The 127,556-nt window shown below is 54.7% G+C and overlaps 5 protein-coding genes, 1 long non-coding RNA gene and 2 other non-coding genes across 24 annotated transcripts; 2 read left to right on the plus strand and 6 right to left on the minus strand.

Annotated features, from left to right (window-relative positions):
* Positions 1-363: 363 nt before the first annotated feature.
* On the minus strand, positions 364-57,404 carry PLXDC1 (plexin domain containing 1). 3 transcript variants are annotated; one of them, XM_045889007.3, is made up of 14 exons: positions 57,252-57,403; positions 49,501-49,679; positions 33,118-33,261; positions 32,760-32,829; positions 32,019-32,141; positions 31,537-31,655; positions 30,452-30,551; positions 18,664-18,759; positions 13,174-13,255; positions 9,793-9,853; positions 8,452-8,587; positions 5,661-5,696; positions 2,988-3,148; positions 364-1,719 (listed from the first exon to the last, which is right to left on the minus strand). In XM_045889007.3, the coding sequence occupies exons 1-14, from the start codon at positions 57,325-57,327 to the stop codon at positions 1,600-1,602; spliced, it is 1,503 nt and encodes a 500-aa protein (XP_045744963.1). In that variant the 5' UTR covers positions 57,328-57,403; the 3' UTR covers positions 364-1,599. The 3 variants fall into 3 exon arrangements, with proteins under 3 accessions (XP_045744963.1, XP_045744964.1, XP_054366805.1); XM_045889008.3 differs by lacking the exon at positions 5,661-5,696; XM_054510830.2 differs by lacking the exons at positions 5,661-5,696; positions 9,793-9,853 and having other exon boundaries at positions 57,252-57,404.
* LOC135363049 (uncharacterized) lies at positions 9,696-15,025 on the plus strand. Its single transcript, XR_010408769.1, has 4 exons — positions 9,696-9,871; positions 10,585-10,723; positions 10,944-11,240; positions 14,678-15,025. It is a non-coding gene; the product is annotated as an uncharacterized LOC135363049 (long non-coding RNA).
* Positions 57,405-59,328: 1,924 nt separating the features above from the next.
* On the minus strand, positions 59,329-59,400 carry TRNAC-GCA (transfer RNA cysteine (anticodon GCA)). The gene has a single exon. It is a non-coding gene; the product is annotated as a tRNA-Cys (tRNA).
* A 746-nt stretch (positions 59,401-60,146) lies between these two features.
* Positions 60,147-60,218, minus strand: TRNAC-GCA (transfer RNA cysteine (anticodon GCA)). The gene has a single exon. It is a non-coding gene; the product is annotated as a tRNA-Cys (tRNA).
* Positions 60,219-60,893: 675 nt separating this feature from the next.
* On the minus strand, positions 60,894-66,586 carry ARL5C (ADP ribosylation factor like GTPase 5C). Of its 4 annotated transcripts, XM_045888083.2 has the most exons (5): positions 66,273-66,586; positions 64,743-64,890; positions 63,941-64,024; positions 63,114-63,265; positions 60,894-61,917 (listed from the first exon to the last, which is right to left on the minus strand). In XM_045888083.2, exons 1-5 carry the CDS (start codon positions 66,341-66,343, stop codon positions 61,869-61,871), a joined length of 504 nt encoding a protein of 167 aa, XP_045744039.2. In that variant the 5' UTR covers positions 66,344-66,586; the 3' UTR covers positions 60,894-61,868. The 4 variants fall into 4 exon arrangements, 1 of the variants encoding a protein (XP_045744039.2); XR_006793157.2 differs by lacking the exons at positions 60,894-61,917; positions 63,114-63,265; positions 63,941-64,024 and adding exons at positions 65,133-65,247; positions 65,396-65,438 and having other exon boundaries at positions 64,768-64,890; XR_010408750.1 differs by lacking the exons at positions 60,894-61,917; positions 63,114-63,265; positions 63,941-64,024 and adding an exon at positions 65,396-65,438 and having other exon boundaries at positions 64,767-64,890.
* A 4,280-nt stretch (positions 66,587-70,866) lies between these two features.
* Positions 70,867-90,731, minus strand: CACNB1 (calcium voltage-gated channel auxiliary subunit beta 1). Of its 5 annotated transcripts, none has more exons than XM_045889006.3 (14): positions 90,461-90,731; positions 87,898-87,984; positions 84,742-84,861; positions 83,539-83,661; positions 82,848-82,984; positions 82,558-82,634; positions 81,164-81,183; positions 80,808-80,888; positions 80,308-80,366; positions 80,010-80,119; positions 79,738-79,889; positions 76,528-76,623; positions 75,913-76,098; positions 70,867-73,818 (listed from the first exon to the last, which is right to left on the minus strand). In XM_045889006.3, the coding sequence occupies exons 1-14, from the start codon at positions 90,542-90,544 to the stop codon at positions 73,354-73,356; spliced, it is 1,797 nt and encodes a 598-aa protein (XP_045744962.1). In that variant the 5' UTR covers positions 90,545-90,731; the 3' UTR covers positions 70,867-73,353. The 5 variants fall into 5 exon arrangements, with proteins under 5 accessions (XP_045744962.1, XP_064439644.1, XP_045744961.2 ...); XM_064583573.1 differs by lacking the exon at positions 81,164-81,183 and adding an exon at positions 81,996-82,150 and having other exon boundaries at positions 70,869-73,818; XM_064583574.1 differs by lacking the exons at positions 80,808-80,888; positions 81,164-81,183 and adding an exon at positions 81,996-82,150 and having other exon boundaries at positions 70,868-73,818.
* A 2,535-nt stretch (positions 90,732-93,266) lies between these two features.
* On the plus strand, positions 93,267-98,043 carry RPL19 (ribosomal protein L19). Its single transcript, XM_045889002.2, has 6 exons — positions 93,267-93,383; positions 94,283-94,389; positions 96,101-96,223; positions 96,855-96,975; positions 97,380-97,490; positions 97,841-98,043. The coding sequence occupies exons 1-6, from the start codon at positions 93,379-93,381 to the stop codon at positions 97,962-97,964; spliced, it is 591 nt and encodes a 196-aa protein (XP_045744958.1). The 5' UTR covers positions 93,267-93,378; the 3' UTR covers positions 97,965-98,043.
* A 5,846-nt stretch (positions 98,044-103,889) lies between these two features.
* STAC2 (SH3 and cysteine rich domain 2) lies at positions 103,890-116,432 on the minus strand. 8 transcript variants are annotated; one of them, XM_045888995.3, is made up of 11 exons: positions 115,892-116,427; positions 109,350-109,656; positions 108,905-109,002; positions 108,632-108,722; positions 107,926-108,038; positions 107,765-107,837; positions 107,611-107,672; positions 107,036-107,133; positions 106,600-106,651; positions 106,110-106,247; positions 103,890-105,761 (listed from the first exon to the last, which is right to left on the minus strand). In XM_045888995.3, the coding sequence occupies exons 1-11, from the start codon at positions 115,979-115,981 to the stop codon at positions 105,618-105,620; spliced, it is 1,266 nt and encodes a 421-aa protein (XP_045744951.1). In that variant the 5' UTR covers positions 115,982-116,427; the 3' UTR covers positions 103,890-105,617. The 8 variants fall into 8 exon arrangements, with proteins under 8 accessions (XP_045744951.1, XP_045744955.1, XP_045744952.1 ...); XM_045888999.3 differs by having other exon boundaries at positions 103,890-105,511; positions 106,187-106,247; positions 115,892-116,425; XM_045888996.3 differs by having other exon boundaries at positions 103,890-105,511; positions 115,892-116,422.
* Positions 116,433-127,556: the final 11,124 nt, after the last annotated feature.

Raw genomic sequence — 127,556 nt, forward strand, 5'->3', positions numbered from 1 at the left:
CGCCTGGCTGCCCTTCTCTCATTAAGACAGCTCAGTTACAGACCTTTCTGTCCTTCAGAAGCTTGGAAAGAACCCTATTCTCTTGGCTGCCCTGTCTTTTTTCTTTCTCACATTCTGACCCTCCCCATAGCTCTTCCTTGTCTGGTTTATGAAACACACACACACACACACACATACACACACATAGCTGAAGTCCAGCATGTTTCCCACTTGGATTGTCAATGATGGCCTCACCGAGGATAAACCACGAAGCATCTGGAAAACCATGGGTCAAGTGTTTGGATGTGTCTGGTTATTTATGGACTCCCTACCTGCCACCTCAGGAGGTCTTGTACTTTTGCAGTGTCCCCAGCGACGTGCATAAAAGGACGTGACTCAGTGGAGACTGATTTAACATTTATTTGCTGCTGATATTCTTTACTTTGAATGAGGTTGAGCTATAGATTTTAGTTTTAAAATTCTCTTCAGAAGCAGCCCCAACTCATCCCTGGGACAGAATTCCCTTAAAACCAGGTGAAGTTTGAGAGCCTAAACACTTTGTTCCAAAAGCTTCCAGCAGAGCTGGGGATGTGGGAGCGACTCTCCAGGTCAAGGTTTTCCACAGAAAGTCCCTCCTTCCCACGCCAGCTTCCTCTGTCCCATCCGTTCCAGCAGCTTTGCTTCACAACAGAATCCAGCAGAAGTTCCCTGCTGAGGACGTCTCCAGAAGCCCTCCTACCACCCTGTGTCTTCTCTTTAATGGCTATAAAAATCCAGCTCAGAGGAGGAAAGGTACTAGTCTGGCAGGCCCTGCCTTTGAACGTACTTCCTGGCGCTGACAGAAGGACAGGCCAGTGAATACTGTGGACACCACACGTGCCATCGGAATCTGGAGCCCACACCGCCCAGCTCGGCTCGCCAGGCCAAGGCTGGGCCGCAGTTGGGGTAAAGTCCATGAGGCGGGCTGCACACACGTTCCATGTAGGACTGGTTCTCAGCAGAAAGGGTAACTCTAGGGAGTAAAGCCTAAAAATGCAACTTTCCCCCCTGCAAGTTCTTTCCTCTCCGCGCGTTTGGCTTTCCTCTGGTGACAACACGCCAGACAGAGTCGTACCTGTGTTTAGCAGATGGTTAGAACGTCTTCAGACTTCCAGAGCCGCCAAGGCTGGGGGGAAATACACTGAATCCATAGCCATGAGGACCAGCTCTGGAGTCTATGGACCCTGGGATGCGGCGGCCCCAATCTTGCGTCTTGTTCTCTGTGTCCCGTGGAGGGGTGTTAGGTGACTCGGGTGGGAGGGGCCTCTGGGGCAGGACCACGGGAGGAGACCACTGAGAGACCCAGAAGGCGAGACCCCTCACATCAAAGCAGGATGAAATTACGTTGTCGTCCCTTAAGAACCTCATGTGGTTGCTTTTCTGCCCCCTTGCTTCAGTGTGTGGTATGCGATGTCCAAACCGTGGCTCTGGTACCATTAGCCATGGTCTCATCTCCATCTTCCCAGCCAGGGCAAGCTCAGAGGAAGCCAAGAAAAGTCACTTCTCCGCTCTGCTCCGACTGGTCTTCTTTGGGGTCCCGGGGTCTTCTTTCCTATCCTACCACGGGGAGACCTGGTGCTCTCAGCACTGCTCAGCCTCCACGAAGCCCTCCTTCTCGTGGCCCGAGGGCTCAACCTCCGTGTAGGTGGAGTGGCTGGGGTGGTTGTGGAATCTCACCGCTGGCCAGTGGTGAGGTCTCCGCTGTGGGTGGGCGGGGAGAGCACAGAGTCAGCGGGTGTGGCCTCACCCACCTGGGACCCCATCCCCACCCCCTCCCTGACCAGGGACAGTGCTCAGCACGAAGACTCTCTTCACTAGGGCGCTGGGGCCCACTCTGAGCCAGGTGGAGTGCAACCCCCCTCCCCGGAAGCTCCCACCATGGTGATCCCTCCACTGCTGGGAGCCTTGCTGGGAGCCCTAGGAGGGCTGGGAGGAGGTCATTTTACCCCTCACGGCATGGACTGCAGGACACAGGTGAGAGCCTTTAGCAACGTACCGAGTGGAGCCCTGAGACGGTGAAAGGTGAGGCAGTGGGTGAGAGAGGGGATGATCTGGGAGGCTCTGGAAATGCCAAGATAACCCTCCAGACAGTACAGACCCTGCGGCAGAGACAGCTGGGGAGCTTATGAACATGCACCTTCCTGGGCCAGTTTCAGACATGCCCCATCAGCGTGTCTATGGCTGGGGATCTGCAGTCCCCCGGGGTGATACCCAGGGAGGCTAAAACTTAAGGCTGACTGGTTAGGGCTTCCAAGAAACAGGGGCTTCTAAGCAAAGAGGAGGAGACCCCCTGCACCTCTGGGTAACCCCTGTGCGGGAGACCGTGGTCAAAGAGGCAGCCCCACTGGACCCCACACAGAGCTGGTGAGGAGCTGAGAGTGGAGGATAGGGCCAGGAGCTGCCGAGCCCTGTGGCCCAGAGAGAAGGGGGCTGGCCTTTACTTCCCAAGCTGCACTTCAAGCTGGTTCTTCCGAATTCTGAGACATTCCAAACCATAGCATTCTCCATGAAAGCTCCCAGAGAGAGCAACTCTTATGATTACTGTGTCTTGTCAATTCTAACCTAAGCACCCACACAACAGGTAAAAAGGCAAAGGTCTCAGTTCCACTATGGCTTTGAATAAGCAGCCAGCCTGGAATTTGGGGGTGAGACCACAAAGCATTAAAGATTGGCTGCACAATCTCCTTCTTTCCTCTGGGGACGCTTCTAATTTCACCAACGGGGGAGCGAAAGGCAGACAGGCTGTTCAACAGGACAGGAGGGGTGCAGCACTCCTGGGGGAGACTAGGGGAGGGGGGTTAGGGACTCAAAGGTGCGCCAGGATGGAGTCAAGGACGGTTCCTCAGGAAGGAACAGGAGCCAGGCATGCGGGCAGGGAGGGATGAGGTGAGGAGAGGCAGGTACTCCGTGGCTGGGGAAATGCTGATGCGGAGGCAGACGGCAGAGCTGGGGCCAAATTCTACACTGACCTCGATGAAGAAGAGCGCAGCATTGGAGGTGGGGTGGCCGTTGATGTAAATCCCAGCCAGGATGATGGCTGCCACCAGGAGGACTGCCAGCACGATGCCCACGATGGTACCCAGGTGCACGGGGGGGCCCTTGGTCTTGGGGGACAGGTTGTTCTGAAGGCCTGTGGAGAGACCGATAGGGTAGGGAGTGGCTATTGGGGAGCAGGGAAGGTGGGGCCATGAAGTCCCAGGTTCTGGCAAAATCTCAGAGATGAAAACTGGCAGAAACTTCGGGCCTGCTTATGGAATAGGTAAAAAGATGGGGCAGGAGTGGGTAGAATCATGAGTATGGCATTCACGTTGCACTGGGCAGGGTTCAGGTGGTTTTCCAAAATCACTTAAAAGTTGCCCAAATGTCTAATAAGGATCATAAGAGAAGTTCTCTCCAACACACGTGCCACTTAAATGGTTTTAGGGAGTTCTCATAGGTTAAGTGATGGTGAGGCATTTGGGATCTGGAATATGGCTCCCTGGTTCAAATCCAGGCTCTGCTGCTTACTAGCTGTGTGACCTTGGGCAAATTACAGAACCTCTCTGTGCCTCACTTATCACTTCTATAGAACAAGGATCATAATGATTACCTAATAGGGTTAGTGTTAAAGCCCTAAGGGTTAAAACCGGATCATTCACGTCAACTGCTGAAGACCAGGGCTGGAATCTCAGATGACCTCAGTAAGTATTAGCTATTTTGATAACAAAATGACCATATTTTCATCTGTCACTGTCTACTACCAGACCGTGGCCTCCTGGAGGGCAAGGACGGTGTTTTATTCATCTCTGTGTCCTTAGCTCTTAGAAAAAATGGCAGGCCCCATGGTAAGAGCTCAATAAAAGAGTGAACCAGGTCCTCTGAGGGCTAATAAACCAGCAGGCAATCTCTGAGAACATCCTGAGCATTTGAAATACATCCCACGGAGGAGGCTGAGTATTGCCATAGACTATCAAGCTGGAAGGTCATCTAGTCCAACCCTTTTCTTGTATGACTGGAAATACAGAGAGGTAAAGTGATTTGCTCAAGGACAGAGTCAGCCGGCCACTAAGAAGCCTATATTCCCATATTTCCTGGGGTGGCTACTTGCTGCTTCTCCCTACCCTACAGGGATCTGGAGATAATGAAGTAGAAAAGACTGATGAGGGGCGCCTGGGTGGCTCCGTCGTTAAGCGTCTGCCTTCGGCTCAGGTCCTGATCCCAGGGTCCTGGGATCGAGCCCCGCATCGGGCTCCCTGCTCGGCGGGAAGCCTGCTTCTCCCTCTCCCACTCCCCCTGCCTGTGTTCCCTCTCTCGCTGTGTCTCTCTCTGTCAAATAAATAAATAAAATCTTTAAAAAAAGAAAAGACTGATGAGCACATAAGCAAAAGAAACATCAAATCTTCTCTTACATGGGTCATGGGTGAAATGGGAATCAACAGGAGGTGGGGACTTTTAATAGGATGTCGCACGCATCCCAGTCATTGTCCTCCCCATCCCCTCTTCTCTGCAAGCAGAAGAAAAACCCAAGAGAGAAACTGTGTCCGGGGCACTCCAGCGCATGGTCAGTGCTGCTATCTGCCAACAGGTGAGGTGACATGCCCCACGCTAGTCTCCCCTGACCTGGCAGTCAGCCCGCAGCCCACTGAGACCCTGGCGATCAGATGGTCAGGGTTTGCATGGTGCAGAGCGAGGGGAACGTGGCCCAGCCCCCATTCCTCACTCCCAGCCTAGGCACACGATGTACACTCACTCATGAGCAGTCATGCCTTCATCTCTGGGGGGAGGCTGGATCACACCCTGCTGCATCAACTGCCTCTCCTCCCCTGCGGGTGGGGATAGCAGTGTCCTGGTCCCTAGAGTCTGGAAGGCATGTCCATCTCCCCCATGCAGTGGTTGCAGTAAGGGCTCCAGCTGGCTCTGGGCCAAGGGCAGGGAGGTGGGCCATGTCATGTCACCAGAGAGCAGATTATCCTCCCAGTTAATCTCGGGAGCAAAAGACCCCAACTTCTGGTGCCCTGTAAAAAGTGGGGTAGGGGTGCCTGGGTGGCTCAGTCGTTAGGCATCTGCCTTCCGCTCAGGTCAGGATCCCAGGGTCCTGGGATCGAGTCCCGCATCTGGCTCCCTGCTTCTCCCTCTCCCACTCCCCCTGCTTGTGTTCCCTCTCTCGCTCTGTCAAATAAATAAATAAAATCTTTAAAAAAAAAAAAAAAAAAGTAGGGTAGACAACTTTTGTGTACTCTCTGCCAACCCGGGCAGGGAATCCAAGGAAACTTGGGAGAAGCAGCTCTGCACCCCTCATTGACGGTGAGGCCCCTGGGGAGAAGAGGTGAGGCCGTTGGTGGCAGGCCACACACTGCCATGTCCGCTCTAGCCCCGCTCTTGCTTCCTCCTCTCACTCCTTTCAGGGCAGTGAGTAATCAAGACAGATCTCCAGGAGGTTCCTGGCTGATGAGAAATGTCTAGATGTAGACATATTCCTTCAATCTAGTGGGCCCGTGCCCAGGAGCCCAGCAGGAGGTCTGGGCCGCTGAGGGCGCTGTCACTCCCCTCCTCCCCACCTCGGAACCAAAGCAGAGAGGCCAGGTGCCTGCTGCACTCTCTTGGGGGGCAGGTTCCAAGAGGCAGTGGGTCTGATGAAGAGTGGCAGGCAGCTCTGGACTCACCGTCTCCTCCTGCATAGGGATTCAACTTGGTGTCATCTTCAAAGAGAAGAAGAGAAGGCATAAAGTTAGTGGAATCATTATGGCCTTGGTCACTTTAGGTCCAGATGGGATTTTAGGGAGGTTTAGTCCAACCCTGCATTTTACATGTTGGTTTTTTTTTTTTTTTTTTTGTAAAGATTTTATTTGAAAGTAATCTCTACACCCAACGTGGGGCTCAAACCCACAACCCTGATATCAAGAGTCTCACGCTCTACCAAGTGAGCCAGCCAGGTGCCCCTAATCCTTCATTTTAGAGGCAAAGAAGCTGAAGCACAGAGAAGGGAGGTGACTTGCTTAAAGTCACACAGCAGTGTAATGGTGGAAGTCCACCAACAAGCCAACTTTTCCTAGTCTCGTGTTCATTCATTCAAGCAATATTTATTGGATGTTTACTACGGAGTTGAGCCCTGGGAGTAGGCACTGGGGTTTGACATGGTCTCTGCCCTCAGGGAGTTAACAAGTAGGGGAGATGGAGTGACAATTAAAACCCAGCATACTGAAGCTCTGATTGGGGGCCTCACCCAGACAAAGGGTGTCGAGACGGAGGGGCGAGACGTGGGGCAGGGGAAAGTGTTCCAGACAGAGGAAGAAGCATGAGCAAAGGCCCAGAGTCAGCAAGGATTTGGCCAGGTGGGGATAAAAAGCAGTGCCGAGTAGCTGGAGGGTGGAGAGGGTGTGAGTGGGGTGTGGTGAGAGATGAGGCTGGGGGTGGGGTGGGGGTCCACGAGACCAAGGTGAGGACCTGGCACGTTCTCCTACGGGGCGCCAGGAGGCTGAGGAAGGCCTGAAGAGGCTCGAAAGCAGCGATCTTGTGTCACAGATGCAGTTCTGCTTGAAGACCTCCCCTGGCACACAACTGGAGGAAAGATTTCCACACCGCAAGGGGTGTGTCCTATGGCTTCCTAAATAAGTTCCAATGGTTGACCCTCCCTATGGCTCTTCCCCACCCGGATAGAGATCAAGACCTGAGCCAAAGGCAGACACTTAACTGACTGAGCCACCCAGGCGCCCCAAATAAAATCTTAAAAAAGGGGGGGGGGGCGCCTGGGTGGCTCCGTCGTTAAGCGTCTGCCTTCAGCTCAGGTCATGATCCTGGGGTCCTGGGATCGAGCCCCGCATCGGACTCCCTGCTCAGCGGGAAGCCTGCTTCTCCCTCTCCCTCTCCCCCTGCTTGTGTTCCCTCTCTCGCTGTGTCTCTCTCTGTCAAATAAATTTTTTAAAAAAGTTTTTTTTTCAGCACCAAGAAAAGCAGTCGAGGGGCAAGATCGCTGCTTTTGAGCCGAATGAGACCTGACTCCTCCTCTTCTGGCTATGTGACCCTGGGCAAGTCACTGACCTCCCTGAGCCTTAGTGTGTCCTCTGTGAAATGGGGATACAAAAGCATCAACATGCAGGATTGTTAGGAGGACCAAGTGAGTGTTGATGCCTGCACAAGGTTAGCATATGGTCAGGACCCTCAGTAGCTCGTGAGGCGCCTGGGTGGCTCGGTTGTTAAGCGACTGCCTTCAGCTCAGGTCATGATTCTGGAGTCCCAGGATCGAGCCCTGCACTGGGCTCCCTGCTCAGTAGGAAGTCTGTTCTCCCTCTGCCCCTCACCCTGCTGGTGTTGTTCTTTCTCTCTCTCAAATAAATAAATAAAATCTTTAAAAAAAAAAAAAAGTTAGCTCGCCTATCATGTGCTCCCTCGTCTAGGACTTCCTTCTGTCCAGACCCATGGGTCCATTCTCCAGTTCTTTAGGCTGCAGTGAGAAAGGCAGGGGGCACCGTGGAAAGAACATTCCACAACTTACTTTTCAGGTAACCCCAAGTAACCAACTTTGCCCCTACGAGCCTGTTTCCATAGCTGCCAAATGGGATGGTGGCTGAATAATGTTTTAAAACATTTGCCTTTTTCTCTTCTCCTTTCCTCTGTTCCATTTGCCCCTTCCAAGCAGGTACGTGGCTCCATGGAGGTGGTACGAGCCCACGTCTCTCAGTCTGAGCCTAAGGGCAAAGGGCTAAAACCTGGCGGTCATGTATTGATAAAGGGTGAGAGAGAAATTTTTCAGAGACGGCCAAAGAATCCCGGAGGGGTCTGCACCAGGCTTCCCCAGATGCCATGTGGTACCTCCGGGTGGACAGACCTCCCCGCAGCTTCAAGACCCCCAGGCCTTGGGATGGCAGAAGCCCCTGGGGTGAGGGGTGGGGCAGCCAGACCCCGGAGAGGTGGGCACGGAGCAGCGGCAACCCTCTTGGATACAGCTGCCCCACTCTGACCCTCTGTCCACACCAGGTCCCAGGAGCAGGAAGCCAAGCGGAGGTGCACCCCTCCAGCTGCGTGAGCATCGAGAGCCAGAAGCACAGTTGTAGAAAAATCAGGCAGTCTTTCGCTCACGTCTGAGTGTGTGGACTGAGTTCATACCTGCCACAGGGCTGCTAAGACCTCCCGGATTCTGTGGGGATGCTACTAAGATGACCTGGGGTGGACCATATCAAATACCGGGCCCTGGGCTGGGACGTTCATGTTCCTCCCCTCGCCACAGTGAATCCGTCCCACCGTCCTGACGTGGGCCAGCACCTGGCTCTGCCTCTCCCCGGCAAGCTGGGGACTCCAGCTCTCTGAGCCTCGGGGCCCTCCTCTGCGAAAGTCGGGGCCACTCGTCTTCCCTGAGATCCCCCCTGTCAGGGATGGTTGTGATGCACCAGGGCCCGAGCCTGTCCCTTCCCCGTGGCTTCTTGCCCCTGCTGCTCCCCGCCTGGGCTCACGACTTACCTTCCGTGGTGAGGCTGTCGATGAAGAGGGAGGAGGAGGTGGTGGTGAGGTCTCCTTCAAGGGGACTGAAGGAGCTGTTGGGGGAGGCCGAGGAGTGGCCTTCGTCCTGGAAGTCCTCACACATCCGGGGCTCTGCCTGCAGGAGAGACCCGGCACCGCTGGGCACAGACACCGCACAGAGAAGAGCCTTCCCCTGGGGGGACGGAGGGGGCCCCTTCATCCCCCAGCGGCCAGAAACCTTCAGATGCCGGCGCATGGTTCAAGTGTGGCGAACTCACCCGAGCTGGGCCCTGAGTGCATTTACGCCTTCCACTTTATCCTGAAAGTGCCTTGTCTACCTTACAAGGCAATTTAGCTGTCCGCTGCTTCGAATCCTTCCTCCAGGAAGGAGCTGAGATGCCAATCTTAAACAAATGGAGCAAATCCGTACATTCACCACAGCCAGCGTCAGAAGTGGGCTGCTAGATAAGATTTTTTTTCAGGACACAGAAGGCTCATCTGGCCTTACTAATAACAGAGGAGGTGGTGAGCGCAGAGAGTGGGGTCTGGGGGGGAGGGTTATGTTTAAATGTGGGGCCTTGGCACTTCCATATCCCACCAGTTGTGAGAGGCAGCTCAAGTCATTAAATCTCTCTGTGCCTCAGTTTCCCCGCTCTGAGCAGGGGGGCGGGGCACCGGCCCCCAGCTCCTGGGGCTGTTCAGATTAAAGCAGAGCAAGTGTGGGGCAGCATGCAGTGGGGTGCTGGGCGCACGCACTGGGCACACACTGCAAGAAGGGCTGGAGAAGACAAGGGAGAGGAAAAGGGCGCACGGATGAATGGATCTGTCTGAGTCGGTATAAGGTGTAACAACAGGACACTCCCCACCCAGAATCAAAGTGTTGAGCATTCTGGAAAACTCCAGCAGTGAGAAGGAACCTATGTGGGATTCTAAATGGGAGGTGCCTGGAACAGTCCTCCTCCGTCCCAGAAAAGCCTGGCCTCCCAGAAGAGCCTGAGGAGCCTGAGGACTGGAGCCAGGGCAAATGCCCCGAGAATGTCACCAGCCTCCGAGAGGATCCAGCTGTGGCCAGCACCATGCCCAACGTACCCTCTGCAAACACCAAAAGAGCTCCTGGAGAGCTGCCCACCCAAGGCCAAGCCACCAGAAGTGTTTTTCTCAGAGACCAGAAAACCCTCTAAAATCTCCCAAGTCTTCTAACTGGCTCAGAGCAGTCTGAGAGTCCCAGATGAAGGGGAGAATTTCGCCAAGAGCCAAAGATGCCCTGCGAAGAGCTACGGCGGGAGGGGCCCGCTGGCAGCCTTATGGTTCCCCACACCCCGGCTCGCTGAAGCTTCTCACCTCCTGGGCACAGCCGTAGGCCAGCCACTCCTGTCGGTAGCGATCAAAACCACTGGAGCATCTGCCAGGGGACCAGAAGGTAAGAGGTGTGATGGGCTGACAGAGAAGCCCTCCCCTTCACTGCCCCCATTCAGTAACAGCTCTCCGATGATGGTGAGGAGGGGGCCGACCTCCCAGGACTGCAGTGATCAAGACCACTGGGCAGGGGCCATCTTCAGCACCAGGCAGCTGTGGGATCAGCAGTCAGACCCTTCTTCCCCAACTACTCCTTCCCCAAAAGGAAGGGAACGTGTCTGTGGCATCCCTACCCTCCTTCGGACCCCGCTCCCCAGGACCAAGGCCACATCTACCCACATGTGTGTGTAGAGGGAGCTAGATGCACTGCATGACCTCAAATGAACTTTGAGATCCTCTTGGCTCTAGGTTGCTATGGAATTGCTGAGAATCCAGGGAATTCACACAAATGTCTTCTTGGGAAAGCCTTGCTTATTCACAGACAATCCGCCTCTTTCTTTGTGGAGGGGCCTAAACTTGACAAGGAGAGGTAGACATCAGCAGAGTTAGCCAATGTCTCCTGTGTGATCACTAAAGGGCAGAAATGAAGCTCTTGCCAGAGGCTAGGAGAAATTAAAAACCTGGCTGGTCAGTGTCCCAGGAAAGGACACTGTGCAGCTCAGCTGGGCTGGAAGATGCCAAGTGCCTCCCGAGGGAAGGGGTGGGGGTATGAGGATGAGTCAGGGAATGTTCTCCATGGCATCATGCTCAAATATCCCTTCTTCACTCTGGTGCCAGAGGAGTCCACCAAGCCCAACTCAAGCTCTGGGACATGTGCATGGGAAGAATAATATCATGAGCCACCACTGCTGAGAAAGGATTCATGGCCAGTTAATTTTCTTCACTAGCAACCGCCCACCCATCTGCCAGAGACCTGGTAAGGCGGAGGATTTCTGAGCACTGTCAGTGTTTCCTTCTGAAGATGCCCCCTCGGGCTCCGAGCTGCTTCTCCTGCAGCAGGGGGAGAACTAAGCCATCCCCACTCCCCCACTCTCAGGTCCTCTGTGCCCACTACTTTGGGGCATGGAGGATTAGGGTTCTCTTGGGGGCTGGGAGCTAAAGTTTCTTTTTAAGCCAAACTAACTGATTCTTTCAAGGACTGAACCTTTGATGTAAGTCTAAGAACATCACATTCTAAGACCTGAGCCAACCAACCCAGATGCAGAGAAGAAAGGCCTGAGATATGGCCACTAATGAGCGCCTCCTGAATGCCAAGTGCCGCCCCAGCCATATGCTGCTCCTGTCCTGTTTCATGGGACCCTCCCAGTGACACTGGAAAGCAAGGATTATGGCCCCTCATTCCCTGGGCCAAATCCTGGAGTCACCCCAAGACTCCAGAGTGGGCCCTTGGCGGGGTGGGGGCAATGTGGGATGAAAGGAAGACAGCGGCCATGGTAAGTGAAATTGTCGAAATCAGATCCAGCCCCAGCGCAAGGAAGGGAAACTCTGGGAGGCTGCGGAAGGCAGAGTGGGTGGAGAGGAAGGGGAAGCTGAGAACCCACAAGGTGATTGCAAGCAGCTGTTGGTGGGAGAGTCCCTGATGGCCGGCCCCTCGGCACCAGCCCTGCCCTCTGGCTCTGTAGGGACCTGGGGTCAGCTCTCAGTGGATGCCAAGGCTCCAGAGGGCTGGCAAGGAGGGGCCCATGCTGGGGTGAGCCCAGGCCCATGGGCATCGGGGGACAAGATCTCGGCCCCACATCAGCCTCACTTGCTCTGTGCTGGAGCTTCTCCATCCCGGAGCGGACATGACCACACAGCAAACGCAGTGTCCACACTCAAGTCCTTGCCCTCCCCCAACCTGACCAACCCTCATTAAACAGTCACGGTCTCTGGGTTTGGGCGTATGTGTTAAATGAGGATGTGTCAGTGTGAGGGTTTTGCTTTCATCTGACCCATTTTGAAGCTCTCATGGCTCAGCTCTGGTTGGATGCTGAGTCATGCGGTGGCAGCCGGCCCCAGGGTTCCAGGGGTCATCTGAGCTCATCTGGACTATCTCTCCACGCTGAGACAGTGGCTCACAACTTGAGCGTGCCCGAGGTGGACCAGGCAGCAAAGCTGCATTCCAGGACGGACCAAGCTGGGGTCTACCCTAGGTATTCTCTCGAGGCTCCATGCCTTTCGTGCACAGGGCCCTGCACACTTTGCAAAAATGCTCTTTGGTAGTTGAGAAATTAAAATGATGACATGTTCTTCACCATTTTTCCCCGGGGCCACATCACCACAGCCCATTTTATGGGGAAAATAAACTGAGGCCCCAAGAGAGTGAATAAGAGCACAGCTGGTGGGAAAAACACACAGGAGCCCCTCTCTTCCCAGCCCGGGCTGTGCCCTGTGCTGGGCAGGCCGCCTGTGAGGGCGGCAGCTTCTATTTCTGCACCGGGATATTTGAAAGGAGCGAAGGAAACGCTGACAGATGCCCCACAGCTGCGTGGAACGCAGACTCTGTAATTTGCAATTTTCAAGATTGCCTCGTAGGCTCTTGGAGTTCATAGGGCTTCCCACTCTCATGAGAGCCCAAGTCCCCAGAGAAATTTTTTTTTTCCCTCCCTGCTATTTATTTATTTTGGACGGAAGAACAGGGCTCGGATTCTGAGTCTAATCTGTGAGGAAATGATTTCAGAACAAGGAATGGAAGATGAGTTGTATTTAAGAACTTTATCCCTGAACCCGAATCTCATCCGGAATTTTTGCCTGTTTCCAAAACCAAGCAAACACAGCTTTGTAGCCCGCCCCAACCTTCCACAGATGCCTGCAATTTCCATAGCCCCGATTTTCAGGAAACCCCATTACAGCCTGACAAAGATCTTAAGGTGGGGTCATGGGGCTCTCATCCAATGGCAATGGGACTTTGGAGATGGCAGGTCTCACGCTTGTTTGCAGATGAGGCACCATGTTGAGATGCAGGCTCCTGGGCTTCCCTCCCAGAGATCCTGATCCAGGGTAGGGCCCAGGAATCTGCATATTTGACACAAGACCTAGCTGATTCTGGGATCCTCACAGCTGTGGGCCATTCTCTGAGAAGCCCTGCCCTAGGATGAACCGACCCTTCTGGGGTGTGAAGAGGAGCTGCCGTAGATGGGATCCCTGGATGGTCTTCCAGAAACCTAGCGTCCGCACAGGGACCCTGCTACACAGTCACCTTGATCGGTCGCAGGCCTCAGGGAAAAACTCACTTCTGCGACATTCTTGTCCTAGGGGGCACAGTAGACTGGCTAGAGAGGCTCTCATGTTGGCAATGAGGCCGAGGCGGGGAGGGGGGCCATGTCACCCTCTGCCCCTCCTCCACAGTCCGCCTGTGGGAACCAGAGGCTCAGCCAGGGCACAAACCTCTGGAGGACGTGGCACCAGCTGCAGTTGAAGGGCAGGTCTGAGGACACGCAGGTGTCACAGCTTCGATGCTGCAGGCAGGCTGCGAGAGAGAAGGTGGCAGTCCCTCAGACCCTCCGTGGACCTCCAGGGACCTCCAAAAGGCACAGCTCTCCCCAGTGCTGGGCCCTTACAGAACTCCGGAGTCTCTGACTAGCAGGGACCCCGGAGGTCATTAATGCCACCCTCACTTGAGTCCAGCCCTAGATTCTTCCATCTCTTCCTCCCCCCACTTTCCTCCTTCCTCCTTCCGTCCCCAGGGGGTCAGGCCCTGAGCTGGTGCTGGGGATTGCGCAGTAAATCCCAGTGCCTGCCTTCTTGGGCCTTACAGTCCTATGGGCAGACAGACACTAAACAGATCATCAAGCAAACATAACCACGTAATTATCGTTGTGATGAGGCTTGTGAAGGAAAATTACAGGGGCCTCGAAGCATGGACAAAGGGATCTCACCTAGCCCGGGAAGTTATACTGCTGGGCTATTGCCCACAATTACAGGCTTGAGAAGGATACTTTGTCTTAATTGAGATATTTCGGACATATAACACTGTATATGTTTAAGGTGTATGACATTGATTTGACACCTTTATATCGCAATAGAATTGCCATTATAGGGGGCGCCTGGGTGGCTCAGTTGGTTAAGCGACTGCCTTCGGCTCAGGTCATGATCCTGGAGTCCCTGGATCGAGTCCCGCATCAGGCTCCCTGCTCTGCGGGAAGTCTGCTTCTCCCTCTGACCCTCCCCCCTCTCATGTGCTCTCTCTCATTCTCTCTCTCTCAAATAAATAAATAAAATCTTTAAAAAAAAAAAAGAATTGCCATTATAGGGTTAGCTACGCTACTATGTCACATGATTACTGTTTCCTCTCCTGACAGGAACAAGAGCTAGTCTTCTAATAAGTTTAATGTTTATAATACACTTGTTGGCTATAATCACAGAAAAGGATGTTTAAGATGTTCTGGCTTGCCCCCCAGCCAGTGCTAGCTGGGAGCACTCATTCGGTCCCTGTGGGGGGATTGGTGCCAGGATCGTCCCCTGGCCTGTCTCTGCCTCCTCATTCACCTCCCAGGGAAGCCTGAGCACTGGTCCGTGGGGGTAAACCAGGCATTCATAATCGCATCCCTTTCTTCTCCCTCTCCACTTGGAAGTGAGCTACCCCAGGGAGTATATGGGTGTCTCTGCTCACTTGGGTTTACATCTCGCTTGGGGAGTTGCTGACCCCTGTTGTGCCTCAGTTCCTCCTTTGCAAAAGAGGGATCCTGATGCTCTCTGCTGGGCAGACGTGCAGTGAGGAGGAGATGAGGTGACACCAAGCGAGGGTCTGTATGAGTGCTGGCCATGCGGCGAGCCCTGCGAATGCTGCTTGTGATTGACTGTGGTCTTACTCATTCCCCTCAATGTACCGACCAGGTATTCGTCTACTTGTTCATTCATGCTTGCATTCATTCCTCTTTGTTTTTTAAAGATTTATTTATTTGAGAGAGAGAGAGAGAGAGAGGGCACGCGTGAGCATGAGGAGGGGCAGAAGGAGAGGGAGAGAGAAAATCCTCAAACAGACTTCAAGCTGAGTGCAGAGCCTGCCACGGGGTTCGACCCCAGGACCCCAAGAGCATGACCTGAGCCGAAACCAAGAGTGGGATGCTTAACCGACTGCACCACCCAGGCGCCCTGAGGCAATCTTTCAACAACTATGTATTGAGCACCTGCCACAGACCCTGTCCCAGCTGCTGGAGATACAGTGGTGAACAGGGAAAGACAGACAGACGCACTGCCTGCCCGGAGCCTGGAGTCTAGAGCAGGAGACGGCCTACAGTACACAGACAGCGAAGTCTGCACTAGGGCTTCTGGCAGTGGGCTGTGAAAAATAGCGGTGCACAACAGGGAGACGGGAAGGTTGGCGAGGGCCTCTGAGGAGAGGTCATTTGGGCAGAGATTGGGAGAAAGGAGGAAGCAAGCCTGGCGGCTCTCCTGGAGGAGGAGAAGTCCAAGCAGAAAAGCCCCTGCGCGCAGAGGCCCAGGAGGAGCCCATTTCAGCCGTGTTCCCAGCAGCAACCAGAACGCTAACGGGCTGGGCAGAGTGGACAAGCTGAGGGTGACAGGAACGAGGAGGAACAACAGCTGGGGTCTGGCCCGGGGCAGGGCAGGGCCCGAGAGCAGGGGAGTTGGTGGGAGCGGGCTGCTGGATGGTGCGCGGACCCCTCTGGCGCCAGCCAAGCCCGGGAGCAGAGAGGCCGGGGCGGGGGCGGGGGCGGGGGGGGGGTGCGGGAGGCAGGAGGTATGGGGGCTGGATTTTAAGCATTGTTCGCTTGCAATTGAGCGCTACTCTGAAGAGAACCAGAATGACCTCTGGGTGGCAAGCAGCTGCCACAAACCTGTGCGTTTTAACCCAAGGAGACGCAGGCCCTCACCCAGAATAAGCATGTGCAGTAGAAGGGTTCCTCTGATGAGCAGCTGAATGGAACAGAAGACACCGCTAGCAGCAGAAGTGACAACTGACTCAGAAAAATAACCACTCGTTCAATAGCCATCACACACATTTCCTCGCTATGTGAGTCTTCCCGGGACTCTACTGCAATCCATTAATGAGGGAGCCAGTTTGCATTCCATGCACCCCCAGCAAGATGGCAGCTGGGAACCAGCCGTGGGGGGGTGGGAGCAAAGCTGTTGTGGGCACAGCGTGTCACCTTCAGTCACTGTGGGAGCGACTGGCTGTAGGTGGCACTGTATCCTTTCAATAGAATGGAGCTCTCCGGCTGTTTTGTCCCCTGCTGTATCCAGACGTTCTAGAACAGCACCCCATCACAAGCCCGTGGTAAGCAGTTGACCAACGTTTATGGAATTGGTCCCTGGGTGGTTTTGTTATCCCCATTTTACAAGGGAGGGAACTGAGGCTTAGAGATAGTCTTGGAGCTAGGAGTGGTGGTCTGGGCTTGCACTGAGGTCTGTGGGAGCCAAAAGCCTGAGCGCTTAGCCTTGAGGTCCCACGGGTGGGCTTCCCTGCTTCAGCTCCCACTCTCAGCCTTTCATGAGTGTCTTCTAGAAGAGGGACCCGGACGAACCTGCCACAGAGTATAATGGCTTGGAGATAGCCCATCCGCACCTCTGGACCAATCTTGGCTAAGTCCTCTCCCACCCAAAGGTAAGAGAGAAATCCTGCACTGGGGGATGCTGAGTTTTCTCAGGACCAAGTTAACCGGCCTTCCAGGGGCTCAAATCCTAGCCCTGGCAGCACTGCCCCCTGCCCCACCAGCCACACCCACAGGGGCCCCCACATGGGATCCCATGGCCTGCTCATTCCCAGTGGCTCCGGAGGCCCCTTAGAAGGCTCCAGGCAAACCGGCCATGAGAAAAAAGCCTGGGAGCCTCCGTGGGGTATGCGTACAACCCACTGACCTTTATTTCTCATCTGCATTTCAGACGTCCTGCGAGCTATTAAACGCTCACCAAATTCACTGGAGGGGTGGGAAGTGGCTGAAATGTACAGACAGTGACCCAGAAATGATTCCCAGGATGCTTCACTTCCGCCCAGGCAGTTACCCTGCCCTTGGATGTCCTTGCTCCCAAGTGCAGTTTATTCAAGTCCTAGGACTTGAGGTTTGCCCTCGGCAGTCCTTGAGGAACCCCTGCTTCTCAGGCCCCAGGTCTCTCCTGCCTAAGAGAGCGGGCAGCTGCGGTGGGGGTGGGGCTGTGATCTGCAAGGGGTCCTAATCCTGCGACCCCATGATGTCTGTGGCCTTCCTCTTTCCCAGGGGAAGACACCTGCTGAGCCCTGCAGAGACAGGCCTAGTGTTCAAGAACTTTCCTCCTCCCCTTCTTCTTTCTCCACCCCCCTGCTCCCAGAACCCCCAGGGAAGAGGAAGCAGGGGAAGGCAAGGCAAGAAAGGCCCCAGAAAGCAGGGAGAAGGCCATTGCTTCAGAGGGAAACTAGCAGGTACTGTGAGACAGGAGAGGAAATTAAAACTCTCTTTCAAAAATGCAAGAACGGGGCGCCTGGGTGGCTCAGTTGGTTAAGCGACTGCCTTCAGCTCGGGTCATGATCCCAGGGTCCTGGGATTGAGCCCCGCATCGGGCTCCCTGCTCAGCGGGAAGCCTGCTTCTCCCTCTCCCACTCCCCCTGCTTGTGTTCCCCCTCATGCTGTCTCTCTCTCTCTCTCTCTGTCAATTAAATAAATAAATAAAATCTTAAAAAAAAAAAAAAAAAAAAACGCAAGAACAGGGGCGCCTGGCTGGCTCAGTCTGGAGAGCATGTGACTCTTGATCTCAGGGTCATGAGTTTGAGTCCCACGATGGGTGTAGAGATTACTTAAATAAATAAATAAACTTTAAAAAATAAAAAGAAAGTAAAAATGCCAGAACAGGAGTCCTGTCCTCTCCCTCGCTCTCCCCAGCTGCCCTGACCATATCCTGAAGAGCATCCAACCCCGGTCCGGTGGGGTCCACGGCAGTAGCTGGAGCCTTGGCCATGGACATATGGCCTCAACTGCAGGTGAGTGGGGCACGGGGGAGGGCCGAGCCATGGGTCTTGGAGGACTGCTGGCTAAATCCCTTTATTGCCTCCTGCCTGTGGACTCCAGCATTACTCCTCCTCTAAGGAAAATGCAACAAGAAATGTAATGACCGAAGGGGCACCTGGGGGCTCAGTCGGTTGAGGGTCTGCCTTCGGCTCAGGTCATGATCCGGGGATTGAGCCCTGGCATCTCAGGCTCTCTGCTCAGTGGGGAGTCTGCGTCTCCCTCTCTCTCTGCCCCTCCCCCAACTTGCACACACTCTCTCTCTCTCTCTCTTGCTCACTCTCTAATAAATAAATAAAATCTTAAAAAAAAAAAAAAAGAAATGTAAGGACCGATTCATTCAGTTCCTGGATTACCTTTCCTGGGGGCTCAGTCTAAAAATTCTCAGGGGTGGGGCGCCTGGGTGGCTCAGTCGTTAAGCGCCTGCCTTCGGCTCAGGTCATGATCCCAGCGTTCTGGGATCGAGCCCCGCATCGGGCTCCCCGCTCGGCGGGAAGCCTGCCTCTCCCCCCTCCACTCCCCCTGCTTGTGTTCCTCTCTCACTGTGTCTCTCTCTGTCAAATAAATAAATAAAATCTTTAAAAAAAAAAAAAAATTCTCAGGGGTACACCTTTCCTGGGTCTTAATTGTGTGTCAATAACCATAGCTGTCATGTATCAAGTACAAACCACGACCCAGGCCCGGGATATGCCAGTTAGTGTCAGAGCTGACATTTGTCCTCAACTCTACCTACCCTGCTTCTGACCCTTACCATAGCTCTGGGACGGAAGTGGGGTTAGGCCCATGTGACAAATGAGAAATGGCAGCCCAGAGAAATTAGGCAGCCATACCCACACAGGGGTCAGTGGTGGGCCTGGGAATGGAACCCAGATTGTTTGACTATGAAGCTCTTTCCAGGACAGTGGAATGCCCTCCCTTGGTGGGGACGACCCCTACTCACTGGGCAGTGGGGTGAACTCCACAGCTGATGTGCTGGTGACCTTGCTGGGATCCAGCTCCACACGATGGTATTCAAAGATGGTCCTTCGCCGAGATTCTGAAACAGAGGCAGAGCATCTCATGGCCAGAGGCCTTCGAGGCTTGTACCTGGAGCCTGATAGGTGACCTTGCTGGGATCCAGCTCCACACGGTGGTTTTCAAAGATGGTCCTTCACCGAGATTCTGAAACAGAGGCAGAGCATCTCATGGCCAGAGGCCTTCGAGACTTGTACCTAGAGCCTGATAGGTGGGCAAGAGATTGCAGCAAGTGGATCGGGGAGTCAGGACGCAGCCACTGGGGGCAGGAAGAAACTCATCAACCTGGGACAATGATCTTGAAGCTACAGAGAGACAGGACAGGAGTTGACCCTGAGAGAAGAGCTTTGTATTGTCAACAGGTCAAACTACTCCACACAGAGGCCTGGCTGCCCCTGAGGTCAAGACATAGGAGCTCCCATGCTTCTGCATGGCTCTGTGTCTTCACAGCTGCTGTTCCCTTGACCCATAATGTTCTTCCATCCCTTCTCTCCTTGTCTAGCTCATCCTTTCAGATCCAGCTCAGAGCTACTTCCTCTGAGCAGCCTTCCTTCGCCAGCTCCCTCCTCTTCTTTACCCAGGCCAGGCACCCTGCTCCCACTGCACTCCCCATATGTGGGGTCATTAGGGTCTATTTAGGGCCATTAGACTGTGAGCATCTGGTCCTGAACCTGACCCACAGTGAGCACTCTGCAAATGTCTGCGGATGCACAGGCTGAACTTGGAGAACCTCTCCTGTCCTGGATGGAAGCCAGAGCGAGCTTCAGGGCCAGGCAGCCAGGGGCTGGGCTTATGTTCTGCCTCAGTCCCTGCAGTAACTCCCTTGCAGTACGTCGGTGTCAAAAGACTTGAGTTCTGATTCGAGTTCTGCTCCCAATCTTAGGGCCTCAGTTTCTTGTCTGTGATGTGGAAAGACAGAAACACCTGCTACAACACACTTGGGAGGAAAAAAGTGGAATTGTAGATGAAAAGACTTCTCCTAAAATGACAATCTGAGATGCTTTGATACATCCCACTGTATACCCACACCCACCCGAGGACCGTGATTTGGGCGGGGCGGGGTGGGGGGGGTTCCTTAGGCTCTGAAAGGCCAGCAGCCAGCCTCCGAGCTTTGTGAATGAATTTCCCTACAAGGGGAAGGAGTCTTGTAGCGTTCAGCCTGCCCAGCACCACTTCTTCCTTTTGGAAACAGCACTCCCTTTGGGGAACTACCCCGAGTCCATTCCTACACGTGAGCTGCACCGGAGCTACCATCTTTCTTCATGAGCCTTCCTCCCTGGCTGCACAGTGATTGGTCCAGGGCTGGGCATGTGATGCAAGCGGACCAATCAGAGACCTTCTCTGGGACTTTTCAACTGTAACCCAAAGGCCCTTTGCTTTCTAGCAATGAAGCAGAGAAAATATAACCTCCAAGTCCATGAATGGCCACAGGTCCAATCTCACGCACAAGCCTCATGAAGCAGAACATAAGAGTGGCTCTCCAGCCTCTGGTGTCCCAGGACCTGCCCTGGTTCCTGTCTCTCTGGCTCTCAGTTCTTCCTTTTTGTTCTTTGGGCTACTTCATATTCCCCCTTCCACTTCAGCTAATTTGAGCTGGGTTTTTGGTACTGGAAGCCGCGAGTAGGCAGGGATGTAAGTTACTCTTTCTGCTGAAGGTGCTTTGGAGGAATCTTCCCCAGGGTGGCAGCACAGCTCATCAGGCCCGGCTGTGAAAGGAAGGATGTCCTGTGCTGGGTGCCCCCCCACCCCGGGTGCCCCACCCCCCCCACCCTCCTCCTGAATCTGCTTAAAAGAACATCTCATCTTCGTTTCTATCATTGGTTTATCCCTGATCTCGGAATCGATGCCTCCTACTTAACCCAGGACTGAACCGCAGTTGGTCTGGTGCTCTCTTCCTACCAGACCACACTGCTGTGCTAGAGAGCGGTGATGCGCGCGTCAGCCCCTGAAACATGCCCAAGGGCAGAATGTCCGGGAAAGGTCGTCCTATGCGGTGAATGAGCCCTGACTGGTGGCATTTGCTGACTTCTGTGGTCTAAATACTCCCCATGCTGATTTCAAGCTACCAATTTGGAGTCACTGGACACACCATCTGGAAGAGACGTGGTCACTCTGCTCTCCTGACTCTACACAAGGGTCCCCGCCCCCGTAGCTCCTGGTTTCTTTACAGTCATCCTCCGCATCCGCGGCTTTGCTTTCACGGTCTGTGACCACCCCTCCCCACCCCTCCCCTCCTCCACCCCCCCCCACACCCCCCCTCCCCCGCCGTCAGCCACGCCACTCAACTCCCTCCATCTCCTCACAAAAGGAGGGTGAGTACAGTACAGTAAGAGAGACAGACCACATTCACTTAACGTTTATAACCTGACATTACTATCATTGCTCTGTTTTATTACTAGTTACTGGTGTTAATCTCTTACTGTGCCTAGTTTATAAATTAAACTTTATCATAGGTATGTGTTTATAGGAAGAAACATAGTATCTATAAGCTTCAGTGCTACCCCTGGTTTCAGGTATCCGCTGGGGATCATGGAACGTGTGCCCGCAGATAAGGGGGGGGAAACCACTGTATTTGTGTTTCTGAAAGGGTAGAAAGGAAACATTTACAATGTTTCAGTAAAAATAAATAATTAAGCCAACATCCCAAAGATGGAGTAATTGTGTGCTTATTGTTTTCCTAAGCAAGCCTAAGTCTGAAAGGGAAGGGGCTGAGAAGAAAGCTTCATATATCTTAGGCAGTCACTGCCCGATGTCTACAGGCTTACCAAGGTCCTAGGGAGGAGAGACTCCTCCGTCAAAAGCTGAGGGAGTGAGGCTCACAGAGCCCTGTACACACACAATTTTTTTGGTACAAGAAAGGCCCGTTGCCAAGCAGGAGCGGGGTCTGGAAAAGATTGGGGTGAGGAAGGTCAGCTTTCTGTAATTTTTCTGCTCAGTTTTTAATCTTTAATCTTTAATAAAGGTCCATATGCGCTGCAGGGCCCTCCCCGTGTGGCACCAATTGCTATGGGAAGCTGGCCTGGGATTTGAGTGAGCCTAGGGGATGTGGGACATCTAGATAGAGGACACCCAGGCAGCCTGCCACAGCTCTGTCCCACACACCACCCCCAAGGGCCATCTCTCCTTCTGAAAAATCACCCCTTTTAGCACTAAAATGTAAAGGGAAGAAAACAAAGTGAAATTCCAGGTCTTCCAAGGGGCCTGAGACCATCGGGTCTAGAGTCTATGTAAACTCTTCTTCCTTATCTGCTTCCTCCCTCAAGACTCAACTCAAAGGCCAAGCCCTCCCTGAAGGCTTCTCCACTCTCCCTGGGCACAGTTAGTGGCCCCTCCTCTGAGCTTCACAGCTCCCTGCACGATGTCCAGTGTCACCTGTTACACCACTCCATCAATATTGACTTTGCTGGCCACCTGTTCCACCAGGCTGTGAGCTCCCTCCATCCCCCAGTCCCTAGCACCAGGCCCCGCACATAACAGGGCCTCAAAAAATGGCTGTGAGTGAATGAGTGGATTGTAGATAGTCACAAAACCCTCAGCAACTTATTATAACTTCAGTCCACAGCCTTAAGGAAGAACGCCCTTCCTCCCCAGCCCACCAGACTATGGCCTTTCTCGAAAGGGCAGCCCCCAATGGGCTCTGCAGCCAGACATGCCCCTTCCCACCTTAGAGCTCAAAGGAGAGGAGACCTGGCTTTCTAGATCTCTCCACCTGCAAGGATGTAGAGGAGAGCTGGTCCCCAGGGTGGGAAGGAAGGTGAAATGGAGTCAGGGTTGGGCATGAATGGAGACATGAACTTGTCAAGGAGGCCGATTTCAGGGATAGAGACCCACAAGCAGCAACCTGAGAAGGCAAGGCTCCCAGCCAACCTCACACCAGAATCTAGGGATGGGTCTCCCCACCACCTGGGCCGAGGAACCAAAGCTGGGGGTGTACTTCAAGGAAGGACGCAGCCAGACAGGGTCACATGTGCTCCGAAGACTGTCACTGATGGCCCTACCGCAGGGCAGGGGAGATGAGTACGGTAGGAAGGGAGATGAGGGTGGGTGTGCGGAAATAGACCTCTGATTAAAAATATTTGCTCACTTCAACGGCCAACTTGCACTTGTTTGAGTGTATGGCTTTGGTAGTATTTTTATTTCTCTATAAACAGAACTCTTAATATCCCTGCCTGAGTTATTTGCTTTTGGATTATCTCGCCAACATCTGGGGCTCGCCCAAGGATGATGACATCCATCTGCATGACCAACAGATCCCTCCGGAACCAAGACAGAGAGGCCACGCCAAAGCCACATTTCTGGCAGTTTGAGACGTTCTGTTTTTATCTCTGCCTCCACTCATCAAAGATTCAAAAATACTAAGATCCAGAAGCGGGAAGCGCTTCTGCCTAAACAAGAGACGTTCGCGGCTCAAAAGAGAGGTTTACGTGTCCCATTTTGTTTCAAAACCAGACACTGGTGGGGAAGAGTTGGATGGATCAGAAGAAATCAGACTGACTAGTCCTGCCACAAATTGCCCTCCAAAATAGGTGGTTTCACTACAAAAAATATAAGATGGTAGTTTTGGGAAAAGTTTGTGTTTTTTCCATGTATTTCCTTTTTTTTTTTAATATATATTTTATTTATTTGACAGAGAGAGACACAACGAGAGAGGGAACACAAGCAGGGGGAGTGGGAGAGGGAGAAGCAGGCTTCCCGCCGAGCAGGGAGCCCGATGTGGGGCTCGATCCCAGGACCCTGGGACCATGACCTGAGCCGAAGGCAGATGCTTAACCGACCGAGCCACCCAGGCGCCCCTGTATTTCCTTTTTTAAAAAAGATTTTATTTATTTATTTTGACAGAGAGAGAGAGAGCACAAGCAGGGGGAGGGGCAGAGGGAGGAGCAGACTCCCCGCTGATCAGGGAGCCTGATGCGGGGCTCGATCCCAGGACCCTGGGATCATGACCTGAGCTGAAGGCAGACGCTTAACGACTGAGCCACCCAGGCGCTCCCTAGATTTTATTTATTTGACAGAGAGACACAGCGAGAAAGGGAACACAAGCAGGGGGAGTGGGAGAGGGAGAAGCAGGCTTCCCGCTGAGCAGGGAGCCCAATGCGGGGCTCGATCCCAAGACCCCAGGATCACGACCTGAGCCAAAGGCAGACGCTACACCGACTGAGACACCCAGGCGTCCCTCGTTCATGTATTTCTTTGCTCATTTGACTATTCATTCAATGATCATAAATGGAGTCCCAGCAGGGGATCCCAGAGGTGAGAACAATGGGGGTCCCATATCCCAAGGGGTGGGCTACAATTTGGAGTCCTGAATAATGAAATCCTCATTAACTGATTCCACTAATTCAGAACCTCTGTCAGTTTTGACATTGGCTACACCAAAGTTGCTTTTATCCTGTCCATGAAAGAAAGAGGGGTTTTTTTTAAGATTTTATTTATTTATTTGAGAAAGAGCGAGCGATAGCAAGAGAGAGCACAAGCAGGGGAGAGGGAGAAGCAGACTCCCCACTGAGCAGAGAGTGACGCGGGGCTCAGTCCCAGGACCCTGGGATCATGACCTGAGCCAAAGGCAGATGCTTAACCAACTGAGCCACCAGGTGCCCCAAGAAAGAGTTTCTTTAAAAAAAAAAAAAAAAGATTTCATTTATCTACCTGACAGAGAGAGACACAGCGAGAGAGGGAACACAAGCAGGGGGAGTGGGAGAGGGAGAAGCAGGCTCCTGGCCGAGCAGAGAGCCGATGCGGGGCTCGATCCCAGGACCCTGGGGTCATGACCTGAGCCGAAGGCAGACGCTTAACGACTGGGCCACCCAGGCACCCCCCCAAGAAAGAGTTTCTTAAACAAATGAATAGAGGAAATTTTATTGACTTCTGGGGGCCCCAGAGGCCAAATAAAGAGCCTATAAGCTACCTTGTATGTTTTGCGAGCCTCTGCAAAAAGCTGCTGCTAATTGCCCATCGATCTTTTCTCTGCATCAGGCATGCCCTGCAGGCTCTCTGCTGCAAAGCCGGTGTAGCAGTTTATGTAAGGAAATAATGGTAAGATAAACTCTGGCTGTTTGCAGCATCTCCTTCTCTCAACCCCAAGAGTGAGCCTGTGCTGAATTCCCCGCCCCCCCCCCCCCCCTCAGGCAGGGGTGGGAGGAAAGTGGAGCCTGGGGAGAGAGTCAGTTCTGCAGACCAGACACCAGACTGGGTTCAGTGGCTGGGGGATTCTGGAACAGTGGGGAAACCAGCCTCCACTTCTCATTGCACTCCAGGCAGGGAGGGGCTTGGGTACAAAGACAGTGATACCATCCATTCTGGTGGCGGTGTCCCAGGGAGGCTTGGACAATGGGAATATCTGTGGTAATAATAGGAGCTGCAGACCAGAAAGCTGTCCCTGAATTTGTATCTCATTGAAGCCATGGTTATTTGGGATTTACTGTTATCTGCAGCTCAGCCTAATCCAAACTAATTCCCTACTTGTGGGTTGAATAGCAGACCCAGAGGAATCTGACTTCTCAGCCACATAAAATCCATCACTGCCCAAAGCAGAGGTGGTGGCCCATTTAAAAACCCAATGAAGGCCACGGATGCTGTCCCAGAAAAATGCTTGCATATGAATATGCTCCATCCACACCTCAATATTCCTCCTAAAGTCTATGCTCGGAGCCAGGCTAAATGCTGGACAGAGAGAGATGCAATTAATTACTAAAGTACTTCCTCCACCTCAAGTGGCATCAGGCCTCTGTTCTCATTTGGGGTCACCAGAGGGCAGAGGAGAAGGTCTCTGCTGCTCCCATTCCCTTCAGGGGCACCCACTCTTGCCCTAGTCCTCATTTTTTGAGCGCCTGCCCTGCCGCGGGCACTGAGCTAAGCCCTGGGGCCACGGTGAGCCCCCAAGGAGCCCATGGCCAGTTGGGGAGAAGGGGCCTGAGGAAACCATGAGTTCTGCCTCAGGGAGCAGACAACATCTGAGCTGGACCAACGGATGACGAGAATTTTGCCAAGTGACAAAAGGGTTGAAATGGGTGCCATTTTACACAAGGTGCCCTTTCATAGAGGGGCACCTGGGTGGCTCAGGTGGTTGGGCATCTGCTTTCTGCTCAGGTCATGATCTCCAGGTCCTGGGATTGGGTCCCATGGCCCCATGGCCCCATGTCGGGCTCCCAGCTCAGCAGGGAGTCTGCTTCTCGCCCTGCTTGTCCTCTCTCTCTCTCTCTCTCTCTCTGTCAAATGAATAAATAAGATCTTAAAAAAAAAACAAAAAACTGTGTCCTGGAGATGTGGACTTCTAGATGTTGCTTCTAACCCATAGAATACGGCGAAAGTGACGGGATGGCACTTCTGAGATCAGGTTACAAAAAGGCTGGCCTCTGTCTTGCCCACCCTCTATGTCTGTCTTGCTTGCCTTGCTCTGGTGGAAGCCAGCCAGCTCTCCTATGGGGAGGTCCACATGGCGGGAACCGAGGGGGGCCTCCTCAAGGAAGTCAATCCTGCCCACACCCATGTGAGAGCTCTTGGAAGCAGACCCCCACCCCAATCAGTGGTTGAGATGACTGTAACCTGGCAAAGCACCTTGAGAGCCGCCTGGGCAAGAGCCTGAACCGGAGGACCCAGCAAAGCCATGCCGGTCCACGGAAACTCTGGGCTGATAATATGTTTGCTGTTTTAAGCTGCTACGTTTCAGGATAATTTGTTATGCAGCAAGAGCTAACTAATACAATCGGAGAGATACTGAACTAGGTAGCAGCCAGCTCAGTGCAGGCATTCACCGGCCAGCCCTTGGCACGTTTGGGGAACAGGGCATGCAGACCAGTGATGCCCGACAGAGAGTGGTGGGTGATGAAGGCTGTGTCAGCTGTGCAGGACCTTGAACACCACGTTAAGGATTTTGACTTCATGCTGCAGCAATGAGGGGCCAGAGAATGACATAATCAGAGCAGGCGCAACTAGCCTGCTATTTTTGCAGGTGGGCTGTGCTTCCTCCCCTGCCCCTCTTTCCGCCTCCCCACATCTCCCTGGCTTGCTCTAAAACAGCCTTTCATTCCAGAATCACTGACAAAGCTCAGATGCAGACACTCCCTGGAGGGATCTGACTTCCTCTAATTCAGCCTCATACAACAGCTGGATCCAACACACATTTCCTGAGACCCCGCCAGCCCACAAAGCCCTGTGAGAGAGGCACCAATGAGACGGACGGGGTTCCGTAAGGCACACGGGTGGTGGGTACCTGGGCATTAAGAACTGCCCATCCCGTAAAACAGCCTGGGATGTGCGCATATAGGGCTGTGGGTGTTTGGGGAGCTGAGGAGGAAAGGATTCACCCTCCAGCTGGAATGAGGCTGGGTTAGATTTAGAAAGTCTCAAAGGTCGACCCCAGGGTTTAAAAAAAAAAAAAAAAGGAAGATCTGGGTTTCAGTTCTCTCTCAGAGCTGTGTGATTACAAGAAAGTTACTTCACAAGTCTCTGAGCCTCTGTGTCCTCATTTAGAAAGTAGAGACTTCACTTGCAGTGTTGGGAGGATGACCAAATAAGATAAAGCTCAGAGCCTGGGGATGGGATGATAATCCGCGTGGTAATCAGACAGCCTCCAATGTAGCCCCCAGTGGCCCCAGCTCCTGGTATTGACACCCAGTGGAATCCTGTCCTGAGTGTGGGCTGGACCTAGTGACTTGCTTCTAACCCATAGAATATGGCGAAAGTGACGGGATGGCACTTCTGAGATCAGGTTACAAAAAGGCTGGCCTCTGTCTTGCCCACCCTCTATGGCTGTCTTGCTTGCCTTGCTCTGGTGGAAGCCAGCCAGCTCTCCTATGGGGAGGTCCACATGGCGGGAACTGAGGGGGGCCTCCTCAAGGAAGTCAATCCTGCCCACACCCATGTGAGAGCTCTTGGAAGCAGACCCCCACCCCAATCGGTGGTTGAGATGACTGTAACCTGGCAAAGCACCTTGAGAGCCGCCTGGGCAAGAGCCTGAACCAGAGGACCCAGCAAAGCCATGCTGATCCACGGAAACTCTGGGCTGATAATATGTTTGCTGTTTTAAGCTGCTACATTTCAGGATAATTTGTTATGCAGCAAGAGCTAACTAATACAATTGGAGAGATACTGAACTAGGTAGCAGCCAGCTCGGTGCAGGCGTTCACCAGCCAGTGAGAACTGGGCTATGGAGCAGGGTCTCGGTGAGCCGCTTGCTAGAGCACTGAGTGTTCAGGGAAGGTCAGGGAGGGGCAGGAGGAGTAGTGGGGATTTATCTTGAGGGAATACAACGGGGCATAAAAATAGCTACTTGCAAGAATGTTCACTGCAGCATTATTTGTTGTAGCAAAAATGGGAAACAGCTGTAAAGCCTATGTCCAGGGAGTTGGCTAAATTAAGGTACATCTGTGCGACAGGCTATCAAGTAGCTATTAAAAAGAATGAGGTGTGAGCTGATATGGAATGATGGGCAGGATAGACTTCGTTCAAGGGCAGAACAGTGGCACCGTATACCATCGTTTGTGTTAAATATCCAAACGTATGCTTACCTGTAGGCTTACAGCTCTAGAAATAAGCCAGTAGTGGGGTTGCCTCCAGAAAGGAAAACTAGGGACAGGGGTCAGGTATGGGAGAGAAACCTAATTTTTTCTTTTTTTTCCCCCATTGCCCCCCAAAACCTGTTTCTATACAAACTTTTGTATCTTTTGAGTTTTAGACCAGGTACACTTATTTGTGCAAAAATATCATTTTATAGATTAGGATAAAGAAGAGCATTCATAGGGACGCCTGGGTGGCTCAGTCGGTTTGGTTTAAGCATTTGCCTTCGGCTCAGGTCATGATCCCAGAGTCCTGGGATCAAGTCCCGCATCAGGCTCCCTGCTCAGCAGGGAGCCTGCTTCTCCCTCAGCCTGCCGCTCCCCCTGCTGGTGCTCTCTCTCTCTCTCTGACAAATAAAAATCTTAAAAAAAAGAAAGAAAGAAAAGCATTCATAATAACAGAACAGTAATTCATGTTAATGGCAAAAAACTCAAAGGTGATGTGTACATGATTGTTTTCCCACTAGCTACAAAAGTCATGTGAAAGTCCTGTGGGCGTGGCATCTGACCCGCGACACACCAGCATGGGGACATCACATGCTCTTATTCTGCACTGTTTGCTACCGTACCAGATGTCTTGCTAGACTATCAAACACTGTGTCGTGTGCTAAAGGCTAGCTTAGGAAGATATCCTAAAGCAGGACTCACAGACTCTATGAGCCAGAGTCGGACTGAACGCTTCACGTGCATCATTGCATTCATTTTCACAATACCTTAGCAGGTACGAACCACTTACATCCCCAACTACAGATAAAGAAATAAACTTTAAGAGGATAAGTGGTTTGCCAGAGGTCAGATGCTTGCAGAGAGTTTGGACTCACTCCATGCTTCCAACTCCAGAGCCAAGCCCCTCACACTGGACTGAACCTTGCACATGGAAGGTGCTGGATAAAGGCTTGTAACATGAGCCCTGGTCCCTTCCCTCAGATTTCTGTTAGGGACAGAGGCTCTGCTCAGAGGATGAATCCCTCCATGACTTCCTCTTCATTGTATCTCAAGAGCACCCAGAACATAGTGTAGAGTAGAAACTCAGAACATGTGTATTGATTGAACTCAACCAACAGATGCAGGGAAGATACTTCCCCTGGAATCCCTGGAGTTCCCAGAATGGTGGTGCCTTGCCTCTCTTTGGTGCCTTCCACCCACGTCCTTTCATCTGGCCTGGCGTGGCTAGGGTGGAGTTCAGAATATCCCCTAGCCCCATCAAGTACAGAGAGGGATAGAGGAGAACAGACAAGGGTCTGCTCCTCTTTGGGGTCCTGCAGGTTAGACAGAAGGACTTTTTTTTAAAAAAGATTTCATTTAGTTATTTGAGGGAGAGAGAGAGAAACACGGGGAGGGGCAGAGGGATAGGGAGAAGCAGATGCCCTGCTGAGCTGGGAGCCCAATGCAGGGCTCGATCCCAGGACCCCGGGATCATGACCTGAGCCGAAGGCAGATGCTTAACTGCCTGAGCCACCCAGGCGCCCCTAGACAGAAGGACTTTGGCATACACTGCACAGCAGAAGAGTTCAGGTTCAAAAGTGTCAGAGCCAGGAGGTGGCATGCCTGCAGTGCCTCCCCCAGAAATGTGAATTCAAGACCCTCTTGGGAGTCAGCAGGGGGGTTAGAAGCGGGAGAGAAAGAGCTGTGATGCCCCCAAAATATCAGAACTGGAGGAGGACCAGGAAGGAAAAAGCGCCGTTCCAGCTACACCTCCCCCCATTTTACAGAAGAAGCAACTGAGGCTAGCGAGATCTGATTTGCTGAAGGACAGGGAGATAACAATGTGGCTGAGACTGTCTTCCTTCTGTGAGGCTCCTATCACCTGGGATGGGTTTGCGATTTTAGTTGTGTCCTGGGAGGACCCAAAACCCTAATTTGGTGTTTTTGGAGATTTTCTAAATGGACGGGGTGCTGAGTAGCTCCTCTCCCCTCCAAAACCAGAGCAGCACCTCCCACTGGAGATTTCACCGGGGGAGGCGGCGGCGGGGGCGGGGCGTGTAAAGGGTTCCTCTGCTTTAATGAAGAAAAGTTGGAACTCATTATGCTCCATCTTCCCTCAGTTCCTGCTCAGCTCTCTGTCCTCCATCCACTCCCTCCACTGCCAATCCCCACCTGCCCTCAGTTGGAGCTCAGTCCAAGCCCATCGAGAACTCCGCTGGATCCCTAGGGACTCACCTGGTACATCCGGGGAAGGGTTGAGAATCATGAAGGCGTCTGACAGGCCTGCTTTGACGGGGTGCTGGGAGGAGCTGATTTCCAGGACGGACATAGGGATCTGCAGCAGGGGAGAAGAGGCTCCATCTACCTCCCTAAACACCCTTGGGCCAGCCTAGACCTCCCCTCTGAGCTCCAGATGCATCCACCTGCTGTGCGGCACCTCTCGGAGGACTCAAAGATATCCCAAATCCAATGGGCCCCCCCAAATTGCAAGTCTCCCCCACACCATCTCCAGCACATTTCCTTTTTTTCTTTACTCTTAGTGGATGGCACCTCCGTGCAGGCCAGAAACCTGGGAGTCACCCCCTTTCTTCCATCTCCGCCTTCCTCCACCTAACACATCTCCAAATCCTATTAATTCACTTGCTCACTGGCTCTTAAATCTGTCCAGTTCTCTCCATCTCACCCCACCCTACTCCAAGCTGGCAACATCTCTCTCCGAAACCATCCCGCAGCCTTCCCTCTGAGCCACCAACACTCTGTTCTGCACTCTGAAACCAGAGTGACCTTTCTCAAGGGCAAAGCTGGGTGTTCCTCTGCCCTATCTTGCCCCCCATTCTCTCCCCTCCAGCCTTGCTGTCTTCTTTCAATGCTTTGAACCAGCCCTGCTCTGTCCTGCCACAGGACCTTTGAATGTGCTTCTCCCTCTCCTCTTTGCTTCCTTAAGTCCTATGCATCCTGCAGATTTTAACTCTTTTCCTCGGGGAAGGCTCCCCTGACCTCTGCTGAGGTCAAAAGCCTCATGAAGAAAAAAAAAAAGAAAAAGGAGGGGAAAAAAAAGCCTCGTGAAAGGCTCTCCTGGCACCAGGCACCTCTGCTTAGGAACACTTGTCATAGTGGCGATTCTACATTTGTCCCTGCAATTACCATCTATCTCCCCAACCAGACCTACAGCCCTACAAGGGCAGGGCCTCCGGCCATCTCATTAACTGCTGTATTCCCAGCACCGAGGCCTACGCCTGGCACATTTTCAGGCTCTCTACAGATATTTGCTGAATGGAAGACTCCAAGACCCAGCCATCTCCTCAGCTAAGCTCACTCACCTCTTTGTAGCCAAATACAATGCGGCCATCGTGGTACAGAGCTGCCTGGAAAGTGAAGCTGCCCCTGTCCTCCCGGCCTTGGAGGTAGACGTGGTCCCACTGAACAATAAAGACTGTCCCTGGGGAGGAGAGCAGAGACCTAGCTGGCCAGGGAGGCAGGGCAGGGAGGAGGGCCCCAAGGCAGGCGTGGCTGGGGACTGGGTGCTCAAGGGACAATCCGGTGAGAGTAAGAGAGAATCGAGGTCTGTAATGTTGGTCACCTCTGCTAAGAGCCAAGCGCTTTTCTGTTGTTATCTCATCAGATCCTGCTCGGTCACAGGCAGCCTGTCCCCATCTTAGAGAGGAGGACACTGAACTCAGTCTGCCTTGCTGTGTGACCATGGGCAAGTCCCTTGTCCTCTCTAGACTTGGGGCTCCTCTAAAGGGGCTGGACCAAGTGAGCCCTGGAGCCAGTTGATGTAAACTCTGAGATCTGGTCTCACCATTGTCAAAGTAAGCGACTGTCGAATTCTCGGAGTAGCCAGGGTTGAAGTTGGCCATCAGAGGCGCCACATACTGAGTAGCTGTGAGCATCCGATGGATCGTGTCCCCCATGAAGATGAAGCCTGGGGGGGGGGGGGCGGATAAAGGCAGAGGAATCACCAGAGAAGGCCTAGAGGGGTTGCTTCCCTGTGCAGGAAGGGACGGTGCAGATGGAGCTGGAAGCAAATCTTGGACCTCTGTTCCCCATCCCCACCTGCTGGGCTCCGGGTCTGTGGTGTATGGAGCAAAAGGGCTCCAGAGCAGAGAAGGCTCTCCCCACCCCTCCAGGGGGGCATAGACTTCCACCTCTCCCTGTCCCTGGGAAAGGGACACAGGAATCTAAGATTGGCTCCTCATATCAACAAGGAGCCTGATCCCAGGAGCCAGACTCGCAGTGAAGTCTCCTCCTCCCTCATTCACAGACTGAAGCACAGGGACTCCAGGGATTGCCCACGCTGGCCTGAGCTGGCCCAGAAGGACACACACACACACACACACACACGTAAGTCAGCCAATGTCCCAGAGGTGGTCCAACACACACACTCATCTCCCTCCTGAGACTGGGGTCCCAAGAGAGCCCAATGTGGGACCCTCCACTGTCTATCTGTACACCCCTGTCTCCAATGAACCTTCCCAGGTAGGTCCCTTGGGTTCTGGCTGAGATCTCCAAACCTCCCCCAGGCCCACGAACACAGCCTTACCTCCAGTTGCTATGGTGATCTGCCGCAGAGGATGCCCGTAGAAAGGAAAATCAAAGGACAAGACCACTCTCTGCAGGGCACGGGAGAGAATCAGCATGGGCCAAGCTGTAGGCCAGGAAGCTGGGCACCCACACTGCCCCATGCTTGTCTGGACAGGGCAGGGGGCAGGCATGTCCAGGATAGGCCCCAGGACCAGGGGTGGGCACCTTAACTCTGGCCAGTACTCCCCCAGGGTTCCCTGGAAGGCACCTCCCGGATTACGGACCTCCGGCCACAACCACGCCCACTGACCAGGCAGAATGCCCTGGTCCCCAGCCTCCCCGCCCAAGGCAGCGCTGCCAGGGACTGGCATACTCACCGAAGCCTGCCGGTGGGTGTTGGAGAGGATCCTGTGGACCTTCACTTGGCTCTGGTTGGCCTTGGCCACATCCACCCACAGCTCCCGGCTTCGGGGCTCGCTGGGGCCATACAGACGGGACACATAGTAGTTGTGGTTGTCCTCCTGCTCCCACCCGAGACAGAAACCACAGGAGGTATGAGGAGTCAGGCTGGCCAGGAGCCATCCTCTGCCCCTTCCCTGCACAGACTTCTGATGCAAAGTCACCGCCCTCCCTGGAGCGGGACCTGTGGCCTTGAGGGCTCGTTTCAGCCTGGATGTCCTGGGTTCCCCTTGGCCCCAGATAGTACCTCAGTACCAGGCCCATAGCCATGCCCCAACAGCTCTGGCCCCAGCCAAATCCACACCTGCTGTACCCATGCTCAGCCCTGCCATTTCCAGATAGGCCAGGAGGCTTTCCCTGCAGCCCCTGAGTATCTACAGAACGCGCCCAAGGCAGAGTTCAGCTTGGGGCATCAGCGAGAAACAGACAGGGTATCCCCAAACAGCGCTCCTGTCTTCAAGGAGCTCTCAGACCGAAGGGGAGACAGTCATTGCCCAGGGTTACCCTGCTTCAGGGAAAAGAAAAAACTGGATCTTAGAAGCCACCAGTCTAAAGATGGAGGCAGAGGGGCGCCTGGGTGACTCAGCCGGTTAAGAGTCCAACTGTTGGTTTCGGCTCAGGTCATGATTCAGGGTTGCAAGACCAAGCCCCGCGTCGGGCTCTGCTGGGCATGGAACCTGCTTAAGATTCTCTCTCTCGGGCGCCTGGGTGGCTCAGTTGGTTAACGGACTGCCTTCGGCTCAGGTCATGATCCTCGAGTCCCGGGATCGAGTCCCGCATCGGGCTCCCTGCTCGGCGGGAAGCCTGCTTCTCCCTCTCCCACTCCCCCTGCTTGTGTTCCCTCTCTCGCTGTGTCTTTCTCTGTCAAATAAATAAATAAAATATTGAAAAAAAAAATAAAGTAAAGCTAAAGATTCTCTCTCTCCTTCTCCCTCTGCCCCTCCCCACCCCTCAAAAAAATAATGAAGAGATAAATAAAAAATAAAGATGGAGGCAGACCCTTGATCTTGGGAAGCTGCTAGTCTGACGGAGGTGGACTTATGCAAGTAGGACACACAGACACAAACCCTTAAGCAGAGGGAGAATTCAGGGCCCACACGACAGTCACCAGAGGGCTGAGAAAGAGGAGAGAAGCAGCAGTGGTTCCTTCGAGACATTTCTAACCTCTACCATGAGCTCAATGCAGATAAAGAACAAGCCAGAACACAGCAGGCTGGGAGATAATTCTGTAAAGCCTCTCCCGCACAGAAGCATGTAGGGCCAGGATGTAAAAGAGGACAGGAAATAGCAGAAAGGATGGCAGAGCCCGAGCAAGGGGACCATGTAGCATTTCAGCCCATGTGGGAGCGCCAGCCATGGGGGAGAAGGAGGCAGAGCCGCGGCTGCAGAGATGGGGCTGGTGGCCCATGAGGAGCCCTGGACGCGGCGGGTCATTAATCAGGCTGTCCAGTGGCAGGGGCTGTGGACACAGCAGAGCAGACCATGCTCTCCCTGCCAACCCGTCAGCTGCCCAGCCGGCCCAATCTTAGATTCCTGTGCACTTTCCCAGGGACAGGGAGAGGTGGAAGTCTATGCCCCCCTGGAGGGGTGGGGAGAGCCTTCTCTGCTCTGGAGCCCTTTTGCTCCATACACAACAGACCCGGAGCCCAGCAGGTGGGGATGGGGAACAGAGGTCCAAGATTTGCTTCCAGCTCCATCTGCACGAGCAGGGACGGAGGATGCCTGTTCTCTCCCCCCGCCAAGAGGCAGACTCTGCTCTTCTGACAAGTGACACGCCCTGGGGACCTGGGGTCAGGGCCAGGTTGGGGGGGAAGATGAGCAGAAGAAGGATGGTGTGGAAGGGGAGGGGGCCTCCCCACAGCCACCGCCTGGTTCCTCCCCTCCAGTCTCCAGACCGCCCACCCCTCCACCCGCCCTCCGTGCGGCTGTCAGACGAATCTAAAGCACGTGCAAGGCCACACCACTCTGCTCACAAGCCATCTGGGGCTCCCACGGTCCTCTCCTATAGGACCAGACATCCCCCCCGGGTGAGGTCTGCCTTTATCTATGGTTATCTATGGGGGGTTAAGCACAGAGGATATGCCCAACTGGAGGATTTGCCGACGAGTGAACAGTCACAAAGCATAGTCATCGAAGGCCTGTTTCCCTGCTACCACCACACATTCTGGTGACCGGAATGGGATCGTGTTACCAAGCAAAGCAGGACAACAGCAGAGAATAGACACGGGCAGCTATGGTGGGAGTCAACCAAATGCAGCTCCCACGTGGGAACCGGAGCAGACCTGTGTTTAAAAACAGCTGCTTGGAGGCTTGGAGAAGGGTCTGGTTTCTATCACCTGCTTCCGGGGACTCACCCGGTGAGAGCTTTCGCCAAACCTCCAAGCGTCAGAAATGAGGGCCCCCTGGCAGAAGCCACGCTCTGGTCGTTCGAGAAGCCCAAACAGATGCTAACGTGTTTCTGCTGCCTCAGCTAAGACAGCAAAGGGTGGAGTGACTGGGGCGGTGTCTCATAGGCCCCCTCTGAAACCAGGTCAGTCTCGCTCAAAGGCAAAAGCTTTTCCTCTGTCCGTTGTTTCTCGGGTGTTTAAGTAACTGCTCCCACTGGAAGGGGACGTGGGCCACTTTTCAGTCATTGGTTAAACTCTCTTGTATCAGAAGGGGGCACAGAGCTGAGGGGACTGTGTCGTGTTCATCTTCTCGCCCCTACCACCTCCCTAGCCCAGGGCTTGGCACCTGGCATATGGTAGGTGGTAGGATCTGCCTGCTGAATTAGTTCAGTCACAAGGATCCCGCAGCTGATGGGGCCCGAGGTTGTGCTGAGAACGTGTGGGGTGGTGACAAGGACAGCATCTTCCCTCAGCACTGACAAGCCACTTATGAAGGAACCAGCTGCCTCCTCTGGGAATCCAAGTCTGTGGAAAGCCTTCCAAAGCTGGCACGTCCTGCACACAGGAGGAAGTCCCCTGACTCCTCAAGCTCTTCTCTGAGGAACTGAAGCTGGTGAGGGAGACGCTTTCCAAGCAAGGAAGAGAAACCCTGGCTCCACCTGACAGCAAATGTAGGACACGGGTGTCTCTGTGTTATCAGGGCATTGTCCTAAGCGTGACTGCTTGTTCATAGAGAGGAGAAGGAAGACCTTACATGCATTTGGCTTCAATAAATATACGCTGGGTGAGTGAAAAAGAGAGGTGGGCCTGGAGAGAAAGAAAGCAGCCCTGGTTTCTGGCTGAGATCAGTCTGTCCGTCATCTCTAGCCCTTAGATCCCACAGTAGGTCTCTACCTCCTCCCTATAGACCTTTCTCCTGACACAGCTCAAATAGCTCCTCGGAACCAAAAGGGCACTAACCAGAAGAGACTTGCTCGTGGGGTGATCAGAGGGTCTTCCAGGGAGACCCCAGACAGTCCTTCCCCAGCACAGACAGTGAGAATCTGAATGGGAAGAGAGAAGTGAGAAACCCAATCTCTGGGAGAATTTTCCCTGACAACACCCAGGCTGCCATGTTTTTCTTCTAGAAAGTCCATCACTGCTGGCTTCTTCTTTTTTTTTTTTTAAGATTTTATTTATTGGGCGCCTGGGTGGCTCAGTTAGTTAAGCGACTGCCTTCGGCTCGGGTCATGATCCTGGAGTCGCGGGATCGAGTCCCGCATTGGGCTCCCTGCTCTGCGGGGAGCCTGCTTCTCCCTCTCCCACTCCCACTGCTTGTGTTCCCTCTCTCGCTGTGTCTCTCTCTGTCAAATAAATAAATGAAATCTTTAAAAAAAAAAAAGATTTTATTTATTTAGTGGAGAGAGAGCACACAAGTAGGGGAAGGGGGAGAGGGAGAAGCAGACTCTCGGCTGAGCAAGGAGCCCAACGCGGGACTTGATCCCAGGACCCCGGGATCATGACCTGAGCTGAAGGCGGAGGCTTAACTGACTGAGCCACCCAAGCGTCCCACTGCCGGCTTCTCGACTGACTATGGAGGGGACGAGGGCACGAGTCATGTGGAAATCCCCCAACCTTGGGGGCACTTCCTGTTTGTTACTGCAGGCCCCTGCTCGTGCTGCTGCCAACACCCCCAGTTTTGACAGAGGAAGTCCGCCCATGACGGAGATGGATAAATGCTTCCCCATAACCATTCTCTCCTTCTTCCTTTAGTTTCCATTAGGCACATGGCCACCCAGCTGACTACATGTCCGAGCCCTCCTTACAGCTGAGCGGGGCTACGTGACTACGTCCGGACAATGTTAGACCAGCCGAACAGCTGCCCTCAGTAGGAATGGGCAAGCATCTTGGACCACAGCATAGAAGGCACGTGTTGCAGAGGGGAGAGCAGCAAAACAGAGGGAAGCTGCGTCCCCAACACCATGGAGACCACATCAACCCCCGCTTACTTACACTCACACTATTACATGTGGGAGAAGAATAAACTCGTGCCTAAGTCCCTCATCAGTTGAGCATTTGTTACAATAGTTGAATCTATGTCCTAATTAATACAAGCAAGGTCCCGAGAGGCCTCCTTAGGCCGGTCAACGTGAGGGCTTCTTCGCTGTAATCCATATACACGCGACTCCTAAAAGGGTTTAGAGGCCATGCCTGACGGTGAACTTGTCCCAGGAATTCACCCAGTTCAGGCCGGTCAGCGTGTTGGGCCTGCTGTCTATGGGGCAGTCCCGTTCCCCCTGAGAGCAGCCCTCCAGACGCTGTGGCCTGGAGGCTCGAAGCTAGGACAGGGGTGGCCTGACAGGGGGCATAGCCTGAGCCAGACTACTTAGCAAGTCCACCAAAGGGAACTATGTTTCCTTGAAATGCGTGTAAGAAGCCCTGGTCAATAATCCACATTCGTTCTGGGAGGCAGCATGATGCGGATTTCAAACATTTTTGGTCATGAAATCCTTTCTTCCAAATTAATCTTCCATGGAAGCTCAATCCATAAATCACATCAAAGTATGGCCATTCTGGGGGAAGGAAAGAAGGGCCTGGAGCCCAGCCTGCCGGGCCACTTCCTTCTCCACCACCCTCCATCCCACGGCAGCCCCTGCGGGAAGTGCCTCTGTGAACCCTTAGGGTTCCATGGAGTGCACTTTGAAAACCACTGCTCTAGGGTCAGTGCAGGGGCTGTGGAGTCAGACAGACCAAGTTCAAAAACTGGCTCCACTATATAGTAGTTAGTGCCAAACATTACTTTCCTCTCAGCTTCAGTCCCTCGTCAGTAACCTCCCGCACCGAGTTCTTGAAAGGATTAGACAAAACATACCCGTGTAAGCTCTTAGCCCAGTGCCTGGTCCACAGTAGGTGTTCGCTAAGTAGGAGCTATTACGGTGATTTTATTGGGCCTTTCCAAGAAAGGTTTTGATTGTGGAGGCTGCCTCCTCCAAACCAACCCCAGCTCCATCCTAAACATCTGCTGTTACAGTGTTTCTTCTGCCTCAATTATTCATGCCCGGAGCCTGCCAGGCGCTTCATTTCTGACAGCGGGGCAGCATTTACCTTGGCTGAGCTCAAGACGTTTCTGGACAGGAACTCCAGCTAAGCTGTCACCGTCAGCCTGTCAACTGCCAGCCAACTGGCAGGTGAAAAATGCTGGGGCAGGCCACCAAGGGCACCCTGCAGGGCCTGCTGGAGAGATCTGGCCAGCCAGGCTTGTCAGGACGGTGCTCCAGGCAGCTGGGTCCAACCCAGGAGGTGCTGATGGGATTGCTGGGGGAGGGGGCATCCATTCTCTGACTCCACCATCCCACGAAGCCTTACAAGACCCATAGGAATGTTCTCCAGATCCTGCTCCTCCAAATGTGCCCCAGGGACCAGCAGCATCTGCATTACCTGGGAGCTCATTGGAAATGCAGAATCCTGGGCCCAACCCCAAACTTTGCTGGATCAAAATCCAAATTTGAACAAGCTTCCCAGGGGATTCTTTTGCACAATAAAGTTTGAAAAGCACTGGTCTAGAAGCAGCCCCTGTCTGGACCAAAATGCGAGGCATTTTCATCCACGAGGAAATGGTATGTTAAACCCTTTGACTTCTAAGGCAGAAAGACCTGGGCTCTTGTCCTGGCTCTGTCACTCACTAGCTGTGCAACCTGAGGCAAGCACTTCACCTCTCTGTTCCAAGACAGTATTAGACATACCTCCTGGGGTAGGTGGGTGAATTTCATGTCAGGCCATAGAATGAGGTCTGCACTCAGGAAGGGCTCCCATAACATCGCCTGTTATTATTATTTTCCCTTACCTCGTGTATCCACATAATAATCTCCATCTGCCCTCTGGAAGTATTCAAGCCTCAGGTTAAAATAAACACACACAGAACACTCGTCATCACAGAGTGCAGAAAGCAGGTCTATCCTGGAAAGGGAGGGGACCCAGGCCAGACAAAGGGGCACTGGCATCAGCACTGAGGGCCCAGGGTAAAGAGGTGTCAGGATGGATGAGGCTGACCTAGGAAGGCCCTGGAATTGGGGGGTTGGACCAGGCTCAGAAAGAGGGTGGGGACCAGCTTTCTAGACAAAGCATTTCTCAATGCTCCACACTTCATGGAAATGGAAGAACCATCCACTCTTGGCTCTGATTCACCATGAGGAGGGAATATCAGCCAACCAGGGATTTTGACAGCATAAATATATATCATATCACCACACAGAAACAGGACAAGGCAACACAAAAACAAAAATAGACCTCCCCCGTCCCTCATCTGGCCGCATGCTGGCATATTTCCTTCTAGCCTTTTCCATATGAATATAACTTCACATGGTTATAATCCTGCTGATCAGCCAGTTGTGTGGACTGCTTCTGTCAGGTTTCATGATATCTAAAGTGGTTTTTGATATTAAACATAGTCTTTTAACCATCGCTTGTAATGGCTTCCCGGTCATCTACTCAGAAGAAAACCCACAATTTTCTTAATTATTTCCCTATTGTTGGAGCATTCAGGTAGCTTCTAATTTTTATGCTCTCATAAATACTGCTGTGATGAATTTATTGATGTACTTTCTACCTCTAGGATTGCTTCCCCTGCTTTAAAGCTTTTGATACAAAGCAGTGCTTCTCAAACCTTAATGTGCATCCAAATCACCCAAGAATCAGATTCTGATTCTGCAGGGCCTGAGTTTCTGCATTTATTTTATTTTATTTTATTTCTTAATTTTTTAAAAGTAATCTCTACATCCAGCATGGGGCTGGAACTCACAACCCTAAGATCAAGAGTCGCACACTCTACCGACTGAGCCAGCCAGGCGCCCCTGAGCTTCTGCATTTCTAATAGGCTCCCAGGTGCTGCCAATCCTGCTAACTTTGAGTATTGAGGATATGAAGCATAGCACCTGAAGTTTCAAGGCCAGGAAATCCTCTTTTGTTGCTAGCGTACTATTTTTGTACTTCTAGGTAAGATCTGGGGGAAAATCACTACCTTCCCCCACCTACCTTTCTGGTTAGTTTTCTCAACCAATTAACTCACCTGATTTTTAGAACACCTCTACGAACCATTCTCAGTCCCACCTTATAGATGAGGAATCTGAGGTTTAGAGCAAAGATGTGGCAAGGATACCTAGTATCTACCATACCTGGGACCACAGTAGGGTGACCATCTGTCCTAGTTTGCCTGCTTCTGGAATTTCCCAAGATGCTGGATGTTCACTGCGGAAACCCAGGGACAGGCCTGGGAAAACCAAGATGATTGGTCACCTCGACCACAGTGTAATTCAGAGTCAGCTATTTATCATTCCTCATCCTGTGCCAGGCCCTTAACATAGATTCGTATAGAACATCTTTGCAATTACATTTAGACAATAGCATCCCCATTTGACAATGAAGAAAGGTTAAGAAATCTGCCCAAGACAAAAAGATAAACAACTCAATTTAAAAATGGGTAAAGAGGCAAAGGACTTTAGACATTTCTCTGAAGAAGATATACAAATGGCCAACAAGACATGAAGAGATGCTCAACGTCATTAGTCATTCAGGAAACACAAAGCAAAACCACAATGAATATCATCTTACACCCATTAGGATGTTACGATTTAAAAAAAGAAAGACAATAACAAGTGTTGGCAAGGATGTGGAGAATTTGAAACCTTCATACATTGCTGGCGGGCGCGTAAAATGGTTTGACTACTAGGGAAAACTGTTTGGAGGTTCCTCAGAAAGTTAAACGTAGAGTTGCCATATGACCCAGCAATTCCGCTCCTAAGTATATGGTCCAAATAGTTGAAAACAGGTCCTCAAACAAATACATGTACACATGTTCACAGCATCAGTATTCACAATAGCCAAAAGGCAGAAACAGCCCACATGTCTATCAACAAATGAATGAATAAGCAAATTATGATATATTTGTACAATGGAATAGTATTCAGCCATAAAATAGATAAGACTTGAAAACATTATGCTAGGTGAAAGAAACCAGACACAAAAAGTCATATATTGTATGATTTCATTTATATGTGAGACATCCAGAATAGGTAAATCTATAGAAATAGAACAGAGATTGGTGGTTGCTCTGGATGAAGGGGGGGGGGATGGGGAGCAACTGTTTAAATGGCACAGCATTTCCTTCTGGTGTGGTGAAAATGTTCTGGAACTAGATAGAGGTGATGGTTGCACAACATTAGGAATATATTGAATGCAGTTCATTTTAAAATGGTTAATGTTACATGGGCGCCTGGGTGGCTCAGTCAGTTAAACGACTTGTGATTTTGGCTCAGGTCATGATTTCATGGGTCATGGGATTAAGCTCCATGTCGGGCTCCACACTCAGCAGGAAATCTGTTTGGGATTCTCTCTCTCCCTCTCCCTCTGCCCCTCTCCTCACGTGTGTACTCTCTCTCTAAAATAAATAAATCTTAAAAAAAAATAAAATGGTTAATTTTATGTTATGTAAATCTCACCTCAACATGAAAAACAGAAAGAAAGAAACCAACCAACCAACCTGCCCAAAGGACAGGAAAAGGATCAATAAGAGTAACCTTTGTGGGAGATGGACGTCCTGGGGCTGAGCAGCCAGGAGGGGTCCTTGGCACCTGTACTGAGCCCGGAAGGGGTGGGTGAGGAGATGATAGGATCAGAAAACTTGCATTTTGCTCTTGAATGTCAATCCTGTGAGATCAGTATTTACCACCCCATTTGGGAAATTTGAAGCTAGTGGATGCTTGCAGGGATTCATTAATTGAGGGGTTAAGCATCCAGCCCAGGGTCAGGCAGCTGGTACATGCCAGGGTCAAGATTGGGAGCCAGCACTGCTAGATTGTTTCCACACCGCTGGAGACTAGACACCTGGGCTCCATGTCCCACCTTCCCAAACACCCCTTCTTCTTACAAAACCCCTTATCTTCTCTCTTCGTGAGCTTCCCCTCCCTCCACCCACCTCACACACTACTCCCAGAATTCTCCCAGGTTCAGCCTCCTCACCTCATCCCTTCCCCTGAGCCCACTGGCACGGTGCGGTCCCTCCATGAGCACCACTTGCTCGCCAGGTGTCTGGGTTAAGAGTCTGTCTGTCCATGCCATCTCCCCCAGACCCTCCCATCTGGGGAGGAGGCCTTCTAGAGGTCTCCTTTTGGGAACTGCGTCCTTTGGGAGGTTGTGGAAACCAGGCAAGTATTTGCACTCATTCATCCCTCTTGCTGTCCACCATCTTGGACCACATGGTGCCTGCCTGGATGTGGGGTCCCTCAGCATTCCTAGGCCCCCCATGGTGGGGAAAGAGCGGGGAAGTTTTGCTTGGCCAGAGAGGAGAGGAACTTAGGGAAGTGGGGCTCTAGGGAAGACTGGAGTGGGGGGAGGGAATCTTTCCTACCATGGAGAGAACTATTCTATTACAGGGGAACCTCCAAATCTGAACATTCTCAAGCTTGGTTCCTCCCAAACTCTGGGCTAGATCTGAAACACAGAACAAGAAAACCTTGGGCTAGGATTGGAAGTCCCCAGGATGGAAGAAGAAATTTGTCCAAGGCTTCCTTCCCCTTTTCAGCCTCTCAGAATAAACTGAGCCACAACCCAGGGTCTCTGACTTCTCACTATAGCTCCCTCCAACCCCCAATCCACCCCCTCCAAAAAAGTTGTCAGTGTTCCAGGGCCTCAGAATTGGTCTTGGTGGGGGGGCGCTTGGGTGGCTCATTCATTAAGTGGCTGCCCTCAGCTCAGGTCATGATCCCAGGGTCCTGGGATCGAGCCCCACATCGGGTTCCCTGCTCGGCAGGAAGCCTGCTTCTCCCTCTCCCACTCCCCCTGCTTGTGTTCCCTCTCTCGCTGTGTCTCTCTCTGTCAAAGAAATAAATAAAATCTTTAAAAAAAAAAAAAAGATTTTATTTATTTATCCCAAGACCCTGGGATCACAACCTGAACCGAAGGCAGACACTTAACAAATGAGCCACCCAGGCTCCCCTAGAGTCCTATTTCCACTGGGGCATGGTGGTAGAGTGGGTGTGAGAATAAAATCTAAGGAGAGGGAGAGGGCTCTGGCCTGGGGCCTCAGAGCTGCCTCTGAGCAAGAACATCTGAGTTGGACAGAGCATTGTGGCGAGGTAGCCAGCCCAGGGTGCTGGGCAGAAGGAGCTGAGCAGAGGACTCTGGTTAGGGAGGCTGGGCAGAGAGGCCAGGCAGAAGGGCTGGGTAGGGAGTCTGGGCAGGGATCTGGGGAGAAGGGACTGGGAAGAAAGTGTTGGGCCAGAGGGGGCAAGACAGGAAGAGGGTCAGAGAGACTGGGCAGGGAAAGTCTGGGATGGGGGCTGGGCAGAGGGCCTGAGCCAGAAGGGAATTCCATGGCCCAGAGGGTGTCCCGGGGACCCATAAAAGAAGATGAGAGGCCTCCGCGGTGGGTATGTGGGGCAGCAAAGGAAATGGAAGCCCACCTGCCAGGCCCTCAGCCCCTTGAAATGGCCCCAGAGCAGAGGCATGAAGCAGGCTGTGATAGATAAGTAGCAGAAACATTTTCCTGGTGAGACTCAAGAAAACCTTCTGAAACCAACCAAACCAAATCCACTGAAATATCCTCTTCCGGCCACTCCCCTCTTGCCTAGCCCTTTGCCACCAAGTGTTGGTCTAGATCGGGTTTCGTCCAGTGAAATAGAGCCCAGCTCTCAGAGAAGCTGAGCAGAGACTCAGGAGAAGCAGGTGTCTCCAGGGCCCTTTTCTGGGCTCCCGAGTGGCCAAGGCTGCCCACTGTCCAGGGCAGAGTGGGCACACAGCCTGGGGGTGGGGGTGGGGCTTGAGGCCCCGCTGTGCTGAAGGGGTGATCATCAGTGTCCCCCATCAAACAGTGATCAGTGTAAGGCCTAGTGGGTTCCAGGTGGGAATGGAGCGGGGGGGCCCCCCTGAGGCCCCGGGCATGAGGCACTTGGGTCGCAGGCGTGCGCCCACGTGTTCTGGCGTGTGTAAGCTCCGATATTCTCATATGTGTGCGGGAACCCAAGAGTAGAGTAGAGTTGGGGTCCTTGCAGGCACTGAGTCCAAGGACGGAGCCCAGCCAACCTCTTCTCCTCTACAACCCCATCTTCCGAGGTTTCTGAGGAGGGAGACATCCCTGCTTCCTCTGTTCTTTCAAAGGAGGAGCTCCTCCCGTGTGCCAGGCACCGGCGGCAGAGTCCGAAAAGTCTCGGCCTCATGGGGCTTGCATTCCGTGGGGAGGACAGGCAATATAAACAAATACATAGATAATTCGGTGCAGGAAGTGATAAGTTCTGTGGAGCAAAACAGTCTATTCCCTCTGTAGCAGTCACAGCCTCCTGAGAAAACAGCCATCTCTCTAGAGCCTTCTCTATACCAAGCTAAATACCCGCAAGCTCCATCAGCCATTCTGGACTCCTCTGGTTTCTAGATAACCACCTAAAAGGGGGCACAGGCCCCTCAGCGTATGGTCAGGCCAAGAAATGCCCCGCACGATCTCTAGAGCCCTAGCCCTTGTTCCTGGGTTTCTGTGGGTTTCCATTGGTTTCCAGTCTGCTTTCCCACCTCCGTCCTCGGCAGCCACTTCACACTCCTGACTCATCTCCAGCCTACAAGCCGTGAGGAGCCCCACATCTTTTCCTCATGGACTACCACTAAGCCCCATCTCTCCCACCTTATTTTAAACTCAAGGGCCAGGATTTATATTTATCCTGGTAGTTTCATCTGGCGTGAGGCCAACTATCACTCAGCCTGCCAAGGCCGTCTTCTGGATCCCAATCTGACATCTGAACTCTTTTCCAGCTGAGGTAGAAGTCTGATCCTCCTGTCGCTCAGGCAGAGCTGGGCGCAGCCTCTGGGGCAGTCAGAGGGGTCTCCTGCCAGGGGGGACCTTGCTCCTTCACGTGGACTCGCCATGTGTGGCTGCCCAGGGGGCCACGACGCTCCTGGGATGGTGGAAGTCGTGTTGTCAAGTATAGCCACGTGGTACCTGAGAAAGCTTCATGTTCTGCTAGTCATTCTAGTAACTGATTTTAAAATTGGTTTGACATATTACAGATCAGAAGTTCCCACACCTAGATGACCATCAGAATCACATGGGAACTTTTATTTTTTTAAAAAAGATTTTATTTATTTGAGAGAGAGCGAAAGCGAGACAGATCACAGAGGGAAGGGAGAAGCAGACTCGCCGATAAGTGGAGAGCCCGACGTGGGGCTCGATCCCAGGACCCTGAGATCATGACCTGAGCCGAAGGCAGACACTTAACCAACTGACCCACCTAGGTGCCCCAAGTACCAGTTCTTTAACTGATGGCCCAACAAAGCTGGGGGGTAGGGAAGGGTGTCCAGGGGCCCCCTTACTCAGGGTACCTCTCCCCCCTCCCTGGTCTTCCACTCCATCATCCCACCATGGCTCCTTGGTTCTCCAGGATGGAGAAGACAGGGCAGAATGGGAAGTGACTTGGGGCTTTGTTCTCTGAGATTCTACCAGGTTCCATCTCAAAGAGGGATTAGGTAAGACAGTGGGGCCCTGACCTCTGGTACAACTTTTAAGATGGCACCAACAAACCCAGCCATCAAGATAGAGAATATCCTCATGCAATATTTTAAAATAGAAATGAGCGCAAAAAAATCCACGATGAACAAAATATCAAATTGTAAATAAACAGGATTGGTGCGAGTGCCAAGCCATGTCAGAGCCCGAGGTAAAAGGAAAAATAAGTCATGGAAACGATGCAGAAGGAGAGAGAGTTCAGAGCATTTATGAGTCTCCCAGCTCCCTCCCTACCAGGCTGCTGGTTGGCTCTGGTTCCTCTTCAGTCCCCACTGCAACGGTTCTTAGATGTAGTCCCTCTTGCTGGTTTGGGTCACCACCCTCCCTGCCGGCTCCAGTGTAGAGAGGTCTTAGCTGCTCCTACTCTTGCTGTTCCCAAAGCACTTTACCATCCTCTGCTGCTTTCCTTCACCCTGCCCACTCCTGGGTAAGCTGTCCCTGCATTAAACTCCCCCACTGGACAGAAAGACAGAAAGACAGGAAGGAAGAAGAGAAGGGAGGAAGGAAGGAAGGGAGGAAGGGAGGGAGGGCAGAGCAGGAAAAAAAAATTTTTAATTTTTAAAATATCCTAAGACAGAAAAGATATTACATCCATGACACAAGAACAGAATGCTTTTTTTTCCTAAGAAAAGAAAAAATCAGGAAACAATACAGAGTTCTTGGAAATTAAAAATATGATAGTAGGAAAAAGATCAGTAACATTAAGAAAATAAGGTTGAGGGTGCCTGGGTGGCTCAATTGGTTGCGTAACTGCCTTAGGCTCAGGTCATGATCCTGGAGTCCCGGAATCGAGTCCCGCATCGGGCTCCCTGCTCGGCAGGGAGCCTGCTTCTGCCTCTGACCTTCCCCCCTCTCATGTGCTCTCTCTCTCTCGTTCTCTCTGTCTCAAATAAATAAATAAATAAATAAAAAATAAGGTTGAGAAAATCTTCCAGAAAATGGACCACCACCACCACCACCAAGCAAACTATGCAAACAAACAAAGGCGAAAGGCATGGACAACAGAAGAGAGAAGGAAATTCAAGGATCAATCCCTAAGATGGACATCTAATCAAGGGGAGTTGTAGGGAAAAAAAAGAATAGGCAGAGAGAAGATTGTCAAAGAAATAAAACAAGAGGACTTTCCAAACTGGTGAATGTAAGTCCTAGGTTGCAATAGTGAATCACATATCCAGCGCGGTGGGAGAGAAAAAAAAGCCAGAGGCAGGGCACATGACTGCGCTTCCAGAATACTGGCGTTACACCCCAAATGCTTCCAGAGGTGGGGGAAAAGCCGTAATAAACAAAGAACAAGAGTAAGAAGGACATCAAACCTCTCAACAGTGACTTTGGAAGCCAGAAGATAATGCCTGCAAACTGCTAAAGGAAATTTATTTTTAATCTAGAATTCTATATTCAGCCAGACCATCAATCAAGTGTGAGGATAGAATAAAGGCATTTTCAGGCATGCGAGCTCTCTAAAGAACTTTCCCTCCTGTGTAACCTTTTTCAGGAAGCTAAACAAACAAGGGAGAGAAGCAGAAAAGAGAAGACACAGGGTCCACAGAATAGGGTGCCCAACACAGGAGACAGACAAGGGGGGGTTCCAACGCCAGGAGAGGGAGGTCGCACGATGAAGGTGGCGCAGGCGGTTGGGGCAGCAGTCAGCCCAGGTTGGAGCAGGACAACAGGAGAGAGAGGAGAGAGGTTTGGGGGGGGGGCGGGATAAAATCAGACAGGTTGGACGACACCAAAAATTCTGTTTGAGGCCAGTGGACATATAAGAATACATAACCATGGTAAGTACAGAAAGCTAAGCAAACGGGGGTTAGGGAAAGGATCCAGGAAAACCAAAAATTACACAAGAAAGTAAACAATTATATTACCCTGCTTGGGTTAGTGGCAAGCAATATTTACAAGATTCTCATGTTATAAAGCAGAGCATATGGATTTAACAAAAATATTGAGAGTAGGATGACACTCGAGGGAGTCTATAAAAGACAGATCTTCATCTACACAACAGGTAGTCAACAGATAATGTCTGAATGAATTAATCAAGAGTCAGCAGCATAAGCAAATTACTTAGAAATATGGTGGTAACCGCCAGGAGAATCGGCCCCCAGGGGTACCTCGGGAGCAAGGGGCGGGCAGGTGCGGAGGGGCGGGGCGGGCAGGTGCGGAGGGGCGGGGCGGGGAGGTGCAGAGGGGCGGGCAGGTGCGGAGGGGCGGGGCGGGGAGGTGCAGAGGGGCAGGCAGGTGCGGAGGGGCGGGGCGGGGAGGTGCAGAGGGGCGGGCAGGTGCGGAGGGGCGGGGCGGGGAGGTGCAGAGGGGCGGGCAGGTGCGGAGGGGCGGGGCGGGGAGGTGCAGAGGGGCGGGCAGGCGCGGAGGGGCGGGGCGGTCTGCTATGCTTTGTTCTCCGATCTTAGAACCGTTTGACCTTTTTGACTACCTGCATGCACTTCTTTGTTGTAAAAAGATCGTTCTTGAACATAAAATAAAGAAATGTACGCCAAGAAGCACATCCTGTTGTTGCTTCCTCTTGTTTCATAGTTTTTCTGCGTCCTCGGAATTCAATCTCAGCTATAGGCACCTATACACACGGCCAGGGGCGCGCTCACACTCGTACGGTCACACACATTCATCACACACACGCACAGACAGCCCACGGTGGCAGACACACGGGCAAGCGTACGTAATACACAAAACCCCTCAGGCACCCGTGCAAACAGACGCACACATGGTGATGGATTCACCCACAGACACGCAGTCCCTGCCAGCCTCCTGGAAAGAAAGCCGGCTGGGGGGCAGGGCCAGACATTGCAAGGACAGCGCGTCCTCTGGGCCTCGACCCTCCAGGCCTCCCTTCACCACCACCACCAACCCCCCCCCCCGCAACTGCCCCCAGGCAGAGGAGGTCTCACCCCTGAGCTTCACCCTAATTGCCTTCTCTGTGCCCTGCCCCCAGGCTAAGCAGCCTGAGCCTCTGCAGCCTTTAACCCTTTGGGGCTACGCCGTCTGTAAATGGTGCAGAAATGGGAAGAGAGAGGGGCCTCGGCTGGCAGCTGGATGTGACTAATAATGCCACCTTCATTCAGCTTTTAGGGGAGGCCTCAGGCAGTGGAAGAGTCCAGTGTCAAGAACCCTGTGCACATGCTGTGCATCCTTGGGCGAGTCACTTCACCTCTCTGGGTGCACAAGGAGGGGGGCAATCTATGAAGCTCTGAGATGTGAAGATTTCATGTCCCGGTCTGGGCCCTGCTTTCATCCCCTCCCCTGGGATCCCTCTCACCATGCTGACATCCAAGGCCAATCCCAAAGGATATGTGATTTGTGCATCTGACAAGTACACATAGGGCACCTGGGGAGCCTCCCAGCACCACTTCCTTCCCCTTCGCCGTTCCTCCAGCACTCACCACCACCATGGTCCTGTTATCCGGCAGTCTGTCAATGGCCAGCATGCCCCCGCCTGGGTCTTGGCTCAGCTGGGTCTTGTCCGACTCCGACACCTGCCCAGGGCTCTCTCGGGCTCTCCGACTCCAGCCCTGTGAGGTCCCCTTGGCAGCCCATGCAGAGCCTGGGCCTGCATCCTGACCTGGGAGAAGGAGACAGAAAGCTGAGTCCCAGCAGTCAGAGTGAAGGTCCAAGGAGGGGACCAGCCCACGTACTGTGCAAAAGCCCCAACCCCACGCCATCCCTGACTGTGGGGACACCCCACGTGCATGAGAGCCCCGTGCCAGCCCCACGCCACACACTCCGCACACAGAACACCTTTAGTCCCTCACCCCGGCCCTCCGCAGTAGATACAATGCTCTCCCTTTTGCAGACAGGAATCAGGGGCTCACAGTGGTTAAAGAATGTCACACCTTGGGTTAGGGATGGAGACAAGTTCCAAATCTCCAAAGGGGTAATTATTCTCAACCTCTGCTGCACGCTGGAATCATTGGCGGAGCTTTAAAAATTCTTCATGTCTGGGTCCCACCCCCGAGATTCTGATATAATTGTTCTGTGGTGTGGCTTGGACAATAGGAGTCTTAAATGATCCCCAGGGGAGCTTTTGAGAAGCCCTGAAGGGAACTCTATAGACAAGAGTGAGAACCATTGCTCTGGAACACTCCAAACCCGTTCCTTATTTCTCCGTCAGAAATGGCACAAAATCTCACCTTCCAGGTGACTCTGGGGACTAGAAGCTAGAGTAGAGTTCTTTTAGTTCAGGGCTTCTCAACATTAGCACTATCAACACTCTGGACTGGAGAATTCTTTGCTATGGGGGCTGTCCTGAGCGTTGTAGCAAGTCCAGCAGCATCCCGGCCTCTGCCCACTAGATGCCAGTGGCATCTCCTCCCAGATGGTGACGATCGAAGATGTCTCCGTGATGGGGACCACTGTTTAGTCCTATGACTACTTGCAAACCCCTTGGGCAAGTCCCTTTCCCCCTAAAACATGGAGCTTCGCCACCATCAAGGATGGCAAATAGGTTTCATTTCAAAAGTCATCTCCAATCGATTAGTGACAGCCAGGAGCACTCTAATTGAGACAAACTCGGAAGCTCCATCTGTGTGCAGCAGGAAAGATTGTCATGATCAATTAACAATGTCTGCCGGGGACACAGGATTGGAAAGACACCGCACACCGGCCATTTAGCAGCCATTCCTAGATTCTGTGTTCTCTTCTGTCTCCTCTAGGTCATTAAATGTATTCTAAATGTCACAGAAACCATGCTTTTCCTTTTTGGAAAGATTTGTGCCCCCAAAGATGTGTCTTATATTGTTACTGCAATTATCACCCCTACTATGAATGTGTGTATGGCGCACAGATCACCGGAGAGGTGGATCTGGTATTTCCTGTGATATTCATCAATTCCAGGCCCACCCAGCATCGGGTGCCCTTCTCCACCTCTGCCTGCCCCACCCCTCCCCAGAGCTCCTGGATATAACCCTCTTTCCTAGAGCACCCGATGGTGTAACTACGTGCCTGTCTCCCTGGTAGACAAGTTCCCCCAGGACAATCCCCATCTTCTGCAAATGTGTATCCTCAGTGTCTAGCAAACAGTAGGTGCTCAATCACTGTTCAGTTGAGGACACGATACTGGAGGTAACTCTTGGGAGCCAGCAAGGACAGAGGTTGAGACAAGGCTTGGCCAGCACCAGGCCTGAGGCTGGGGCCAGGACTGGGCTGTGGGGCCCTGGTTTGTCATTAGACATTTTATCCAATTAAGTCATTCTTGGCTGTTGGTGCTTGCTGGACCCTTGCCGGCCCCCGTCTCACTTCTCTGCCCCTAATCGCAACCAGATGCTCGGGAGAAGGTGGGGAGAGGGGCGGTCCCCAGACCCCTTCCCCAAGTTGCCCAGTGGCTGAGATGGGCCTGCACCCAGAACTGGGAAGGGGACCCCAAGCCAGGGCTGTCTTGCCCCTCTCGGGTGGGGCCCACAGCTGCCTCTGGAGATAGAACTGTTTGTGCTGGGCTGCTTTGCCCAGCTCCCCAGGTCATCCTGCAAGCAGCCCTCGGGCCTGGGCTAGAGCCAGAACAGGAAAGGAACGTGTGCGAAGCTAATGGAGGAGCTGAACCGGTCTGGAAGGGGACGCTGGAGATCTGCAGACATCACAATCCTGCAACTGAGACAGGAGGGTACTTGCAAAGTGGGGGTCCAAGGCCTGAGAAGAGGGCTGGAAAGGGGGGCCCAACCAGCTGTGAGGTCAGGGAAGGGACACCTGTATCCACAGGCTGTGTGACCTTGGACCCATCTGTTGACCTCTCTGAGCCTCCATTTCCTCATCACTAACGCGGGGATGACAGTCATACCTACAGCACAGGCTGCCATGAGCATCAAGTGCAAAATTCAAATGAGAAGTCTTTATAATCACAGAGCTCGGGGACCAGGTCAGAGGCAAAGAATCCATGGAGGCAGGCAGTGAAGGGGATGGAGAAGGAAGCGGCCCAGAAATCTGCCCTACCCTGACTTAGCCCCAGTCTGACCCTCTCAACCCCACCCCCACATCTGTCTCCCTGCCACCCCGCCCCCTCCCAGTGGGCTAGGACAGGACATCACCCCCGCAGCCTGCGGAAGGAGCCAACACAGCTGGTGACTCGCATGTGTTGACTCAAGGTCCCGCCCTCCTCCCTGCATGCTCACACATTGCCGCCAGCCGGTCCAACCCTCGGCCACACTCGGCTCTACCTTCTGTCCTGCACCGGAGAGCTTCACCGGCTCAGCCCCCATCTCACGCCTCCGTATGTGAGTGTAGCTGCCTGTGGGCACCGGCCAGAAGTGCCCAGAGCACACCCCGGGCATGTATCCACCCATTCACTCACCCACGGCCCCAAGTCGCCCACCGTCTAGTGGGCCGTCACAGCAGTAATAGGGGGAACAAGAAATGATGGCTAACTTTTCGAGAATGCTTAGGGCTAGCCCTCTTCCAAATGCTTGAAATCCATTAACTCATTTACTCCCCACAGTAACCCCATGGGATGGGTGCTAGGTTTGATCTGTTGTACAAATTGGGAAACTGAGGCGTGAAGGTGTCAAGGAATCTCCCAAGGTCACGCAACTAGTCCGTGGCAGGATATGTGCACACGGGTGGGCTGACTTCCAGGCTCCCCAGACTTCAGGGTGTGCTCAGACCACCACAAGGGCAACAAGAGGGGATTTCCTAAGGTGCAGGGACAGCCCAGGGAAGGACCGGCATATGGGCTGGGCTCACTGGGGGCCACCTGGGAGTCCTGTCCTGGGAGCCCGTGTCCCCTGGCACGCAGGGGGACAGCCCAGCAGTACTGCCCCAGATGCCCTCCATGGGCCACTGCCCTGCTCTGGCGCAAGAAGCCCCGGGCTGACCGCAGGAGGCCGCGTCATGCCCAGCCCCAGGGCCTGGTCGAGCCGCCCTCATCCCACCCGCCACCCAGACTTGCCCTTCAGGCCCCACAGCCAGTCCAGGAGCTCCTGTAGCCTCCACCCTTAATGCCCTCGAGCTGGTCTCCCGCACACCCAGGAAAACTTGATTCCGTCCTTCCCAGGCTTCAAGCTCGCCACAGCCCTCCAGCCGAAGGCCCTTCATGACCAGTGACCGGATCCCTGCTCTCTCCTCCAGCTTCCTGTCTCCCTAAAGCCCTCTCCAGGACCCAGCCCGGCTCTCTCTGGCCACAGGGCCTCACACAAATGGCTTTCCCAGCCAGGACCACTCTGCTCCATAAATGAACCCCTCTGATGAGTTTTTGCTCATCCTTCAAGTCCCATGAGATGGCACCTCTTCCCAAAACATCCCCCGACATCTGTCCCCCGTCATCCCAAATGCTACCTGCACCGTCCCAGCCCTGATCCCCACATGTAGTTGCTGCCTGTGCATCTGTAGGCTCCAGGCACCTGACTCCGAGCAAATGCTCAGGAAGCACAGATGGAGGAAGGAAGGAAGGAAGGAAGGAAGGAAGGAAGGAAGGAAGGAAGGAAGGAAAGAAGGAAGGAAGGAAGGAAGGAAGGAAGGAAGGGGGGAGGGAGGGAGGGAGGGGAAGGGAAGGGAGGAGGGAAGGGAAGGAGGAAAGGAAGGGGGAGTCTTCAGAAGCTCTGAGTACTTGAGATCCACAGGCAGAGAACACCCTTCCCCCAGGGCACAGCCTAGAAAGTTCACGGCCGAGCCACAGCAATAAAAGAGCGCAGGTTTGGAATCATACAGGCTCTCAAGGATGAACCCTGAATCTACTACTTACTGACTGTGACACTGGACAAATTACATAATCTCTCTAAGCCTCAGTTTCCTTATCTGTAAAATGGGGATAACACTTGGTAGGTTGTTTTGAGTCTTTAACAAAATAATATACGCAAAGCACCCAGCAAAGTCCCCCTGCCTTCCCCAGGTTTAACGGGAGGACCAACTTTCCTAGGGGCTTGAGAGAGTCTCCAGACCCTGAGCTGAAATCTTGCATCCTCGTTACAAAGCCCCCAGTTGCATCCTCTTGCTGGGAAACCCACTGAGGTTCCCACTGAGGACCCTCCCCTGGGGAGAGGGAGGGAGGCACAGGGAATTGGCAAGAAGGGACCACCAAGTAGTTAGAGGAGAAGAGGAGAGGAGAGAAGAGCTTGGCTCTCTGTGAGTTTCTCTCGAAGGGAGGGTCTGGGGTCCGTGACCACCTCCTGATCCACTCACTCATTCAATATACATTCATTGAGGCCCTACTGTGTGCCAGGCACTGCGCTGGGTGCTGGGGCGACAGTGAACAGGCGGATACAACCCCTGTGCCCAAGAAGATTCTAGTTGGAAAAGACACATGAATGAATGAATGAATGAAGAATGTGGCAAATAAGAATGTGACATGGTGATGAGTGCTATCAGGCAGACGAAAGGGTTGGGTTTTATTGTTCACCTGGGCAGAGCCATCAGGGTGGGCCTCTCTGAGGAGGTGGCCCTTGAGCTGACTGAGACCTGGATGAAGAGATGCCAGGACTTGAAGACCAGCATCCCACAGCCTGGATGTGTTGAGGGATGGGGCTGCGGAGAGTGAGAGCAGGTGCGGGGATGGCTGGAGGCTGTCTGACAGCCCCTGGAAGAAGTTCGGATTTTACTTGGTTTGTCTGGAAGTGTCTGGTGGGCAGAATCATGGCTATAGGAGCCCTAGATGCAATCTGGTCCAAACCCCATTTTATAGAAGAGGAAACCCAGGTGCAGAGAAAGGAGGAAGGTGCCAGGGTCGCCAGGGATAGGTGTTGGGCCTGATCTCCTGACTCCCAGACCAAAGACACGCCCTCCAGCTGCCTCTTCTTTCTCTGTTTTAGGCAGCTCCCATTCCCCTTGGGCCAGACCCTGCTGGCCCTGCCGCACCCCGTGCATCCTAAGGCCATCTTCCTGTCTGTCCATCCGTCTGTCTATCAGCCTCTCGTGGTCTTTCCTCACCTCCCAACTATATCTTTGGGCCATTCATCTTTGTCCTGCTCCCGTTCTCATGACGGATGAAGTTGCAAGGCTCCACCAAACAAAACAACCCATCTAGAGGGAGGGGAGATCTCAGCTCCCTCCTGAGGGGCCCCCAGCCCAGAGAGCTTGGAGTCTTGGGGCTAGATGGCCCCCCTTCAAGTCCAGCTCCCCACTGCCCTTTCATCAGATCTGAGGGCTCCACCACTGATCCCAGCCAGGCTTAGCAGCACCCCCCAGAATGCCCTACCCCCCCACATCTCTTCTTCCCAAAAGACACCCCGGCCCCCACCTCCACACAGGCCCTTCCTCCAATCCAGCCGGGCCTGGTGAAAAGAACCGCTGGACTGGGAGTCAGCAGCTGTCCACTCTGGCTTCCTAGCGCTTCCTGAAGTCCGACCCATCTCTCCTGCCGCAGATAAAGTCCATTTTTCCAGGCTGAGTCTCTGGCAAAGCCGAGAAGACAAGGTGTCCTCTACTTAGAAATTTGATTCAAGTCTCTGCCTGCCCCTCTCTTTCAGGCCTCCCCACGTGTCTACTACCCCAACTGGACTCTGAGGAGGCAGTCCTCAGCCAGGCCCCAGGCTGGCCACCATCCCCCAGCACAGGCTCGTTATCTCCCAATTCCCCTTCCCCAACCCTTTCCATGGTTCTCCCAACTCAGTCAGGGGTCCAGAGCCCTTCCTCATCGCCCAATCGCATTCTGAATTCAGAAGATCTCACCAAGTTTGGGACTGCAGAGGACCTCAAAATCTGACCTGCCCAACCTCTTCCTTTATATATATATATTTTTTCAATTACCAGTTACCCACATATATCATAACAGATCTGAAAAGGAAAGACAATCCTAAAAAAGAAGAAAAAAATCTCTCATAATCCCACCACCAAGAGTCAAAGATTTTGCTCACAGCCTCACTTTAGAAGTGGAGAAATAGGCCCAGAGAAGGAAAGTAACTTGCTCAAGGTCACACAGCAAGTGAGATGCTGGGACAAGAAGCCAAGTCTCCGGCCCTTCTCTGTGTGATCTCCCTGAAAACTGGCGCTTCTGTACCACCAGGCTCTTGCCACACCAACTTCCACTGCTCTCTGCCCGCATTTCCACCATCAGCACCCTTCCCCACCCTCCTTCTCCACAGGGATCCAGGCCCGTCTCATCTACACAGGAGGACTGAGGACCATTAGAGTCAAGAACTCTGTCGCAGATGCTGTGCCTAATGCTAGCACACTCCAGAGACATAGCAGCCTAACTACAGCATCTCCCTGGACAAGCCCGTGCCCCCGCTCCATCCCATTTAAGGGACACCTATGTCGCGGAGGCATAAAGTTCTATCTTCCCAATTCTCTCTGTCAAGAGGCTAGACTGAAAATTACCCACCTCCCCAACCCCAGAGAAGTTCTGGGTGCCTGAGGAGAAAGGAAGGGAATGTGAAATTGCATGCTGAACAATGGTTCCTTTATAATACAAGAGACTCAAGGAAGACCTCAGAAAGGACTTCCAGGGGGAACAGATGATTGTGGAGAACTGGTGTAGGGGAGAGGAGTGTGCAAATAGGAGCCCCCCACCATCCAGAGCCAGAGCAGCTGATGGCCAAAGGCCACCAGGACAGCAAGGCGGGAGACCAGGAGCATCCTGGAGGCTGGGGAATGGGGGGGCAGGGGGTGGCTTCTTCCTGAGCCCAGGACTGTTCTCCAGGCTCCAAAGAGGGAGAGGAAGACAGTAGGACAGGCTGCTACAGAGCTTCCTCTGGGAGAGATGCTGGGTCTCCACCATCCCCCTGGCTGCTCCCACCCAGCCCCCAAATCTGAAATCCGACTCAGACCCAACCTGGGTCAGCTTGGGGCTGGGGTGGGGCGTGGGGGGCAGGAACAGAAGGAGGTGGCAAAGCTGGGGCAGGAGGCACCCCAGACTCCCCATCTCATCAGAATTCAGCCTCCCTCGGTGTGACCAGGGGTCCCTATGACTCCCCCACTCTCCTCTTTGGGGCCTTATGTAGCCCCCTCTACTGGGTTCCCTCCAGTGTCCTTCCAGGAGGGAAGGAGAGGTGGGGGGCATCAGGGTCTGATGCCTGCACCCTCACTCACACACCCTACGTGTTTAAGAAAGTGGGTCCCTGTCCACCTGCCACAGCCCGCAGAGCTCCTGGCCCTCCGCGGACAGTCCCCGCACCAGCCCGACATCACCTGCGGTGGGTACTTACCCGCGCCCACGCCCGCCGGCCAGCCCCCTCCCGCCCCCCGACCCACCCCGACCAACTCCGGCCGGTCCTACCTGCTCCGGGCGGGGGGCTCAGCGCCCGGGCAGCCTCCCTGAGCACCAGCACCAGGAGCCAGAGCTCTGCCCGCATGGTGGGTGCCAGGACCCGCCCCCGGCCCGCTGCGGGCCCCGGCGCGGGGGGGGGGGGGGGCCGGGCCCGGGCGGCGCGGTGCCCGGGGCAGGCGCGCCGAGGGGAGGGCGGCGAGGAGGCGGCGGAGCGCGGGGCCCGGCGGGGCGGCGGGAGAGGCGCGGGCGCCGGCGCGGGCGGGCGGCGAGCGAGCCGAGCGGCGGCCTCCCGGAGCGCGGACGGGGAGGGGGCGGGGCGGGGGGGGCGCGGCGCCTCCCGAGCGCTCCCCGAATCTTGCCGGGTCCTCCCAGCCCTCCCCGAGCGCTCCCACGGCGGGGTGGGGGGGGCGGGGGAGGGCGGGGGGCGGAGTAGGGGACAGGGCGGGGGACCCTGGGCTGGGAGAAGCGGCCCCCCAGCCCGCACCTTAGCTCCTGCCTCCCTTCCCCTCCTCCACCCCCCTGGGAAAGCCGCGGAGACAAGACCGGGGTGTGTGTGGGGGGGGTGCACACCCCAGGAAGGGACAGGCGTCCCGTCCCTCGGGCGGTGGACTCCTGCAATACGCACCCCTTCCCCAGCTCTACCAGGCTTCCCGACTTTCTGGGCTGTTCCTCAGAGTTCTGTGGGTTTCTGATGCCCATCCCCACCCCAGGAATCTCCCCTTGCAGCACAGACCCCCCAGCTTCTCTCGCCAACAGAGGCCCGAATTCCACTCCCCTCCCCAAGGCTCCTCTCCCTTTTTCCCGTCACCCCCAGTTCCCAGCACCGTCTTGCCCACCAGCCAGGCGGACACGGGGGTGGAGGGGCCCGGCTTACCCATACTTTAACCCGGACTTCCCCTCACCCCCAGAAGGTAACTGAGGCCACCCTTCTCTCTGGGGACCCCGGGCCTGTTCAGGGTCCCAATCAATCCTCAAAGCCAGCCCCCAGAGCAAGAAGAGGTCTCACCCCACCTGTCACCACCTTATGACAGACTCTGGGGATAGATCACCTTTTTTTTTCCTTTTCTTTTCTTTCAGGACAGAACAAAAATACCCGCAATTTAGGAGATTTAATAGACGGCGGGGAATCAGGTCAGGACACGAAGGTGCCTGTTCCCTCCCCTGACCTACTTCGTGCGTTGGCAAGGAGCTGGAGCATTGGAGGGTGGGAGAATGAGGGGTGAGGGGCACCTGGTTTCTCACGGGGCTGGGGCCTAGGGACTGGACAGTCGCGGACAGGTAGGGGATGGTCGCGGAGAGCCCTTCAGGGCATTCCGCAGGAAGAGGGATACGCGTGGGGACAGGAGTGTGGGCTGGAAGAGGGGGGTTCCCTGACACTGAGGCCAAAGACAGGAACTGAGAAGGGAAACAAAAACTAAAGACTCCCTAATCTCTCAGAATCCCAGTTCCTCCTTCCTCTGGATCCAGGGTCCCAGAAACGACCTCCTCCAGCCCTAAACCCTAAGCCTTTACAATGGGACAAGGCAAGGCCTGTCTGTAAGTTCTTCTTGTTGTCTAATTCAAATCCCGAGTTTGCCGACTCTCAAATAGGAAGAGGCCGCCGCCTCCAGCTGCGGCTTCTTGCTGCCCTCTAGCGGCCAAGTGGCGAGCCGCGGTCTGTCTTACAAGGTCTCTTTAAGGGCTCGGACTGAAAACAGAAGCTTGGAAATAATTCGAAGCAAGTGACGTGTAAATTTTTTTAAATGTAAGCCTCTAGAACTTGCGCGTACATCAGAATCACCTGGAGGGCTTATTAAAAATACAAATTTCTGGGCGCCACCCTCAGGTTCCTAACAATAGTTCTGGGAAGAAGCCGAGAATCTGCATTTCTAACACGTTCCCAGGTGGTGGTGCTAGTCCGGGGACCACATTTTAAGAGCCATTGCTTGAGATTTCCCGCTTCTTGCACTCTCTCGCGTCTTTCTTGCACCAATTGTCGTCTGCCCAGAAGGGAGCTGGCGAAGGCAATGTCAACGTAAAATGGGGAAGGGGGAAAAAATGACATAGGGAGACCAGGACCTTTGTGGCCAAGTGAAAACGACTAGCAAGGGGGCACCCGGATTTGAACCGAGGACCTCTTGATCTGCAGTCAAATGCTCTACCACTGAGCTATACCCCCTCTGCTGACGTTTGGGCGCAGTAACCTCTTAGTGCTATGAGTGCGCAGGCGCTGTGACGAGGTTGTGAAAAGAAGCGGGGTCCAATGTTCACAAAAGTTGAAAATAATATAATCTCAAAAGATTACTCGCCTGGACGCGGAACTTGTTTCCCGAAGCTCTGAGCTAAAGATTTCTACTGAATGGTGTAAGCAAAATGGAGTTTGGAAAAATCCCTCGAGATCCTTCGAGATCCCTGGTTTCGGGGACGTTCCCTGCGCCGAGGTCCCCCTCTCCTGCCCTGTCGGAGCCCCTTTATTGCCTCTTGGCGCCCCTCTCTCCGTCCTGCACGCCCAGGCAGGCATCTCTGGGCCTTCCTTCCCCAGCCCAAGCCCGGCCCTTAGATAGTCGGCCTCCCTCCGCGGAAAGAGCGGTCGGGTCGCTGGCCAGGCCCACCTGGGGGTGCGCCCGCCTCCGCCCTCGCGCTTCGGGAGTGCGCAGTCTGCGCTGTCCCCCCAGGGTTAACCAGCAATTTCTCGCCCTCGCACTGCATCCCACCCGTAAACGTCCGCGCGGGCTGAGCGCGTGGATCTGCGGGGTCAAGACTCCAAAGTCGCCTGCCTGCAAAAGGGGGTGGTAGCCCCCGAGACTGCAACCCCTCTTCCCTGCCAGGGCACTCTGAGAGGTGGACCGCAACCCCTCTCCACTGCTAGGGCACTCTGAGAGGTGGACCGCAGGACAAAGAAAACACGAAAAGTCTTGTCTGGAGAGGGGGCACCCGGATTTGAACCGGGGACCTCTTGATCTGCAGTCAAATGCTCTACCACTGAGCTATACCCCCGTCACGTCGCTTATTCCTTTATTAGAATGAATTTCTGTAGTGTAAGGGGAATATTAAATTATGTTTTTATCCGGGGGCTGTGTCGAAATGACCTCATGAAAAGAACAGGTTGTGGGCTGGGTGGGGATAGCTAGAATCCTGAGCTCTTTTTCCATCATCACACCTCAGGAAAACCACAGGATTAAGGAATCCTAGGCCTTCTATAACTGTGTCCAGGCGTCCCCAAGATGTCCACGGCCTGACTTGGGAAGGAGAGAAACCCATGGACTCCAGGACCATCTCAGGTCTTATGGGGTAACAGCAGGTCTCCGCATACAGGTGGACAGCCTGGGTTTCCATCCTTGTCTTCCGCTCTGCGTCCATAGAAATCCCCAAAGGCCCCTCCCGGCTCTTCCATGAGTCAGCATCAAACCACTCCCACCCCTAGACCCAGGTAGAGCCAAAAGCTCCCAGTCCTGGCAAGTCAGGAGTCAGTTATCTGGCAGAGGATGGTAGAGCCCAGGACCAAAGAACCAGCCAGTCCCCTAGCCAGATGGACTCTTGAGGCAGTACCCCCTTCATTTCCAAGGAGCATTTCCCCGGACCTGATAACCCTGTACAAAAACCAAAAGCCAGTTGGAAACACAGGTAGCAGGAGCAGGCAGAAATAAGAGGTGAGCAGTTTTCAATGGCATTTATTATACTTTTATAAAAATTCTAAAACAATGACAAAATCATGACAAAAGACAGTTGAGATAGGCACGCTGTAGGAACTGGAGACATGTGGGAGGAGTGGGATTCACACTGGAAGGACTGGAGGGCATAGGATGGGATGGCTTAACGCTCAGCTGTGGTCAGAGCCAGCATCCCAGAGGGAAATGAGAGGCATGGGAGGAGTGGAACTCCCCAAAGTGCAAGGCATGTCCCCCTCCGGGATGTCCCGTCCTTCTTCCTCTCCCTTCCCACCAGTTTTTTGTTTGTTTGTTTGTTTTAAGATTTTATTTATTTATTTATTTATTTGAGAGAGAGAGAGAGCACATGAGAGGGGGGAGGGTCAGAGGGAGAAGCAGACTCCCCCCGATGCGGGACTCGATCCTGGGACTCCAGGATCATGACCTGAGCCTAAGGCAGTCGCCCAACCAACTGAGCCACCCAGGCGCCCTTCCCACCAGTTTTTGGCTCTGTCCTCCTTCCCCTGAGCCTGCCCCTTCACCCTTCTGGAATCTCCTTTGCTCAAAGATGGCTAAGGGGCCAGAAAGCTGGGGCGGGAATCGATGGATAGGGGGTGGGGTTCTAGGAAATAAAGAGCAATTCCAGGGGGTCTCTTACTCCATCCCCCATTTTTTTTCCTCAAAGAGGTTGTGGGCTAAGGGGACGGAGCTCCACTTCCCAATCCCTCGACGTGTCCAACAGCTCGCCTGTGCCTCCAAAGACACCTGCTTCCCTGGAGTGAAGGGCAGCTCTTCTGCTGTCCTGTCTGCAGGAGGTCAGGGTGGGCAGTCTAGCCCCTTGGTGGCGGGGTTGGGTTGGGTGGACTGTGGCGATCTCACTGTCCAGAGCTGACCCAGCTCCCATCAGAGAATCGTAGAAAAGTAATCGTCACTTGGACTTTCCACCCATGTAGTCCAAGCAAAACCCCCCAGAGTCCTTGGTTGGCCTCAGGTCGGGGCATCAGTTGGCAGTGGCCTGAGATTGCATCCACTGGAGCCCTGTGGGCAGCCTGCAGGGAGGATGGAAGAGGGCAAAGATCATTATATCCCATGAGGATGATGGCCTCCAAGCCCCCGGCCCCTACCCAGAGCTGATGGACTGGATGTAACAACCAAAGTTACATCCCATCTCTCAGTCGACAAATATAAACGTACTGGGCTAGGGGCTGGGGTGACTGGTGAAAACACAGACATGCCCTCTGGGGCTTACAGTCTAGCAGAGGAGATGGATGTGGGTTGGGGGAGGGAATGGCAGGAACACTACCAGAACTGTGTGGTTCCTTGGGCTGACCTGCCTGCAGTCTCCAGGCACCCGGGTCCCCAGCCTGCTGCGATCCCACTCGAGAGAGAGAAGAGGAAAGAGAATTTTCCAAGCCTGATGCATGCAAGGCCCTTTCTATGTGACCATGACTTAGCTACTTTCTCAGCGGTACCTCAGCAAAAATTGCAACATTTGCCCACATCCTTTCAATCTCCCTTTCCTACTTGATCTTTTTCGAGTGCTTGCCACTTTTTAACTTACTATAGATTTTTCTTAATTTTATTATTTATTGTCGGCTCCCTCCCACCGGAAAGTAAGCCCCATGAGGGCAGGGGTTTTTGTGTTTTGTTCACTGCTGTTTCTCTGGCACCTGGAAAAATGCCTGGCACAGAGTTGGTGCTCAATAAATGTTGAATGAATGATACCGTTTACTCTCTACAGAAACTCTGAGAGTCAGTATAATCGCCCTCCTCTTTACAGATGAGAAAACTCGAGGTCAGAAAGCCTCAGTGACTTCTGCCTGGAAGGCTTGGCCCCCATGTCTTCCCATGGCTGTTTCCTCCCCCTTCAGGTCTCAGCCCAAAGGTCACCTCCTAGTAGAGGTTGTCCCTGACCACCAGAGCTGAATCAGACCCAACCCTGCCCCATCTATCACTGTTAATTCAATTTCACTCTCTTCATGGCACTTCTCCAGTACCTGAAAGATTTGTGCTTAGATGGAGGGTCACCTCTCTCCCCACTAGAATACACCTCCTGAGAGCAGGCACTCTATCTCGCTCACCGCTTACCCACAACATCTCAGCTGTGGGTGGGTGCTTGACTGACTGAGCCCAGGAGCTAAGTGTGAGCCAGATTCTGACAGCAGAGAAACAGGAGAAGGTTCTGATGGTCAGCTGTTCGTTGGTTGGGCCAGACCGTGGAGGTCCAGGTGGGGCAGCCACTAACCCTTCCCCGGTGAGGGCACAGCAGCCATGGATGTGCCACGGGTGGTCTTTGATGGCGCTCAGAGTGAGGAACTGAGAGATCTCCACAGTGGTCATGGAGTTGTTCATAACCTGCTTGTTGGCAAAGATCAGGACATAAGCATCTCGAAGAGCCTGTGCACAGAGGAGCCTAGCCCCATTCAGCCAGCCAGGGCCTAGCCTCCCTTCCCCCTTCCCCCACCCCCGAGTCCTCCCTAGCTCCCCTGCTGTCCCAGGTGGGACCGGCGTGGGGCCACCACATCCGCGGACACCCACAGCTCGGGGAATGCCTGCCCACCAGCTCATATGCTCCTTATGACAGTGCTATGAGGCAGGAATTTGGTGATCCTCCCCCATTTTGTACTTGGGGAAACTGAGAGAAGTGAAGTGACTTGTCTGGAGGTCCCATGGTGAGTGAGAAGTGGGGTCACGACCTGGACCAGCAGCTCTGTCTTCTGAGATCAGTTGTGCGGAGGGCATTCTGGCCCTTCATCTGGGATAAACTAGCCCCGTCCAAACTGCTAGGGTAGCGGCTCTTAGACACCGGGGACTCAGAAACGAAGCTCAGAGAGGCTAAGTGAGTAGGCTGAGGTCCCACAGCTAGTACACCGGGCCCTCTCCCAACCTCAGGGGCCTTACCTCATGGGCCAGCATCTTTTTTTTTTAAACAGAGAGCATGAGAGGGAGGAGGGTCAGAGGGAGAAACAGACTCCCCGCTGAGCAGGGAGCCCGACGCGGGACTCGATTCCGGGACTCCAGGATCATGACCTGAGCCGAAGGCAGTCGCTCAACCAACTGAGCCACCCAGGCGCCCTGGGCCAGCATCTTATACAGCTCCTCCCGAGTGGTCGGCAGCCGGTCCCGGTCGGTGCTGTCAATCACAAGGATGATGAGCTGGCCAGCAGAGAGCAGCTGTGAGTGGTGGGCTTTCTCCTGCCCACTGTGCCCCCTCACCCGGCCTCGGCACCGCCCCGTGTAAGCCCCACAGAGCACGGGTCTGGTCTCAAGCTCTCACCGTCCTAGTCCCATTTTCATTCCCTTTTCCATCCAGACGGTGGGGGAACACAGCACGATTGTGTTCTGATTGTGTGCCAGAGGCGACGCCCCGGTCGTTCGTGACGGTGTTCAGGTCCCACCACAGCCCTGGGCGACTGGACTAGGCTTAGCGCCATTTACAAGCGAGATGGGTTCAGGTGAGATGGGTTCAGCGAGGCGACAGAACTTGCCCCAGGACACACGGCTGGTGAGTAGCAGTGCTGGAATTCGCCTTCGGTCTCACTCTGGGAAGCAAACCACCAAATCTTGCAAGAGTGAGAAAGGCCCCCAGAGACCGAGGGCCTACCCCATGCAGTGCATCACACAGAAAGCTGCCAGCCAACAGACAAAGCTGCCAAGAGGTATTCAAACATTTTTTAAAAACACTGTGCTGCATTAAGGATTTGAAATGTATGCGTTAACTGTTGTTTATTATGGGATTTTCACAACAATTCAGGGCAGTCGTTATTACAGTCTCCACCTCACAGAGTCAGGGAACCAAGGCTCAGAGAGGTTAAGTGACTGGCTCATGTCACACAGCAGCCTTCAGGGCCCCTCCAGCCCCAACACTGCTCACCTCGGGGTTGGAGCAATATGCATTCCAGGTAGAGCGCAGAGCCTCCAGTCCCCCTATGTCCCACACGAGGAAGTGTGTCTTTCGCAGAACGAGCTCCTCCACGTTGCTACCGATGGTGGGAGATGTGTGGACCACCTCATTCATCAGGCTGGGGAGGGAGCAGAGGGCACCAAGAGCTCAGCCCATTCTGCTCCCAGCTCTGGGCCCCTCACCCCTCGGCTCCCGAGTCAGGCTGAATCTAACTCAGAAAAACTCGGCCCAGGTTGGCCAAGCCTCTGGGCACAGGGGAATGCAGGCAGGAGTGGGACCAAGTCCTGCCCTGGCGGGGACCACAGAGACAGGAGTCATATTAGAGTCGTGTCCCCAGACTTTAATATGCAATTGAATCACCTGGGAGTCTTGTTAAAATGCAGATTCTAGTCCAGTGAGTCTAGGCTAGGGCCCAGTGTTCTGCATTTCCAAAAAGCTTCCAGATGATGGCAATGCTGCTGATGTGTAGACCACACTTTAAGCAGCAAGGGATTGGGAAAACGAGACAGATACAAGTGAAGACCATCAGAGAGGTGCTTTGTTTAACAGAGAGAACACACATTTTTTATATGTAGGGGGTGCCTCTGGAAGATCTGGGCAACAGGGGTGATTGAGAAACTTACTTTTCACTGTATGTGCTTGTAATGTTCGATGTACTCTTTTCTTCTGGTTTAAAATAAACATTTAGGGGTTGGCCGGTTAGCTCAGTTGGTTAGAGCGTGGTGCTAATAAAATAAACATTTAGGGCGCCTGGGTGGCTCCATCGTTAAGCGTCTGCCTTCGGCTCAGGTCATGATCCCAGCGTCCTGGGATCGAGTCCCACATCGGGCTCCCTGCTCTGCCGGAAGCCTGATTCTTCCTCTCCCACTCCCCCTGCTTATGTTCCTGCTCTCGCTATGTCTCTCTCTGTCAAATAAATAAATAAAATCTGTTTATAAATAAATAAATAAATAAATAAATAAACATTTACATATATTTCTTTTTCAGGGGAAAATTTTCCTACGTAAATACTCTGCAGGTTCCAAAGGGGGAGAGATGCCATCCAGAGAGTGGACATCGGGAGCTACAGAGCTCAGCCAGACTCAAAACTAGCCCTCCCCTTTGGGTGTGAAGAGGGAGGGAAAGTTAAGAGGCAAAGTTCGGGCGCAGGAGTTAGAAATGTGGAACCCGCCACTAGGGGGAGCGAAGAGCAGGGAGGCAGGAAGTCCGTTTCTGCCAGCCTCAGGCCTCCAACAGGGTCTGGTAGGGGCGGGGGTGGGAGGGGATGGCGGGGACCGTTGGGGTCGCCCATATCGGGCAGGATTCGAGTGCCAGGCGAGGGGGCCACAGAACTGAAGGGTCACTATGCCAGGAAGATCACAGAGCTTCCCCCCACCATCATTCCTCCTGGCTACTGGAAAACCCGGGAACCCAGGGAAGGGCTCCGGCGATTGGTCCAAAGGTCAGTCAGTCTGATGGGAAGACCCAACCCCCACCTCTTTCCATCAGAGAGTCACTTACAACTGGTAGAGAATGGTGGTCTTTCCGGCATTGTCCAGTCCCACGATGATAACCTTGTGCTCTGGAGGCATCCAGGGGAGAAGACAGGGTCAGGGCCAATCTCAATAACCAAGGGACTGAATGCTGCATCGGGCTTCCCAGGAAGGAGACGAGTGTTTCCAGCGAGCTGGGAGACCTCTGCCCACTGCACCACTTCTGCTCCCCTGCACCCCTCCCCGACAAAAACCCAACAGGGCAGGGCGCCTGGGTGGCTCAGTTGGTTAAGCGACTGCCTTCGGCTCAGGTCATGATCCTGGAGTCCCGGGATCGAGTCCCACATCGGGCTCCCTGCTCGGCGGGGAGCCTGCTTCTCCCTCTGGCCCTCCCCCCTCTCATGTGCTCTCTGTCTCTCTCATTCTCTCTGTCTCAAATAAATAAATAAAATCTTTAAAAAAAAAAAAAAAAACCAACAGGGCAGGGTTCCTCCCCCCACCCCAGACCCCGGACAGCCGCACCACTCCCGGACAGTGGAAATGATTGCTGAGCCCCGCCTCCCTCGCTCCACATTTCCAGAAAAGCGGTTGCCGGAAAGGTCCCGGTCGCCCTGGGCTTGCCAAGAGAAGGGGTCTGGAGAAGGGGCCACGATAGCAGGAAACCCGCGGCCGCTTTTAGCCAGGAGGACGGAGGCTCGCCGGGCCCTGCGCCCCGGGGTGCGCCGAAAGCGCGCCACCCGCGAGGAGCGGGTGGGGAGGGGCGGGGAGGGGCTGTGGGAGGGGGCAGGGGAGGCCGCGGAGCCTGCAAGGAGTGCCCACGCAGGACCTTCGGAGCCCGAGGTCCCCCAGCGCATCCGCCCGACCCCAGATCCGGGAGCCCCAGGTGGGACCGGATCAAAGCTGTCACTTGAATGCGCTATGCGCTCTTTACCCTGGTTCCCGAAGATGCCCATCAACTTGGCGATCAGTTGTCCCATGGCGCGTCCCAGGCCGGAGAGCGGCAAGACTCAGCGACCTTCGGGGGCCCGGGTCGAGCCAGGGTGCTTAGAACCCCGCCCCCCGGGGAGGGCCGAGCGAGTTTTGCCTATGAGGTCGCGGAAGCCCGAGGAGTCACCTGCGGGACCTGGGAATCCCCTGGGATGGGGGGCCCCTCGCAGGTGCTATGAATGTCACGACGACAGCGAACAGGCTACTTGTCTAGAGCCCTGGAGGTGCAAGGAAAGTGGGGTCCAGACTCCACATCCTCCCCTTTGCCTTTGCCCTGAGAAAACTCCAGAGGTTCTCTGGGTGAACTGCTCCCCCACTGCATCAAGGAGGCCCGGCACAGTGACCCACTACCAGGTCCCCGCTCTCCCTTCTCCAAGTGGCATGCCTGGGACGCTAGACTGAAGCAAAACCCTACCTTCTGCACCAGCCAGCTGTGTGGAGCAGGCGGCTCACTGATCCTCTCTGAGCTGGGAGAATATTCCAACCCTCAGCAGATCCCTACTGTTCTCACTAGTGTGGCTCTTGCAGGCCCACTCAAAGTGAGTTCCCTTAGGGAAGGGCAGGGTCTCCCTTCCTTTTGGAGGTCCCTTGGTGATAGGTAACTTCTAGGAATAAATCCGCACTGCTTCTATGATTCATTGGCAAACTGACTGCTCAGGCACAGCTCCCAGATCTGGGGGGATGGGCATCTGAAGATAAGGACGGAGCAAAAAGAGAGATCTCGCAGCCAGAGACCCTACAGAGGGGTACCAGATGCCAAGAGCCAGCAGAAGAGAACCTGGGCCAAGAGAGAGCCAGGCTGGAGGAGGGAGAGGGAGGAGGGGACTCTTTGTTGTGAATTTCCTTCTTTGCTTAAACTGGGAAAAAACAGAAAACAAAAAGAGAAGTGGGAAGGCAAACCAACCTCAGGCTGAGGGGGCGGTTAGGAGAAGCCAGTTATCACACAGGAGAATCAACTCCTTCTGCCCCCGACTGCCAAGGCCCTCCTATAGCCCATTAGTGCTCCCCTCCACCAAGGGAACAAATTTTACTCGTCTCCCTGCCTCTGCCTCCCCCCGATTCAGCACAGCCCTATTGACCTTCGTAAAGCACAGCTCAGAGTCCGTCACTCCACAGCTCATAAACCTTCAATGATTCCCTATTGCCCACTGGTTCAAATCAGCCACCTCACCTGACATTCAAGAGCCTCCGTGAACAGCCCCCACCTGCCTTTGCAGGTGATCTCCCACCTTCTGCATCCACTGGTCCTTGCCCACACATGCCCAGCTCCTTCCAACCATGCTTTTGCTTCTGTGTTTCCTCCACCTGAATGTCTTTCACCTTCTCAGAAAGGTGGATTCCTGAAAGCCTTTAGCTGCCTGCCATAAAAGCCACCTACTTCTCAAGCCCTGGCCTGGTTCTCCAGACAAATGGGGCTTCTCTCTACTCTGAGATTGGACACTGGCCTGTTTCCACCAATCAGCTGTGAGGCCTGAAGTGTGGGGTTCGGGTCTTGTTCACTTGTGTTCTCCCCGCACTCCCAGCCTGGTCCAGTGCCTGGCACACAGTAGGACCGTGTTGCTATTGGAGTGAAGTACAATGAGTTATGCTAGAGCCTGGTGTTTCGAGCATTAAAGAAGTGTGAGCACAAGTTGAAGAGGAATGAAGAAGGCTCGGAAGTGTATGGAGAGCAGAGGGAAAACAGTTGGCTAAATAAGGAATTATCCCACCCGCCTTGGTGCCTGGAGTTAGAGCGAAGGAGAATTGACTACCAGAGCCCATTTCAGCCCCAGGAAAGAAGGAGAGCTGGGTGCGATAGGGTGGGGGTGCAGAGGGGGCTGGGGGAAGCAGTAATATTTTAAGCACCTTTACCATCTCTTTCAGGGGGGAGGGAACCCCTTAGTGCATCCTGCCCCCTCCCCCAACTACCACCACCAGTTGCAGACTTGAAAGTGATACTCTGCTGGCTGGAGCACAGTCAGTAAACAGACAAGAGCTGCCTTGGCTGCCAGGCCTAGAGCCTGGGTCTTGGGGGGCATTCATTCCTTTATTTGACAAATATGAGTCAGGAGTTAGGAAACAGGCCAAGTAGACAAAACAGACCCGGTCTGGGTCTTTTGGAGCCTTTACCGTCTAGTGGGAGAGAGAAATATACACATCAAAAAATAAAACCAAAACAAAGCCCTGAGAGACAGTAGGTAAGAAGGCACACTTTTCTGAGGATGTGATTATTGGCGCTCAGACAAGATTTTTCTTTAGGGTACCAGCTGGAACACCCATTGCTCCCGGGCCGTGGAGGGAGCTCAGCTTCCTTGATTTTTTGGAAGGTGGAAACCTTCAGCCACACCCAGGACTGAGGCCTCTCTGACCTCAGCTCAGAAGCTGGACAGAAGCTACTGGTCAGGGAAGGAGACGAGGGGTTCCCGATAGGAGGGGTCCCCAGCGCCTCAGTTCTCAACTCCCTGAGGTGGTGGTAGCACCAGCCTCTGGAGACCTAATCCCAGCTGACTTGACAGTTGTTGAAATCCTCACATGCTGACAACCACCAACGTGCTGAATGTACATCAGTTGAGGGCTGTGGTTACCAAAAGATAAGAATCTTTCTTCATCTCTCAACACCTCTAAACCACCTAGAAATGCCCCCACCTGCAAGTTCCGGGCAAATGCAATTTCAGGCAGAAGGCACATGAAGAGGAGACAAATGTATTCAGACACCTGCTTCTTCCTCCCCAGCCCTCCTCCCCTTGCAGAAGCCGGAGCAGGGGGATGGGCATGAGACTTGGAGTTCACAGGCACCACACAGAACTTGAACTCCAAAGATCTGAGTTCAAGTCCTTGCTCCGTAGCTGTGTAACTATGGACGTTGCTTAGCCTCACGGAGCTTTATCTGTAAACTGAAGTTAGTAATCCCTGCCCTTGATTCAAAAGATGGGGCTCCACCCCCCAGATGGAGCTCTCTGCAGTTCCCCGATTCTCCAGACTAAGCACCCAGCTGTCTTCTGTTCTTCTCTTGGGTGTCCTTCCACAGGCACCATAAACCCACGTTGTCCAAAGCTAGACATTGTTTCTGATCCTGACCTGGTTTTTCCACCTGCTTCCTCTATGTCTGGGAAGACCATCACCCATAGTCGCCCCCAGACGCCTCCCTGTCTCTCACTGGCCACCTCCAATTGCTCTCCACGAGCTCTGGATTCTAACTGCTAGATGTTTCTGGCAGCCATTGCCTCCTTTCCCATCCCCCTGCTATGGCCCAGTGCAGCCCACCCTTGTTTCTTCTTTTTTTTTTAATTATGTTATGTTAATCACCATACATTACATCATTAGTTTTTGATAGTGTTCCATTCACCCTTGTTTCTTACCCAGAGTACTGCAGCTGTGTCCAAGCTAGGCACCAATCTATGCTCCAAACCGCAACCAAGGCAACTTTGTCATTGCTGCTCACAATCCTTCAATTTCTGCACAGCAGCTTCAGGACAAAGCCCAGACTCCTTCACATGACTCAAGGTCCACCGTGATCTGCTCCTGCCGGCCCTTCTCTGACCACCCCCTTGAGCACACTTTGCTGGTGAAGTACCAGGAACATGCCATGCATGTTACCTGCTTCCCCTGTCTTGAACACTTCCCCCCCTGCCCACCCAGGTTAACTCCTAACCAGCCTTCTAGACTTCACTCAAGCCTCACCTCCTCTGAGAAGCCTCTCCTGACCTCCCCAGGCTAAGGGAATCACCCTTCTACCAGGTTCCTGGAGAACCCAGTGCTTCTCCCAGCAGAGAGCTCACCGTGCTGTCCTGAATTGTCTGTGGCTCCCTTTTAGACTTGTGCCTGGTACATGGTAGGTGCTCAGTAAATGTCCAATGAGTAAACACAGGAATAAAGGATTGATTCCATTGAAAGGCAGTGGGGTCAGAGCGCTAGGCTGGGAGGCAGAGACTGGACTCCAACCCCAGCAGTCTTTGCCGTCAACTCCCTGGGACCTTGGGCCAGCTACCTGACCTGCGGACCTGCCCAGTTCCTTTCCTGGGGTCTGCTAACCCCTCACCTGGAAGGTCTAGATGTCTGCTGCCCTACACACACCCCCCCCCACACACACTTTGGGCAGAAACATTCAGGTAAGGGACCCAGGAGCTCTAGTCCTCCAGGTCCACCACCCCAGAAACAAGAACCAGGAGAGTGGCGACATGGTTTGTGAGTGCCACGTGAGGCAGGATACGGGTGCCAGGCACGACAAGTCTGGGGTCCACATCCTGCCAGCTGGGGATGACGGAACTGACATAATCCCCTGCCAACTCTCTCTCGATGTTCTCGGCTGGGGCTGGTGGAGCCCCCATTCTCTGCCCCCGCCCAGTAGACCTCTTCCATCTCCCAAAGATGGTTAGCAGGGCCATCAGTGGAGGAGGGAGCCAGAGGGAACTCGGTCACCCTCAGGAGGTGCTGGGCAGCAGCCAAGGCCCCCGGACCAGAAAAGCTGGATCTCACCCACGGAATCATGCCTGCGACACCCCACTTCTCCACCTCAGCTTCCCATTCTTTTCTGGCTCTGCTTGTGGGGAAACGGGTAAGGCTTGGGACTGAATGGGAAGCAGCAGCTGAAACTGGCCACACAGGACCGTGAGGCCTCAGAGAGCCGCCAAACAAAGCCCCGTCTGTCCTGGTCAATCCAGGGCTCGGGGCACGGCTTGTCCCCGTGCCCGCCCCTTCACACTCCCCTGCGTGGCGGCAGCTCCCATCTGCCCAGGCTGACCGCGTGGCAGGAACGAAGAAGCAGGCTCGGGAGGCAGCTGCAAAGGACAGGACGGCGGTTTTATATGTGACCAAATACTTCTAGGGGAGTACAGACGGACAGACAGACAGATGGGGGCACAGGACACCAGACAGGGAGGGAGGGGAGGGACACTGGGCAGTGGTGTCTTCTAACCAGTGAGTGGAAGCTACACCCCACCCCACGTTGGGGGGGGGGGACCACACCGGCACAGGTGGCGAGACAGGGATGAGGCGCCCATCCCCGAGGAGGGCAGCCGGGCAGGGCCCAGTCCTCGTTGGCACAGTCGGCTCTCTCTGGCCCCACTGCGTGCTGGGGAGGGGCAGGGCTGCGGGGCTGTAGGGATGCTAGGCCGAGGACCACTGGAGGGGCCAGAGGGGGTACCAAGGCATCTCCTGGGGGGAAGTGGACGTGGGGTAAGGACAGGATCACAAGAGGCAAATGCAGAGCAAGACCAGCAGCAGCCAAGCCCCCCAGGGGAGATCCGAGGCCCCGAGGTGACCCCTGGGGCAGCGATTACCTCTTGGGCACCAACCCACAGGGCCTCTCCCCTGGGGCCTCCGGGCGAAAGTGAAGGAGCAGTTTTTTTGGTTTCAAAATGAGGCGGACTAGAATGTTCCATGGGTGCCACACCCAGGTGAAACGGGGTGGGGGGCTCAGACGCAGAGGGGCCCCCTTTTCTGATGGCAGTAGGCAAGGGAGGTTGTAGGCAAAGCTCATTCCTGGCGCAGGTAGAGGCTGAGGCATGGAAGTGGTGGGGTGGGTAGCAGGGTCTCCGGCTGCCCGCTCCTCAGGGGTCCGGGTCCGGCAGAGGGCACTACATTTGATGCCTGCCGCTCTCTACCCAGACCCCTCCCAAGACAAGTTCCCCATGGGGCTTCCATTCTATACCTTTCACCCACCAGACAATGCTGCCAGGAAGCTGGGAGAGGGGTGGGCATGGTGAAAGAACCTGGGTCTGGGGTTCAGGGAAGAGAGCCCTCACGGGAAGGAGTCTATAGAAGCCCCCTTACCCTTCCCAAATACTCCAGGTTGGGGAAAAAAGGGGCTACCCCATTTAGGACCCTTATTTAGAGCCCCAAGTAGAAAGAGTTAAGGAAGTGCACCTTTTCTCTGGGAGTGAGCAGAGGGAGCCCCCTGAGGTGGGGGAAAAGGGACACTGCAGGAAGATGGGCATCCCCCCATCCATCCACAGCAGTAAGTGAAAACCTACAGCTGGGCTTTAAGGGAATCCCAGGCGCTGGGATGCTACCACCAAAGAAACCCCAAACATCCAGCGAAGGCATCTGAGAGGGAGACAGCGCCCCCCTGGAGGAAAGATACACCCCTGTGGTGAGCCCCTCGGTCCCTCCCCTCCCCTGGGCCACTGTGTGGCCCCTGCTTCTCAGCGGATGTAGACACCTCGCCCCCAGCCTTCCAGCTCATTCTTGTTGCGCCCCAAAACTGGACCCCCACCCTCTGCGCAGTAGCGGGCCTTATTCCGGCCACGGTTCCGGTTGTCGGTCAGCTCCTCTTCATAGTCTTCTTCCTCATCCTCCCAGGATCCCTGCCGGGCCGATGGGGTGCTGCCCCCTGCAGGGTCTCCGAACCCTGGCCCCTCTGAAGGGTCAGTTTCCATGTCCACACATGAGTCTCCCAGCTCCGTGTAGGCAGAGTTTCGGTTGCCAGGGGTGTCGGCATCAAACGTGTCTTGGCGAGACAGTGCCCGCAGGGTGCCCACCCGGCCTGGTGGGTGGCTGCTGGGGTAAAGGCCCGGGGGCTGGCCCAGCTCCCCGGGGTACTCGTGCACGCTGGCGTGCTCCCCGGTGGCCCGTTCCAACGACTGGTCCCCGGAAGCAAGGTAGGGTCCCTGGTTAGCAGACGTACAGCACACACCATGCAGATCAGGCAGGGGTGAGAGAGACACAACAAAGCAAGGCAGGTTAGTGATGGCACCAAGACACCCAGCCTGGCTAAAGGAGGTGGGTGCTGGCTCTAGGGGATGGGCAGCCCAGCCAGAGGACAGACCTCAGGGCATTTGCTCCTCTATTGGGACAGGAGGCACCCAACCTTCGTAAGACAGGAGGAGGCATGAACTCTTCCGGTAACCATGGTAGAGAGCCCACGAATAATTAGTCATTGCTTCCTCAATGCACGTCATTAATCTGTCTTGGGCTAAATCATCATTAACAGCTCATTAGCATCGCCACTCATTAGTGGTTGATTGGGTTAGTCACTGCCCCAGTTTTCCAAATATACTAAGGGGATTTCAGCTTGAGCTCACTAACCCCAGTTCCTTCAGCCCAAACCAGACCCTAATCACAGGCTTCCAGAGCCCCACACCTCCCCCATCCGTTCCCTGGTCAGATGACAAAGTCTCCAGGGATGAAAGGATTCCTCCCCGGGCCCCAGCAAAAAACGAAAGCAGCAGCCTGGGGAAAGCTGATGGGTCTCCACCCCACTCCATACACACTCCCCACCCCTCCCCCAGAGACAATGAGGTGGCCCAACATCCTCAGCACCAAATGCCACAGAAAGGTGATCTGATGCTCATGCCACCATGGAGGCGGCTGGGTGGGGTGCAAGAAGGCCTGGGTTCTAGTCCCATCCCTTGCCACTTCAAGCTGTGTGACCCTGAGCAAATGACTCTCCTCTCTATGTCCCAGTTTCTCTGCGGTGGTATGATGGGGATTAGACCAGCAATTTCCAAGCTGTTCCCTGGAGACCCAAGGTGGCGGGAAGGGCACAAAGTGCTTCAGGGGTCCCTGTAGAGGTGAAACGGAAGCCAAGCCCCCGGCTCCCTCTGAGCAGAGCAGGGCCACTTTATATACTGAGCTTCCTTAGAAGTTTCAATGAACAAATGAGCTCTGTTACTGAAAACAAATTTGAAAAGCAATGTTCTTAGAATGATTTCATGGCTCTCTTCTGGCTCTAATCTAGAACCAAATACTTAATGGTGTGAGCCTAGAGATGGGAAGCAGCATCCAGGGGAGGAGGTCCAGCCAGGGCAGGGCACCCACAGGAGGACCTTTCCTGGAAGCTGTTTCACTGGGAGAAGGATGGAAGGTAGGGCATCAACTCAGAGAAGATGCTTCATTCTGGGTCCCCTCTGAGGAAACTCCTGGGATTAGGGCTCTGAGAGAAGGGACAGTCTCTCTGGGCTTAATGGCCCTGCTCTGTGGGAACTGCCTGGGGTTGATGGCCCTTGCTCTGCTGGGTCTAAAATGGGTGTGGGGGCTCCTGGCTGGCTCAGTCGGCAGAGCATGCAACTCTTGATCTCTCGGCCATGAGATCCAACTCCACACTGGGTGTAGAGATTACTTTAAAAAAATAAATTTAGGGGCGCCTGGGTGGCTCAGTTGGTTGGGCGACTGCCTTCGGCTCGGGTCATGATCCTGGAGTCCCTGGATCGAGTCCCGCAACGGGCTCCCTGCTGGGCAGGGAATCTGCTTCTCCCTCTGACCCTCCCCCCTCGCATGTGCTCTCTCTCATTCTCTCTCTCTCAAATAAATAATTAAAATCTAAAATAAATAAATAAATTTAAAAAATAAAACCTAAGTGGGTGTGAAGTCCAGTGAATGAAAATATCAGTCTTCCTTATGTTTTCCTCCTCATCTCCTATCTATTTAATAAGGCCCCAATCAGGCCTCATATCCAAAAGCCCCTAGGGCGGCAGCTGTAGTCCTATGGGACCAGGCCCAGGGAGGCACCACCAGCCAGCCCCCATCCCATCAAAAACCACAGACACCAGAAGCTGCCACTCACCACATATTTTACAAAATAAGGCTCTTCCCTTCCTTCCCCATGTTCCCTGCGCTCCAGGTCGAGCCTTGGGCAGGAGGGGTGATGGGTGGGACACCTACATGGCGTGCTCCTGCTGCTGGGGCACCGACCTGGCCCGCTGAGAGGCCTCCAGCCCGCCCCAGAAGCTGAGATTTCTCCTGAGTGAGGTGAGCACCTGTACCTGGAGGTTGGAGACAGGGGCAGGGCTGGCGGCCAGAGCGGCAGTAGCCATGGTACGGTTCAGCAGCGGATTGGGCGGAGTGCTGCTGGGCGGGTGTGTGGCCTTCCAATAGGCTTCCAAGTATTCGGCCAAGTGCTCGCAGGCGTCCTCCAATTGGTTCTCGTCCAGGATGATGTCAAACATTTCCTGCGGAGGCGGGTTTAGGGGCGGGGCTGGGATGAGCCGGGCGTGACCGAGGGGGTGAGGGTGTGGCCTGGGTGCAGTGGGTGGAGTCAAAGGGTTGAAGGACAAAGTTAAAAAGAAACCTCTGGGTGTCCAGGAAGAGGAGGACTCTCAGAAACATACACTGGCAGAACTACAAGAGGTCTTGGCACCCAGACAGTCCAACTCTCTCATCCTGGATATAAGGCAACCCCGGCTTGACCCCACAGAGAAGTGGGGGGCTTCCGGGGCTCGAACGCGGTCTCTGACTGCCTGTCCGGCGCTCTTTTCCAGGGAGACCAGTTCGTACCTATAGACCCCACCCTGGTGCTCCTGGTCGCTCTGTCTCTCATGCAGGCCAGAGGAAACAGGAGAACCCAAATATCTCCCCTTTCCCAGGGTCTGAGCACTCACGGGGGGACACTGCGCCAGCTTCTCGGAGGCCGCTATTTGGACATTGAGGTGTTTGGACTGAGACTTCCCTCGGGACTTGATGAGCCTCTGAAGTACCTAGTTTGGGGCGAGAGAAGCAGAGCTAGAGGGATCTCGCAATGCACCAAATCAGAGAAGCAGGTCCTGGGTGGAGCTAGCGTGTCAGGACGGGGGCAGGGGGACCTGGGGGGGGGGGGGCGGGGGGTGGATGTTGGATGATTCTCAGCCCTGGCCACCTCATCAGAAATGACCTCGCCAGCCCTGTGTCCCTCCTTACACAGTGCTCAGGCTCTCTCCCGGGTCTCATGCCAGGCTCTCCTGGGAAGGGGCTATCTGAAAGGCAGTGATTCGCCTTCCTGATCCCTGTCACTTTACAGGCTTCATTCTCCAGGTGGCATCCCCATGGGAACGGCAGCAGCCATCTTTGACGGGACACTTGCTGCGAACAGGCACTGGTCTGTGCTTTCCATATGATCAGTCCATTTAGTCCTGACAATAATCTCATGAGGTAGCCACTATTATTATTCTCATCTCCACAGCAATCATGATAACAGTAGTAACAGCTAACCAGAAAGCCATGACCTTAACGAAATGATCAAAGTTAATGTCACCAATGACACAGCAGACACCTCGTGCCTCTTGATGCAACACGCTCGGAGAGACACATTGCACCAAAATGCAAAACCTAAGCCTCATCACAAGGAAACATCAAGCAAACCCACACTGAGGAACAGTCTACAAAGTCGGTGGTCTGTACTCTTCAAAAACGTCAGTGTCGTAAAAATCCAAGAAAGGCTGGGGAACTGTTCCAGTTTAAGAATGTGAAAGAGAGGGGCGCCTGGGGGGCTCAGTCGTTAAGTGTCTGCCTTCGGCTCAGGTCATGATCCCAGAGTGCTGGGATCGAGCCCCGCATCGGGCTCCCTGCTTGGCGGGAAGCCTGCTTCTCCCTCTCCCACTCCCCCTGCTTGTGTTCCCTCTCTTGCTGTGTCTCTGTCAAATAAATAAATAAAAATCTTTAAAAAAAAAAAAAAAAGAATGTGAAAGGGAGAGGTGCCTGGGGGGGCTCAGAAGGTTAAGCAGCTGCCTTCAGCCCAGGTCATGATCCCAGGGTCCTGGGATCGAGTCCCACATTGGAGTCCCTGCTCAGCAGGGAGCCTGCTTCTCCCTCTCTCTCCCTCAGCTTGTGCTCTGTCAAATAAATAAACTCTTAAAAAAAAAAGAGAGAGAGATAAAGCAACTAAATGTAACACGTGATCCTGGGTTGAGGGAGAAATTGCCATAAAGGGCATTATTGGGACAATTGAAAAATGAAGGACGGGGCGCCTGGGTGGCTCAGTCGTTAAGCGTCTGCCTTCGGCTCAGGTCATGATCCCAGGGTCCTGGGATCGAGCCCCACATCGGGCTCCCTGCTCAGCGGGAAGCCTGCTTCTCTTTCTCCCTCTCCCACTCCCCCTGCTTGTGCTCCCTCTCTCGCTGTGTCTCTCTCTGTCAGAAAAATAAATAAAATCTTTATAAAAAAATAAGTAAATAAAAATAAAAAATAAATTAAAAAAGAAAAATGAAGGACTAAAATATTTCTTGAATTTGGCAACTGTACTGTGGTTATGTAGATTAATGTCCTCGGTTCTTAAGAAATACACATTGAAATATTTAGGAATAAAGACATGGTATCTACAACCTACTCTCAAGTAATTCAGAAAAAAAATATATTCACATATACATAACACATACCTAAAGATAAAATGTGGCAAAACGTTCAAAATTAGTGAATCTGGAGAAAACGAAATAATATACTTTAAATGGCTGAATTGAATGGTGTGTGAATTATCTCAATAAAGCTGTTAAAAAATTACTGAATCTTAGTGAAGGGCATTCAAAGAATGGCAGTTCTTGGTACTCTTCCGGCAACTCTTGTCTAGATTTGGAATTGTTTCAAAACAAAAATCTAAAAAAAAAAAAAAGAATAGATATAGTGCTTAGTAGGTCCTGGGCACCTTGCATGGTTAATCCACCTATGTCATCCTCACAACCACCATGTGAGGATCTCTGTTTTGCAGGTGAGGACACGGGCACAGAGACATTAGGGGACTTTGCCAAAGGAGCACAGAGCTGGGAGTACAGTGTTGGTTCATTAACTCTGGGCGCCCTGGCTCCAGAGTCCCCACCCTTCACCTTGGTCAGTGCTCCTGGGAGAAATGGAAGGATTGGTTACTTGCCAGCTCACGGAGTGTTTTTGTATCCATTATCTCATTAGATCCTTTCAACCACCCCAGGAAGGACTTCAATCCTATCCTCCCCTTTCCGCTCATTAGAAACTTAGGGCTCAGAAAGGTTGGGGTGCCTGGGTGCTCCGCTCATAGGGTGTCTTCATAAAATGGGAACAATTACCACCCTTGGTTGTCAGTCATGAATCAGACAGAACTCAGGGCTCTTTCCATCATCACCTCAAATCCCCTCAACAATAACAAGGGAGAGATTTCAATTCCCATTTCATAGGTGAAGAAATTGAGGCACGGAGGCTAAATAAATCCTCCAGAGATCCCAAGCTCAATAACAGAACAACAACCAAACAACAAAAGTGAGTGTATGAATGAATGAATAAGTCAACCAGAGCAAAGGGTTGAACCCAATGCTGTTTTCTTACTTCAAATCCTTCACCTAAACTCTCCTTCCATGTTTCTCAAACCCCCGCTAACGTCTAGGAGGGGAATCTCACAGAGCCGCAATACGAACAAGAAGTAAATCAGCCTTCCTACCAATTCATTTCTATCAAGGTCCAAGCGAGGACAGTGCAGCAAAAAGTGACAAAATCAAATGACAGAAAAGACCTCCCAACTGCCAAGTAGTTGGGTGACACTGCGGAGAAAAAGCACAGAATTCTTTCAGTTTTCTGGATCAAGGATGGGAGGTCAACCAGAGCGGAGACAGGGGGCTGGCCTGCATGACACTATAATGATACTTATACTAGCTAATACATGATGAGGCACATTATACCAGACCCTTTGCTAAGTGCTAAGCATTCACATTAGGTTCGATTTTCACAATGTCCATTTGATGGAGTTTTACAAAGGAGGAAAATAAGGCTCGGGGAGATTCGGTCACACAGTTAATAAGCAGTTGCTGGGATTGAAATACAGGCCACCCAACCCCAGAGCACTCCTGTCCCCACGAGGGTCAGGCTCTTTCACCTACCTTTGGAGAGGTGATCTTGATGTAAACAATGATGGGGGCCAGTGAGGTCTTAGAGAGCTGGGCTGGGTGGTTGATGGTGTCAGCATCCAGAGCAACCAACTGAAGGGTCCGGGCCAGCTCAAAGATTCGCTCGATCTCGCTCTGAACCTCAGCTGGGGGACACGGAGTTATGGGGAAGGGGGAATGTAGGGGGGCCTCCCCAAGAGGCAATGGACAATCCAACCCTCTGGAGATGCACCCCCCCACCGCCCCACGTCGCAGGGTGGGCTTACCCAAGCTGGAGCGTGTGTTGGAGCGCTCAATGATGATGTGTTTGCTGGGGTTGTTGAGGACTGAGCGCTTAGCCAGGGAAATGTCTGCCGTCACACGAGTGATGGAGATCCTGAGGGATGGGGCAAGGGGAGTGAGGGATCAGGGTGGGCTTGAATGCCCTGCTCACTCCCCAGGCTCCAGGCCTGCCTCCTAGCCCTCAGTACAAGGAGGCCCAGGATCAGCATTCAAGCCCACCCTGCCCATTCCCAGCAGCCCAGGACCACAATGGGGTTGGGAAGCCAGCTCCCAGGGTCTTACCTGCCATCAAATCGATGCTTCAGGAAGTCAAATAAAGCTTTCTGCATCATGTCTGTAACCTGAGATTAGGGGGTGTGTTGGGGGGGGAGTGAGGTGTTTAAAGCCACTCAGGAAGGGTGGGCTGCCGAGTATTTACACCCTCACATTCCATTTTCTTCTTTAATTCCTGAGGTAAATGGCCCCCTGGGGGAGGTGGGGGGGTTCCTTCTAGGTCTGAGGAGCCTCTGATGGGGTCTCTGATTCCAAAGGTTCTTCTAGGTGGATTCTCTGGGAGGAACCTTCTTGGGGGTGTCTTGGGGGAAGGGGACTGCACCCTTCTGAGTGAGTCTCCCTGTGGGTCAGGCCCCTCTGGGGGCTTCTCCGAAGGTCTGTAGCCCTCTGGGGAGATACCCTGGGAATCTGGGCCCTTCCAGGGGATCTCCCTGGGGTCTGAAACTTTCTGTAGCATCTCTCTAGAGATCTGGGCCCCTCTGGGTCCATACCCCTCTAGGGGCTCCTACCTCATAGCCCTTGAGCGATGGTCCCACCAGGATGATGGGCCTCATGGAAGGTACCACGTCATAGGGGGGCACATGCTCTGTCTGAGGGGGAAGCAGGGAGGGGAAACCCCAGAGTGGAGATGGCATTAGCCCCTCTTCCCCAGCCTCCAGGCTCCCCCATGCATTCTTTCCTCCCCCTGCTCCCAGAACCCAGATGTGGGGGATGGGGGTGGGGATGGGGAGGGATGGCCAAGGAGAACCAGGAAGGGTGAGGGAAATGGGGGGTGGGTAGAGAGGGCACGAGAATGGGTGTTAGAAGGTCCCACCAGCTCATCCCAGGGGGTGGGGAGGGGGACACAGAAAGCTGTGATACTCACCGACTTCTGCTTCTGTTTGGCTGGGTCCAGAGATTGCCAAGAGTAGGGAGGCGGGGGAGAGAGGGGAGGGCACCCAGGCAGGGGCAGAAGGCAAGGAAGGAGCCAGGACAAGAGAGGGAGGGAGAGTGGGCAGACGAGGAGAGATAACAGGGCATGCGTGTTAGTGACAGACAGAGCCAGAGAGAGGGGACGGGACCCCATGCCAAGAGGGAGCCAGAGATGGCCCTAGATCAGGGCTGGGAGAAGGACTGACAGTCCAGTGGACTTGTGAATATTCCCACCTACCCTTCCCCTTTCTGGGTCTTGGGAAAGTTCTGGAAAGGGTGACAGCCCCTAATTTGGTGCCCATCTCCTGCCTCTAGTGCAGTCCAACCTGCCCATTTGAAGGGTTCCTTAAACTGTCCTGCTGTGCAGCCAGTAGACCCCCACATGCCCACCCTAGCCCCACGGAGTCCAAAAAAGACCAAGAAGGGTTCACCATTCCGCTCTCCCCATCCCATGCTGGGGTGCAGGGCAAACATGGAATATCCCAGTTTCGTTACCACCAGCTCCTGCTTCCGGGGGTGGTGGGGCAAGGGGCACAGCCTTCCAAGGGAAGGGGTGCTTTGACTGCAAGAAACATCCCTTCCTGGGGGTGGGCCGGAGCGGGGTGGTGCGTGGAGCTGGACGCGCCCGCTCCTGGTGCCATGCCGCCCTCCCTGCTCCTTGGCAGGAGGCCCTGCTCCCCACAGAATTGGGCTGGCACTGCGTCTGAATCCGATTCGGCCCCTCCCCCTGCCCAAGAGCCGGGCCCTGACCCCCTGCCCTCTGGCCAGAACCCAGCAAGAATTACCTTCTTGAAGAAGGGGATGCGTTTGCCATGGGGTGGCGGGGTGGTAACACTGCTAAAGCTAGTCTTGGCAGAGCCGCTCTGCTCCCCGAGCTCTGCCTCCTCATCCTCTAGCTCTAGGGGGTCTAGTTCAAAGGCTAAGTTAGTCATCTCATTACCTGGACCGCAGTCAGGAGACAGGAGGGAGGCGAGGTGGGGAGGGGTGGGATGGACATGGAGACACAAGTACAGAAGGCAGGGATGGGGTGGGGAGAAAAGAAAGAAGAAGAGGTGAATGGAACAGAGCTAGGAGAAATGAATGGGGTCGGGGCAGGGGAGTCAGGCAGAGAGATGGAGCTACCAAAGAAACAGGAAGGAGAGACACAGGAGAACGGGCGCTGACGGGCCCAGCTTGGGGGGCATCCTACTCTTCACGGAGGGGGTACCGCTGGGTGTGTTTGGAGGACTCAGGGCTGGGGCGCCCCCTACTGCAGGGAAAGGAGGGGACAGGCAGTGCAGAGACCACCCCCCCCAGGAGCTCCCCCACCCCACCCCCGCCATTCTCTAAGGTGGTAGCAGCTCTTACCACTGGCAGGGGGCGTGGGGCGGCGGGTGCCAGTCACCACGTCTCCTAGGCTGGAGCTGGAGTTGTCACCTGATTTGCTGTGTGGGCAGAGAGACAAACGGAGCTGTGAGCAGAGGGGTGGGCGTGAGGGTGGGGGAAGCTTGTTCTCTCCTATGCTGCCTGCCCCCCCACCCCGGAGATTCTCCAGCCCCACGGGTGACGCTGTACGCGGCTATGCCCTCGGGGCAATGGGTCAACCCTTGCGGCCTAGTCCCAGCTGGACGGCCCCCTCCCGGTCCCCAGCTAGACACCTGGAGCTGAGGCGGTTCTGGCGCAGCTTCTGTTCCTGCAGGAGGCGCAGGCTGTCCAGTTTGACAGGGCTGGGGATAAAGCCAACCTCACAGCCCTCCTTCACCAGTCGCCCGATCCACCAGTCGTTATTATATTTCTGCAAACAGCAACATCAGGTGGGGTGGGAGAGACCAAGAGCGAGATTGGAGGGGCAAGCCAGCAGCCACCCTATGAAGAAACCCCCCTGGGACCTGCGACGCCTCCCCAGGGGGTGGCACCTCTGAAGAGCTGGTCCCTGGCTCTAGCCTCTGAGCACAGCACCCAATCCTTAGAACAACTCCGTGACCTGTAGCCCCTTGGGCCATGGACCACCGCACCCCCCACACATCCCTGTCCCACCATGTGCCCACCCCACCCTGGAAAGGCAGGGAGAGGGGCGAATGCTGACACCCACATGTGCCTGCACACTCCCACCCTACTTAACAAATCTCATCACAACCCTCTCGACATCCGTGGGACCTTGGCATCACCACCCCATTTTACCAATGAAAATTAGAGGCTCAGAGAGGGGAAGAGCTTTGTCTAAGATCACACAGCAGATTCAGCCGAGCTCTGCTTGGCTCAGAAGTCTTTTTCCGCTAGAACTCCAGCTGCCCTTCTCCTGGCACCCACTACCCTGCCCTCCTTCCAGACACCAGATGCTCTCTCCACCTCTTTGATGTGCAGGAAGTCCTTGGGCTCGAAGGTGATGGCCAGTCCCTGCACTGGCACCTCATCCCCAGGAGATGGGTTGTAGCCGACATTTGTTCGCACAGCAAATGCCACGGGCTTGGTCTAGAGGTGCACAGGGAGAATGACAACCAGAGGGTTAAGCCACGACGTACCGCAGTGGGATGGGGATGATGTGGAGGTTTGTTGTGTTGATCATTGAAAAGTATACTGAATTGTGTAAGTGGTTTTCCTGTATGTACATTAAATTTCACAATTGAAAAAAAAATAGAATTCAGCCTTCTCAGGATGAAGGGGGCCACTGGGGATGGTAAGTATTAGCCTGGAATGACATCCAGAAAGAGTATTACTAATGATAACAGCAACAACAATAATAATAATAACAACCAAAGCTATGGTTTACTGTGCCAGGCCGTGTTAACATGTTTTACAAGCATTACCTCATTTATTCACCACAAAAACCTTAAAAAGTCAACTACTAGGGGCGCCTGGCTGGCTCAGTCAGTGGAGGACTCTTGATCTCGGGGTTGGAAGTTCGGGCCCCACACTGGGTGTAAAGATTACTTAAAACAAAATAAAATAAAATCTTAAAAAATAAAAAAGTTAACTACTATTATTATCTTCATCTTTTTTTTTTTTTTTAAGATTTTATTTATTTATTTGACAGAGAGAGACACAGCGAGAGAGGGAACACAAGCAGGGGGAGTGGGAGAGGGAGAAGCAGGCTTCCCGCGGAGCAGGGAGCCCGATGCGGGGCTCGATCCCAGGACCCTGGGATCATGACCTGAGCCGAAGGCAGACGCTTAATGACTGAGCCACCCAGGCGCCCCTATTACCTTCATCTTAATGAATGAGGAGACTAAAGTTCAGAAAGGTTAAGCGGCTCACCTGAGATCACACAGCTAATCGGGGTCAGCCCGGGATGTTTGAGTCCAGAAAAAAGGGGGGAGTCTCAAGTTCCTACTATGTGCGGCAACACTACTTAGCACTTATTATCCTGTATGAGAAGGCAAGTAGTATGGCCCACATTTTACAGCTTTAAGGCAGAGGCACATCGAGGCCCTGGGGTACACCAGCTGAAAAGTGGCTGGGCCAAGACTTGGCCCTTGGTCTGTTCAGGCCATCCCTAAGGCCTGGGGGTGGGAAAACAGAGCCAGCACAGCCCCCTGACTCCATATTTCTCACCTTGGCTTTCTCGAGCTGGGCCAATGCCTGGCGCTCTGCCTCCTTCCTTAGGGCTTCCCGGTCCTCCTCCAGAGACACGTCAGAGTCAGATGGCCGGCTGGTGTAGGACTCCGCCGAGCCCTGAAAACGGACCGGGCCGGCTCAGGGCCCGCACTGCCTCCTGGTTCCTGGGCCTCGGGAGGCACAGAGGGGCCACCCGTCATGAATGCCTCAAGCCCCAGCCAGCCCAACGTGATGCCACAAGGGCTAGGAAAAGGTGGTATGAGATGAGAGAAGCCAGGGACTGAGATTGGCAGGCCCCTGGGAAAAGTGTGGCCCTAGGAAGGGCGACAGCAGCGAGCAGGGGGTTAAAGCAAGTCCCACGACAACAGCTGCTTGGGGCCCAGGGAGGGGTGGGAACCTGATAGGGGCACAGCGCAGGGGAGGAGTGCCAGGGAACGGTCTCCACTCCCTGTTCCTCCTTCCCTCCCCTGCCCCCAGCACCGTACCAGCTGAGATAGACTCGGGAGAAGCCCAGAGTCCTTCCAGGGCCAGTAGCCACCAACATAGGCCTGAGCTCTCTGCAAAATTGGCAGTGGGCAGCCCGCTCTGCAGGATGGGGCCACCAAAAATTTTGCTATCTTCTGCTCAAAGGTGAGGGGAGATAGAATCCTATTTCCCTGGCCAGAATCAGAGGAAACCCAACCCTCAGCCTCTCATAAGATCCAAAACGAGACCCTAAGATTTCTAGGGTAGTGTAGGCAAAAGAGGCAAGTGAAGAGCAGAACATGGGGCAGGCCTCTCTCTTTATTTCTATGGCTGCTGGCTGCTAGGGTCTAGGCAGGCCCAGAAGTCTGGCTATGCCAGGAAGCTGGCCTTGACCACACGGACCATCCCAGAGCACAAGGAACTCCCTCAGGGATGCAGGCGCATGAGTGAGGCCCAAAGTGTCAATGAACATGCTTATTCACAGGCGTGCTTGGATGTGCAACTTCAAGTGCATTTAGGAGGCTGTGTTCTACGGTATGTGCTGGATATGCACGACTGAATGCATATAGATGCACCTGAGCACAGGCAGGGGGGCACCCTAGGTGTGAGTGTCCCTGACCATGTGCGGCACATGAGGGCAGGAGCCAGGAGGTGTGCATTTGTGTGACTACACAAATGTGGTGATGCTGGGACAGGGGCAGGTGGTACTGGAGGAAGAGCAGGACGACACACGTGTCGGGGTTCTTTCCTGAGGCCATGAAAGGGTCACTTGGCCAGGAATGCCCAGGGGACCTAGGAAAGAGAGAAAACACAGTCCCACCTCCCCCAGAGGGTCCAGTCATTAGCTAGTGAGGTTGCCCACTCCTTTCCCAGCCAAATCACAAAAGTAGGAGACTCATGAAGGGGCAAGATTGGGGTGGGAGTGGGGTCACTAATGGAGGCTGGAAAAGAAACAAAAGGGAAGGAGAGTGAAAAAAACCAGCTGATCTACCACTCTCCACCCCTCCTGATGAGAGCACTAAGGATCAAGGAGACAGATGCCCCAGAGAGCCCGAGAAACAGACCCAGAGACAGAGTGGCAGAGAGGCATTTACTGATCCTTACAGACGTGTGTACGCACACACGCGCGCACACACAGACATGCACGCACATAGACATATCAGAAATGGCAAGAGCGGGGAAACAGCGAGGAGGCAAGGAGACAGGCTAGAGTGAGGCCCCCCCATCAGCTTTCCCACTGGGGCTGCTCCCACCCACCCCGACTCCCACCCCATCCCTGGCTCACCACTACGAGGGTCCGGCTGGGCGCCTCCATCCCGGCGCCCTCAGTGCCTGGCCCTGCAGGCCTAGGGGGTGGCCCAAACTGCCCGTTCCCCCAGGGCGCTCAGGTTACAAGCAGAGTTGCTACATGTGCAAACTGCTAGGGTATATTTAGCTCAGAGATGTGGCAAGGCCTGCTCCCCTACTCCCTGCCACCTACTGGGGGTCAGAGCTAGGGAGCTGAGAGGAGGATGGACTGGAGGCTGGGGTCTGATCCTCTGGAGTGGCAAACACTGAAGGAACCAAGACTCTTCTGTCAAGAGGAGTTACCCCCGAGCACAGCGTCATTCCTCCTATCCCTGGCCCTGGCCCTGGCTGAGTCCTGCAACAGGAGGGATGAGGAAAAGACTGAAGAAAGGACTTCCCGTCTGTCTGTGTGCTTAGAAGATGCTGGGATGAAGGGCTGCTTGTCTGACCCTCTCAAGTCAGGCCTGGGCTCACATGTGCCAAGTGTTGTGGAGACAGAAGAGGCAGAAAGGGCCTGACTCCACAATCTGCGGTGGGTCTGCCTGGCACCACCCTCTCTCTCCAGCCCAAGGGGGTGCAGGGGCTGACCTCCCTACTGTCCTCTGCTCTCTTATGCCCTGCCCATTTCCTCTTTCAACATACTCCCTTTCCTTGTCTGATCCCAAGCCTCTCTCGCCTTTTTTGGGTACCAGGTTTTGTTGAGATGCTCTGTAGCCATAGCAACCACATGCCTCTCTGGCTGCCCCTCCCTGAGCCCGAGATGGCCAGGGGTTGGGAGTGAGAACAGAGATGAGAATGGCATCTTCCTGACTGAGAAAAGAAGACCCCAGAAAGCTATCCAGCCTCCTTCAGCCAGGGGTGCTGGGCTACCCTCCTCTCTAAAACCAATGCCCTCCCGCCCTAGGCCCCTCCAACACACTTTCTCTCTGCGTATTCAAGAGCAGTCAGCTAGATGGGAGGAGGCGTTTCCTCACCATACCTCACCAGGGCTCCAGGGACCCAAAGGACCTGGCTCCTCATCTCTTAGGCTCTGCGTCTACCCCACGCTGTCACAGGTTCTGGGGGAGGACGTGGAAGCAGACAGCCGGCAGGGGGAGTGGGTGACAGCCCGAAGCAAGCTAGGAGGAGGCAGGCCAGGCTGTCCCTGAATGAGATGACGCAGGCAGGCAGCAGGGGCTGGTGCCTGGGGCTGGGGGAGGGGCAGGGCGGGGGCTGAGGCAGTGGGTGCAGGCTGACAGTGTGTGCAGGAGAGGTCATGGGGGTGAGGGTGATGGGGTGGTTCCAGGCAGGTGACAAATGACATGGAGGAGGGTGCCTGGAGAAAAGCCTCAGACCCAGGTAACCAATGCTGGTCTCCACCAACCAGCCACCTCCTTTCTCTCAGCCCAGCCTCCCCATTACCTGGCGGACAAAACTGTTGGATGTCGTATCTGAGGACGTGCTCCCATCCGACCTTTTGAACCGCCCTTTCCTCTTGCTGTATTTGCCCTGGGGAAGCCAGGAAGGGACAAGAGTGGAATCAGAAAGGACCGTTCCCAACCCTCATCCCATCAGGCCCAGAGCTAACAGCCAAGCTTTGGGAGTATCATTCCCTGCTCTGAACAGCCCCACCCCCCATCTTCTTCCAGAGATGGTACAGCCCGAGGGGGAGGGGGGGCCCAGACCACAGCCTTGGGGTGGGGGACAGTGGGAGAGAACCTTAGAAAGCTCGTACAGAAACCCCCAAACCAAGCCAGAGAGGCTGGGAACAGGGAGGCGCTGAGAAGCTGGAGGCTCATTAGGCAGCAAAGCTAATTAAGATGCTGGGCAGGCTGCAGAGGCCTCCGGGGAAGGGAGAGGCTGCCTGCAGTGTGAGGGGGGCAGAGAGAGCTGGGGAAAGTCCCCCTCCCTTTCCCCCTCAGCTGGAGCAGAGGGGGGCCAAGTGTGCCTGTGGCCCCCAGGGTGAAGAGGAATCGCCAACCTGGGCCCAGCTTGGCTTTTCCCGTGCCCGAATCTTGCCTTCATTTTTCCGCAGAGTGGGGAGGGGAGTGGCAGCTCTCAGTTCTTGGAGACCCAAAACCAGATTTCTGGGCAGGGGGCTAAGGGGGACGGATGCAACTGTATTTGGAAAGAAAACATCTAACCCCAACCCAGCCCAGTGTCATGGGGGCAGATTTAGCAACACCGCCCCCACCCACCAACCCTGTCACGACTGTTTCTCAGCCCCTTCTTGATCATCGCAGTGGTCACGCCTCTCCCCAAGGGGGAGAGAGCTCAAGCTTCCACTCTCTAACCCCTGGCTGCCACTGTCCATGCCCGGTCCCCATGGTAACCACCAGGCTGCATCAATCTAAATGCCCCTTGGCCCTGCCCCAAGACAAGCCTAGGACACAGCCCCCACAAGTCCCTGGGGTAGGCCGGCTCAGCCTCACTGCCTGGGTTCCTGGCTTGGGTGGAGTGGACACTGCTTGACCTCTCGAGCAGCCACACATTCAGGTATTTCCAGGCCTCCTGTCAAAGGGGCTCATCCTTGCCCTCCCTAACTCACATACACACTTGGCCCCAGGCCAGTCCAGAGTCATGGGAAGGGAATGATGGAGGGTTCAGGCCCTCCAAGCCCTTGCCCCCAGCTACCATCCTAGAGTTTCTATGCCCAAGAAACTAGATAAGACATGATCAGACTAGGGGCTCTGGTTCCTTGGGCCTGAGTACAAGAAGGAGCATGGATAGATAGGAGAGAAAGGTACCTGGGAACCCTTCAAAAATCCTCCCTCCCAACCTCTTCTCTCAAACCAAACACATACCCAACCTCTAGGATTGAGGATCCCTACAAACTTAAGAGGATCCTCCAGTGAGCCCCAGACTCTCTTTCACACCACCACCACCACCCCAGGATGGGAAAAGGGAGTGGCACCCAGAGAGACAAGGGACAGCTGAAAGGAAGGCCCCAGTCAGCTGCCTCCCAGGCTCCAAGGGGCCTGGGATGGAGAAGGGAGGTATTTTTAGGTCTAACCTGACCCCCCCCCCCCACATGCCCATCAACCACATTTTCATGGTGGTTACAGTTGCTCCAGGCTGGTCACAGCAAGAAAAGAGTTAATGGTATCCTAGCCTTGGGGTATTGCCAGACTGGAGAATGGCCTTGTCCCAGAAAAATCCCTTGGCACGACCACCCTAGACCCTGACCAGTCACCCCAGACCCTGCTGGTCACTCCATGGGCACGCACCACACCCAAGAACGCCCCTTCCTGGGGATAACCCGGCACCGGAAAAGTGTGACTGGGGGTGGGGCGGCAGACACCCCCCAACCCCCAGGTAACACAGCTTCCTCCCCTCCAGGACAGTGAGTTGGCATCCATCCAACTTTCCAAACTTTGGAGGCGTTTTCTAAGGCTGGGGAGGGGAGGGGGGTGGAGAAGGAACGATAACGTGGGTGTTGGGGGAGGGAAGGTGGTCCAATATGAGGATGTAGCTGAGGTGCCAGGATGGGGGCCTAGCCCGGGGCCGGCCCCTTCCCCACCCTCGAAAGGCCAGTGTCTGCGGCTCCGAAGGCCTGATGGCACCGCCCTGACCACCGCCTCGGCCATCTCCCAGGGCCACCCCCGCCCCACCCACCCCCGGCCTGGCGCCCCCGAGCGCGCTCTGCGTCGCCCCCTTTGCCTGAGCTCGCTCTCGAGCCTCCCTCAACCCCCGGATGCCCCGCCAGCTCCCCCACTCTCCAGCCCCGGAGCAGGGACCCTGACGCGGGGGAGGCGAGGCGAGGGTGACAGGCGGCCCGACCGCCCCCTCCCAGCTCCGCCAAACCGCAGCCCAACTCCGGGCCAAGCGCCCATCAATCATTAACCGGCAGGGACTGGGGGCGCGCAGGCGCCCCTCGCTCCTCCGCGCCGGGCACCTAACTCCTTCTTCCCCGCGTCCCTCGAGCCGACCCCACAAGGTCCGCGGCAGCGGCCCCCTGCCCTCGGGCCCGACCACCACACCTCACCTGCGGGCTGGGGTCGAAGACCTCCATGGGGATCTCCTGGGAGGGTGGGTAAGGGCTCCGGGACATGCTGGTCTTCTGGACCATGGAGAGGAGCCTTCCCTCCGGCTGCCGGCCCGGCCCAGCCGGGCGCCCTCAGCGCATGAGAGAGGCCGTCGGAACCGAGAGCCGCGCGGCGCAGCCGGCACCCGCTCCAGCCACCTGGCCCGGCCTTCGGTGCCCTCTTCCTGCCTCCCGTCCCTCCTCCCGCTCTCTCTGCCGCCGCCGCCGCCTCCTCCTCCGCCCCTGAAGGCTCAGCATCTCCCCCCGCCCCCTCCGCTCCCACCTGCCCCTCCCTCCGCCCTCCCTCCCTCCCTCCGCCCGCCCCGGCCCCGCCCCTCGCAGCCCCTCCGCGGGCTCCGCACAGACAATGGGAGGGCGGCCGGAGGGAGGCACGCCCCTCCTGGCTCGGGAGGAGGCTGAGCGCCGGCCTGGGACTGGCCTGGGGTGAGGGCGGCCCAGTCTGAGTCGGGAGGGGGGGCGGGGAGGGGGGGGAGTGAAGCCCGGCCTTGGGGCAGGGGGCGGGGGCCGCGGCTTACCAGTGGAGGCAGAGCGCTGATGGAGGTGAAGCGCTGTTTGGCACGCCCCCCTCTTCCGTCCCAAACCGCTCTCCCTTCGCGCGTCGGCTCGTTCCACTCCAGTTTGGGCCGCCGGAACTTCCCAATCCCGTTGATCCTGGGACCCGGCTTTAACTCCTTTCTCCCCGGTGTGGGCTCAGGCTGCCTTGAACCAAACAGAAAGGCCCCTCTCCCTGCAACAGGACGATGCTCTCCGGAGGTGGAGGCTGTCTGAGACTGAGGCTGGGGTGATGAGAATGTCCAAAGGGAGCCCCAACACAGACAGCAATAAGAAATCCCGGGGACCAGGAGTCCTTCTGCCTTTGTCCCTCGTATCCCCCCAGGCCCTTCCAGAAGGCAAGGTCCCCGTTTCTTGGAAGAGAGAGGAAAGAGGAGGAAGAAATGTGGAGCTGAGAGAGTGGCTAAAATCAGACCTAGTGCCTTTTGACCTAGAATTGCTCCCCCTTCATCCTTGATTTGGGGACAAATACCCAAGGCCTGGATCCCACCAACCACAACCTATGGAGAGAAAAGGAATTAGGGAGTCTGGCAAAAAGTCTGGTATTGGGGAACCTGCCTGGCTCAGTCCTTAGAGCATGTGACTCTTGATCTCAGGGTGGTGAGTTTGAGCCCCACCTTGGATATAGAGATAAGTTAAAAACAACAACAACAATTCTGGTGTCAGTTTGGCTCAGGCTCTTTCAGCCCTGGACAAGTCACTACACTTCTGTAAAATGGGGTTGCCGGTACTGTAGTGTCTTTGTCACCTGGGATTATTAGGAGGATGAGGGAGAATGAAATCAAATGATGGACTGCTCAGGTGTTTGGAGATGCTATAAGGCGCTGAACAAAGGTCTCTCATGGCAGGAGGAATTGTTACTTCTCCACCGTTTCCCCTGCTCCTCAAAGAGGGGAGATGAGAAGTAGAATGGACAAGATTTGCCCAGGTTCAGTTACCCTAATATAAAGCCCAGCCTGCTGTCTCCTGCTAGAGGAGAGACTGTGGAATACACTGACCCCTTCTCCTCACCCTGGGTTCTACAAGTGGATGGCCAGCTTATGTTGTTTCTCTGCTCACATTACTTTGAGGGAGAGTAAGAATGAAGCACATCAGCACTGTGCTATGAACAGATCCAACCCTGAACAGGGTTTCGATCTGTCCCTTGGGCACAAGGAGCCTGGTATGACAGAAAAGGCATGGATATTGAAGTCAGAAAGACCTGGATTTTCAATTTCTGCTACCTCACTCAGCTGTAAAATGAAGATGACACTATCCCTGTTGTCTTGAAAAAGTGGCATGAATTTTGCTTTGCTTCCCCTCCTCTCTTTCCTCAGCTCCATTTAGCAACCAGGAAAGTTCAGATGATAGAGATGGGTGCTCAGCCAGAGCCAAGCAAGGAGATAGAGCCAGGACTCAGATCTAGATTTCTTGAACCCCAGAATATTCTCTTTGGGTTTTTGCATTGGGTGTTTCAGAGCAGGAGAAAAGAACTATGGATGACCCTGTCATTCCATTTTTTTTCTAACTTTCACAACTATGCCTTCAGTCAGCCAATGCACTATTTCTCAAATGCTTACTACACGCAAAGCTCCATGCCTCCTGTGGTGCCCACAGCGAGAACCAAACAAGCCTGGTTCCTGTCACCAAGGAGCTTGTCTTAATATCCTCTTTTGCAAGTTAATTCATGTGGTTTTCACAACGGATGACAGGAGTATTAGGATTAGGTACACTTTACAAAGGAGCAAACTGAAGCGCTACGAGATTAAAGACCACAGGGGCACAAAAACATAAACTGCTATGTTTGGTGATCTCTCCTGTGCTGCAGGGGTTCCCAACGTACGGGGACAGTGAATAAAAGGTTGCTCCTGACTGACATCTCCCCACGTTGTCTTCTCTCACTCCATTCACTAATATTTTTTCGCTAAGAAAACATCATCCAGAGAACCCAGAACGCCTGCAAAGAGTAGGCCACTCCAGCAACGCTACGCGCCGCCTGCGCCGTCCAGCCGCGGCTTCCGGCTTCCACTGCCCACGTGATCAGGTACCCTTGCTGCGCATGCCTAGTAGGAAGTCGGACTATACCACTGTGCCTCACCGAAAGGATCTATTTTTTACATTTTTAAGTTTAAAACCGATTCCCGGGATTAGGCTTCTATTCTCTAGGTCTTCACAGAGGGTAAGAGTAAGCTCAGTGTGGTAGAGGATGCAAGGACGGGCGGGGAATACGGGCGAAAGCGGAGCAGGGGGTGGGCTCTCCCCTTCGCAGATAATGGGAGGAGCCCGGCCGGGGGCAGTTCTTTCCTTTCGGCGCTGCGGCCGCAGCCATGAGGTGAGGGCGTGCGGGCCTCTGATTTTGCTTGATTCGACGTGCCGGCGGGCGGCAGGGCTTGCTTCCGTGGCCCCGGGTGGGAGAGATGAGGTGGAGGCAGCCCTAAAGCAGCCGGTACCGGAGCTTGGGAAGGGCCGGAGCGCACCAGGCCCCGGCCTCGCGGGGATGGGGGGGTGGCGTCCCGAGAACGCGAGGCCGCGGGAAGGGTGGGCCCCGCGCCCCATATGGGTCGCGAGCGACCTTTGCGCGGACAGTGGAAGGGCCGCGGCGGGGTCTAGGCTCTGGCCCCCCTTACTCGCTGGGCGCCCCGGATCGGAGCCGAGCTGTGCTTCCATGTGACGTAGGACAGGTCTCGCGTAGGCCTCGGGCCTCAGACTGCTGAGAGTGGGGCGATCCCTAGCACTTTAACGCCTTCCGCCCCGTGGACGGTTCCTAAGAAAACTCTGAGGCTAGCGGAACGTAAGTGTATTACTGTGATAAGACGAGGGAGACGGGCCCAAGAAGCAAAGGACTAGACGAGCGAATCAGACCCTCTGGCCTCGGATTCTTAGACGCCTGTTTTTAGAGCTCGGTACCAGAAAGGGCAGAAGCCCCTTCTTCATCCCAGTTTTATCCTTTAACCTCATTTTCCGGAGGAGAAAACTGAGGCAGAGAAGTTAAGGCATAGCTTGGACTTTGTTCTCATTCCAAGGTGGCCAGTTGCTCTTGCAGGAATGCACAGCAAAAGTCTTGCTAGAGAAATGATTCTTAATATGGGGGCGGGATGTTGCCCCCCAAATCCTGAGTGCTTACACACATCCAGTTCCCGTGCTTTAGGTTTCACAACATTAAAAGATTGCAAGGCAAGTCTTGTCGGGGAATGGCTTCCAGGGCTTGATAATGTTTTCTGTTTGTCACAGTATGCTCAGGCTTCAGAAGAGGCTTGCCTCCAGTGTCCTCCGCTGTGGCAAAAAGAAGGTCTGGTTGGACCCCAACGAGACCAATGAAATCGCCAATGCCAACTCCCGTGAGTTCTTGGGATCTTTTTCACCCTACTCCTTTCTCATCCTTCATGAGATGAAAGATGTCACGATTTTGAGTCTCAGCAAACCTAGGAAAGCTCATAGTCTGGGGTCTTCTAAAATGGAGGGTCCCAGAAATAAGGAGATACCAGAGGTTCTCTGTCATTTACCAAAATGACAGGATGGGAGTTAATGGAACAACCCAGTGTTGTATTAATGATTATTGCTAACATGGGTATTACTTTATAACTATGTGAAGGATTTATGAGGAGACAGTACAGGGACTGAGAGGAGAGATGGCCAAGGAAATGATGAAGGATGGATTGGGAAGACCTGGGACCTCGGGCTTTAGGAAAGGCCTCTTGGCATATAATTCAGGGCAGTTAAACAGTTGTCAGTCGTGCAGACAGCAACATATCCACATTACTTCCATGTGATATTGTTACAGAAAAAGGTGTTCAGTCATCCTCGTTAAAGATAGTAAGGCGGGCTTTATTCAGGACCATTGCTGCAAGTGTAGGGACAACTGTGGGATTTTACAGTGGGGGGGTGGAGATGGCACTCAAGTCTGAACGTAGCATGGGCAAGTAGGAATTTATGGCCAAGGTGGGTGGTGTGAGGGTCAGTGGATGGAAGATGACTAAGAGGAAACCCTAATGGTAAGGGGCTGTGGGGGGGGTGGATTCTGGGTAGATTGACCAAACAGGATTGTTGCTAAAGACAGGCCGGGATGATCAGACATCACCTGGGGAATGTTGGGGGTTGGGGAACCTGATCTTATATCAAGGGTGGGGGCTTGTGCTTAAACTGACTTAAGCAGGGTTCTTAGAAAGACTAGAATTGGGCGCCTGGGTGGCTCAGTTGGTTAAGCGACTGCCTTCGGCTCAGGTCATGATCCTGGAGTCCCGGGATCAAGTCCCGCATCGGGCTCCCTGCTCGGCAGGGAGTCTGCTTCTCCCTCTGACCCTCCTCCCTCTCATGCTCTCCGTCTCTCATTCTCTCTCTCTCAAATAAATAAAAATAAAATCTTAAAAAAAAAAAGACTAGAATTTACAAGGATGTGCACAAGTGGGCCTAGGCGGTGGTTCAGGAGGCTGATGAAAGTTTGGTCAAGCAAAGAATGTTGGTCAATATCAGGGAATTTCTTTTTTTTTTTTTTAAGATTTTATTTATTCATTTGACAGAGCACAAGTAGGCAGAGCAACAGGCAGAGGGAGAAGGGGAAGCAGGCACCTCGCTGAGCAGAGAGCCCGATGTGGGACTCAATCCCAGGACCCTGGGATCGTGATCTGAACTGAAGGCAGACACTTAACTGAGCCACCTAGGCGCCCTACTGTCAGGGAATTTCTTAACCAGTTTGAATTTGTGGCATTGTGATGTGTGCTCAGAATATCATAATCTTGTTTTAGACCAGTAGCTAATAGGTGAGACAGGATCTGAAGGACCAGGCCATATCTGTACACTCTTGATCTCACATCCTCAAATACATATAATTTGAGTGTGCTATAAAACATCTAGAAAAATAGAACAAAAGGTTTTTTTTGTTTTTTAACAAAAGAGAAATAAGCAGAAGTTCCAATATTTGTACCATTGTGAGACCACTGGGCCAGGGATGTGAGCGATGTCTCTGGCCTGGCCTTTTTGGACTCTGGGTTATGCCTGGTATTTTGGGGGCTAGGCCCCACCTCACTGACTAGATACATCATGTTTTCCCAGGTCAGCAGATCCGAAAACTGATCAAAGATGGGCTGATCATCCGGAAGCCTGTGACTGTCCATTCCCGGGCTCGGTGCCGTAAAAACACTTTGGCCCGCCGGAAGGGCAGACATATGGGCATTGGTAAGTGTGTTCTTCCCTTTTCTCTGAGACTTAAAATTAGAGTTGCCTAAGTCTAGACTGGGATATATCCAGGATCTTTTTCTTTCCATTTTGTCTCCTCGTAAGCCCTTTTCTTACTCCATGATGTTAGATGTGTTTTCTCCATGTGCAGCTCAAAGGTGACGCTAGTGTTGGAGTTGAAGGTATTGGTAGAAAGAGGTCACATTCATTGAGCACCTGCACTGTGCCAACGATTCTACTGGGTACTTGAAAATGTGGTCCAGTAAATCCTAAAACCACTTTCTAGGGTTAGGCTGATTTAGGGAGATGAAGGTCATAGCTCCTTTAAAGCCCCTTCCAGCTTCCCATACTGCTTGGTGCATACCCTGTCCTCTACACATTCTGCAGAAAGTGGGGAATAATTGGCTTGTTGGTGCTTCCTTAAAATGAATAAATGAAAGAAATGCTTAGGGTCATCATCGTAAAATGAAAACAATGCTATGAAAATGAGGTCAAGCCTTTGGCCCATGACTGAGTGAATTGTCAAGTGTTGAAGAAACTGGCAGCTGTCGTTGTGACCAAGTAGCTGGCTCTAGTGACTGACTTGAGACCCAGAGGCACAATAGCGGGGCTTGACTCCCCTTCCCTGCAGGTAAGAGAAAAGGTACTGCCAATGCTCGAATGCCTGAGAAGGTAACCTGGATGAGGAGGATGAGAATTCTGCGCCGGCTGCTCAGAAGATACCGAGAGTCTAAGAAGATCGACCGCCACATGTAAGCACACCCTCTTCTTGTGGCCACTAAGACCCGTTTGGTGCTTTGACAGCTTGTTCTCTGCACAGACCCACAGTCTGTCTCATTGGCCTTGGGGGAGGGAGCCATGTGTCTTAGGCCTTTCAAAGAAAGTTCTTCCATTGTCATCTGTATGTCCCGTCTCATTCCTCCCCCACCCCCCGGCCATGTGCAACATTAGGATAGCCCAAGAATTGAACTTAACCTGCCAGGCAAGCTGTTCTGTCTGGAAATTGCACAAAAAGTCTTGGTTTGGGGGAAACCGTCCCTGCAGAATAGAGAGGAGAGGAACCCTGCGTACTTAGGGACCTTACATAGAGGGGCAGATGCCGGGCCAGCCTCTGCCCCCATTACCGACCGAAGCCCCTGCGCCTTCTACACTGCAGGTATCATAGCCTGTACCTGAAAGTGAAGGGGAACGTGTTCAAGAACAAGCGGATTCTCATGGAACACATCCACAAGCTGAAGGCCGACAAGGCTCGCAAGAAGCTTCTGGCGTAAGTTTTTTGAGGAATTGGCTTCTGTCACAGGGGACAGGTTCTTTGATCTTTATTATGAGGGTTCTTCTAAGACCTTTAAAATACGCTAATGCCTAATTGTGACTTGCCCACAGTCTGTCCAGAAAACAGCTGTTGCATTAGAAATACATGCTCCTCTGTTGTGCGCACCACCTACCGTCATTGCAGGGCGGGAACTGGGGCTTAGTTGAAGCCGAGCTCGTGGTGGCCCTGGTGACTCCTTTCCTACGCTGACTAGGCTCAAAGGGAGAGGTCTGGGTGCTTTCTTCTGTCTCCCCAGCAGCTCATTTGTTCTCAAACTGACCCATCTTTCCTTTTCTATCATCCAGTGACCAGGCTGAGGCCCGCAGATCTAAGACCAAGGAGGCTCGCAAGCGCCGTGAAGAGCGGCTCCAGGCGAAGAAGGAGGAAATCATCAAGACTCTGTCCAAGGAGGAAGAGACGAAGAAATAAAACTCCCTCTCTTTTGTCTGTACATAGTGGCCTCGGCAGTAACACAGATCAGTTAATAAAACCAACCTTTATCTGCTTCTCTCTGCTTCCAAAGTTTCTGGCTGCTTGGTGGGTCTTCACTAGTGAGAGGATCAGAACTGAGTGCACACTGAGCATTGGGGTACAGGCCCTTTGCAGGGTGCCTGTTCATTTCTTCCTTGGCTCCTGGCCTCTGGTTGTGCTGTGTCCATCCATGGGAGAGATGGCGTTTCTTACCTGGTTTTAGGTGGGTGTAGGGCCTGATAAGAAGGGAGGGCAAGAGTGGCTTCTACTACTCGAGTCTGCAAGATCCTGTGCTTCAGAACTGCCCTTCAGGGGCACCTGGATGGCTCATTCGGTTAAGGCAGATGCCTTTGGCCTAGCTCATGATCCCAGGGCTCCCTGCTCAGTGGGGAGTCTGCTTCTCCCTCTGCCCCTTGCCGCTCTCATGCACTCACGCGTGCTCTCTCCTCTCTCAAAATCTGGTTGTTGTTGTTTTTTTTTTTTAAGATTTTTATTTATTTATTTGACAGGGAGAGACACTGCGAGAGCAGGAACACAAGCAGGGGGAGTGGGAGAGGGAGAAGCAGGCTTCCCGCCGAGCAGGGAGCCGGATGCGGGGCTCAATCCCAGGACCCTGGGATCATGACCTGAGCTGAAGGCAGACGCTTAACGACTGAGCCACCCAGGCGCCCATAATCTGTTTTTTTTTTTTTTTAAGATTTTATGTATTTGATATAGAGAGACACAGTGAGAGAGGGAGAAGCAGGCTTCCCGCGGAGCAGGGAGCCCGATGCAGGGCTCGATCCCAGGAGGCTGGGATCGACCTGAGCCGAAGGCAGACGCCCAACGACTGAGCCACCCAGGTGCCCCTCTCAAAATCTTTAAAAAAAAAACTGCCCTTCACAGCAGAAAGTGGGTAACAGGTCAAAAGTGGTCCCAAATGTTGGCTGAGAACCAACAGAAGTTGTGACATCAGTTGTCACATTGTTTAAAAACCATCAAGATACTATGCATGTATTTCTCAGCTGTCCACTGGGATCCGGGGTTGAAGTCTACTAGAACTCAGGACTGGGGATTTCAACTACCACCAGCCCAGAAGCTATGCCACCTGCACTTAACTGCCGACCCTTCCTTAAGCTGCCCAAATGGCCTTGAGGTCTTTTGAGCATCCCAATTTCTAGACCTCTTTTCTTTCCTACCAAGAGAGATTTTTAGGAGTTCCTCATTGCCTTAGAAGAACATGCACTCAGGGTGCCTGGGTGGCTCAGTTGGTTAAGCATCTGCCGTTGGCTCAGGTCATGACCCCAAGGTCCTGGGATCAGGCCACCTCAGGCTCCCTGCTCAGTAGGGAACCTGCTTCTCTGCTCCTCTCCCTGGCTTGTGTTCTCTCTCTTGCTTTGCAGTCTCCCAAATAAAATCTTTAAAAAAGGGGCGCCTGGGTGGCTCAGTTGGTTAAGCGACTGCCTTCGGCTCAGGTCATGATCCTGGAGTCCCGGGATCGAGTCCCGCATCGGGCTCCCTGCTCGGCAGGGAGTCTGCTTCTCCCTCTGACCCTCCTCCCTCTCATGCTCTCTGTATCTCATTCTCTCTCTCTCAAATAAATAAATAAAATCTTTAAAAAAAAAATAAATAAATAAATAAAAATAAAATAAAATCTTTAAAAAAAAAACAAGCACCCAATCTTGGGGTTCTGAGTTTCAGCCCCAGGGTGGGTGTAGAGATTACTAAAAACTTTTTTTTTTTTTTTAAGATTTTATTTATTTATTTGACACAGAGAGACACAGCGAGAGAGGGAACACAAGCAGGGGGAGTGGGAGAGAGAGAGAAGCAGGCTTCCTGCGGAGCAGGGAGCCCAATGCGGGGCTCGATCCCAGGACCTGGGATCATGACCTGAGCCGAAGGCAGACGCTTAACGACTGAGCCACCCAGGTGCCCCTACTAAAAACTTTTTAATGTTTCTTTGGTTTATATCCATCACATAGGGCACAAAGGAAAAGGCTTTTCTCAGCAGAAATTGGAATAAACACTTGTCAAAGCCATTGTGAGTTGTTTACAAACAGGAGTAAGTTTTATTTTGCCACTTGGCCGGTAGAAATGACCCAATACAGGCCTCAGTGAAGGATCTGCTCTTCGAGCCACGTACTGTGAGGCACTTTACACGGACATCAGTTCTCTAATCCTCATAACATCGTAAGGTAGGGTTATTCTCCATTTGGCAGATGCGGAAAGCGGTGAAATGACGAGCTGGGTTTGCATAGCCCGCATGCTGGGGACAGGAAAATGGATTCAAGATGTTTAGGAAGTAAAATAGGACTTGGTAGACATTGTGGGGGCTGAGGAAAAAGTGGCTTGTCCCCAGGCCCCAAGCTTTAGGGGGGACTGGGCAGGTGACGCCTTTGGTGATGAGGAACCAACTGGGTTAGGGAGAGTGGCTGGAAGAGCTTTGGCTCTAGTGAGTGGGTGGCAGTTAGAAGGACAGATGTCCAGGTGGGAGGTGTCAGTGAGCCAGTTAAATACAGCAGTGTCAGAGGTCTGGGTTGGGGAGAAAAGTGGCAGAGAAGGGGCCCCCTCCTTTAATCCTCGGCATAGCTTGGACGCATGCCCTGTCCTGGTTTCCTCCCTGCCCTCCACCCCTCACCTGAGGAGCAATGTGAAGGCCAGCTGGGGCCTTCAGGGGATGTGCTGGGCGGATGTTCCCATGTGCACTTGCCTGGGAAAGACAGGACTGATATGTTCTTGGGGACACCAGGCCCTACTCCTACTCTGCCTTTAGTGTCCTCGTCCAGTCCAGACAGGGTGGGGCAGGTGGGTACCCCAAGGAAGGGCAGCCCAGACTCAGAAATACCCAGAGGATCTTCACCACCGTCCATGTGCACCAGAACCTGATTTTTGGGTTCCCTGTCGCCACTGTAGCAGCCAGTGTGAACTTGATCCTTGAGCTCCTGCCGTAATCCTTCGCGAGTCCACATGGCGGGAGACTGTGGCCTAGGAGAGGAAGGACCTTGGCCAAGCTTCCAGCTTGGATCATGGACACCTCCTTCCCAAGCGTGGCTGGACCACAAGAGGAAGAGCATTGAAGGCCACCCCCCTTCCACTCCCCTCATCCCCGCCACCCTCCGGCCCGGGGCAGTGGAGGGATGACGGGAAGGAGAAAAAGGTTAGCGCGGGAAGCTCCACCAGGCTTCCTGAGCTTGCAACTCGAAGCCGGTTGCCCCCTGGACCAGGAGATGGCGCTGTTCTCTTGCAGGTTGCTGCAGGGGTAGGACACAGCCTCACTTTTAGGGTTGTTCTGGAAGGAGTTGGGGTGGGAGAGAAGGGTTCTGGGTTGTGGGAGCCTATCTCTTGGGTTTAGTCACTTCTTTCTGGAGCTCACCCCAGGCCTGGAGGTTACTTCTTTTTGCCATGGGCTTCCAACGCCTTCCCAGGGCAGGGCAGGGAGCGCCCCCTTAGCAGGCAGATCCCCTAAAGTAACCGCTGGATCTCTTCTAGGTCCAGGAGCCTAGGGAAATTCCGACAGGAAGATAGATCCATCCTCTCAAGATCATACAACTGATCCCACCACATAGTTCTGCATATCATTTAAAGGGGCTTCTTAGCCCTCAGGTAAAGCCTCCCTGAGCAAGTCCAATTCCATTTCTGGGAGAGGAAACTGAGGCCTGGAGAAGCCAACGACTCCCCAGAATCTCAGCATGGCGTGAACACTGGCACCTACCTTTGATCCTCCCGACGGGGGAGGGTGTTCAGAGTAGACAGCCGCGGAGGTCCTGCACACAGCCGCTGTAGGGGAGACCTACAGGAGCGGGAGAAGGGGGCCAGGGTCCTTGGGCCCCTTCCCGGGGCTCTCTCCGAGGCTCAGAGCGAGAAACCCCCCAGGCTAGCTCCCTGCCAGCACAGGGAGGGCAGAAGTTGCCCATCTTGCACTCCTCAGCAGAGGTCCCCACCCTGTCCCAAGTGTCAGGGTGGAGGGTGACAAGGATGGGGGGTGAAGAGGGCTGACAAGGCCAAATGGAGTGGGACTAGCGAGATGGGTGAGGTTGCACAGAGGGGCTCACTCTATCTGTCTCCCCCCCCACCTCTGGTATCCGTCTCTCTACTCTTTTAGGCCTCTTGTCTCTGGCTTCCAGCCTCCCCCTCTTTTCACATCTCCCCGAAGTCTACCCACAGACAGACCATCTAGGCCAGGTTAAGCTCAGGCTGAGGTGGGGGGAGGGAGGGCACGCGTGGGTCAGACAATAGAGCCAAATGGGGAGCTGGCACTGGCAGGTGCCTGGGCATGCTCTGCCCGAGGCCAGTGGCCCAGCCACCCCCCAGAACGGGCCCAGAGGAGGGCAGAGGCTCTGGCGGGGGCACCAGCTGTTCTCAGCCCCAGGCTGTGGGCGTGCTGTTAGCGCTTCTGCAACGCTCAGCAGGGCGGCAAATGGGCCCGAGAGGAGGCGGGGGTCCAGGCCAGCTGCCGGCTGGTGGCAGGCACGAGTGGAGTGTGCAGAAAGCCTGGCTGAAAGGCTCTCACTCTCTCCAGTGGGGTGGGCTTGCGATTCCTGGCCCAGCGTCTTGGGGTGTCTCTGTTTCCATCTTGTTGGTTTGAGGCACTGAGGGACCCAGGTCGGCAAAGAGCCGAACTGGGAGGCAAGAGAATGATTTCTGAAATTGGCTTGGTCACCAATTTGCTGGGTGACCTTGGGCTAGTTACTGGTCCGCTCTGGGCCTCAGTGTCCCTATGTATAAAAGAGGCAAGGTGGGGCTGGATAAGCTGTAATAACCTTGAGTATGCCACCTAATATCTCTGTGCCTCAGTTTCTTCATCTGTGAAAAGGGAGAGCCCCACTTTCCTCAGTGGGTCATCGAGGGGGTTACATAAAGTTCCTGGCGTGGCTCTCCAGGCACAGCGGGTGCCTACTTAGGTGAGTTCCCCTCTCTTGAAGCTACTGGACTGGGTTTGTGACCCCTTTTTTCATTCCCACCATCAGGGGTCCTAGAAAGGGGAGGTCATCTTCCTCCTCCCGCTCACCCACCGAGCTCCAGGGCCTTCCCTGGGTGAAGGGACGCAACGAAAGCTCAGCGTCTGGCCCTACCTGGCCGACCTTGCTTTGGGGGGGGGGGGGGGCTGCAAGGCAGGAGCGCTGGGCGCCGATCAGGAGGGGCAGCGCCCCCCCCGCGCGCATTCTGGCAGCACCGGCGTGGCCCTGGCACCCCCCGCAGCCCGCCTCGCTCTCCCTCTGCGTTCCCCTCTGCCTATAAATAGCCCAGGACGTGCCTGCCTCGGCGATGACGCGGCCAGGCGGGCGGAGGGGGAACGAGGCGGCTCTGCGGCGGAGCAGGTGGGCGGCGGGCACTGGTGCGGGAGGGGCGCCGCCGCCGGCCCACTGCGTGCCAGGCTCTCCATGACAGGCGGCACTGAGTCATCGCCCCCAGTCATCTCGGGGGGCCCCCTGTCGGCGATTGTCCGCGCCGCCTGCCTTCCTGCCTCGGCTTTGGGGGGCTGCGGGGGCGAGGCTGATCTCGGGTGGTGTCGGAGGCCACCGCCAGGTGCGCAGAAACGGTGCCGAGGCGCATAGCTGGGTGGCCGTCCCCGCGGACGCACGTGTGCATCTAGCCAGACCGCAGCCGCGCCGCACCCTCTCCCCTTCCAGCGTCCCGCAACATCCCACCGCACCCCACCCCTGCCCTGCTTTTCTCTCGAACTCCTCCCCAGATCCCCCATCTCAGGCTGCTGTGGGGAAAGGGAGCGGGGAGGCAGGGGGACCCCTGCAACGTCTGGGCCAAGCCCGGCGCCCCTCCTCTCAGAGATCTGCAAATTCTCCCACCTCCAGGCTTGTCTCCTTTCGGCACCTCCAGCCCCCACCCCACTCCTTGCACCTTTCCTTCCTCTCTCCCAAGCAGACACACAGAGCAGACAGATTGGGACCAGAAACATTTATTTAAGGGTCTAGGGGCTCAGCAATGCCCCAGCAGACCCCTCATGCAGCCTCATGTACAGTGGGCATTGGGACCCCCCTGGGATATTGCTGGGGGGGGGCCCGTGGCAGCAAACAGGGCAGTGTGGCTTGAGCCCCCCTCCGAGGGGGAGAAGTGGAGCCGGGGCCAGTGGGTAGGAGGATGTGTCCCTCCCCCTGTATGGGAGGGTGTGACTGTGCCCGGGATGGGGGCTGGCATTGGCTGGCACAATCAAGGGCACGAGATGAGGCTCTGAGCTTGGGGGGAGAGGGAGGTTGGCACCAGAGAAAAGCAACCTGCGACGGAGGGGTCCTCCTCCTATGTGCCCACCCCACCCCCAGGGTGCCTACCCCATTCCTTTCCTCGTGGCCAAACAGAATGATGGGCCTGCCTTGACCATCTCCCACTCCCTCTTCCTCCCAGGACTCCGTGTCCAGGATAAGGGCGCAGATACAGCCAGAAGAGGGATCCCTGCACTGAAGAAGGGGTCCCAGTGTTTCCTGCAAGGCTCAGAGGAAGGGGGTGAGGAAGGGCCATATGGAGGGGGGCCCTGAGGGTGGGGCTCCCAGGGTGGGCCTCGTGAGACCTGGGACAGGAAGTAAGCACAGCTCCCCGGGCTGGCTGGCCCTGCCACCGGGGACTTCGAGAGAGTCCTGACAGTGAAATGGGGGTTCTGACCAAGTACGGGCTCAGTCGGGTTTCTGTGTGCAGGCTGCTCTGGAGGGTCCTTCTCCAGGGGACAAGGACACGATGAGGCTGCTCTGTGGTGACTGTTCTTGAGGAGACAGTCTCTGATTTACCCACGCTTTCCCCAGAACATGGCCCTCCCCCCCCTCCTCTGTCTGCCTGGGTTTCAAGTAAGGGGAGAGATTCCCACAGAACTTTCCTGAGAATTGATGGAGTGACAGAGGTGGTGAAACCAGGAGGTGGACTCAGGATCCTCCTGCAGCCCTGAATCGCCTCCCAACCCCGGGCGCTGGGGGGCTGCGGGGACTCGGGAAGGCACCTTCCCAAGGCCCCGCTTCCTTCCAAAGGGGCAGCCGCAGGGTCACACGCATAGACCCAAGCAGGGGCTCTGTGGGGAGAGGGGGATGGCATCGGGCATGCAAAGGCGGTGTGGACGTGGGAAGGCTCTCTGGACAAAGCAGCAGGAAAGTTCCCCAGGAACGCCCCCCTCCCCGGGGCTGCAGTCAGCGCGGCAACTGGGGGTATCCGGGCATTGGCTGGACCTACCTGGAGCTTCCCCATTCCCTCCCACTTTCTCCTCCTTCCTCATGCCCAAGTCCCAGAGGAGCAACTCCCTCAGGGCACCTTGGGACCCAAGAAATAAAACCTTCCTCAGTGCAGAAGGCTCCCAAGTGCCGGGGAGTGGCCCCTAGGAGAGAGGCAGGGGGCAGAAGAGTGTGGGCAGATGCCTGTTCCCCTCCGGGGCCAGAAGCAAGCGCCAGGCATGGGCAGGGGTGGCATCTGGCTTCTCTTGGCTCCTCTCAGATCTCGGTCAGGGCGTCGGCTGGCACCAAGCCCCGCTTCTTGCCGCTGCTGACGCGGATGAAGCCGTCAGCATCCTTGCTCCTGCCCGCGCCCACACAGATCTGAGTGGGAGAGACACGGAGCTGAGTCCTGGCTCTGCCTACAGCCCTGGCCCCGAGTCCTGCTGATGGCTCCCAGGGGCCACCCCAGGGGATGATGGGACCAGGATCAGATGTGGTTGGAGACATCAGCTGAGGCGATGGGAGCAGATCCCCTGAGGGTAACTGGGCTCGGCAGCGAGATCAGGACATCAGCAGACGCTGAGCGGCTCTTCGGGGCTGACCTGTGAGATGAGCTGGCCGGACGCCCCGGCTGAACTCCCATTTCACAGAGGAAGTAAGGGGAGGAAAGGGGCTTGCGGGAGCTTACACAACAAGCCAGAGGCATAGCCAACATTCAAACCCAAGCCTCCAGACTCCTCCTCCAGTGCTCGTCCCCTCCCCCAAGCTGTCTCTAACCAAATTCAGCCCCCTGCCTGTGTTGGCCACCAGCCCCAGTTCCCAGCAGGAGATGACAGGAGGGCCCTGCAGCCCCACCTTTCGAACCCGCCTTCCCTCCCGCTGCCAGGCTGCAGGTATCCTCCTCCGGGGCATTCGCCACTGCCCCTGCCGCCTCTCCCCATGCCCACCTCTCCGGCTGCTGCAGGGCCCGGGCACTCACCTGGTTCTCCTTGAGGCTCATGTACCCCTGTTCCTTGTTCCCAGAGAAGGGTTGGCAGCCACGCCAAACGTTCTCACCTGGCCTGACTCGCTGCACAAAATTGGCTGGGAAGAAGCCAACCCGGTCGCCAATCTTGCCCTGGGGATGAGGCTGGCAATGAGCCCCGGTGCCACCCCCTCCCACATTGCTCCCTCTAGACTTGATGCCCGTTCAGAGCCAATGCCATCAAACTCCAGATCCTGGGCTTCCTGTATCCGAACCCCCAGTAGGGTGGCTTCTGCACTGGGAAGGGCATGAGGTGAGCAGAGGGACAAGGCTGAGGCAGGGAGGGTCAAAGTGAGAGCAAGTCCCACGTGTTGGTCCTAGGCCAGTGGCTGGAGGACTAGGGGAGGTCTTTGGGTCTGGAGAGAAGGTGGGGCAACACCCATTGAAGGTGGGGAATGGTGGGGTGCCTACCAGGGTCCCTCTGCTCCCCACCCTGCCAAATCACCTTCCACCAGTCCTCGTTAGAGTCATCCACCAGCATGATCCGGTCCCCAGGCCTGGGAGGACAGAGCTGGGGTCGCAAATGGGCAGGAGGGACCTGCCCTTTCCACATCTTAACCACCTGGGGCCCCCAGATCCCCAGCACGCCCCTCCCCCTGCAGCTGGGGGAGGATTCTTGATGCCCTCAGAAGACGCTATGACCACAGGTCCAGTGGACACTTTAGGGCAGAGCCTGGGCCGGGGGCAGGAGACAGGACGTCAGCACCAATCCCTTTTGGACTCTGGGCAGTCCAGCTCCTCTCTGGGCTCAGCTGTCTCATGCATGCAGGAGAAGGTTCCTGAAGGTCCCCCTCACACTCATGTCCCAAGGTCTGGGAGCAGGGCCCTGAGCGTGGAGCCCGGTGGCTGCCCAGTGGGGCTGGACCACAAAGAGGACTTACTGCAGAGCCAGGTCATTATTCTCTTGGGGCAGAAACTTGTAGAGCGCGACGTAGGAGTACATGGGCCCCACGTCCTTTCGCAGAGGGGGCTTGGGGGGCTGTGGAAGAGCTCTGGGTCAGTGATGGGAGGGGGACACTCTCCTCACTCCACCCACTGTTCACTGGCCCTGACCTGGCCTACCCTGGGGGGGCTAGGAGTTGGGACACAGTGCACCTGGGTCCGTGACAGGGAGAGGTCAGGTTCCCCTATCTTCCGTGTTCATCCTTGGGGGTCTGGGCCAAGGATGGAGAAAGAGAACTCTCCTCTGGTGGCTGCACCCCGGAACTGCCCGCTCTTGGGGAGTTGGCACGGGAGTGGGCACTGCAGGCATTGGCTCAGTGGTGGGAGGGGTGGCACCCCCTGCCTTCCTTGCATACTCACCCTGGCATTGCCCATCCCCGTAGACTGAGGATAAATGATGGAGCAGTGATACTCCCACTCACCATGCTCTCACCCACCTATTGATCAATGACAGGAAGAAGTGACATCCCCTTCCCATCTGGCCTCCCAGGGCTCAGTGCCAGCATAACCTCACCTGCTGTCTGGGGCTCTTCTCCTCCGGTCCTGACCCTTCACTCTCGGCCGGGGCTGTGAATACTAGAGATGCCAGGGCAGGGCCGGGCCGTGAGGCAGCAGGGAGTGGCCTGCCCTGTGCTCTGTTCCTGCCCCTGGTCCCCACCGCCACTCACCACTGTCTCCAGGGCCCTCCTCTGAGCTGCGGATGCTGCCTTCCCCATCCTCAGTCAGCTCGTCCCGCTCACTCTGGGGACAAACGGGGGAGGGCTCAGCCCCTAGACCCTCATCCTCGGAGACCTCTGCCCCCCAGGCTCCCCTTTGGTGCCTGACATACCAGGCTTCGCGTGGGGGACTCAGAGGTACTGCTGAAGCTGGAGCGGTTCATCAGAGCCAAGGAGGTGCCATAGCGCAGGGTCTCGTAGACGGGGTCTACCTTCCCGCTGGCCCCTGCCAAGGAGCCACCCTCAAGGTCGGGCACCCAGCTGCCAACCTTGCTCTGCCCCGAAGCCCTGTATCACTTTCACTCCCTCGGCCCCAGCCAAGACGTCCTTTCTTTAACTCCCTGCCCCACCCCACCCCAGGCCCCTCTCTGCCCACCAGTCTTCACCAGATCCTCTTGGAATTACTCCTCATCCTTTGTATCTCTGGACGCCTTCCCTCTCCCTGCAGATGAGGACCATGCCTACTTGACTCTCTAGTCCCTGTCCTTCTCCGTTCAGGCATTCATGAGAATGGTGATTAACCGCCGAGTTGTGTGATTAGTTCTTTCATGTCTAGCTCCCTTACTAGACCACGAACTCCACCTTCTTCCGTGCTGTGTCCCCATGTCTAGCACAATGCCTGGTGCTTGTAAGTGTTCCATAGGATGTCTGTTCCATAAGATATGAATGAATGAATGCCCCCTCCATTCAGGACAAGGGCATTCAGAGCAGGGAAGTGCCAAGGACTGGTGGTGCCACGTGACTCGGGTGCCTATCTGACGAATGCGTGGGTTTCTCATCACACCCCAGCGGGATCAGAGGCCATGGGGGGACACTCACCAGTGGGTGGGGACTCTCTGCTTGTGACACAGGCTGGGGGTGGCTCATGCACCAGGAGCGGGGAGCTGAAATTGCGACGGAAGGAGGAGGACTATGGCAAGAGGGAGCAGAGAGAGGGCATGAGGGTGTCACAGCCCGCCAAGAGCTTGTCCTTCCCCGAGCCCCAGGACCACCCCACAGGAGGAACCAGCCTGGAGGGGGGCACCCATCCCCCCACAGGCCAGTCCTGGGGGGGCACCCACAGCCAGCCAGCCCCGCATGGTCCCCACTCACCGCCTTGCCGGGGCACGGCTGCTGGGAGACCTCCTCCGAGCACCAGAGGTGGACACTCACTTTGCACGCCTTACACCGCAAACCCTGCTTGGAGTTTCCTGGGAAGAATTTGGGTGCAACAAGAAGGATTAGGCCAAAGAGGATACATCCAGGGGCAAGGAGCAAAGGGGGCAGGTTAGGGCATCGGTGGAAGAAAGGGGTCGGGCATCCTCACTTTGGCCTGGGGGCCTAGTGCCTCCCCCTCATACGCTTGCCCTGTCAACCGAAGCCTGAGCTGTTAGTAAATGCAGCGACACTGGGCACCTGCCCACCCCAAGGCCGCTCATTTGTCCACCCAGGGTGAGGGGCACAGTTAGGATGGAGGGCCCTGAATAGCAATAGCCCAACATCGGGCATACTCCCCACCCCCATCCTGACCCCTCTCCTTGACCGCCCAGGCACCTACCCACGATGAGCTGGTGGCAGAGCTCACAGGGGCTGGCTCTCTTGAAGACGTGTTCCTGGAAGCTGTGTAGTCTTACTGGTTTGAGTGGTGCCAGGGGCCGTGGGATGGGGCAGGGGGAGGGGGCCGGAGTCGGCAGGCCCCCGTCTGTAGATGCCGGTGGTGGGGAGGGAGGGGGCAGCGGGGTTGGGGGGGTCAGCAGCACCTCAGTGGGGCACTTGAGCTCAGAGCCTGAGCGAAGGAAGAAGTTCTCCACACTCTTACTTCGGAGGATGGTCTTGAGGGAAAGCGAGCGCTTGAACCGCTGCAGCTGAGAGAGGAAGTGGGGCTGTAAGTGAAAGCCAGAGGGGACCGGCTCCGAGCCAGGATATCTCCTTGGTCAGCCACAGCCTCGAAGTACTAAGACAGAAGCTGCCTTGTTCCAGAAGGTGGTCCCAATCCTGGATGCCGACAGGTGGGTAACGTCCATGAGCAGAGGAGTTCTGGCTGGGCAGGCACAGTTGGGAGTGGTGAGCACTGTGACAGGCTGGCCAGCCAGAGAGCAGCTGCTGGGGTCCCCTGGACAACCGGGGCTAGTCCACACGGCCAGCCCAGTTGGGCGCCAGGCTTTCCAATTTTTTCAAAAAAAAAAATCTAGACTTTTCTGTGAATTTGGATAGAAATAAATTCAAGAGGTTGTATTTCCTTTTTTTTCCATTGCAGAAATGGTAGTGTACTATGTTTCCTACGCCTTGCTTTTTTCACTTAACAGTAAATCTTGGAAATCATTCCATACCAACACATAAAGAGTTTCATCATTCTTGTTTATGGCTACACAGGATTTCATCGTATGGGCGTACTATTTACTCGAGTTAAACAAAATAATACTTTGGCGGCCAAACAAACACACGAGGTCCCCAGTTTTCCACTGTGTTCTCAAACAGGCTGGGAGTGCGGGAGGGGTCATCCCGGACCCTCATCCTCAGGGCTGATTCTTCCTCCAAAATCGCTCTCCTGCCCATCCCCTATAATCACCTCATCACCTCCACAGCCCTGCCCCAGTTCAGGGCCACAACCCCTTACCTCCACCCTGCCCATCTCCCCCTGCTTTCCCTACAGCTGCCAGGGAGGTGATCCCTGACCTGGCTAAACCCTTGGCTCCTCAGGACACAGCCAAGACCCTTGCCCCGGTCGTGAGACTCTGCAGCTTGGCCAAGGCTTCCCTTCCAATCCATGCCTTCCGCCTGCCGCCCAGACATAGGGATTCTCGAACTCGTCTGTGTTTATTCCTTTGGGCTTTCCCAGCCCTCACCCTGGCCTTTTTTGATGTGCTTGTCCTTTTCTCTGCCAATGAATACCCCCTTTATCCTTTAGGGTTTCCAGTGACTGTTCCTCCTCCGGGAAGCAGTCTCTTCTGCAGGAATTCCGTTTAGTATAACCACTCCCTCCTCTGGGCCCCACTGCACCCAGTACTGACTTCCATTATAGATCCAATCTGGTTTACGTTGTCATTTACTTCTTCCTCCCCCAGGAGCCCGGAGCCCCTTGAGGGCAGGGACAGTTGAATCAAATCCCCACACAGAGCCCCAAGACATAGTAGGTGCTCAGTCAATATTTGTTGATTAAATGATGGGCAAGCGCCTGGAATCCTAAATGGAGCCCATGTTCTGGAATGCTGGGTCAGTTCTGCAGTGAGGCCAGAGTTCCTTCCATTGCTCACCCCAACACATCCTTCTCGGAGTCTGCCCAGAGTGAGGTCTGGAAACATCTCTACCCAGATCCTTGAACCTCTTCCCCCCTGGTGAGAGCCCCCTTACCCCTGCCCACTCCTTCCCAGCGGTGATCGGTAAAGGGGGCCGGAGGCCTGGCTTCAGGCAGGGAGAAGTGGTCAGGGTTCCCAGCTGGCACATCAAGCAGCCTGCGTGACTCCAGGGAGGGAGGCAGCAAAACATGGAAAGAAGTGGAGAGGGAGACGTTTGGGCACGAGGCAGGCCCTGGTGTGCCGGCTGGGAGGCCAGAGCCTTGGGGTTTCTGGCACGCTGAGTTGCCTAGCTCCTTCCAAATTCAGCTTCCAGTGCGGCACTGTGGGCTTCTTTGTGTGTGAGAAGCAGGGCCCCAGGCCCCAGATCCCTGGGTGTTAGGGCAGAGGCAGAGGGCCACAGGGACAATTCATTAGAACACAAAGGTATTCTATGAGCCAGTGTGGCTCTGGGGGCTCTCACAGGCCCAGAGAGGCAGGGAGAAGCCCCCCATCATTCTGCCCAGGGGACAGAGCACAGAGCACAAGCGGGCTCCGGGAGGATGTGCTGGGGGTGGGCGTAAAACTACACCTGCCGCCTGAAGGCAAGTCACTTCACTTCCCGTCTCTGAGCCTCAGTTTCCCCACATCCAAGAGGAAGGAGGCAGGAGTAGATGCTCTCGAAGCAATGCAAGGCTCTGGGTCCAAAAAGTAAAAACCTAAAGCTATAATGAGGGGCGGTCATTGTCAGAATACGGGGAGCGGGCTAGCGCTTCATCTGCCGCCCCTCATTAATCCTGGCACTTCCCTCTGAGACAGTGATGATTATTGTCCCACTTTGCAGATGAACTCACAGGCGCCTAGGAGTTAAATCACCTACATGTGATGAGTCTTCACCTGGTAAATGGCAGAGCCAGAACTTGAACCAGCGGCTTTGGCTGTTGAGCCCAAATGACCGGAAGGGTCCCGCTGCTCTGGGCTCTGCCTTGGCCCTCACCCCTGCCCCTCGGCTATGCCATGGGCTTGTCCACCAGGTCAATCGAAATTTAGGGTTGGAAGGAACCTGCAAGACTGGCCACCTAGAGTAGTCCCCAGCCCATGCTATCATCCCACAACACCTTGGCCACATCCCCCTGAACAGCTGTCTGACTCTGTGGGTCACCTCCCGTGGCAGGAAGCACACCCTCTCCTGGGACAGTCATCCCATCTTTGGGCAGCTGCAATCACCGCAAAATGCTTCCCTATATAGAGCTGAAACCTGCCTCCCTGAGATCTTGTTGCCTCGCGGCTCTGTTCCTCCCTTGGCTCCAGAAAGGGCTACTCCCTCTTAGATATCAGTCCTTCAAGTATTTGAAGACATCAGCCGTGTTCCCCTTCCCCTCCCAAGGCTGTTATTTCCATAGTAATCCCCACAGGATGAGATTTTAAGCCTCCTTACTCTCCAGCCTCTGCTCTTTCCTGGTCTTGCCCTGGCCTCAATGCCAAGAGCCACCTCTGCAGGGTACAGAGGTCTCTGGAACAGAATGTTCCCCAGCACTGAGGCAGCCCCACTTCTGCTCCTGACTCCCTGGCTCTGCTGTGGGCCCCAGATCCCAGGAGGGCAGAGCAGCGGGAAGGAACAACGTATCACCTGGGATGGTTGGCCGATGTCAAGGGTTGTGGCTGGACAGCAGGATGGGGGCACCTCTGCCAAATGGCTTGATGCCTGTCCACTCAAGAGACATCTGGCTTGGTTACTCAAACCTCATTTTGGCTCAGCCTGGCCAGGTAGTCCCACTCCTGGGACTCCTAGTTTCCAGAGAGGACTTTTCCCTGACTCCTATCAGCTATCTTTTTGGTGCCCCCGGGTCCCAGGACCCGTTCCCTGGCATGGGGAGAAGCTGCCATGTACCCTGGCAAGCTGACCCACCTGGATCTTATTCTCTCCGGGTGTTCCAGGAGCTTGTCTGGCTTGGAGCCTGGACCACCAGGCCCCTTCTTCTGAATCCCCTCCCAGAGGCTGGGCCTGGCCTGCCTGCCTCCTCCCCATCTCCCCACATACTGGATGGTCCTTTCATTTCCTCAACTCCCCACAGCATCTCCTCACTTTCCTCCAGCTCCTGAAAGGGCACCAGGCAGCTGGAGGTGGGTGGTGGCGGATGGGGCACAAGCTGACTCAGATGGCAGAGTTGGCATGGCAGGGTCTTCCCAAGGACGGCACCAAAGGGGGTGACGGTACCACCCCATGGTAGGGTGGCATGGGGACCCAGAGATGGCAATGATGGCACCAGGAGGGTCACTGACGAGCTTGGGTGCAGGGATATGATCCAGCCTTAGCGTGGGCAGGAGGCTGGACTTAGGTTGGCAAGAAATGCCCAGGGGGCCCCCAGCACTGATGAATAAGCCTGGAATGTTGGCTTCACTGCCTAATGGATACCAGCCCCCTCTTTGGACCTGCCTCAAACTCTCCCTTCCCCCTTCCCCAAGCCCTAGAGTCTGGAGACCAAAGCTTCTTTGGGACAGGTTGAGGTGCGGGGAGCTAAAGGGACTGGTAGGGCCCTGAATTCTCTCCCTGCCCACCTGTGCCTTCCTGAATACCCCCACCAAGACCCCCAGCCCAGCCTGTGTTGTGATCACAGCCCTTCACAAGGGTGAGATGTAGGGAAGGGGGGCAGAGGGGCAGGGCGAGGTATGCAATCCCCCTCCTCTCGCTCTTGGGATCTCCGTGGCTCAGAGGTGGTAACACTGGACGGTTCTTGTGCTGGGAGGAGGGAGGCAGAGACCCGCCAGGTCCTGACCTCCCCCTGCCCACACAGCTGAGCTTGCAGCCTGTGGGTTTGCTGAGGCAGCACTGCTCCAGCTTCCGGAGAGCTCTTAGGAAGGGGGGCAGGCAGGGGCGCCTGGGTGGCTCAGTCGTTAAGCGTCTGCCTTCGGCTTAGGTCGTGATCCCGGGGTCCTGGGATCGAGCCACACATCGGGCTCCCTGCCCCGCGGGAAGCCTGCTTCTCCCTCCTCCACTCCCCCTGCTTGTGTTCCCTCTCTCACTGTCTCTCTCTGTCAAATAAATAAATAAAATCTTAAAAAAAAAAAAAAAAGAAGAAGAAGGGGGGCAGGCAGCCAGACCTCCTATGGGAAGCAAGGAAGGGCCTGGAAGACCCCCATGCCCTTGGGAAGCAAGGGGAATGTATCTGTCTGTCATGGGTGACTACAAGGCACCTGGGAAGGCCAGGGATATTGGCACTCAGGATGGGGCTCAGCGCCTGGGACTCTCTGCTTCAAAAAAAGCTGTCACAAATATTCCAAGCAATGTCCTCCCACCCCAAGACCTTACTCCTTTCCTAGTAGAGACTTGGATCTCTGAGGGGGAGTTAACTCTGTGGTCTGAGAGACCAGTCTCATTCTCAGAAGGGGGCAGAAGAAAGTCAAGTTCAGATCTCAAGACTGACATGGAGACCCAGTGGGTCTCGCTGGTTTAGAGACGAGGAGCTCCTTGGGGTGCCTCAGCCAGGCCCCACCCTGCCCCTACTACTCATCTACTCCTGGTCACTCTCTAGATGACCTTGACCTTGAATTAACCTCATATCCTGAGGGGTGGCCTGGACAGAATTAGGAGCAAGATGGGCATTGGAAAGAGCTATAGATGAGCTCTCAACACCTGGAAGGAGCCAAAGACCCCACCCATTTTTTTGGTCTTCAGTGCCCCCTCCTCCACTGGATAAACAGGACCAGGTGGGAACAGAACACCGGGGGCAAGGGAGAGGGAAGGAGGCCTTGGCCTGAAGTCTGGGGAGGAGGCAGAGAGCGCCCTTGATACAGCCTCCTTTTCTCCCCCCGTCCCCAGCCCGCTCAGCTCATGTTGCTCCCCGCAGAACTTCTTGCGGGTCACTAGTGAGCACCTAGAACTTGGGGAGGAAGTGGACAGATTAGAGGTGGGGGGGCATTAAATTCAAGTGGTGGCCTCCCCCAACCCCTCTAGCGCCAGGAGTCTGGGCTCCGCCTGCCTTCACTGGCGAATAATTTATTCATTGTGACTCCCGCAGGAGTAACGATCATACATAATTAGGGTTAATTATGACATTCATTAATTACGATGACTTCTCTTTTTGCTTCCACCCACCCTGTCCCGCTCCCGGGGTGGGGGGTGGGGCCGCCTGTCCTTCTGCTCCGGAGCCGCAGCAAAGGTCCCCCGGTCCCCGCCCGCGATGGCCAGCGCTGCCGCAGCCCCCAGCGCGCACTCGGGAGCTGCGCACCCCCGGGCCGCGGCCTCACGTCCCCGAGCCTAACCTGGCTGGGAGGGGGGAATGCAGGACTGCGGCGGGGCCGAGAGCGACATCCAGAGACCCAGAGATAAACATATACAGACGCCGAAGGAAAGCGGGAGAGACACGAAGACAAGCAGGTTGTAGAGACATTTTCCGAGAGACGCAGGCAGAGGGGGACAGAGCGAGCCACAGACAGAGACCTGGCGGGCGCGGAGGGGTGCGCCTCGCACGCACACACCCGCGCGTACACCGGCCCACACCCGCTACACACCGCTACACACTCCGTCCGCCTTCGCTGCGCCGATTGCCTCCAACGAAGCCGAGTTACAACCTCCCCGGAGGGTCGCGGCCACGCGGCCGCTCATCACGCGCGCAAGGGCGTGTCGTGCTTGTGTGATGGGGGCTCCCTGTGGCCCCTCGTCGCGAACCCACTCGCCCCGGTCGCCGCGCACAGCCTTCGGGATCACCCGGGTCCCGCTGCCGTGACTCCGCGGCACCCGAGCCCACAGTGTGACCGCGTCGGGGAGAGGGCACCCGGGTTGGGGACGCACCGGGCAGGGGTCCAGGCCTCTCGCCTCTTGAGTTACCTTGGTTTCCTGGAGGGCAGAGACGGTCCCCGGGGGGGTGTGGGTGGCCGCGTCATCCGGTTCGTTCTCCTTCTCGCTCATTTCGGTCATGGTTGGGGGAGAGCGGAAGAGAGGGTGCCAAGACCCGACGGCAGGCCCGCTGGGGGCAGGTTGCAGGTGGCAGACGTCTCTCTGGAACCCTGAGGCCCTTCTCCAGAGACTGCCCCCCAGTGAGCCCCAGGAAAAATCCGCCCAGGCAAAGCGACCCCCCACGGCCGGGAGCGGGCGGAGAAAGTTCCCGGGTTGGCCAGTGAAGAGGGGTAATTACACGGAGCCGCGGGAGCCGGACGACCCCGGGAATGAGGACCGAGGGTCTGCAGAGGATGCTGCTCGGAGCGAGGGGAGGAGGGAAGTGGGGACGCGGGGATGAGCTGAGGGAGGGAGCAACGGAACAGTCCGTGTCCGGCCGGCTCCGCCGTCCTCTGCGCCCGCCCCCCCATCCCTTTCCCCCTCCCCGCGCCGGCCCCAGCCCGGCACCCGGGGGCCCCTCCGCCCAGTCCTCGCCTTCCAACTTTGATTTAGGAGGTCGCCTGGTCCCTCCCCCTTCCCTCCGCGGCTCCCCCGCGCCGCTATGCAAATCAGCTTCTCAGCTATTGGCTGCCGCGGTGGCCAGGAGCGCGAGCTGGGCGGAGCCGGGGGGGGCTCGATAAGATGGAGAGGAGCCTGAAGGGTAAAGATGTGGGGAGGGGGTAGTTTTACACCGAAAGACCCGGAAGGGGGGTCGTGACAGAGTCGTGGAAGACTTGGGAGACCATATTAGAGTCTGGATGGGCTTGAGGGGAACAGAAAAAGGTTGGATCTGCAGAAGGATAGCTGAGAGTGACATCCAAGTTAGGACTTTCTGATAGCGAAGTAGTGGAACAATGTGGACCCTTCTGCACCATTAACTGGACGTCTCTGCCCTGGAGACTCCAAATATACACATCCCTGGACCATGAGGAGGTGTCCTCATAGTGCTCAAGCAGAGGACTCTGCTTCTCAAGCAGAGAAGGGACAACTTAACATCATGTGTCAAAGGCCAGGCCTGACAATCCATCCTTTGTGGATGCAAAGCAGGACTCCTTTCCAGTCTTGGCCTTTGGAATTCAGCAGAGAAGGGGCCTCAGTCCCCACACCTAAGGTCCCCAAACCTCTCCAAGACACGTTCCCCTCCTAGAGATCCTACCACAAATGGAGTTAGATCAGGGGGTAGGGAGAGGTAGGGGGAAGATGGTTCTTACTCTCCAAGTTGTCCGCTGTCCACTTGGCCTGAAGGTACTTCTTCATGCAGGTTGCTTACCTGCCATTTCCCCAAGTCCTCCTCCCTCACCTCCAGCCCTCTCTCTTCCTGCTCCTTTTGGCCCTGACCAAAAGGTCTAGCTTTATCTCCTGGCCTGTCCAAAGAAAGGGAGGTAGGTTGGGGGTTGAAGGAATCCTTCCCTGGGTGTGGGTGGAGAAACTTCTGGATCAAAGTCTCCCTCCTCCAGGGGCTCCTCTGCTGTGGGTGATGAGATTGGGGGCGGGAAGGATGTCACTGGGGGGGGGGGGGGAGGTGGCACTCAGGAGGGTTCTGCCTTTATGCCAGCCCTGAGGAACAGAGGCCGAACCCTGTGTTCTCCCTCCTGCCCACCCCTGCACATAGCCATACATGCAATCTCTGTCCTCCCAAGAGTGAGCTCACCATTGGAGCACTGCTCAGGTTACTATGTGCAGGAATTGAGGTTTATTTGTCAGTGGCAGAAACAGGACAAGGGCAGAAGTGAGGGTTTGTGGTTGTGGGGGCTTAGTCCCTTCCCCCTCCAGAACCACCCACATCAGCTGCAGACTGACTCTGAGTGCAGACTGACTCTAGCTTTCCTGAAAGGAGCTTCAAAGGATCCTGGCCTCAGCCCTCAGACCAGTCTCCCCAAAGGCCCATTCATTAGCCAGCCTTCTGCCAGCGCCCTCTGAGGTGAGTGCTGCCGTCTTCCCTCTGGCTCAGCCCAGATTAGCCCAACTTCCCTCCCTGGGCACTCAGACTTAGGTGCTTGAAGAACCCTGAGATAGGGTCATCAGGCCCTCCATCTAGCCTGGGCTGGAGCAAACAGGGGGCTCTTCTGTGTTGGAGACCTCCCGACAGGAGGTACCCCCATTGCCCCCCAAAGAGCAGAGATTCTGAGTTTCTTAAACTCTTAATACCTATATAGTCATGAATTAATTGTGTGGCCTCAGGCAGTAGCTAAACCTTTTAGAGCCTTGATTTCTTCATCAGCAACACAGAGGCAGTGCCTACCTCACTGTGAGGAGAATGGCTGAGGTAGCTCCCCTTAGCCCAGGGAAGACTGCAGGGAAAGTTGTTTTCTTCTTTCCCTCCTTCTGAGAGACTGGTCCTTTCCCAGTGCTTTCCCTGGGGCAGAGAGAAGAACCAGCTTCCTCCTCTCACTTTCCTGTTAATTCACTAGGGAACCAGCTCCAAAGGAGATTCTGGGAGGGAAGAAGTCCCAGGGGGAAGCAGTGCTCCGGGTGACCCAGGAAAGCCAGGGAAGTTGGTGGGCTCTGGGCCCATCTGGTCTAGGCATCAGAAGCCCAAGGTGGGGCCAATGTGGAGGAGGCAGGGGGCTGGATCCCATGACCTCTGGATGTCCTTTCTGGCCTGCAGCCTTCATGCTTCAGAGCAGTCTTTCATGAACTAAGCCTGAGTCATTGCCTCCGTGCTTTCAACCCCCCCCTGCAGTGACTGGGGACAGGGCAGGAGTAGCTAGCTCCTGGAGAAGGAACATTATGCCATCTCAGAGTCAGATGGCAGATATGAGGGGTGGGCTGAGCCAGGGGCCAGGTGCTATAGGAGGGTAAGTAGCAGTCACACCCAGAAGGGCTCCCTAGACCTCAAGGCATAACGGAACTACGTGGTGCCTCTTAATAAGGCAGCCGAATGAGTGAAAGTGGGTGCTAGGCCTGGGGACAGAGGGATGGACCAGATGACTCCAAATCTGTGCACAGCACAATGTCCAGCACATGAAGAAAGACTGGTTCTCATCCCGGTCTGCCCTTTTCTTCTTTTTCTTGGGCAGAGACCTATCCATCTCTGGAGGGACTTTGGTTTCCTTCTTTTTAGATTGGCAGAATTGGAGTAGATTAGGTTGACATAGGGAGTCAGATTAGAATGGGGGCAATAATTGTATATCTCTTAGTGTTCTTTTGAGGATTAAATGAGTTAACATATGTAAAGAGCTGGACAGAGTGAGGGCACAATAAATATTTTTTACCTCTCTATCTACCTGTCTATTTATTTATTTAGGGATACTTAACCTTGAGCTTGCAGGCGAGCTTCAAGGAGTTCATGAATCCCTTGAAGCTGTAGAAAATGTTGGAGGATAAGCATTTTCTGGGGGAGAGTCTAGAGCTTTCACCTTCTTCTCAGAGAATCTAAGATCCCCAAAAGATTAAGAACTACTGGCCTGAATGATCCCCAGGACCCCTGTACTCTGAGCGGTTGATTCTCTGATGGGAGGGATTGCTTCTCCTTCCGTAAGGACTGACCCCTTTCCTCCCTTGAACAACACCTTCAGCTCAAGCCCCTCCCTGCCGTGGCCTCTGCGCCCCTGAGTTGCCAAGGACAGCCCAAGCTGAAAACGTGAGTGGCTGGTTTTTTCTCCAGCTTTAGAATTGGAGCTCCTAGGGTGGGGAATCTGTCATGGTTGAGGTCAAGTCTGGTTCTCATCTCCCAGCTGGGGAAAGGAAGAGGACCCAGGCTCCGTGGGGCAGGGGGCACAGGGAACACAGTGACAGGCCTGGCCTTGCCCAGGCTCCCCTCCCTCCCCCTGCCAGCCCACCGGGGTCCCAGAAGCAGATACCGCTCTAATGAGCTAAGGCCCAGGCGGGCATCGGTAATTATGATTTTATGAAAATATAGAAGGCTCTTATGCAAGTCCCTGACACACTTCCTGGCTGTGGCATCTGGGACAGCCAGGTCCCCAGGGGCTGGAGGAGAGCCCTTCCACCACCCCCTGCTGCCACCAACCCCTGGAGCTCAGGACACTGGCAGAGATCCGCCCTCCCACTGCCTGTGGCACTGTCCCTAACACACTCTGGGTGAGCCGCTCCCTCTCTCTGTGGCCCAGGCTCCCTGGAGGGGACAACATGGGCTCCAGGATATGCATTCCCTCCTCCCCTCCGCAGCCAAGCCGAGGCTGTCCCGGAGACCTGTCCTCATGGGAGGGGGATGGTGGCTTTGGGATTACCTCCCTCTCCTCCATGAAGAAAACCTCTCCTTCCTGAAAGATGTCCCCTTCCCTTCTGTTTCTTTTCTCCTGGGGGCTGGGGCCATAGGGCTGACAGCAGCCATAGGGCTGCACCCTCCCCAGGCCCTGTTCCGGTTTGCCGCCTGCCACCTCCCTGGCCTCGGATGGTGTCCTACCCACCCACAAAGCATCTGTTACCAAGGTAACAGCAATGTCATCAGTTTGGGGCGAGCAAGGAGGTGGAGCCAGTGGACTGGTGGAGGGGGTGCTGTTAGGGGTTAGAATTTTGGAGAGATGAACACTGAAGGGCCCCCCAACTCTTAAGGAAGATCTTTTGCTGGAGAGTGGCCTGGGCACAGACTGGGGCGGAATGTTGCCGAGAGCCCATGGGAAAGAGGGCGGATGAAGTCTGGAAGCAGCTGGATCCAGGTGTTAGAGGTGAGGGTGACTCGGCCTTACTATGCTGGAGGAGCGTCATGGTGGCGATGCCAGGGAGAAGTTGAGGCAGTGACAGTGGAGCCTGCCTTTAACTCCTCCCTCAGGGTCCAGCTTGTTAACTTGTCCTAGGGAGAGGCATTCGGCTGGGAGAGTCTGGACCCAGCTGAGGCAGCGTGGGGGGACCTCAGGGCCAGCCTGGGCCCACACCGCCCCCTGCAGACTGCACAGTCTGCACTGGATGTCCTTCCTGGAGGGGCGTCTAGGTGGCGTCTTTGAAGGTCTACATTTGACACATCCAAATCATGAGGTCCTACTAAGTGCCTCGAGCATCTCTGGGCACCAAGGGCGCCTGAGCCTTGCACTCAAGGCCTTCTTGTAAATCCTGACCCAGAGAGCACAATAATGCAAAGGGTTTCTCTGAGCCGACTTGGGGTACAGAGCAGGGGAGGCAGATGCTGCAAGCTGGGTTGATAGAGGCCATCGAGCAGACCGGAAGGCAGAGGCCGGAGTACTCCAAGCAGAGGAAACAGCCTGGGCAAAGGCAGAGAGGTGAGGGACAGAACCGCGGGCTGTGGGGGCTGCGGGTGAGCAAGGGGGAGGAGGAGTGGCGGGAAGGAAAGGCAGGTGGGGGCGGGGCTAACTGGCTCAGTCCGTGGAGCGCGGGACTCTGGATCTCAGGGTCGTGAGTTCAAGCCCCATGTTGGGTGTAGAGATTACTTAAAAACAAAAATCTGAAAAATAAGTAGGCGAAAGTGGACAGACGGCCCTGAGTGCTGAGCCTGGAAGTTGCGTTTTCCTGTGAAAAGTAGCTTCTTAAAGGGCTCCCTGGAGCCCAGTTGAGCAATCCAGCAGTGCCTTGGAGGCATGGGGGGTGGGGGTGGGGAGGGGAGAGCAGGCAAAGCGTTCAGTCAGAACTCGAAAGGAATTTAGACACATGGCTCTATATTAAATGTTCTGCAAGCCTTGCATTTGACTCCAAGAATATCCATGCTGGTTTTCCTGCCAGAAAAACGGATTTTAAGCACTAACCATCCTGTGCCAATGATGCCCTGGAAGATGGACCATGTTACCCAGGGGTTTCCACAGCCCAGTCTGACAATGGCACTGAGAGCAACGGAGGCTGTGGGGGTCCTCCCCCCGGGGAGCGGTGCCATCATTCCTGTGTCGTAAGGAGATCACCCTGGATGCCGATCCCAAAGGCAGCAAAATGGAAACAGAGAGCTGGAGTAGTGAGCTTTCGGGGCCCTCTGGCCAAAGGCCTCACTATGGAGATGGGCAGAAAGCAGTCCTGTGTCTTGGCCTGGGTGGAAGGCATGTGTGCAGGATAGTGAGGTGACTCAGGTTCCAGCCCATTCCTTACTAGCTCAGAAACTTCAGCAGCCGGGCGCCTGGGTGGCTCAGATGGTTAAGCGTCTGCCTTCGGCTCAGGTCATGATCCCAGGGTCCTGGGATTGAGTCCCGCATCGGGCTCCCTGCTCCTTGGGAGCCTGCTTCTCCCTCTGCCTCTCTCTCTCTCTCTCTCTGTCTCTCATGAATAAATAAATAAAATCTTAAAAAAAAAAGAAAGAAACTTCAGCAGCCTGCATCCCTCTGGTTTCCTAGTCCCTAAGTGGGGATCGTCTTACCTCACGGGGAGGTTGTAGTGGGTCGTGGGACTGCCTTTCCCTCCCTGCTGCAGCCTCCACAGCTGCACATCCCAAGGGAATTCCCAAGTCAGGCGGGACCCCTACGGAGCCACACCTGCTGAGACCACAAATCCTGCTTCCTGCCCCTCCCGCTGCATCATTAGCACAACCCTCCAGCCCCGCCCCCCCCCCGCCCCCGTCTATTAAAACCACCGCAGCCCAGCTACTGTCATTCGTATTACTCATCCTCGGGGCTCACAGCCTGGGCAAGGAATGGAAAGTATTTTGTCCCCATTTTGCAGCTGGAGAGCCAGAGTTCGGAAAAGCCCCAGGTCACTGCCATCCCTGGAATCCAGGTTCCTGGGTGGGATACTTTGGGACTTGTTGAATGAATGAATGAATGAATGCATGCATGCATAAATGAGGGACACTTCCCCCATCAGCTCTCTTTCTTTGGGGGAGGGGTGGGCTTCATTCTCTAGCTCTCTGGGTTGGAATGTTGCCTGGAGATTAATTTTAAAATTCCATACATATGGGCACCTGGGTGGCTCAGTTGGTTAAGCGACTGCCTTCGGCTCAGGTCATGGTCCCGGAGTCCTGGGATCGAGTCCCACATTGGGCTCCCGGCTCAGCGGGGAGCCTGCTTCTCCCTCTGACCCTCTCCCCTCTCATGCTGTTTCTCTCTCTCTCTCAAATAAATAAATAAATAAAATCTTAAAAAAAAATTCCATACATATTTGTCAGGCAGAGTGGAGCATAGTACAGTGATTGAGAGCAGGGACTGTGATCCGAGGGTCTGGGTTCAAATCCTGACTCTATCTCCTCTTAGCTGTGTGACCTTGAGATAGCTACTTAACCTCTCTGAGCCTCAGTAGCTCTGTATAATGAGGGGAAGGTGATAATAGAATAAAAGAAAAAACCATCATCTACCTTAGAAGGTAGATTGGTTGAAAAGCACTCTGTAGTTGTACTAAGCACTGAAGAACTATTTATTAAACAGAGCCTCAGGGTGTCTGGGTGGCTCAGTCAGTTGATTAAGCATCTGCTTTCAGCTCAGGTCATGATCCCAGAGTCCTGGGATCGAGCCCCACATTGGGCTCCCTGCTCAGCGGGAAGCCTGCTTCTCCCTCTGCCTGATGTTACCCCCTGCTTGTGCTCTCTCTCTGTCAAATAAATAAATAAAATCTTTAAAATAAATAAATAAACAAACAAACAAATAAACAGACCCTCTTCACTTATAAATTTTAAGTAAATAAACCCATATGAGCACTAGGCACTGGGGATACATAGAAAAAGAGACCTCTACATTTAGTAAGGGCTCAATTATTACCTCAATCAGTTTTCCCTCTAGCCCCATGGGGTAGAGGCATTAATCAGACCCTTTTTATAGTTGCCACATGAAGCTCTGAAAGGTTGTTACTTGCTCAAAGCCACACAGCTGTGCTTGAACTCAGAGTCTATCTCAAGGCACATACTCTTAACCCCAAGGCTGGTGCGCCTCTCTTAGTCCCTACCCTCAAGGGACTTCCATTCTGATGGGGAAACAGACATTGGACAAACTGCACAAAGAATAAACAGCACATCAGATGACTGCTGTGAAGGATTTGATGAAGGGCAGAGACAGGACATGGAGAATGTAAGCACCGGCTGGCTTGGCTGCACGAGAGCTAAGAAGCAGGCAGTACGTTTGAAGTGCGCACAGAGCGTACTTTTTCCAAGGTGAGACTTTCTGGTGGTCTGAGAGGGACTCTCAGGAGCAAAGGATTGGGGGCTTAGAGCCATGGCCGTGCGCTAACTCTAGGGGGCGCTGTTCGGCGCGGAGCTGGGCACCCGGACGTGGCCGAGACCTTGCTGGGAGGCGGGGCCGCCTCCTGGGGTGGGCCACGCGTGTGCACAGGCACACGGACCGCACAGGGATTGCCATGTTCCTATTTAAAATCATTTTGCTGGCGGCTCAGGACCCAGAACGTTTGACCACCAATGTGGAGGCAGCAGGGGGTGCCTGAGCCCTGGATGGGGCCCTGCCGGGCGTCCCACACACTAGTGTGAGGGAGGAGAGAGAGAGAGAGAGAGAGAGAGAGAGAGAGAGAGAGAGAGAGAGAGAGAGAGAGAGAGAGGCTCCAACCTTGTAGGCACTCCGGAACATTTTGGTGAATGGATGGATGGATAAATGAGGAACACTTCTCCCAGCCCCTCTTTCTCCGAGGGAGGGCTAGACCTCACTCTCCAACTCTGCAGGTTGGAATGTCGCCTGGGGATAGAAAACAAAACAAAACATTTTGGTCAGAGGAGAAGGACGCTGAATTGTTATTGCTCAGCAATTTTTACAGCTAAAAAGTTGCTTCCTCGCTTTAGGGAACCCAAAGGATATTATTAGGATTGGGTTGGGGCACCTGGGTGGCTCAGTCGTTAAGCGTCTGCCTTCCGCTCAGGTCATGATCCTGGAGTCCTGGGGAAAGAGCCCTGCATCGGGCTCCCTGCTCAGTGGGGAGTCTGCTTCTCCCTCTCCCACTCCCTCTGCTTGTGTTCTCTCTCTCGCTGTGTCTCTCTCTGTCAAATAAATAAATAAAATCTTGGGGCGCCTGGGTGGCTCAGTCATTAAGCGCCTGGGTGGCTCAGTCGTTAAGCGTCTGCCTTCAGCTCAGGTCATGATCCCAGGGTCCTGGGATCGAGCCCGGCATCGGGCTCCCTGTTCCGCGGGAAGCCTGCTTCTCCCTCTCCCACTCCCCCTGCTTGTGTTCCCTCTCTCACTGTGTCTCTCTCTGTCAAATAAAATCTTTAAAAATAAATAAATAAATAAAATCTTAAAAAAAAAAAAAGATTGGGTTATCCATGGCGTAGAAAATGCAGAGCGATTGGGGTGGGGGAAAAAATCCATTTAAAAAAAAAAATCTCCCATGGGGCACCTGGGTGGCTCAGTTGGTTAAGTGTTTGCCTTCCGCTCAAGTCATGACACCTGACTCCAGGGATCAAACCCCACATCTGGGCTCCCTGCTCTGCGGGGAGCCTGCTTCGCCCTCTCCCTCTGCTCTTCCCCCAACCGCCAATCCTCTCTCTCTCTCAAAAAAATAAAATCTTAAAAAAAATCTCCCCTCAAAACTCTGAAATTATGTGTGTGGGGAAGTTTCTGGGATAGTCATGTCTGTGCTTCCCAGGACGGGGCTCTGGTGGGGACACTGAGGTCCTTGGTGGTGTCCACCACCACTCCAATGGGGGCCTCTGAGGATCAAACCCTGGGATCAGATGAAACTGCATAGAATTTCACTCCCACGGGCGCCTGGGTGGCTCAGTCGTTAAGCGTCTGCCTTCGGCTCAGGTCATGATCCCAGGGTCCTGGGATCGAGCCCCGCATTGGGCTCCCTGCTCTGCCGGGAGCCTGCTTCTCCCTCTCCCACTCCCCCTGCTTGTGTTCCCTCTCTTGCTGTATCTCTCTCTGTTAAATAAATAAATAAAATCTTAAAAAAAAAAAAGAATTTCACTCCCACACTGAATAGGAGGGAGACCTCGTCCGATTTTAGAGGAGGAAAGGGCGTTCAGGAAGGTAACGTGCCTTAAGTGCCCCTGCTTGGAGGGGCCTCACACCTCACACCTCCCAGAGCCTGGTCCTCTGAGAGTGGGGGCCCTGGGCCAGAAGTTTCTTAGGGCCTCTCTGGCCAGAGGATGGGCCGTTCAGACCCTGTGCTGTGCTGGTTCAGGGGGCACAGAGTGAGGTGGGGGCTGGGACTGGCCAGGATCTGTCTGCCTCAAACCCAGCTTTTTTTCTTTAGCGGGAGAGCCAAAGAAAACCAGGAACAGGCCCAACACCATCTGGATGGGGACAGAGCACAGAGACTGAGATGCGTGGAAAGAAGGAGTGGCTAAGAGAGCTGGGGAGAGGCAGCCTCAGGGGGGAAGAAGGGGGAGGATACAGAGGCCTTTGGAGGTGGAGGCCAAGTGGTGGGGGATTGGGTTCTGGAACTGGAGTCCCACCCACTCCCCTGACTGGCTCCTCACGGTGTCTTCCTGGAAGGAGGAAGGAGGCCCATGCCAGCCTCTACCTTTTCTACCTCCACCCCTAAAACAAGCCTCCACTCAGCTGCCCATCTCCTCTGCCCACCCCCACCACCCCTACCCCCTGCTCTCCTCAGGCCAGGGCCCAGCCCTGTTGGGTCCCCTCTGACTCCCCTTCCCCTGGCCTTCCTACAGTCCCACTCTGTCCAACCTTGGAGGGTTTTGTGGGGGCCTCTGGCCTTGAATCCAGCTTTGGGCAATGGGTGGGTTCTCAAAGTCTTGGGGAGCTTATCATGGGGATCTTGGGGACTCAGGCTTCTTTGGTCCCTACTGGCACGCATGTTCCCATCCCCTTTTTCTCCCCCTTCCATTTCGTCTGGCTTCATGGGAGGGGAAAGCATGGAGAGGACCAAGGGCCAGGTGCCTGGAGATGGAGATGCCCTGCCTGGTGTCGGAGGTGGGTACTCTTCGGTTTTCTCTCTTGCTCAGGTAGGCCCCCCAGAATCACAAAGCCTGGAAAGCTGGGGTCACATGAGGTCAGGCCACATCTTTAAAGCCTGTTTCTGCTCTTTGTAAGGCCCTCATCTGTTTATACCAAACACAGTAGTGGGGGGTGGGCATAACTCCCCTACCCCCACCCCCGTCTGTGTACAATGACAACAGGGGTTGAGTGTGGGGAAGAAGCCATCCCCCAGGCAGACCTTATTTGTCCATAAACACAGTGGGCCCCATGCCCCCAGGCAGAGGAGGAGCAAAAACACCACCGGCCTGGGACTCTTCTCCTACTGCCCTGGGAGGAGGCACTCCCAGGCACACGCCCTCCTCCCCACGCTTGGGCTCTCCCTCCCAGCGCCAGCCAGAGTTGTTTCCACAGCAAGCTGGACTATGTTCTGTAAACTGCAGGCCCCTAGCCGGACAGCCCCCAGCAGAAGGACAGGTGTCCTGCCATGGCTGCACCTGGGGCGGTGGGGAGGGGAGAAACAGGAGGCCAGTGGGAGTGAAGGCCTTCTGTAGATCCATGCGATGCTGTGTGTCTCCTCATCCTGTCCCCTGGAGCGGTCAGGCCCCTCTCCCAGGGTCATGTGAGGGGTCCAGGCCCATGCACCTCCAGGACTCTCCACGGTTTACTGATCTGGGGCCAATCTTGAAGCCTGAGGGTGCCCCTCATTGTTCCCGAGCCCCTTGGGAAATGGTGGGGAGTGGATGTCCACCCCGGGGACTTTGTTTTGCAGCACCACCATCTCCCCTTTGAATTAATGATTGGTGGGGAGCCCTGGGGACACCATTTCTTGACCCCCCCCCCCTTGGAGTGCCTGACAGGTCCCATGTTTTCTAGAGCCCTGGGTGCGCAGCCAATAGAAGGTTCCTGGCCTT

The sequence above is a fragment of the Mirounga angustirostris genome, unplaced genomic scaffold (genome assembly GCF_029215605.1).
Source record: "Mirounga angustirostris isolate CCGP_5_RB_7025 unplaced genomic scaffold, mMirAng1.0.hap1 SCAF_17, whole genome shotgun sequence".
Lineage (NCBI taxonomy): Eukaryota > Metazoa > Chordata > Mammalia > Carnivora > Phocidae > Mirounga > Mirounga angustirostris.

Coding starts and splice junctions, on each gene's coding strand:
- PLXDC1 (XM_045889007.3), bottom strand. CDS start 57,327: ATGCGGGCAGAGCTCTGGCTCCTGGTGCTGGTGCTCAGGGAGGCTGCC. Junction 18,760..30,451: donor CCCTTCCCCGGATGTACCAG/GTGAGTCCCTAG, acceptor CCTCTGTTTCAG/AATCTCGGCGAAGGACCATC. Junction 13,256..18,663: donor GGAGTTCACCCCACTGCCCA/GTGAGTAGGGGT, acceptor TCTCTCTCGCAG/CCTGCCTGCAGCATCGAAGC.
- RPL19 (XM_045889002.2), top strand. Junction 96,224..96,854: donor GGGCAGACATATGGGCATTG/GTAAGTGTGTTC, acceptor CCTTCCCTGCAG/GTAAGAGAAAAGGTACTGCC. Junction 96,976..97,379: donor AAGAAGATCGACCGCCACAT/GTAAGCACACCC, acceptor TCTACACTGCAG/GTATCATAGCCTGTACCTGA.
- ARL5C (XM_045888083.2), bottom strand. CDS start 66,343: ATGCCTCCAGAGCACAAGGTTATCATCGTGGGACTGGACAATGCCGGA. Junction 64,025..64,742: donor CATATTGCTCCAACCCCGAG/GTGAGCAGTGTT, acceptor TCTGCTGGCCAG/CTCATCATCCTTGTGATTGA. Junction 63,266..63,940: donor ATAAGATGCTGGCCCAGGGC/GCCTGGGTGGCT, acceptor CTCTGTGCACAG/GCTCTTCGAGATGCTTATGT.
- STAC2 (XM_045888994.3), bottom strand. CDS start 115,981: ATGACCGAAATGAGCGAGAAGGAGAACGAACCGGATGACGCGGCCACC. Junction 109,657..115,891: donor CTGCCCTCCAGGAAACCAAG/GTAACTCAAGAG, acceptor TTCCTCTCTCAG/CTGCAGCGGTTCAAGCGCTC. Junction 106,248..106,599: donor CTAACGAGGACTGGTGGAAG/GTGATTTGGCAG, acceptor CCTCATCCCCAG/GGCAAGATTGGCGACCGGGT.
- CACNB1 (XM_064583573.1), bottom strand. CDS start 90,544: ATGGTCCAGAAGACCAGCATGTCCCGGAGCCCTTACCCACCCTCCCAG. Junction 80,889..81,995: donor GCATCCCCTTCTTCAAGAAG/GTAATTCTTGCT, acceptor CTTCCCCCTCAG/ACAGAGCATGTGCCCCCCTA. Junction 80,367..80,807: donor CATCGCTCAAGGGCTATGAG/GTAGGAGCCCCT, acceptor CCCTAATCTCAG/GTTACAGACATGATGCAGAA.